Source organism: Rhineura floridana, chromosome 12, assembly GCF_030035675.1.
Source record: "Rhineura floridana isolate rRhiFlo1 chromosome 12, rRhiFlo1.hap2, whole genome shotgun sequence".
In the NCBI taxonomy this organism is placed as follows: Eukaryota; Metazoa; Chordata; class Lepidosauria; order Squamata; family Rhineuridae; genus Rhineura; species Rhineura floridana.
In genome coordinates this window covers 24,370,968-24,515,146 of record NC_084491.1, presented here as the reverse complement: position 1 = coordinate 24,515,146, position 144,179 = coordinate 24,370,968, and the positions used below count along the sequence as shown (strand labels likewise).

The following is a 144,179-nucleotide window of genomic DNA, read 5'->3' as shown; positions in this document are numbered from 1 at the left end:
TATTTTGTTGGACTGCATCTCCCATCAGCCCCAGTCCACACAGTCAATGGCTAGGGCATGGGGGAGAAATTCAATTCAGTTAGCATTTAAAGCTGAATCTATAAAATACAAACTTTCTGAAACAATGTGAGAATAGAAACACAGCCATCCTTCAAAATTTGCACTTCTTTGAATGTTGTGCTATGGTTCTCCAACCAATCAGTGTTTACAAAAATGCATATATTAAGGGAACATGTGCATGAAAAATAATACATAAGTGACACTAACTCACAAACATGCATAATATTAGGAGAAATTGCTTGTATAAATGTGTGCCCTAGTCAAAACTGCATATAAAAACCTGTTTATTAGGAGAAATTGCTGAAGAATTTTGATAAGGATTTTTTTTAAAAAAAGAGCAAATTAATGCAGAAAAATGGATTGCTTAATTTAAGATCAGAAAAATAAGCAACTGAAAACCGAAACTGGCATATCTTTCCATCTTTACTAGGGATTCTTTGCATTATAAGTGGGATCTGAGCTGACATTTCCAGGAAGAAATTTCAAGTACTGCAGCCTTAATTTCAGTTTGAGAGTGCAAGATCCACTAATCTGAACATGAGTGGAGGAATGCCCAGATTGTTTTCATCTGTTACGTGGGGAACACGGATCTTGTAGGTTGGTTTCCAAGCTGCTACAGATGAATGCAGGGCATCAGAGGAGCAAAAGGGATGAGCAGGGCCTGAGCCAGAGGACAGCCAGGTTGAGCCCTGGCTGAGGGCAGCTGCGGCCCAGAGGGTCCCTTGAAGGGCCCCTCCTTAGGGTGAGAAAGTAGTGCTCCCATTCTGCGTTCTGTGGCAGCATCAACGCCTGTCCGTGCTGCAGATCGTGGAGAGGCAGCTCTCAGGCACATTCCCAGTACAGTCAACACGGGCGTCAACAAGCCCACCTGTATGGCTCACCTACCTCTCCCATCCCTGTGAATGACGTGCACACTGTGCACATGTGCCTGCCATTATCCAGGATGGTGGTGAGGATTCATTCACAGGGACAGGAAGGGTGGGTGGAACACGTGGTCAAGCTTATTAGCCCCACACTGCCTATATGGGTGGGATGGGTGATGGCACTGCAGGCCTGGGTCAGGCTGGCACCCAAGGGCCCAGTCACGCCTGGCCCCAGCCCCAGGGTTGAGGCTTGTTGATGAATGCCAATAACTGAAAACACTCACTGACTGAATCTTTCTAGTTAGCTCTTCCACCAACACAAATGTGAAAGTCAGTAGCACATCCTGTGTACAATCAACTCTTGCATTGTATTCAAAGTAGCACTGAGTAAGTGGTTCTGTCAGTGCAAGGATGTTTGCTTGCACAATAGAAACTTCCTCCTCTTCTCTCTCATGTCTCCACAAATCTGTTCTAGGGTAGATTTGAGGCACACATGGGGGGAGGGAGAAAAGGAAAAGTCCTGTTGTGGTACTGGTGATCCTTGAGCTGATGGGATGGGTTAGTTGAATAATGCCACGAAATAATCATTGCAAAATATTCTGTCTCCTCCCTTCCCACAAAGAGTAAACATGTTTTTAAAAGCAAATGGTTATATGAATTCAGAGGTACTTCTATCCCAACACATTTGGAATATAAGGGGAAACATTGAGCTGGACATTCTCCAAAGGGCCAGTGAGACACTCATGTAGTGGATGGAGGAAGCTCTTGCCTGCAAAAGCTTGTGCTGCTTTAAGTGAGTTTTTCAAGTTTTACAGGATGTGCAGGTTTGAGGAATAACTGGCTGCCACATGCCTTAGTCAAGTGTTGATGTAAGAATGTCCTTTGAGCATGTACATCTCACCCACCAGTGGTGATGTGAATTCATCATTGCTCTGAGATACTTCTTTCCCTAAACACCATTTGAATTCAAGAGGGAAAATTCAGTTGGGCATTCCCCCAAAATGAGACTTCCATATTTAGTTATTGTTTATTTACATCTGTCCCCTTGAAGTTTGCAAATCCTTCCCCTGGATTTGAAAGCTTAGTCCATCAGAAATGCCAGCATGGGTCCATAGATCATTGAGGGTGAAGAGGTCCAGCTACGTGGAATTTCAAAATTGTAGAGATGGAGGGAGAGTGGCTTCTTTTGTCTACGGACTTCTCCAGATCACCAGCTTATTCAGCATTCTTCCTGATTTGCTTTTGCAGAGGTTATTTGTCTTGTTGCCCTTCAGATGTTGTTGGACTCCAGGTGCAGTACTGGAATAGGTGTCTTGATTACCATATGGTTCATATTTTAAGACAAGAATGTTGCCAATCACATGTCATGCCAAGCATGATTCAGTTAGCAGGAAGTATTGGTAACGAGGGCAGAGCTTGGAAGAATATTGCTGAATATTGCTGAAGAAAGAGTACTGCCGACAACACCTTCTGCTGCTTTAAGTGAGTCTTTAAAGTGTCACGAGGCTTGCAACATCTGGAAACAACTGGCTGCCACAAGCCTTACTCAAGTGTTTGGATACACAAATTACCTCTGGAGTATTTAAATCACACCCATCAGTGCCAACAAGCACAGAGAGGGTTCTTTCACACCAAGGCACAGGACTTTCTCACATCAGCACAGGTACCATCTCTTTAATTTCTTCTCTGGACTTTCTACCCCTGTTTTCACTACCCATCCCCAAATGTATGTTTTCAAAATATTGTTGGACTATAACTCCTATTATTCATGACCTGGGGTGCAGTCATTCAGGGGTCCCGGTAGGGTCTTTACCTCCTTACCTTTTTGGGAGCCAGGTCCCAGGAGGGTCCTTATGTCTCCAGCGTCCTACAAACCAATCATCATGAAAGCGGAGTTTGTTAGCCACTGGGAAGAGTCCGAATCAGTGTCAGCTGCAAGCAAGCCTTTATTTCCTTCAAAGCAAGCCTTTATCCTACTTCAAAGAGCCAAGACAAGTTGCGGAGAGTGAGAATTCTGTAACTGCAGAAAAAGAAACAATGAATCCTGATTATAGCATCCCATCTACATCATCAAGCAGTTTGGAAACAGCAAGAGATAAACATGTCGACCCTGAATTCAGTAATTCAAGCAGTATCTCTTGACAGTGAGAAAGGACGGTTAAACAGTGACAGTGATAGAGAAGCAGAAAGCAATATTCAAGCTCACCCAGATTATCCTATAATCTTAGAAGTTTATATTATACACCCACAAGAATGGCTATATACTAAAGCCAGCATGGATTTTTCCTATTCCGCAGTATTGAATTGAAAATACTTCCATGCCATTCTGCAGCTTCCCATACGCTCATTTCAAAACAAAAGCTTACAAAACGTATAGTCCTGAATTCAGAAATGCTTGCTTAACAACCCTCTAAGTTTTCATGGTGATACACAAAGCAGTGGGGGGAAATCCAGACCCCTGTTGGACTTTTTTCTGTCAGCAGTCTAATAATTTGTTGAAATTAATTAAAAATCAGCCATGTTCAGAGAGTACCTGTATTCCTATTACTGAGCTTGCCCCATACTCTGACCTTCATCACCTGCAGTTTAAAAGTTAAAAAAAATGCATGGCTGACTTAATGTGGTTCACTGCATGGGTCTGAACCACCTAAGGATCCTCTGGGAAGAGAGGAACAGTTTCCCAAACCTCTTGCAACAAGAGCTTTCTGGATTCCAAAGCAAAAGCCTTGGAGGTTATCCAATTGGAGCCACATGGTGGCAGGCTTATGAACAGGTGGGGACGTGAGAGTAGAGAAAAACGGGGCTAAAGAATGAACCCAGAAGGCTTCTCTGCACTGGTATTTGCAAGGACAATGAAACACGTTTTTTAATTGGCTAATTGAAGCTGCTTTTCCTTGTTAGCAACTCCCAGGGCTTGGCGAGTGGTAGATTGACAAGTGACAAAGGTCACAAGGGCATGAAATGCTGGCTTCTTAATGGAAATGCACCATTTACGGGGCATTATGAAAATAACTCAATGTAAAATTCTTGCCAATTTGCAGCTGTGGCCGCAAAATCTGTGCCGAAATAGATGCTGGTCCGAAAGGATGGCGAACTGTTGAATCCAACGGGAATCCGAGGCCAGGTCCGATTTGGCAGATATTTCCCCCCAACCTTATCAGGTGGCAATGCCCATACCAGACATTTGTTCCACTTTAGAAAGTCCTGGCTTCCCCCAAAGAATTCTGGGAAGTGTAATCTGTGAAGGGTACTGAGAGTTGTTAGGAGACTCTTATTCCATTGACAGAGCTCCAGTGGCCAGAGTGATTGAACAGTCAGCTCCTCATCTAGGAATTGTAGCCCTGAGAGGGGAATAAGGTGTCTTCTAGCAACTCTCAGCACCCATCACAAACTATACTTCTTGGATAATCTGTGTGACGTCATAGTGTTTAAAGTGGAATATAGGTCTGGTGTGGATGTGGCCCTTGACAGGTTTGGTTTAAAGTTAGGTGGAAGACTACATGTGCCTGCTATAGAATAAAAAGGTGGGGGAAAGCCTGAAAAACAATGATACTATTCACAGTGTTTTCCTTTTGGAAAGGACTTTCCTTCTGCCTGCCCAGGGCCCACCCACCCAATCTCCTCCCTTCCCTCCCTCTCCCCTCCCCTCCCATTTCTTATTACCCCTGCCCTTTCTCCACTTCTCTACCTCTTCCCCCTCTTCCCCCCTACCTTCCCTTCCCCCAGGTCATTTTAACCCATCCAAAGCATGATTGTACAGGAACAAATCCCCACTGAACTCAAAAAGCATGCAAATGATCAAACTTGCCCTCCACTCCTCCTCCCTACTATCCCCTCTCTCTTGCCCCGCTCCCTCTTCCTTCACCCTCCCCGTCTCCTTCCAATCGTTTTCCCCTCCCCCTCCCTTCCTCCTTCCCTCTCTCCTCCCCCTTCTCTTCCTCCCTCATGGTCAGATTTAACTATCCTATGCATGATTGCACAGAAGTAAATCCCACTGAACTCAATAAGCATGCAAATGATCAGACTTGTCTTTTCCCTCCCCTTTCCCCTTTCTCCTCTCCTCCCCCTTCTCTTCCCCTCCCCTCCTTCCCCTCTTCTCTCCCCTCCTTCTCCCTTCTTTCTCCCCTCCTCCTCCCTTTCATTCTTCCTCCTCTCCTGCTCACTCCAGCCCTCCCCCTTCTTCTCCTCCTCGCCCATGGTGAGTTTCACCTATCCTAAGCATGCTTGCACAGGAGTAAATCCCACTGAACTCAATAAGGATGCAAATGATCAAACTTGCCCTTCCCCCATGGTCAGTGTCACCTAACCTAAGCATGATTGCATGGAGTAAATCCCATTGAATTCAATAAGCATGCAAATGATCAATCCATTCCCAGAAACTTGCACAGGATCCCATTTCTCACCTCCCAGATTAAAAAGCAGAGAAATTCACTAATAGGCAAAAAAACCCCACAACACCTTGCAGTTTAGGAACATACCTATAGCCTACAGATATTTCTATCAAATTTTAAAAAGCAGGGAAATTGGGCAGCTATAGTGAATGCACCAGGGGAGCAGGAGATCTGACCTCCTCTCTGAGATATTGGACTGCCCTACAAATTGGCAAAAATGCAAACACAATTTGGGTTTGTCTTTCACAATCCAATCCACTTGCTGTGTCACTTGGAAGAATTTGTTAACATGTGCCTCTGAACATATGTTAGATATGTTTCTTGATTACAAGAAACAAAAATTCCACTTCCATCCCAGCAATTGTGCTGTTAGCAGTGCAGAAGAGGAATGTTCCAGGTACCTCTATTTTTCCCCCATGTGGGTTCCTAACAGTGTTTTGCGAATGGGGGGAGTGGTTTGATTCAGATAATGGAATGTGAGAAAGGGTTCGAAATTCTCCTACAGACAGTACTACTATCCCAGCTGAAATCGGAGGGCCCATGGCTGCCTTAAAAAAAGAAAATGGAGCTACACATTTTCTCTCCCTTTCTTCTTATGATTCAGGCTGCATTCAGACAGCACTTTACTCAATTTTCCTGACATTTCCTTATCTGTTAATTTTGTGTGATCTTTCACATGACATAAAAGCTACTTCTGGCAATCTAGCAGAATCAAACGGAAATTTAGCACACAGTTTTGTGTTGCTTCCAGAAAAAATCTGTTTGCAACTCCATTAACTTGTGAAATTGGGAGAGTTTGGTGTTTTATTATTCCCGCAGTTTACAGAAGTGTACATGTGCAAAAAGGATGGGGGTGGAGGCAATATGTCCAACAATGTCCAGTGTTGTTGTGTCACACCATGACCACTGGTGTGAATGACATTTAGCATGACATGGTGGTATATTGATATAAAAAACCCATAACGCCACAGGTACTCCAATGTGAAAGGAATATTAGAAATCAGGACAGAAGCGGTAGCATTATACTCAGGAAAACTAATGTAATAAATTCCACATCTGACTGCAGCCTCAATATTGTGGGCCCAATTCTGTGGAACTACCTCCTGCCTGAGATTACATGGGCCTGCTCGCTGTTGAATGTCAGGTGCTCGACACAGACTTGCCAATTCCAGCAGGCATTTTAAGGAAGTTTTCTGTTTTTATGATTCCTTTTAATTGATGTCATCCAAGGTATGCTTTTTAATTTTTATGTACACTACTCAGAAATGTTGATAGTTTAAGTGGTCAGAAAGCAGACTGTCCTTGCAATTTTTATTTTGGGGAAACTTTTAATTTTTTCCCTTTAAATTCCAGTTGGTGGTACTGTGCCTCAGTTTCTCTAATGGACCAGCCTCCATTGACAATCATCTCAGCAGTTATCATCAATCTGCTACTGTTTAAGGTTAAAGGTGTGTCTGTCTTAATATGTATTTAAGCTCTAATCACTGATGGTTTTTTTGTATGTTGCCATTTAACTTCTAACTCTCCCTTATATACAGTACCTACCAAGATTTCACTTCATGCATCTGATGAACTGGACTTTCCGCTCAAACTTATGTGCCATAACAAATTTGTTGCTTTGTAAAGTGCCACAAGATTAACTGTTGCTTCTGCTATTTTACCTGTTATTTTAATGAATCATGTATTGAGTTATTTTTTATGTTTATAACTTGTTTCCTCTGCATTTTAAAGTACGTTGGAATCTGCTTTGTGATTCTTTCACCCAGAAAAGGAGGTTTGAAACTGTTTAAATCCATAAACAAGGCTAACCAAATGAGGATGTGATAGTTAGAAGTGGGACCCACCACCATGATTTCAACAGCTTAAATAAACAGATAAACACCTAGCTGATAGGCATTTTGTACCGCCAGCTTGTCATGTACTGGAGTCTGACACCAAAACTCTAGGGAAGTCATTCATAAGCCCTGGGTATATAATGGCCTTTGCTTCAGTTTTTCCAGCTTGTTTTCTTAGCTGTTTTCCCCCATGATTCCTTCTCAAAACAATTCCTAGGTCCAGGCAGTGACATTTAATGGTGGCTTTCAGATGGCTTGGTGTTGCTACGGGAATGGCATTTATTTGTTTAACACATTTTGAGACTACTTTTCCTTACATGGGATTTCAGAAGAAAAGAGAAATGCCTTATTATCTATTGGATTGTTTCCTTTTTGGCCCCCAAATGAGGCACTGCTTATTTCAAGGTGATGAGAGGCATTGAAGAGGGTGGCCGGATCCTTTCCTGAGAAATACCTGTTAAGGCAGGTGTGGCTAACCTGTAGCTCTCCAGATGTTTCCTGAACTACATCTCCCATCATCCTTGGCAATTAGCCATACTGGCTGGGCTGATGAGCGTCATAGTTCAGCTATTTCTGGAGGGCTCCTGGCTAGCTACCCCTGTCTGAACAGCTGCCTAGAGAACAAACCTCTTCAAGGGGAGGCTTTTCCGTGCTCAGCTCTGAGTGAGTACAGTTGCTGAAAAACGTTCACGGTTCCTCAGTTGCTGTGTTCCTGTGTGATGTAATTGACTGTGGACTCTTCCAGTCATATTCCACCCTCACTGGACTGCCAGCAATAGTGGCAACAGGGGGCAATTAATGGACCTGCTCCATCACCATCCTTGTTTAAAATATTCAGTCATCTGCTTGTCAGGAATTGCAGCCTCTAATGTCACTCTCTTTTAATAGCTGTAACTGCAGAAGAAACAGCCAATGCCCTGAACCTCAACCAATCCTTGAGAAGCAATGGAGAAATTAGAAAGGAGACAGAGATGTTAAAGGTGAAGCCTCACAACGTCACAATGGACAAGGAAATGCAGGATTTATTCAATCACTTTCCAAAGCCAAAGCCAAAGCCAGGTGAAAAGCAATTCTTTACTTTTTTATTTGTTGCCCAAGAGCCGTTCCCAAATTATTCAGATAAAAATAACTTTAAATCAGGCATCACCATCATGGTGCCCTCCGGATGCTGTTAGACTCCAACCATCAGCCCCAAACAGCATGGCCGGTGGTCAGGGATGATGGGAGCTGTAGTCCATCAGCTACATTCCTCTTAGAGGGTTGGGCTTTCTGGCTAAGTGGTCTGAGCGGCTGGTTCCTAGAGTTCCTTCTTCACTGGAGCATATCACCTGCTCATTCCTAGTGGGCTTTCAGGTATCCTAGGGTCACACAAGCTCTCCAAGCCCTCATTTTCCAAGACAGCATTGGATGAGAAGGCACAGTTAGTGCCTAGGTTGGTTTGGGGGGTTATTGGGGCCGTGTCTGTAAGAATTTATGGCAAATGACACAGCTTGCTTAATTATAAAATATACATACCACCCTTCTTCCCAAAGAAGCCCAGAGCGGCAAACACACAAATGATACAACAATTACAACATCTAAAAACAGATCTCTACTTAAAAGGCTTGTTGGAAGAGGAAGGTCTTCAGTAAGCACAAAAAGATAACAGAGATGGTGCCTCTCTAATATTTAAGGTTAGGGAATTCCGAAGGGTAGGTGCCACAACACGAAAGGCCCGATTTCTATACTGTGCAGGATGGATGTCCTGATAAGATGGCATCTACAGAAGGCCCTTACCTGAAGAGCACAGTGACTGATTGGATATATAATGGGTGAGATGATCTTTCAGATATTGTCCAGGCCAACTCCCTTGGTTTCAGACTCAGACTCACTGGTTTGTCTTGCTCCATTACGTTTAATGTGGAATTTCAGCTTAGAGCTTTACATAGATCAACTTACAGATAGATTACATAGGATTCTGCATCTCTGCAGGACCTAACTAAGCATGACTACTCAAAACTAAGACATCACAGCAATTAGATACACCCCTTGAGTCCCTTTGGGTGGACTCTTTCTATTTGCTTGGGGGTTCACTGAAGGAGACTTTGTGAGCAAGTGAGTGCTCCTCCTGACTGGGAAAGCTGGAGCTATTTGTCCATGCCTGTGCATCTGTCTGCATGTGCTGGGTGGTGGCAGCATTTCACTGATTTCCATCTCAGACAGGGACTCAGGTTGAGCTTTTGATTCATCCTCTAGAGGAGGCACACGCAACAGCTGTGGGTGAAGAAGGGGCTAGAGAGGAGGGAAAGGGGCAGGCTCTTGGTCAAACAGCATTTCTTCCATTGTAACTGGAGCTAAGGAGGGTGGATCTGTCACTATCAAAAGTGCTGGTCTTCTGTTTCAGCACCCCTCTGTTGCAAGCTACTGGGCTCCTTCCCTGAACCGCATTCAATCTCTTCCTCCTCCTGACCACTCCAGGAATGCTCCATGAAGCTGATGACAGATGTCTTAGACCAAAGCAGCCGCTTGAACCAAGGTTGATAGCTAATCTGCAGCCAGTGTAATTCTTTCAGCAACACAGTGGTGATATCCTACCCCAGTGGCCAGCCAAGGAGCCACAATTTGCACTAGTTGCAGCTTCCGGACCAACATCAAGAGCAGCCCCTTACAGAATGCATTGCGGTAATCCAACCTAGAGGTTACCCGTGCATGGACGACAGTGGTCAGGCTATCCTGGTCCAGAAATGGCTGTAAGTGTCTTACCAGCTGGTAAAAAGCACTTCTAGCCGCTGAGGTCACCTGGGCCTTTAGTGACAAAGATAGATCCAGGAGCAACACCCCCCCTACAACAAATCTGCTCTTCCAGGGGGAGTGTGACCCCCATCCAAATCAGGCAATTAATCGATTATCTGGACTCTGGAACCACCCACCCACAGTGTCTCCATCTTGTCAGGATTTACAGTCAGTTTGGCTCTCATCCAGCCAACCACCAAGTCCAGGCATCAGTGCAGGGCTTGTACGGCCTCTCCTGATTTGGTTGTTTCAGAGAAATAGAGCTGGGTATCACCAGTGTACTGATGACACCTCACCTCAAATTTCCGAAAGACCACTCCCAATGGCTTCATATGCCTTAATTTGCTAAATGGATTGCAGCGTAAAATATTCAGCCAATGAAGGCTGCCAATAGTTTGTCTCTTTGGTAGTGTCTATACCTGTGCTCTTAGTACCGAATGAACAAAGTTAAAGGAGGAATTCATTTAGTTGACTGTGCGCACAGTATCTTAAGAATGGAGGAAGACCTACTCCCACATCAGAAACTGCACAAATCGTGCCATGGAAAATGTGTCATGTCAAACAGGACAATCACTATTTAATGCAAAACAAGAAAAGAAAATAACATTGAAAAGGAGGAAGGAAAAAAAGATTTCCCCCTTTACAGAAAGAAGTCTTCAGTGCCAACTAAGTTGCTTGTTCCTCCTTTAGAATATTCTCCATTTTTCTTTTGGACAGTTGTGTATGTATATTATATATTTCCACGGCAGGTCTATGTGTGCTTGGAACATTACAGGTACCCTGGCCTTACAGAGTTCCGGATATTTACCAATTATTTACTTTTCTATTAATTGTCCAAGAGTTTCCAAACGATGCCACTAAGCATTGTGATAATAAGAGTTCACATTTATTGCTTTTTTTAACCATTTAGATCACAGTAAGCCTTCCACAGATCCAGAGTTTGGTATTGCTTCACTACCTACACCCTGGCTCTACAGAATTTGGGATGTTAATCAGAAGTTCCTCTTTCTGATGAACAACATGCTGGTAGCAGCTCCACAAAATCCCAGCAATTCAGGTAACTGTTCTTATCATAATTTTGCATCTCACAGTTCCTGCCTGCATTGACTAAACACTTGTGTCACTTCTGGGGCTCGGTAACCAGGTACCAGGGAATGTCTGCTGCAGCCACATCTTCTTCAACAAGGCCAGAAATGATACTCTGTGACTTTTCCACAGGCCTCATGAGAGTTGCTCCAAAACTATGTTGCATTGAGTTAGTCTGCTGAACATGTAAAGAAGAGAATAAAACAAAAGACATTTAAAACTCCACATAAACATAAATCACACAGAATGTTGTATTAGGCATTTCAAACAAAAAAAATTAAACTGGAAAACTAGAGAGATGGGAGTTCTGAAAGAAGTGATCTAATGGAACTTCTTTAATACATAAGAAGCTTTCTCACACCAAGTCAGGGGACCATTTGTCCATCTAGTCCAGTCTTTCTTTCTTTCTTTAATTTAAGACAATTTATATACCGCTTGATTGTAGAAAACCTCTTAAGTGGCAGTGGCACTGACTGCAGTGACTTTCATGTTGCTGTTACGCAGTACTTTTTAAATGAGGTAATGATTCTTGTTTGAAAGATATCAATAAGGAGAATGTCAATTGGATACAACAGGACACAGACCTTACTTGTGGCTTGTGCAAGCACTAAAGTTATGGAATAGAACTAATGATGAGAAAAATATTTTGTATACTTCTAGTGTCAGGGTCAAGCTTCTATTATAGACTAGCGTTTGACCTCATCATAAGTCTTATGGGACATTTCACTAGCTTTAGTTCTTATTGGCAAGAGATTGAGATTGAGAGAGAGAGAGAGAGAGATCATGCTTCTTATTTCTTGTTCATTTTCAGAACACTTACTGTCTGTGACCCCAAACAGAGGTATTGAACAAAAAGATGAAAAAATATACCCCATCTTTATGGGTAACGAAGATGGGACACACACCTTGTCCTGTGTGGAATCTGGTGGAGGTCAACCTCAGCTAAAGTTAGTGGTGAGTTTCGTTTGTGGTTCAAAGTCACATTTGGTTATCTGAGAGGGTTTCCATTCAGTATACTACAAGACTTTATATATGATTAAGACTTGAGATCTGCTTATGCCTTCTGTACACTCAATTTTTAAAGAAGGGAATCCAATTTATAGTCTTGCTAAACAATTTCAGTGTTTTCCCAGTTGTCTTCTATTCCCCCCCCCCCGGAACTGATTCATTTTTTTTGTTTGAAATATAACACAACTGCAGTAGCACTAGCCTGTTCAATCTGGAGAGGCAAAGCACTACTGAGGTTTTTAAGGGCAGTTCTGCCTTTAATAACATTTTTTGTTTGAAAGTTGTTGTAAGCCACCTTGGGAGGGTTTCTTGCCCTGAAAGGTGGGATGCAGATTTATTAAATCAATCACTTGAAACAAGTAAAGGTTTCCTGTCTGTAGGTTCAGATCATTTTATTCCTTCCTGTTGAGTGTGGCTTGTGGATTGGTTATGGATTTCACCTTAGTTATTCAGCAGTACTGGATTTCTGTCTCTCTCTGGTGGTGAAATCTTGCTGTTTTGGTATAAAAACCATTAGAAGAAATGAAGGGAACCAGGAATTAAAGCACAGATGAGCGGTCTGTGGCCCTCCAGATGATGCTGGACACCAGCTCCCATCAACCCCAGCCAGCACAGCCACTGGTCAGGGATGATGGGAGTGTATATTAGTCAAAACTGTACACAAAAATGTGGTTATTGGGAGAAATTCAAACTAAAATGCTGACTAATGTTCATGAGAATTAAAAACATACACACTGCTGCAGATATGGGAAGAGCTTAATTTAAGATCGGAAAAATGAGCAATCAAAAGTGACAGATTCATCCATCTCTGTCTCTCTCTCTCTCTGTATATTTTTTTAAAGGAGGAACGTATTATGGGTCTGTATGAAAAAAAAGAAGAATTGAAGAGCTTCACTTTCTTCTGTAAGGGTGGGAGCAGCAATGAGCTTGGCACCTTTGAATCTGCAGCATTCCCGGGTTGGTTCATGAGCACTTCGTCTGAGCCAAACAAGCCTATTGGTTTGAGTCGCCAAGGAGGTGCTGAGATCACCCAGTTTTATTTTGAAAAAAAGTGAGTTCCCACCATGTTTACGCCAGATTACAGCCTCTGCACCAGAGCTCCTTTGTCCCGCCTTCTGTCACTGCAGCACAGCAGCCATCAAAAACACACACATTTTTCCTTTCATCTCCAAAACAGTTGCACACATACAAAATCTAACAGACATGCTGCAGCAGACCTTAACCATCAAAAACTTACTGCATAAAGCCAGCAAAATAATTCCTTAAAAAGCATTAAACATTTCTCACCACCACCAGCATACACAAATCACATCACAGTTTAACAGGCAGTGTCTCAAGCTTGAATCCAATCCAGCCTCCTTTTTGGTCTTCCTCTGGTTGTGGATCAGGGCCTTCTAATTTAAACTTTACTCTTGGAGATCTCTGGGACCTCATGGCACTTCTCCAGGGACACATCTGCTTTCCCACTGGCACACTGCAGATGGTAGCCATCTTCCTCCCACCCTCCGCCCTGGGAAAAGTCTTTAAGTCAGTCCACTACATCCCCTGCCCCAAACTCCAAATCAAAGTCCTGCCACAATTTTTTTTATCTGGGGGCATCTTCTTCAGGATTAGCTGGCCTAGCCCACCCAGGTTGGCAGAAAGAATCTTCCTTTTCATTCTCTCTGCCCATCTCCAGAATAAATCATGGGCCCAAACCAATGCAGGTAACCCAGCGTCCCTTGCCCTCCAAACTCATGAGATCCTGGATGACCCTCACTGCTGGGGCTTGCTCAAGGGCTTCCCCCACTACAGGAGCCAGATCCCACCTGGTAGGCCATCACTGGGTACCCAAACTGCAACAACAATCAAGGATTTGATCTCACTAATTTCTCCAGGTGTTGTTCCTCTTGTACTTTCTCTTGCAAAATCATTTTTCCAAGAGCTGGCAGCTCCTCTTGCACACACAGATCCTCCTGCAATTTCTTTTCCATAGCTGGCACACACGGAGTGGACAGTCATGCAGTGTGAGCTGTACATCAGAGCGTGGCAGTCAGACTTTTCCAATGACTCATTGAAAGTGTCCTTTGTGGTCGGCCTGCTGGAAGGAGAGGTAGCCCAGTGGTCTACCCCTCTGCTGTTTCGGAACAATGCTGTGTTGGGACAGTATGATAATTTTATTGCTGCCATGGCAGAAATCTTTCTAGACCCTCACAGAAAGGTCATAGTAGATCACCATCTGGGAAACCTCCACCAGGACAAGAAGTCTGTTGGGACTTATACCAACACTTTTCGAATTTTGGTGCAGGAAATGGATTGGAATGTGTCAGCCCAGATGTAAGAATACCAGCAAGGCCTTAATGATCAGATCTTGGATGAATCGGCATGAAGTTTGGCTCCCAACAGCTTATTAGAGCTCATCCAGCCATGCCGGAAGATTGACAGTAGGTTTGAAGGTCGTCACCTGGAGCGCAAGGGTTCCTTGGCTCATCAGTTATCCCTCATACCTCTCTTCCACATGTGCTTCTCTCCCAGCATGGGAACCTCTGCTCAGTTAGGGGAAGAGCCCATGCAGATTGGAGTGGCGCAGCCACGCTTGATGGAGGCGGAGAAAGAGAAGTGGCATCGAGAGCGGCTGTACCTGTACTGTGAGAAGACGGGTCACCTTGCAAAGGCCTGCCCATCCAAGTTGGAGAAAGCTCCAGTGCAGGAAAACTCCAAATCCCAGCTCTTGTAGAGGTCCATGAGCTGGGATCGACTGTCAGCAAAGGACCTCACGATGTTCTTACCTCACCAAAGCTGGCCTTACATCTACTGCTATGCCTGAGTCTGCCTTCAGGTCCCAGCATCCAAGTATAAGCTATGTTGGACTCTGGGGTGTCTAGCAATTATATAGACTTGGGCTTCATGAAGCAGAACAACCTCCCCCTCACCTCGCTGGAGGCACCTTTAGCCATAGAGACCATTGACAGATGGCCCCTAGCTTTGGGAGGCAACTGTAGGGCTGATGATGGAGCTGCCTCCGCATTGTGAACAGCTGTCTTTCTACCTTGCCACCTTACCTCACTTCCTGGTGGTTCTCAGGATGACCTGGTTGACACAACATGATCCTCTGATCTCATGGGGGGAAGCCTCTGTGATGTTCCAATCTGACTACTGCAAGCGGTATTGTTAGCTGGTCGGGATAGCAACAGTGGCAGCAGCAACTGCCCTGCCTCCTTCTGTGCTGACTCCCTTACCCAAGAAGTACCAGGACTATTGTGATTTTTTGACAAGAAGGAGGCTGAGCAGCTGCCCCCCCACATAGTCCTCACAACTGTGCTGTAGAATTTCTCCTGGAGACTCAGATCCCCTCTGGCCGGATCTACATGCTGTTTGAGCCAGAGCTGGCCACTCTAAGGGACTTCCTCAATGTCAACTTGAAGTGAGAGTTCATTCTCCCCTCTAAATAACTGGCCCAGGCCCCCTGCTTTTGGCAAGAAAAAGAGCGGTGAATGTGATCAGCATCGGCACCTGTCCCTGCTGCAGATCGCAGAGAGGGAGCTCTCAGGCACCTTCCCAATACAGTCAACATGGGCTTAAATAAGCCCACCTGTATGTCCCACCTACCTCTCCCATCCCTGTGAATGACATGCACGCTGTGCACATATGCCTGCCATCAGCCAGGATGGTGGTGAAGATTCATTCACAGGGACAGGAAGGGTGGGTGGAACACATGGTCAAGCTTATTAGCCGCATGCTGCCTATATGGGTGGGATGGGCGACGGCACTGCAGGCCTGGGTCAGGCTGGCACCCAAGGGCCCAGTCATGCCTGGCCCCAGCCCCAGGGATGAGGCTTGGTGATGAATCCCAATCACTGAAAACACTCAGTGACTGAATCTTTCTAGTTAGCTCTTCCATCAACACAAATGTGAAAGTCAGTAGCACATAGGGTTGCCAGGTTCAGGGCCTGAGACTGATCCTGTATCTTTAGGAGAAGAGAAAGTCAGCCAAGTGCAGGTGTTTTTGCAACACTCTAATGGGAAAAACCACAAGGTGGAATTCTCCCTTCTCCCTGCACAACTTTTAAAGATACAGAAGACCTCTTGTTTGCCAGGCCCAGCCTCCAAGAGGTATCTTTAAAAGTTGTGCAGGGGGAAGGGAGAATTCCACCTTGTGGTTTTTCCCATTACAGTGTTACCTGCACTTCACTTACTTTCTCTTCTCCTACAGATACAGGATCAGTCTCAGGCCCTGAACCTGGCAAACTTTGTAGCACATCCTGTGTAGAATCAACTCATGGGTTTTATTCAAAGTAGCACTACGTAAGTAGTTCTGTGAGTGCAAGGATGTTTGCTTGCACAATAGAAACTTCCTCCTCTTCTCCTCCATGCCTCCATAAAACTGTTTCGGGTTTCCCCCAACCCTCCTGAGTATATTTGGGGCACACTTGCGGAAGAGGAGGAGGGAAAAGTCTTGTTGTTGTAGTGGTGACCTTGGGCTGATGGGATGGGTTAGTTTCATACCGCCCACGAAATAATCATTGCCAAACATTCTGTCTCCTCCTCTCTCACAATGAGTAAACATGTTTTTAAAAGCAAATGGTTATATGAATTCAGAGGTAGCTCTATCCCAACACATTTGGAATATAAGAGGGAACACTGAACTGGACATTCTACAAAGGGCCTGTGAGACACTCATGTAGCAGGAGGAAACGGTTCTTGCCTGCAAAAGCTTGTGCTATTTTAAGTAAGTCTTTTGAGTGTTACAGGACATGCAAGTTTGAGGAATAAGTGGCTGCCACAAGCCTTCATCAAGTGTTGATGTAAGAATGTCCTTTGAGCATGTGGTTATTTATGTGAATTCATCATTTCTCTGAGGGTTAGGGTTATTTCCCTCAACACTTTTTGAATTCAAGAGGGAAAATCCAGTTGGGGATTCTCCAAAAATGAGATTCTCATATAGCTGATGAAGGAGTTCTGCCGACAACACCTTCTGCTGCTTTAAGCTAGTCTTTAAAGTGTCATGGGGCTTGCAACATCTGGGAACAACTGGCTGCCACATCCCTTACTCAAGTGTTTGGATATACAAATAACTCCTGGAGTATTTAAATCACACCCATCAGTGTCAGTGAGCACAGAGAGGGTTCTTTCACACCAAGGCACAGGACTTTCTCATATCAGCACAGGTACCATCTCTTTAATTTCTTCTCTGGACTTTCTATCCCTGTTTTAGAATGCTAGCCTTCCCTAATCTGGTGTCTTCAAAATATTGCTGGACTATAACTCCCATTATTCATGACCAGGGGTGCAGTCGTTCAGGGGTACCAGTGTGTGTGTGTGTCTTCAACCCCTTACTTTTTTGGGAGCCAGGTCCCAGGAGGGTCCTTATATTTCTAGTGTCCTATGAACCAATCATCATGAAAGGGGGAGTTTGTTAGCCACTGAGAAGAGCCCCAATGAGTGTCAACTGCAAGCAAGCCTTTATTTCCTTCAAACCAAGCCTTTATCCTACTTCAAAGAGCCAAGACAAGTTGCGGAGAGTGAGAATTCTGTAACTGCAGAAGAAGGAACAGTGAATCCGGATGATAGCATGCCATCTATATCATCAGATAGTTTAGAAACAGCAGGAGATAAACGTGTCAGACACTGAATTCAGTAATTCAAGCAGTATCTCTTGACAGTGACAAAGGACAGTTAAACGATGACAGTGATAAAGAAGCAGAAAGCAGTCTTCAAGCTCAGCCAGATTATTCTATAACCTTAGAAGGTTATATTGTATACCCACAAGAGTGGCTGTATACTATACCCAGCATGGATTTTTAACATTCCGCCATGTTAAATTGAAAATACCCCCATGCCATTCTGCAGCTTCCCATATGCTCATTTTAAAATAAAACCTTATAAAACATATAGTCTTGAACTCAGAATTCTTTCTTTGCAGCCAGCATTTGACAGCGGCAGCAAAATTTCTGTGTGAGTTCAATTCAGTATTTGACTGTGCAGAGTAGATGGGAGATTGTATGTTGCTTCATGGGGAGCAAGGGAAAAAACTGCAGAGTGGTGCAGGGTGGGGATATGCTTTGGTCTTGATGGGTCTTTTTGCTGACTGTTGGAGAGGGAGGGAGAGGACGAAGTGGGAAAAGCAGGACCCATATACATTGCTGGGGAGAGGGGAATGATTGATGTTTTGCATCTAACCAGTTGTAGCTAGAAAGAAAAGAATGGCCACTGTGTGTGTTTATGCGCGCGTGCGCGCACACACACACACACAAGAGTGGCTGTATATTTTTACCACCATGGATTTTTCACATTCCACAGTGTTAAACTGAAAAAAAAACACCATGCTGTTCTTCTACTTCCCATAAACTCATTTCAAAACAAAACCTTACAAAACATATAGTCCTGAACTCAAAAATCACTAAGTTTTCATGGTGATACACAAAACAGAGAGAATTGAGAGTTCAAAGTGTAAAATGGGGGGGGGGGAGGAATCCAGACCCCTGTTGGACTTTTTTCTGTCAGAGTTCTCATAATTTATTGAAATTAATTAAAAATCAGCCATGTTGACAAGTTACCTGTAATCCTGTTACTGACCTTGCACCATACTCTGACCTTCATCTTCTGCAATTTAAAAAACGCATAGCTGAGTTTTAATTAATTTAAGAAATTTAACATTGGCATTGGATTGGCAGGAGAGTAAATCCCATTGAACTCAATAAGCATGCAAATGATCAATCCATTTTCAGCAAACTTGCACAGGATCCCATTTCTTACCTCCCGGATTAAAAAGCAGAAAAATTCACTAATAGACAAAAAACAAAACAAAGAAAACCTTGCTGTTTAGGAACATATCTGTAGGCAACAGATATTTCTGTCAAACTTTAAAAAGCAGGGAAATTGGGCAGCTATAGTGAATGCACCAGGGGAGCAGGAGATATTGGACTGCCCTACAAATTTGTCCAAATGCAAACACAATTTAAGTTGGTCTTTCACAGTTCAATCCACTTTCTGTGTCACTTGCAAGAATTTGGTAACGTGTCTCTGAACATATGGTGAGTGGTGGCAACACCTGCAATCAGCCCAAATAACAGAAACAAGACATGTGTTGTGCTGATCTAACAGGGAGGAAGCAACAATATTAAGACAGTTGATATAGTTACTTTGCAATTTTAGTGATGTTTCCTATAGTAAATCATTTTCTTTTGCTTTTCTTTCTGTGAATATGTGAAATACATAACACCATAATTTACACTAAAAAAACTCCAAAAATAATTGTGGAATAATGGCACTGACTATTCTGCAGAATAGTCTCCAGTGGACATGAAGGGTGTCTCAATTTGCACAAGATCAAACAGTGGGAGGTGAAATATATTCTAGCAAAATGCTAGGTGTGCTCCATGACCGTGCCCACCTTTCCTTAAATGAAGTGATTTAAGCATAGCAGGATGAAAACATGTATCTTGAGCAGGCCAAGTTTGTTTTTCCCAACAGCTAGATTCATTGCTTAAGTAGCAATATAATCAGTCTGATTTTACATCAAACTGCACTTGCAGATTCAACTGTTAATGCACCTGAAATGGAACATAACCTCCAGTTTGAAACACAAAAGGCTTTCTTCACTATCAAATGACACTGACCAATAAAAAGGCTTTGAAATTAATAAAAATAAATTTGACAGATTTCCAGGATGAATACTGAGAGAAATATAATCTTCTAGGTTAAATTCTCTGTAGAAACAGTAGTAACACAGGAAAGAAGCAAAATAAGAACACCAGCAAACAAACAAAAAATGTAATTCTCCACCTTTGGAGATGCAGTCCTGATTGCAGGTGTTGCCACCACCAGTACCGCCCCTAGGCACCGGGAAGCGGGGCAGTTGCCCCCGGCCCTGCACTTTGGGGGGCCCCATGCTTGGCGATTTGCGATTCGCATAAACTGGCGACCAGTGTGGGGAGCGTTTGACGACGGCTTACCGAGTGAACCGAGTACATAACACAGGAGCAGCAAGTTTCTGCCACTTATTAGAAGCTGCGATTTTGCGAAATACGCACCGCCCGACAGACGAGTACTCTGCTGCCTGTTGATCATCACTTTTTTGCTATACCGTGTCCGGCAATAGGATCACTATGCTGGGAGTGGGGCGGGTGGGGCTGTCTGTGCCTCCCCTCAAAAAAAATGCATAAGGAAGAGATCCTTTGGCTTCGTCAGCCACTGACAGCAAGCTTTTGTCATCCCCCTTCGGTTGCCATTGCTTCATTAACTCCCCCCCAAAAACTTCCAACGTAAAAGTTGCTGGATTTAATTCCTTCTCCGCCGGCCAAGGGCGAGCCAAACTGAGTGGATCTGTGCCATTGCGCTTTGCCGAGCAAGGGGGCCAGCCAGCGACTGGAAAAAGCATGACATCCTTTACATGAATTACCATCTTCCCCTGTCAACCTCTTGGGGAGGTGTCAGGCACAACGGGATGCATCTGGGAGAGCGGGGAGGGGGCGGCCCACTCCAAAGGAAGGCAGAAAATCAGTTTAGGGGTGGAAAAAGTTGGATTAGGATTTGTACAAGAATTCCCACCCCACCATCCCCAGTCCTGGGCTGCTTATTCCATTGTTTGTGAGAAAGTTTGGTTGGCAAAGCCGGCGCAGCTGAATGAGTGAGGCTAATGCAATGAAGAGGCAGGTTTTGTCAATGGACGGGTCAGGTATGTAAATAGGAACTGCACCAAAATGTTGCACTGTGGAGTGTACACAGGAATCCAGGAAACTGCCTTATACTGAGTCAGACCTTTGTCCCATCTAGGTCAGTGTTGCCTTCCCTGACTGGCAGCTGTTCTCCAGAGTCTGAGGCAGGAATCTACTGGCCCTACCTGGAGATGCTGGGACCTTCTGCATACAAAGTAGATGCTCAGCCACTGAGCTACGGCCCTTCCAGCCACACCATTCCAGCCACCCCAGTTTTTCTGGTTTAACCCCCAACAATGAGTCAGCATTCTGTGGACACTGAGCATGCTCAGTCCTCATTGGGGTTTTTTATGGAGCCAGCCCCCATTTTTTTTTCCTAAGTCCCCCCTTTATTCTTCCCATGTGTGCGGGAGGGGGTAGTACCATTTTGGCTACTTGAGCAAGGAACCACTGGTACCAATGGGTGGTACCATTTGGACTACAAGGGTACCAATAGGTGGTACCATTTCATCTAAATGGGTGGTATCAATGGGTAGTACCATGTTATAGTTAAATGGGTCATATCAATGATATCAGTGGGTGATACCAGTGGTACCAATTCTCCTTAAATGGGTGTACCAACAGGGCCAATGGGTGGTACCATTTAGTTGTTAGCCTCATATGTAAATATTATAATTACATATATTCGTAAATAAAATCTCTCTCTCTCTCTCAATCTATATATATAGAGAGAAAGAATGTGGGGGCCCCCCAACTATTGCACATACTAAGGACGGGCCTGGCCACCACTCACCAGATGCTTAGAGGCACATGTTACCAAATTCTTCCAAGCTACACAGGAAGTGGATTGGACTGTGAAAGACAAACCCAAATTGCATTTGCATTTTTCCAAATTTGTAGGGCAGTACAGTATATTAGAAGGAGGCCAGGTCTCCTACTCCCCTGGTGCATTCACTATAGCTGCTCAATTTCCCTGCTTTTTAAAGTTTGATAGAAATATGTTGGCTATAGGTACGTTCTTAAACCACAAGGGTTTTTGTGCATATTAGTGAATAATCTTAGAAGGGGGCATGACTGTGACTATAATGAAGGGACCCTGCACCTTTGAATTTGCTACTACCCTACTGTCCGTGACCACTGCCCATGCTTGCTGGGGCTGATGGGAGTTGTAGTCCACAACATCCGGAGGGCACTACTTTGGGAAAGCCATTTTAGACCGTCTGTTTCCACTGTCAAACAGCCTGAAAGGCAGGAGATCTGTGTTTGGCCTCTCCCTAGTCCATTTCCCCTCATCTATCATTATGATCATTTGGGGGTCATATTTCCTCAAGATTTTAATGATGTTCTTTTATGGTTTACTGTTTTTTCATAACCCTACCCTACTATATTCTTTATGTTCTATTTTTGTATTATTGTGGTTGTGTGTGTGTTTTAATGGATTTATTGTAAACTTGACTACGACCTGGGAGACCAGGGTTCGAATCCCCACACAGCCATGAAGCTCACTGGGTGACCTTGGGCCAGTCCCTGCCTCTCAGCCTCATGAAAACCCTATTCATAGGGTTGCCATAAGTCAGAATCGACTTGAAGGCAGTACACATACGTATGTACCTTCTGCATATGGTAAACTACCGTGTGCAAGGTTAAGACAGGGATAAATGATTCTTTTTTATTATTCCTTTTGTAAGATATATGCTTCTTGATTAAAATAAAAAAAAATCCATCTCCATCCCAGCAATGGTGCTGTTAACATTGCAGAAGAGGAATGTTCCAGGTACCTCTATTTTGCCCCATGTGGGTTCCTAACAGTGTTTTGGGAATGTGGGATTTTGATTCAGATAATGGCATGTGAGAAAGGGTTAAAATTCTCCTACAGACAGTACCACTATCCCATTGAAATCAGAGGGCCCATGGCTGTCTTAAAAATAAGAAAATGGAGCTATAATAATTTTCTCTCTTTTCCTTCTTTCCTTCTTATGATTCAGGCTGCATTCAGACAGCACTTTACTCAATTTTCCTTACCTGTTAATTTTATGTGATCTTTCACATGCCATAAAAGCTGGCAATTTAGCAGAACCAAGTGGAAATTTAGAACACATTTTTGTGTTAATTGCTTCCAGAAAAAAAATCTGTTTGCAACTCCGTTAACCTGGAAAATTGGGGGAATTTGGTGTCCTATTTTTCTTGCAGTTTTCTTGGGATCATGCCACCACTACTCATATAATAAAATTTGGGGCGGAATTCTGGCAAACAGAAGCGCACATATGCATAAAGGGTGGAGGTGGAGGCAACATGTCCAACAATGTCCACTGTTGTGTCACACCATGCCCACAGTGTGAATGACATTTAGCATGACATGGTGGTATATTGATATAAAAAACCCATAACGCCACAGGTACTCCAATGTGAAAGGAATATTAGAAATCAGGACAGAAGCGGTAGCATTATACTCAGGAAAACTAATGTAATAAATTCCACATCTGACTGCAGCCTCAATATTGTGGGCCCAATTCTGTGGAACTACCTCCTGCCTGAGATTACATGGGTCTGCTCGCTGTTGAATGTCAGGTGCTCGACACAGACTTGCCAATTCCAGCAGGCATTTTAAGGAAGTTTTCTGTTTTTATAATTCCTTTTAATTGATGTCATCCAAGGTATGCTTTTTAATTTTTATGTACACTACTCAGAAATGTTGATAGTTTAAGTGGTCAGGAAGCAGACTGTCCTTGCAATTTTTATTTTGGGGAAACTTTTAATTTTTTCCCTTTAAATTCCAGTTGATGGGAATTGATGTGCCTCAGTTTCTCCAATGGACCAGCCTCCATTGACAATCATCTCAGCAGTTATCATCAATCTGCTACTGTTTACTGTTAAAGGTGTGTCTATCTTAATATGTATTTAAGCTCTAATCACTGATGGTACGTTTTGTATGTTGCCATTCAACTTCCAGCTCTCCCTTATATACAGTACCTACCAAGATTTCACTTCATGCATCTGATGAACTGGACTTTCCGCTCAAGCTTATGTGCCAGAACAAATTTGCTGCTCTGTAAAGTGCCACAAGATTAACTGTTGCTTCTGCTATTTTACCTGTTATTTTAATGAATCATGTATTCAGTAATTTTTTATGGCTATAACTTGTTTCCTCTGCATTTTAAAGTACGTTGGAATCTGCTTTGTGATTCGTTCACCCAGAAAAGGAGGTTTGAAACTGTTTAAATCCATAAACAAGGCTAACCAAATGAAGATGTGATAGTTAGAAGTGGGACCCACCACCATGATTTCAACAGCTTAAATAAACAGATAAACACCTAGCTGATAGGCATTTTGTACCGCCAGCTTGTCATGTACTGCAGTCTGACACCAAAACTCTAGGGAAGTCATTCGTAAGCCCTGGGTATATAATGGCCTTTGCTTCAGTTTTTCCAGCTTGTTTTCTTAGCTGTTTTCCCCCATGATTCCTTCTCAAAACAATTCCTAGGTCCAGGCAGTGACATTTAATGGTGGCTTTCAGATGGCTTGGTGTTGCTACGGGAATGGCATTTATTTGTTTAACACATTTTGAGACTTCCTTTCCTCACATGGGATTTCAGAAGAAAAGAGAAATGCCTTATTATCTATTGGATTGTTTCCTTTTTGGCCCCCAAATGAGGCACTGCTTATTTCAAGGTGATGAGAGGCATTGAAGAGGGTGGCCGGATCCTTTCCTGAGAAATACCTGTTAAGGCAGGTGTGGCTAACCTGTAGCTCTCCAAATGTTTCCTGAACTACATCTCCCATCATCCTTGGCAATCAGCCATACTGGCTGGGCTGATGAGCGTCATAGTTCAGCTATTTCTGGAGGGCTCCTGGCTAGCTACCCCTGTCTGAACAGCTGCCTAGAGAACAAACCTCTTCAAGGGGAGTCTTTTCCGTGCTCAGCTCTGAGTGAGTACAGTTGCTGAAAAACGTTCACGGTTCCTCAGTTGCTGTGTTCCTGTGTGAGGTAATTGACTGTGGACTCTTCCAGTCATATTCCACCCTCGCTGGACTGCCTGCAACAGTGGCAACAGGGGGCAATCAATGGACCTGCTCCATCACCATCTTTGTTTAAAATATTCAGTCATCTGCTTGTCAGGAATTGCAGCCTCTAATGTCACTCTCTTTTAATAGCTGTAACTGTAGAAGAAACAGCCAATACCCTGAATCTCAACCAATCCTTGAGAAGCAATGGAGAAATTGGAAAGGAGACAGAGATGTTAAAGGTGAAGCCTCACAACATCACAATGGACCAGAAAATGCAGGATTTATTCAATCACTTTCCAAAGCCAAAGCCAAAGCCAGGTGAAAAGCAATTCTTTACTTTTTTATTTGTTGCCCAAGAGCCGTTCCCAAATTATTCAGATAAAAATAACCAGGCATCACCGTCATGGTGCCCTCCGTATGCTGTTAGACTCCAACTCCCATCAGCCCCAACCAGCATGGCCAGTAGTCAGGGATGATGGGAGTTGTAGTCCACCAGCTACATTCCTCTTGCATGTATTCATTGGATCTGTGTCTGTGATGAGGGAGTCACAGGTCTGGGTTTAGCATTACAGAGCTTGGAAAAGTTACTTTTTTGAACTACAACTCCCATCAGCCCCAGCCAGCATGGTGCTGGCTGGGGCTGATGGGAGATGTAGTTCAAAAAAGTAACTTTTCCAAGCTCTGTTGTGGTGTTCTTCAAAGCTTTGTTGGCATCTTCAGCCAAAGACAATATGTGAAGATGAGGACTTGGTCAGTTTGCAGGGTAGCTGCTTTGAGAGTTGGGCTTTCTGGCTGTGGTCTGAGCAGCTGGTTCCCAGAGTTCCTTCTTCACCGGAGCATATCACCTGCTCATTCCTAGTGGGCTTTCAGGTATCCTAGGGTCACACAAGCTCTCCAAGCCCTCATTTTCCAAGACAGCATTGGATGAGAAGGCACAGTTAATGCCTAGGTTGGTTTGGGGGATTATTGGGGCCATGTCTGTAAGAATTTATGGCAAATGACACAGCTTATTTAATTATAAAATATACATACCACCCTTCTTCCCAAAGAAGCCCAGAGCGGCAAACACACAAATGATACTACAATTACAACATCTAAAAACAGATCTCTACTTAAAAGGCTTGTTGGAAGAGGAAGGTCTTCAGTAAGCACAAAAAGATAACAGAGATGGTGCCTCTCTAATATTTAAGGGTAGGGAATTCCAAAGGGTAGGTGGCACAACACGACAGGCCCAATTTCTATACTGTGCAGGATGGATGTCCTGATAAGATGGCATCTGCAGGAGGCCCTTACCTGAAGAGCACAGTGACTGATTGGATATATAATGGGTGAGATGATCTTTCAGATATTGTCCAGGCCAACTCCCTTGGTTTCAGACTCAGACTCACTGGTTTGTCTTGCTCCATTACGTTTAATGTGGAATTTCAGCTTAGAGCTTTACATAGATCAACTTACAGATAGATTACATAGGATTCTGCATCTCTGCAGGACCTAACTAAGCATGACTACTCAAAACTAAGACATCACAGCAATTAGATACACCCCTTGAGTCCCTTTGGGTGGACTCTTTCTATTTGCTTGGGGGTTCACTGAAGGAGACTTTGTGAGCAAGTGAGTGCTCCTCCTGACTGGGAAAGCTGGAGCTATTTGTCCATGCCTGTGCATCTGTCTGCATGTGCTGGGTGGTGGCAGCATTTCACTGAGTTCCATCTCAGACAGGGACTCAGGTTGAGCTTTTGATTCATCCTCTAGAGGAGGCACACGCAACAGCTGTGGGTGAAGAAGGGGCTAGAGAGGAGGGAAAGGGGCAGGCTCTTGGTCAAACAGCATTTCTTCCATTGTAACTGGAGCTAAGGAGGGTGGACCTGTCACTATCAAAAGTGCTGGTCTTCTGTTTCAGCACCCCCCTGTTGCAAGCTACTGGGCTCCTCCCCTGAACCGCATTCTATCTCTTCCTCCTCCTGACCACTCCAGGAATGCTCCATGAAGCTGATGACAGATGTCCTAGACCAGAGCAGCGGCTTGAACCAAGGTTGATAGCTAATCTGCAGCCAGTGCAATTCTTTCAGCAGTGGTGTAATACAGTGGTGATATCCTACCCCAGTGGCCAGCCAAGGAGCCACATTTTGCACTAGTTGCAGCTTCCGGACCAACATCAAGAGCAGCCCCTTACAGAATGCATTGCGGTAATCCAACCTAGAGGTTACCCGTGCATGGACGACAGTGGTCAGGCTATCCTGGTCCAGAAATGGCTGTAAGTGTCTTACCAGCTGGTAAAAAGCACTCCTAGCCACTGAGGTCACCTGGGCCTTTAGTGACAAAGATGGATCCAGGAGCCACACCCCCAACAACAAATCTGCTTTTCCAGGGGGAGTCTGACCCCCATCCAAATCAGGCAATTGATCAATTACCTAGACTCTGGAACCACCCACCCACAGTGTCTCCATCTTGTCAGGATTTACAGTCAGTTTGACTCTCATCCAGCCAACTACCAAGTCCAGGCATCAGTGCAGGGCTTGTACGGCCTTTCCTGATTTGGTTGTTTCAGAGAAATAGAGCTGGGTATCACCAGTGTACTGATGACACCTCACCTCAAATTTCCCAAAGACCACTCCCAATGGCTTCATATGCCTTAATTTGCTAAATGGATTGCAGCGTAAAATATTCAGCCAATGAAGGCTGCCAACAGTTTGTCTCTTTGGTAGTGTCTATACCTGTGCTCTTAGTACCGAATGAACAAAGTTAAAGGAGGAATTCATTTAGTTGACTGTGCACACAGTATCTTAAGAATGGAGGAAGACCTACTCCCACATCAGAAACTGCACAAATCGTGCCATGGAAAATGTGTCATGTCAAACAGGGCAATCACTATTTAATGCAAAACAAGAAAAGAAAATAACATTGAAAAGGAGGAAGGAAAAAAAGATTTCCCTCTTTACAGAAAGAAGTCTTCAGTGCCAACTAAGTTGCTTGTTCCTCCTTTAGAATATTCTCCATTTTTCTTTTGGACGGTTGTGTATGTATATTATATATTTCCACGGCAGGTCTATGTGTGCTTGGAACATTACAGGTACCCTGGCTTTACAGAGTTTCGGATATTTACCAATTATTTACTTTTCTATTAATTGTCCAAGAGTTTCCAAACGATGCCACTAAGCATTGTGACAATAAGAGTTCACATTTATTGCTTTTTTTAACCATTTAGATCACAGTAAGCCTTCCACAGATCCAGTTCTTTTCATGCACAGAATACCTACACCCTGGCTCTACAGAATTTGGGATATTAATCAGAAGTTCCTCTTTCTGATGAACAACATGCTGGTAGCAGCTCCACGAAATCCCAGCAATTCAGGTAACTGTTCTTATCATAATTTTGCATCTCACAGTTCCTGCCTGCATTGACTGAACACTTGTGTCACTTCTGGGGCTCGGTAACCAGGTGCCAGGGAATGTCTGCTGCAGCCACATCTTCTTCAACAAGGCCAGAAATGATACTCTGTGACTTTTCCACAGGCCTCATGAGAGTTGCTCCAAAACTATGTTGCATTGAGTTAGTCTGCTGAACATGTAAAGAAGAGAACAAAACAAAAGACATTTAAAACTCCACATAAACATACATCACACAGAATGTTGTATTAGGCGTTTCAAATAAATTAAACTGGAAAACTAGAGAGATGGGAGTTCTGAAAGAAGTGATCTAATGGAACTTCTTGAGTACACAAGAAGCTTTCTCACACTAAGTTAGGGGACCATTTGTCTATTTAGTCTAGAATTTATTTATTTATTTGTTTAATTTAAGACAATTTATATACCGCTTGACTGTAGAAAACCTCTTAAGTGGCAGTGGCACTGACTGCAGTGACTTTTATGTTGCCTGTTACGTAGTACTTTTTAAGCGAGGTAATGATTCTTGTTTGAAAAATATCAATAAGGGGAATGCCAATTGGATACAACAGGACACAGACTTTACTTGTGGCTTGTGCAAGCACTAAAGTTATGGAATAGAACTAATGATGAGAAAAGTATTTTGTATACTTCTAGTGTCAGGGTCAAGTTTCTATTATAGACTAGCGTTTGACCTCATCATAAGTCTTATGGGACATTTCACTAGCTTTAGTTCTTATTGGCAAGAGATTGAGATTGAGAGAGAGAGAGACAGAGAGATCATGCTTCTTATTTCTTGTTCATTTTCAGAACACTTACTGTCTGTGACCCCAAACAGAGGTATTGAACAAAAAGATGAAAAAATATACCCCATCTTTATGGGTAACGAAGATGGGACACACACCTTGTCCTGTGTGGAATCTGGTGGAGGTCAACCTCAGCTAAAGTTAGTGGTGAGTTTCGTTTGTGGTTCAAAGTCACATTTGGTTATCTGAGAGGGTTTCCATTCAGTATACTACAAGACTGTATATATGATTAAGACTTGAGATCTGCTTATGCCTTCCGTACACTCAATTTTTAAAGAAGGGAATCCAATTTATAGTCTTGCTAAACAATTTCAGTGTTTTCCCAGTTGTCTTCTATTCCCCCCGCCCGGAACTGATTTATGATTTTTTTTGTTTGAAATATAACACAACTGCAGTAGCACTAGCCTGTTCAATCTGGAGAGGCAAAGCACTACTGAGGTTACTAAGGGCAGTTCTGCCTTTCATAACACTTTTTGTTTGAAAGTTGTTGTAAGCCACCTTGGGAGGGTTTCTTGCCCTGAAAGGTGGGATGCAGATTTATTAAATCAATCACTTGAAACACGTAAAGGTTTCCTGTCTGTAGGTTCTGACCATATTATTCCTTCCTGTTGAGTGTGGCTTGTGGATAGGTTATGGATTTCACCTTAGTTATTCAGCAGTACTGGATTTCTGTCTCTCTCTGGTGGTGAAATCTTGCTGTTTTGGTATAAAAACCATTAAAAGAAATGAAGGGAACCAGGAATTAAAGCACAGATGAGCAGTCTGTGGCCCTCCAGATGATGCTGGACACCAGCTCCCTTCAACCCCAGCCAGCACAGCCACTGGTCAGGGATGATGGGAGTCTGTATTCAGACTGGGATAAACATAGACATATTAGTGAAAATAACATACAAAATGCATTATATTGGAGGAAATTGCTTGCACAAAAGTGTATATTAGTCAAAACTGTACACAAAAATATGCTTATTGGGAGAAATTGAAACTAAAATGCTGACTAATGTTCATGAGGATTAAAAAACACACACATTGCTGCAGATATGGGAAGAGCTTAATTTAAGATCGGAAAAATGAGAAATCAAAAGTGACAGATTCAACCATCTCTATGTCTCTCTCTCTGTATATTTTTTTTAAAGGAGAAACGTATTATGGATCTGTATGAAAAAACCCAGGAATTGAAGAGCTTCACTTTCTTCTGTAAGGGTGGGAGCAGCAAGGAGACTGGCAGCTTTGAATCTGCAGCATTCCCAGGTTGGTTCATGAGCGCGTCGCCTGAGCCAAACAAGCCGATTGGTTTGAGTCGCCAAGGAGGTACTGAGATCACCCAGTTTTATGTTGAAAAAAAGGCTGAGAACCACCATTGAGTTGTGGAGGTGCTTCGCTGTCATCTTTGTTTCTTTTGTGCAGTAAACCTTAGCACACCCAGCACAACCAAGCAGAGCACAGAAAGCAGACAACGTACATTTGCTAAACCAGAAGAAGTTCACTCACCTACGTGATCAATGCTGTGCCATCTACCTAGTTGCAAGCACAATGCACTGGCACAAGGTACAGGCCTGGAATATATCTTGTGGAAGAGAACACCCAAATAGGATTTCTATGTAATTATAAAGGAAAATACTATGTATTTATGGCAATCAGAGTTTACCTGGTATTTAAATATAAGTGGAATAAAAGTATTTCTAAAACTGGCAACAAGCATTAAGAATAGACAACACATGATTCCTTATGCAAATGACTTTTTACTCTGCCTGGTAATAGATGTTATGCCCAGAAGGGTTCTAAAATATCTAAATGGTTGCAGTGATTCTTTGCTTTCAACTTATGTGTATCAGTCAGTATGAAAAGAATTAAACCTCCTTATTAGTTATTTAGTTATTGTTAATTTATATCTGTCCCCTTGAAGTTTGCAAATCCTTCCCCTGGATTTGAAAGCTTAGTCCATCAGAAATGCCAGCATGGGTCCATAGATCATTGAGGGTGAAGAGGTCCAGCTATGTAGAATTTCAAAATTGTAGAGATGGAGGGAGAGTGGCTTTTTTTGTCTACGGACTTCTCCAGATCACCAGCTTATTCAGCATTCTTTCTGATTTGCTTTTGCAGAGGTTATTTGTCTTGTTGCCCTTCAGATGTTGTTGGACTCCAGGTGCAGTACTGGAATAGGTGTCTTGATTACCATATGGTTCATATTTTAAGACAAGAATGTTGCCAATCATATATCATGTCAAGCATGATTCAGTTAGCAGGAAGTATTGGTACCCAGGGCAGAGCTTGGAAGATTACTTTTAAAAAGTAATAAATTACAGTTATAGTTACATGGCCCAAAAAAGTAGTACAATAGGGCCCCGCTTTACAGAGCTTCGCTTTACAGCGTTCCGCTAATACAGCGGTTGTGAATTGTAGAAAGGCCCCACTTTACAGCGCTTGTTCTGCTTTTATGGCGTTTTTTTGCCGCCGGGCGCCATTTTGGTCAATGTAAGTCAATGGGATCCGCTTTACAGCGGTTTTTGCTTTACAGCGGGGGTCCAGAACGTAATCCGCTGTATGAGCAGGGCCTTACTGTAATTACCATTACAATTACAATTGCTCTGAAAGTAACTGATTACTTTACTTTTCCTCCAAAGTAATCTCTACATTTACATTTCAGTTACTTTTTTTAAAAAGCCTACAAGGTGCCGGCCTTGGCTACTGCACATCTAAGTAGCCTAAAACAACATTAAAAATAAACAAACATACAGAGGTAATAGAATAATTGTTTTTATTCATAAGATAGCATGGGTGGTTTCTCCACTGGTAAGGGTGGTGGGGAGGGAGGCTGAGGCCACTACTCAGATCTTTGCATGTCAAACCAAGTGCAACCCCCCCCCTCAGCCAGCCAGCATAATCTCTCTCACTTAACCACCTCCCAGACCCTGCCCTGCCACCAACTTAGGGACACTTACTCAAGCAAATATTTTCCCCTGAGATGCAAAAAAGTTAAAATACTGCAAATGCAGCACAGTAGCCAGAGAGGGTGGTGGAGGCCACTTTGTGTGCCAAGTGTAAACACAGTATTCACACACACGCACATTGTCATCTTTCACCTCCACAGTTCTTTATCTCCATTCTGCCGCTGCCGCCTTCTCCTCCTTTATCCATGTTCTTGACCTCCGGATCCTTTTTCCCTCCACTCCATTTTTCACCACCACTATCTGTTTTTTTTAAATAATTGTTTCCTCCACTCCACCCCGTCTCACTCTTCGCCTCCTCCCTTGTCGCCTCCGATCCATCCACAGAGCATGAGGAAAGAGTGATGCTGCACAGAAGCCCAGTTTGAGGCACATGATTTTCATGCACAAATCAGAGGAGCAGAAGACTTCCCCTGCTCCCCTCCCCAAGTAATGCCCAAAAGTAATTCTGGAAACGTTACAATTACTCCACAAAAGTAGTAAAATTACTCCTAGTTCTATTACAATCAAAATGTAAAGGAATTACCCACTCGTTACTCAAAAAAGTAATGAATTACAAGTAATTCGTTACTTGTAACTAGTTACTTCCAAGCTCTGACCCAGGGTACCTGCAGTAGGAAGCATTAGTACCTTTAGTTTTCCTGCCCTCATACAAGAGATGTGCCATTTTTCACATACAATGGATTGTTCAGTGCCTTGATATTTGAGTCTCAGGTTAGGTCATATGATCAGCTAGACCAGGTCAATGAGCAGGTTAAACCTATAACCCCCAATGAACAAACAAGTAAAGATATACATCCTCATGCAAGATGCAGCAAGGCAAACAAGTGGAACATACATTCCCATAATACACAAGCTGTCCAGGACAGTAAAGTTCCATTCCTTTACAGTATATATGTTAAAAATGTTTACAGCTAGTTACAGTTTTAGTTGTGGATTGGGGTTAGGGATGCGGTTTGCTGCATGGTGCCAATCTGCATGCAGTTTGATAGTCCATCGTTTCCTTACTGGTCTGTCCTCCAAATTGCCATCAATTTGAGTTTATTCTTTATCCACTAGCTGCTGCTTTTACTGATCCATGTTGTGGGGGTTTTGCTCGGGAAAAAAAGATATTAATTTTGATATTTTAATAATAATAATAATAATAATAATAATAAATTTAATTTCTTTGTCGCCTATCTGGCCAATGGCCACTCTAGGCGACTTACAAAATTATTAAAATACAATTAATAAAATACAGTAATACAATAAAAACAATAGATCTACAACAACAATATTAAAACTGGGTAGGAGGCATTACAATTATATCGATTAACCCTCCCCGGATACCCCGAAGGCCTGCTGAAAAAGCCAGGTCTTTAAGGCTTTCCGAAAAATTATTCTTAAAATTGATGTTTTAAGAGGCTTTTTTAAAGTCATTTTTCAAAAATAGCCATGGAAATTTGCTACATTAAAATTTGATCTCAATAATTGAAAATAAACAATGGAAAATTCAATACCACATCCAAACTGGGTGGAATTCTAGCATATCCCTAATCTGGAGGTATACATCACAATTAGGTATCACACTATTTAACTTGAAGCAGACTCAAGGTTGATATGGAATTTTTCTGTCCAGCTATACTGTGTATTGAACAGAGTTTATTTTAGCAGGATACATTATTCCATTTCAAACAATTAGAATTTGAAATCTGCAGGGGCGCATGCACCAATTTCCAGTTGTTGTAATGTTTAGGAAGTGGTTTATGAATAATAATTATTTCTAAGTTGGACCTGAGCTGACATTTCCAGGAAGAACTTTCAGGGTAGTCAGCTTTAATTTCAGTTTCAAGTGTAGAAGATTTGAACATGGAAGATTGGTCCCAGGCTATGGTCTGAAGGGACATGAGCCAGCACAGATCTGGTCAGTGCCTGGATGGGAGACCGCCTGGGAACCATATGTAAGCCGCCTTGGGTTTCTACTATGAAAAGAAAGGCGGGGTATAAATGTAATAAATAATAAAAAAAATAAAAAATAAACATGAGATGCATAATGCCCAAATTGTTGCCATTAAGTGGAGAACAAGACCCTTCTAGGTTGGCTTGGTATTGTAGTGGGTGAATTGCATGCTGGGATGTGTAGTTAAAGATGTTAAAAAAAGTTCTGGGAGGAATAGGAAAGGGTGGGGTTGGAATGTTTGGAGAAGCGTGGAGTTGAGTTTTCATTTCAGTTCTCAGTGAGTTGGTGGAATAAAGAAGCTTCAAGTATTTGTCTCTGCATTTTTTAATTTCTTCCTATGCAACAGCCAGGCAGTCTTTCTAGTTAGCTCTTTCACCAATGCAAATATGAAAGCTAGATGAACATCCTGTATGCAACCAATTCATGCAATCAGCATTGCAGAAAGTTCTGTCTCCTCTAACTGAAAGCGGCAACATGCCTTATAAAACAAATGGTTATGTGAGCTCATGGTTGCTCAGAGGTGTTTTTCTCTCTCTCAGCACTTTTTGAATAGAGAAAGAAAATCCAACTAGGCATTCCCCAGAGGGCTTATGAACTTTTGTACAGCTGATGGACCTGCAAAACTTGTTAAGTTACTGTTGAAACTGCAACAGGACTTGCAACTTCTGTGAACAGCAGACTGCCTATAAGCCTTAGCCAAGAGCTTGATATGCAAATTGCCATCAAGCATGTGAATCATACCCACCCGTCTCACTGAGCAGTTATAAAGTGTGCAAATCCTACAAGAGAGCACAGAGAGGGATCTTTTTGTCCAGGACACAGGACTTCCTCGCATCAGCACAGGTACTATCTCCTCAGTTACTTCTTTGAACCTTCTCTCCTTGTGTTAGAATGGTAGCCTTTTCGAATTTAGTGCCTTTCAGATATTGTTGGAGTTCCATCTTCAATGACCATTGGCCATGTTGGCTGAGGCTGATGGGAGTTGTAGTTGACAAAATCTGAAGGGTACCAGGTCTGGAACTGCTATGCTAGATTGCTTGCTTCAACTGCTAATTCATCTGAGAGGCAGAAGATCTATATTTCGCCTGTCCCTTGCTCCATTTCCCACCATTATGGTCAATTGGGAATGAAACTGAGGGAGTCATAATTTCCTTAAGACTTTAGTGAGCAAGATTAGTTCAGATGTCCTTTTATTGCTTGCTGATTCTTAAACATTCCATTCTGCTTCTTTATGTTCTACTTTTTATCATAGTAGTAAACGTTTTTACCATGAAGCTCACTGGGCGACCTTGGGCCAGTCACTGCCTCTCAGCCTCATGAAAACCCTATTCATAGGGTCGCCATAAGTCGGAATCAACTTGAAGGCAGTACATTTACATTTTTTGTACCTTCTGCGTTTTTATAACGCAAAGGCATGGACATCTGTTTCTTTTTTATTCTTTTTGTGCAAGATTCATGCTCCTTAAATAACCAAATCTTAAAAACCCTCCCACAAAAACTCTGCCTTCACCACCACATGGAGATGCACTCCTAGATCTGTCATATTGCATCTCTCTCTCTCTCTCTCTCTCATTTATAGGCTTGTCATGCACTGTAGCCCATAGGGATGGAATGATCTGTCAATTTCAGTTCTCTCAGGATCTCATTTTCCCAATCTTAAATCCAGTTCTCAACATTTCTGCAGCAGTTTGTGATTTTTTTTAAAAAAAATAACCTCATGAGAATTCTTCCATTTTAGTGCAATTTTCTCGCAATAAACACATTTTTTTGCATGCAGTTTTGACAAGTGTACACATTTTCACAAGCATTTTCTCCTGATACAATGTATTCTTGTATGTTATTTTCACTAATATATTCATTTTTGTAAACACTGGTTGGAGAACTGCATCACAAAATTCAGATAAGTGAGAATTTTGACAGACTGGCTGCGTTTCTGTTCTCATATCATTTCAGAAAGCGCAAATTTGATAAATTTGGCTTTAAACACAAACTGAAATGGATTTCTCCCCTGTTATCAGCAGCCTGACACCAAAACACTGAGGAAACCTTTCCTAAGCCCTGGTTATATAATGGCTTTTGCTTCTGTTTTTCCAGCCTGTTTTCTTAGTTGGCTTTCTTCACGCAAGTCCTTCACATAACAATTCCTAGGCCTCATCAGTTCCTTTTAACCTTGATCTTTGGATGGTTGGTGTTGCTATGGGAATGGCATATATATCAATTTAGAAATAGTTTTAGACCCACTCTGCTGGGCATCCATGGGCAGGAACTCACCAAAGGCACCTATTCCCACTGCCCTCTCTCCTTTATACAAATGTGCACAGTCGCAGGGAGTGCGCAACTTGACAGCTTTTCTTAGGCATTAGGTGTGTTATAGCACATTCTACTTACCCCAGTCTATTCCAGTGAGCCCTACCCAAGAGCTCTCTTGCAAAAGGCCAGTGCAGTCCTTACTACTTGTTCAAGTAAGGCAACTTCTTTGTTGGGAGCTTAGCCCTGACTCAGCCTTTTTCTGGGGCACGCACAAAGAAAGGTGAAATCCCCTATCAGTTCCCTTCCAGGACCTTTCCACATTTCCAAGTAAGCAAAAAGGTCCACTGAATTGTTAAGAGTACTGGGAAATTAGCAGAGTTTAGCTTAGTGTGGCTTGCTCAGTGTTTCTGTGCCGTGTGTGTGTGTGTGGTTGACTTTTACTTTGCTTTGAATCACAGAGATTTCAGACTTGGTTCAAAAACGAAGAGACAACTTTATTAAAAGAAATACATACTTGATAGAAAAGACTCTAGTCCCAACTAACTAGGACAGAGGCACCATGACCAGGCTTGGTTGTTGCTCTCATGCTTCAGGGAGAGAAGACAAAGAAAGAGGAGGAAGAAGGAGAGTTTAGAAGTGCAATCAACTCCCTGAGAGTATCAGTTTACAATAGCAGGAAGGCAGGTGGAAGAACTAGGGATGGGGTTCGGTAGCTGGTACTTATGCGTTTGCATTCTGACAGTCTGGCTTTCGATACCGATCCACCATTGTTTTGTCCCGATTGTTTGTGCAATTGCTGATTTGCGGTTTTTCCCCCAGCAAAAAAATAATGTAATTGCTAACAAAAATGTTAATGAAAAAGCTTATGCTGTAGGCACTTGTTCTGCTGAGTTAAGAATGCATCAGCTTAGAGGAAAGCTGTTTGCGAAGCCAGGAACAAAATTCGGAGCGGATTTTTTTTAAAAAAAACATGCCGGTGACAGCTGCAACTTGCTGCAAGAAATCAATGCCGGTCCAAAAACAATGTGGATTGTCAGTTTATGTCAAAATCTGGTAATAAATCCAATAGCTAATATTCTCCCTCATCCCTAAGAGGAAGACAGGTAAGGATAGGTAGCCTAGCCAACTAGAGGACCCGCTATCTCCCCTCAGGTATGTAAGTATCTCCTAATAAACACATTTTTGTATGTTGTTTTGACCAATGTACACATTTTTGCAAGCCATTTCTCATCATATAATACATTTTTGCACGTTATTTTCATTCATATATTCATTTTTATGCACACTTTCCCCTAGTTTATGCACTTTTGTAAACATTGTTTGGTGAAATGGATCACAAAATTCAAGTAAGTGCAAATTTCAAAGGATTTCAGTTCTCATATTGTATTGGAAAGTGAGAATTTGATATGTTCGGCTTGAAATGCAAACTGAATCAAAATTCACACCCATTCCTACTGCAGGGCCACACATTCCCCGTCCCTGCTCTAGAGCTAGAGAGACACACACTGTGTATATAAGGTTTCCCTACCCCTTTGATTAAAAAAAGAAAGAAGAAAAAAGAATGGTGTCTGCTCATTTCAGTGTAATGAGGGGTATGGAAGACTATGGCTAAATCCTTTCCAGATAAACAACTCTTAATGGCTTTGTTAAATGTAAATGTATTGCCTTCAAGTCGATTCTGACTTATGGCGACCCTATGAATAGGGTTTTCATGGTAAGCGGTATTCAGAGGGGGTTTACCATTCCCTTCCTCTGAGGCTGAGAGGCAGTGACTGGCCCGAGGTCACCCAGTGAGCTTCATGGCTGTGTGGGGATTCAAACGTCTCCAGGGTCGTAGTCCAACATCTTAACCACTACACCACAATCCAACAGACATGGCCTGTTGCTAAAATACAATAATAGAAAAAACTGGACCTGTAGGACTTCTGATAGGAGTTCAAGGAAGAGATAATTTAAACAGGAAAGGAACTAGGAATGTTTCCAGACTGTAAGAGTTTGACATGCATTTATTTGTAAGTCCACTTTATCACATTTTTTTAAAAAAAAATCTGAATGAAAATTCACATTTGTTTGAACATGTTTAGATTGTTTTTAAATTTTTAAAAATTGTTTTTTTAGATTGTTTTTTTGTGTTTTAAAATTTGTATATTTGTTTTTAAACCACCCAGAGAGCTTCGGCTATGGGGCGGTATATAAATGTAATAAATAAATAATGCATTTTGTATGTATTTTATACTAAAATAATAAAATATGCATTTGTGGTATTTTAAATTTTTTGGTCTGACAACTGTTTTGCAAAATTCAGGGGAGTGCAAAAGCAAAGGATGACTGTGTTCCAGTTATTTAATTAGGTGAAAATTAGTTGATTTCCTTAAAACTGTGGGCAAAACTAAGGGCGCAATCCAACTTGTATTTACACTGGGCTGAGAGGAGTTGACAGAACAGCAGAAGCTTTCATCTCGGCCCAGCCGTGGCAGCACTGGGATCCTGCCAGCTCAGCCAGGGGTCCACTGGAGAAGCCCAGCCCAATGGAAGGGGTGCTGGCAAAAGCTGGCATAAGGCCTGAAAAAGGGGCATTCCAGGGGCACATTGGAGGAGGGGCTAAGGGGGGACTTAGGTGACATCCAAATTGTGTTTGGTGTGCTCCTGCAGGTCCCAATCCAGGCCAAAGGTATGCCGGGATAAATGTCGGTCTAAGAAAATGATTACAATGGAAGTCAATTGAGAGTATTTACTTCCCGATAGGAGTATTCGTGACAGCTGGCTTTTACTTTCTGGTCCCTGCATGCAGCTCCCAGCTGAGCTAGCGCTAAGCCAGCCCAGTAACTCCTGAATGCCAAATGGAAACTGCAGACCTTCCTGCCAGCTCCTCTTGCACCAGCTCTCTTTCTGCCTGCTTCCCATGAGGTGGATTGCTCTGCCCATCCTTGAGCAACATCCCCAGCTATAAACATCATTACTAAGAAGGATTGACATTTGAGGCATATGATGTGGGCTTGTCCAGTGATATATTATTTCTGGTCTGAAGTTGTCATCTGTTTTCATTTTGTAATGGTTAAATCCACGATATTTGAAGATATTCATGCACTTTTAAATTATATTCCTGTAGTAGGAGGGTGAACAGCAGGACAACAAAAGTGGATATTTTAGCCCTTATGGTAGCTAAGAGACATCGAGTCTGGAAGGATAAATACCCTCCATCTGTTACACAATAGACCTCACTGCCCTGGCTACATTGGAACATATTTCATATAGACATCAGTTTCGAGTGGATACCTATCTGGACATCTGGAGAGCTTATATTAATTTATATGCTTAACTCAAGATGCAGATACTAATGGTTATTGTACCTGTAATGTTAAGTGATGGAGGTTCACTGCATTATTATTAGCATTTACATATTATTTTTTCTTTGTTTTTTAAACTTTTGTATCTTTAATATTTTCATTTTATCATTTTACTTTGTTCTCTTATTTCCTTTCATTGTTAAATTTGCAAATAAAATAATAATTTTTAAAAACTTTGTTGACAATGCTTCAAAGGCAGTTCTGTCAGTTCTGTCAGCAGTTCTGGAAGGTTGATTTACTGGGCTCTCTTGATTTTTGAGTGTTTGTTGTTGTGCACCATGCTCTTCTACATTGTAATATTTATAGGGATATAATATCCTGATTTATCTCCGCAGTACTTTCTATACTTGGGGAACTCAGATGAATTTTATGTTTCAGTTTTAATGGCAGACTCTAACCCTAACATTACAGAATTATTTTCAACTGAGTTCTACACATGAAATGAATGAATCTAAGTTACTAATGTCTATTAATATCAGTGGATCTACACTGAGTAGGACTTGCAGTGAATATCACCCACTGTCTTGCTGCATCCTCTCTGTAGTAATCAAAATTAGGCCACAGCTGTCGAGAGAAAGAGTTTTGAGTCAGAATTGTATTTTTCATTTCTCATGGATTTTGCTATACTCTTTTTAAAAAAGGGCATGTGTTTTTGTCTGGTGTGGTTGTCTTGACAGTCCAATACTGCATCTGATGTTTATGGTCTGTAGATCAAACAAACTAAACTGGAAACTCATCAGGGATCACAGCCGATGATGGCACTCTCTTTTAACATCTCTAACTGCAGAAGAGGCAACTGATTTCCTGAACCTCGACCAATCCTTGATAAGAAATGAAGAAAGTGGGAAAAGATAAAAAGATGAAGCACTATAAGAAGACTGTTGATCAGGAAATGATAGATTTATTCCATCATTATAAAAAGCCAGAACCAGGTAAAAAGCAATTATTTATTTTTCTATTAATTGTCCTAGAGTTTCCAAACGATGCCAATAAGCATTGTGACAACAACAACAGTTCACATTTATTGCTTTTTTAACCATTTAGATCACAGTGAGCCTTCCACAGATCCAGTTGTTGGTATTGCCTCACTACCTACACCCTGGCTCTACAGAATTTGGGATATTAATCAGAAGTTCCTCTTTCTGATGAACAACGTCCTGGTATCAGCTCCACAAAATTCCAACTCATCAGGTAACAGCTCTGTCACACTCTTCACACTTCTCTGCTTCTCCCAATTACTGATTGAACTCAAGTGTAAATTCTGGAACTGGGTAACTCTTATGAGCCACAGCAAGCATGACCAATGGACAGAGATGGTGGGAGTTGTAGTACAGCAACATCTGGAGGGCCAAAGGTTCCCCACATTTGCTCTAATGGTTGATGAGGAATGGCTGTAGCTCACTGATAGAACACATGGATGCAGAATAATGTGTTTAATACTACGTGAAAAACATGTACTCTGCCACTGAGGCTGGTACTCATTTTGTGAGGTAACAACTTTTTGTTGTTAAAATAATCCATAAAAGGATTGCAAATCACATCAGGATACAGAATACCTGGGCTGTGCAAGCTGCTTGTGCTATGTAATAGAACTCTCATGATATAACATATGTCTAGGGTACGGATTAACTCCTTTATTATACAGCCATGAGAGTGGATGTATACTATAACCAGCGTGGATTTTTCACATTCTGCAATGTTAAATGGAAAATACCTCCGCATGCCATTCTGATGCTTCCCATTAGCTCATTTCAAAACAAAACCTTACAAAACTTATAGTCCTGAACTCAGTAACACTTGCTTAACAACCTGCTAAATTTTCATGGCGATACACAAAACAGTCAGAGAGAATAGAGTTCAAAGTGTTTTCAAGAGAGTTTTCAAGAGAGAAAAAAAAACCAGAGCCCTTTTGGACTTTCTTCTCTGAGAGTTCTCATAATCTGTTGAAATTCATTAAAAATCAACCATGTTCACAGAGTACCTGTAATCCTAATACTGACCTTGCCCCATACTATGGCCTTCATCTTCTGCAGGTTAAAAGTTAAAAAAAAATGTCTGGCTGATTTTTAATTAATTCAAGAAATTTTGGCTGGAACCCTATGATAATGTCGGGCACGCTCAGTAAGAACCAACTGTCAGAGTTCTAAAAACCAGACTGACAGCTGCTGAGCTTTAATCAGGAGGCCACACCCACACCAGACTTTGATTTCATTTGAGATAGTCATGGCTTCCCTCAGAGAATCCTGGGAAGTGTAGTTTGTGAAGGGTGCTGAGAGGAGACTCCTGTTCCCCTGAGACAGCTTCAGTTGCCAGACTGGTTCAACAGTCAGCCACTCTGATTGAAGGTCTGTGAGGGGAACAGGGCATCTCCTAGCAACTCTCAGCACCTTTCACTAACTACACTTCCCAGGATTCTTTGGGAGAAGCCATGACTGTCTAAAGTGAAATAAAGGTCTGGTGTGGATGTGGCCAGGCACAGCTTTGGTTTAAATTTGGGTGGGAGGCTACTTGTGCCTGCTGTAGAATAAAAAGGTGGATGAAATGCTGAAAAGCAATGATACTGTTCACAATGCTTTCCTTTTGGAAAGGAAAGGGGCTTCCCTTCTGCCCAGTGCCCACCCACCCAATCTCCTTCCCTTCTCCTCCCCCTGGTCAGTGTTGGACTATGACCTGGGAGACCAGGGTTCGAATCCCCACACAACCATGAAGCTCACTGGGTGTCCTTGGGCCAGTCACTGCCTCTCAGTCTCAGAAGAAGGAAATGGAAAACTACCTCTGAATACCGTTTACCATTAAACTCCTATTCATAGGGTTGCCTTAAGTCGGGAATGACTTGAGGGCAGTCCATTTCCATTTTCAAACATGATTGCACATAAATAAATCCCATTGAACTCAAAAAGTATGCAAATGATCAAACCCACCCTCCCTTCTCCTCCTTCCTATTCCCTCCCTTTTGCCCCTTCCCTCCCCCTTCCTTTGCCCCTCCCTCCCCATCCTCATCCCCTTCCAATCCGTTCCTTCCCCTTCCATCTCCTCCCCCTCCCCTTCCTCCTCCCCATGGTCAGTTTTACCTATCTTAAGCATGATTGCATGGAAGTAAATACCACTGAACTCTATAAGCATGCAAATGATCAAACCTGCCCTCCCCTCCCCCTTCCTTTGCCCCCCTCCAATACTCTCCTTCCCTTCCCCCTCCCTTTCCTTCCCCATGGTCAGTTTTTCCTATCCTAACCATGATTGCATAGGAATAAATCTCATTGAACTCAATAAGCATGCAAATGATCAGACCTGCTTTCCCCTCCTTTCTCTCCTCTCCCTTCCTCCTCCCCACCCCTCTTCTTTCTTCTTCCTCCCCTGCCACTCCAGCCCTCCCTCCTTCCCCCTGCACAGTTTTACCTATCCTAAGCAGGGCAGGCTGCAGCCATGCAGGGGCCCTTGAGCACCAGCCTGCCCCGGGCCCCTCTGCTCCCCTTCTGCAATCTGCAGCAGGAGCAGCAGATTGCAGGACAGGAGCTTCCTAGCTGCCCGCCATCTCCCCACTATCCCCCCACTTCACCTACCTTTCTCTGCTCTTCTTTGCGGCTGTGCGCACTGCGCACGCAAGGTTGCCATCAATCAAGATGGTGGCCAAGGTTTCCGTAAGAGGCTGAAGTCGTTGCCACCAACTTGGTTGATGGCACGCATTGCTACCATCAACCAAGATGGTGGCAGAGGCTTCAGCCCCTTACGGAAACCTTGGCCACCATCTTGATTGATGGCAACCCTGCGCGCACTGCAAAAAAATAGCAGAGAGAAAAGTAGGTGAAGCAGGGGGATGGCAGGTGGCTCGGAAGCTCCTCCTGTCCTGCAATTTGTGGCTCCTGGACAGTTTTGCATAGCTAACATCATCCGCGTGGATTACTTATTCTACAATTACACGCGTGCACGAGCAGTGGTCACTTTCAGGGATTGGAACCTTGCCAGATTGGTGTATGATTGCAGAAATGTTTTCACTGTGAGTGAGATAGCAATCTCAAGATTTTTTGAGAATGTCGCCCCTCCACAGGCCTTGGGCTACTCCTCTCTCCCTCCTCAAAAAAATGATGTGGAAAATGAGCCCAACAACTCCACCAATCTGATTGAGTTAGACACCTATAAAGGCTCTGTTCCCTCACCTCTGGGCGGAGGTGATTTTTCTATAACTCAGTCGAGAATGTGTTCCACAATTAAGGGAAAGGAATTACTAGATAACGAAGAATGCCAACTAATAGAATCCTTTCAAGCCTTGCCCTCCGATCATCAAAACGAAATCGTGAAAAGGCTGGACCTGTTAAAAACTTATCTGGAAAATTTGCAAAGCAGAACAAGCTAGCCTATCTAACAAAAGGAGTATACATTGGGGGCAGACAGAGGCTGCACCAATTCCACGGGTATCTGAGGAGAGAACCCCCCAGGTGGGAAAATACTCTCTAAACCAACAGACAATTGCAGAAATTAATTTAGCCGCCTGCAAAAGTGAACCAAGCAGCGACAGGAGCAATTTAGCCCCTATTGCATTAAAGACAAATTTGGGACAATCAATTGCACCTCTTGGCTCAATATGTGTTACCTAGAAAAAGATGTAATGGGTTCCCCCGGGAGGAGCATTGACCCTGACGGCCAACCACTAAATCCTGTGGGCTGAATTATTTCCAATGTCAGCAGATCGAGTCCAACTTCAGAGGCAATTGTCTATCTGGAGGAAGCTGTGGAGTGACGGGAAGAGTATTTCCCCAATATTGCTTCAACCAATCTACCACGAAACAGCGAGAGCGAATCTAACATCCAAGCTGCACAAAGTAGAAAGTATCTAGAGACTACAACACCTATGCCTGGAGCTAAACTGCCCTGTAATCGCAAACTTGAGGATACAGACAAAAGGCGGACTCACCTGCCTAACCAGTTCAAATCCCCCACGCAAGTGGGAATCCGGGCGTAACCAACATTGTGGCCTCAATGGTGTGCCTCTGCTTTCTTTTGCTGAGGGGCAATTAATGGACCTTAAATAGCTTGGTCCACCTATAAACCTCCTGTCTTGGAACATTGCAGGATGGAAGAATAAATTGGCGGATTTGTGTTTTATCCGCTACTTGCAGTCCTTTGATATTGTTTGCCACCAGGAGCCTTGGCTCCTGGAAAAAAATTCTCTCAATCTACAAGGCTTCAGAATCTGGGAGCAACCCGCCCTGAAAACTTCTTTTCTGGGCCGAGGTAGTGGAAGTCTGGCCATTTTGATCTCCTCAACCTTAGAGGTACAGATCTCTGAGGTAGTTGAGTCGGTTCCCAACTTCTGCCAGGTCTTAGTCATCAGAGGATGTAAGATGTCCCCTTTTATATGTGTTAATGTTTACTTTCCCCCTCAAACCTCTAGATTTGCAGCTGGGTCTTGGAGCAAACAAACAACCTCCTGCCAGATTATCCCTTTCATTTTCTCCTTATTTGTGGTGATTTTAATGCAAGGATGGGAAATAGCTATCCTCTGCTGGAAAAGGGCCTGGGTCTTGACCTTGGGGAAATAGTAAGCCTTCTCCAATTTTCACAAGACAAGAAAATCAATAAGTATGGACAAGCTCTTTTTTCTTTAATTTTTAAATTTCAGCTAGTTTGTTTTAATGGCACTTAATTACATCACTCCAAGGGATACTATACTTACATTTCTGAGAAGGGAGCCAGTGTTCTTGATTACATAATAGGGTCACTTCCTATTGTTCCTTTTGTCAAGTGTATGACATTAGAAGGCAGATCTGAAAGTGACCGTCTTCCACTTAGGCTCATTCTTAATTTACACAATTCATATCTTAATGTGTCGACAAATTCCAAAATGCCAGGTCATTTACAGGGAGTGAGACGGCTAAAATGGTCTCTGGAAATTGATTCCAACATAGGGCGGAATTAGTCAAACATGAGATACTGGGGCTTCCCCCTGGGGCTCCATCAGCCCATCTTAGAGCAGAGCTTGGTTTACCCTCAGTTTCAGCAAGAATTGATTTATCCTACCTTAGATATTGGTGCAGATTAAACAGGATGGATGATCAATCCCTCACCAAGCTCTGTTGGTTTGAGCAACTTAGGAATGGGGGATGGACCCACCAGTGTCAAGCAAAGCTAGAGATTTATAACCTCTCCTTGGAAAAATTTTTAAGCCTTTGCCCACTCGCATTAAGGAATTGGATATTTGACCATGATGCAAGCCAAGATAGGGCAACAATAGTTGCCGTGCCCTTTTCTATCTTGTACCCCCAACTTAAGGTCAGTCATGGAAGATCCAATTATTGTTAGGTTTAGACCTATGTATAACTTCGTAGGGCATTCATGGAACTCAGGTTTCAAGTGATGCCCTCTGCATATCTGGAGGGGAGATACCTGGGAATCCCAACTAATGAACGGAAATGCATTTATGGGTGTGACCAGATAGAAGACATAATTCATTACCTGTTGTATTGATCCCAGAAGGAAATTCTTGGTATATTATATTCAGCTATACTTGGATAGACCAGCCCAGGAGCTGATTGTGGAACTTTTAGCAGACAATTTTAAACAAGTAACAATCCCAGTCGCCAATTTTGCCCTGGCAGCCAAGAAGCTGTGAGCTAGCCATATTAAGATCTATGGAGTATAATCAGTTTTAAATTGGGTATAACTAGTCCTGCTGTTGTTTTATTTGTACTTGGATGTTTTATTTATTATTATTTTTTCTCTTTGTATTTTGCAAATGTCTATGGTTATATTTATTTATTTTATTTATTTTATTTATTTATTAAATTTATATACCGCCCGACTAGCAATAGCTTTCTGGGCGGTGAACATAAAATAGCATAAAAATACAATGAATAACAAAATAATACTAAAATACAATCATCAATCCAATACAATAAACATTTTAAAAAGTAAATCAGTGTAACTTAAAATGCTTCAGAGAATAGGAAGGTTTTGACCTGGCGCCGGAAGGAGAGCAGAGTCGGCGCCAGGCGTACTTCCTCAGGGAGACTGTTCCATAGTTCGGGGGCCACCACTGAGAAGGCCCTAGATCTTGTCATCACCCTCCGGGCCTCCCTGTGAGTTGGAACCCGGAGGATGGCCTTCGTAGCAGAACGTAGTGCACGGGCCGGTTCATATCGGAAGAGGCGTTCTGCAAGGTATCGTGGTCCCGCACCGTATAAGGCTTTATAGGTTAATACCAACACTTTGAATCTAGCCCGGAAACATATTGGCAACCAGTGCAAGCTGGCCAGAACAGGTGTTATATGCACGGACCGCTTGGTCCTTGTCAGCAATCTGGCCGCTGCATTTTGCACTAGTTGTAGCTTCCGAACTGTCTTCAAAGGTAGCCCTACATAAAGCGCATTACAGTAATCCAAATGTGAGGTTACCAGAGCATGTACCACTGATGTAAGGTCCTCTTTACTCAAATAGGGACATAGCTGGGCTACCACCCGAAGTTGGTAAAACGCATTCCTAACCACCGAGGCTACTTGAGCCTCAAGTGAGAGGGAAGAGTCTAAAAAGACTCCCAGACTACGAACCCGGTCCTTTAGGGGGAGTGTAACCCCGTCCAGGACAGGGTATATATCCACCATCCGATCAGAGAACCCGTCCACCAACAGCATCTCAGTCTTGTCTGGATTGAGCTTCAGTTTGTTAACTCTCATCCAGTCCATTGTTGAGGCCAGGCAACGGTTCAGCAAATCGACAGCCTCACCTGAAGAAGATGAAAAGGAGAAGTAGAGCTGCGTGTCATCAGCATACTGATGACTTTATATGCAATAAAGTTCAAACAAACAAACAGAAAGGAGGTCAGGTCTCCTGCTCCCCTGGTGCATTCACTATAGTTGCCCAATTTCCCTGCTTTTAAAAGTTTGATAGAAATATCTGTGGGCTATAGGTACGTTCTTAAACCGCAAGGTCTTTTGCATATTAGTGGATGTAGGCTTGTGTTTGCTCTTTGGGGGCATTTCAATAGCATTCAATCTGATTTGCAATCTTTCATCCATTTTAGCTTGTCACTTGAAACTGTTGTACCAATGATGTTCTCTCTCTCTCTCTCTCTCTCTCTCTCTCTCTCTCTCTTTCTCTTGTGTTGATGCTGTTTGTGACCTGTTGCGCACCTCAAGAGGAATTCGTATCTATGGTCCCAAATAGGGGTATTGAACAAGAACATGAAAAAATATTCCCCATCTTTATGGGTACCAAAGACGGGTCACAGACCCTATCCTGTGTGGAATCTGATGGAGATCAACCTCAGCTAAAATTAGTGGTGAGTTTTATTTGTGGTTCAAAGTCATATGTGATTATCTAAGAAAGTTTTCACTATGATCCTATAAGTCTTGAAGTACTTGAAGAGTGCTATCATACCTCCCCTCAGTCTTCTTTTCTCAAGGCTAAACATGTCCAGTGCTATCAGTCTCTCCTCATAGGGATTTGTTTGGTGCAATCAGGGGATTAATTATTAATTTCTCCTTAATCATTCTGCTTCTGTTTTCTATGGTGGTGCAACTGACAGAGAGAATTTAATTATTGGATCTCTTTCTTTGTTATTTAATAATGAACATTTGCTGTGTTGTTATAGAAACAAAAATTAAAAGAAAAGAAAGGCAACCAGTACTTAATGTCCAGGCATGGAACCTGTGGTCCATCAGATGACTCCAGCCACTGCAACCAATGGTCAGGATGATGGGAGTTGTAGTCTGGCAACATCTTGAGGGGGCACAGGTTTCCCACCCTTGAAGGAAAGCCTCGTCTTCTAGCAGGATTTCTGTTCCCTTTTTTTATTTTTAAAGAGAATTATCTTGAAAAGGTTTATTGCAGAAGGCAGCACACAAATTTAAAATAACTGAAAATAACTTTTTAAATCTTCAGTAGTGATACAGTGCTGTTTTGGTATAAAAGAAAGAAAAGTAAGGTAACCAATAATTAAAAACCCCTCTCCCAGCAGAGAAGAAAATCTGAGTTCATGGCACAAGCAAAATTTAAACTTGAGGCTTCTAGTCAGCTTTGCATTTCTTTGTGTACAGGTGAGTTATATGTGCTAATAGGCCAGGAGCAGGGGTGTAGTCATCCAGGATCTCAGGGGGTCTTAAACCCCTCACTTTTTTTGGAGCCAGGTCTCAGCAGAGTCCTTATATCTCCAGCATCCTATGAACCAATCAGCATGAAGGGGGAGTGTGTTAGCCTCTGAGAGGGGTCTTTAACTTGTTTCCTTGTCATTTGCTGCTGATTGGAGCTAATCAGAGTGAAAGGAGTTCCTATTAGCTCCTACTTCAAAAAGCCAAGTTGTGAAGAGTGAGCATTCTGTAACTGCAGAAGAGACAGTGAATCCTGATGACAGCATCCCATCTACAGCATCAAGTAGTCTGGAAGCAGCAGGAGATATAAGTGTAGACACTGAATTCAAGTAATATCTCTGACAGTGAGAAAGGACAGCCAAATGGTGACAGTGACAGAAAAAGCAGAAGGCAGTATTCAAGCCTGGCCAGATTATTCTATAATCTTAGAAAGTTGTATAGTCTTAGAAGGGGGTGTGGCTGTGAGAGGGCATGACTATTATGAAGCAACCCTGCACTTCTGAATTGGGCACTGCCCAGGGGGAGATAACATGGTGCCCTTCAGATATTTTGGACTCCACCTCCTATCATCCTTGATAACTGGCATGCTGACAGGGACTGATGGGAGTTGCAGTTCACAACATCAGGAAGGCATCACTTTGGCTATCTCTGTGATAGGGCAATAGTCGGGATTCCTGCCCCCTCACCCAGCCCTTGCTTTCTCTCAGTCAACTATTGCATATTCAAAAGTGATGGAACAAAACTTTTCTTTCTGCCAAAGCTTTTCTTTTCTTTTCTTTTCAAGGAAGAACGTATTATGGATCTATACTCCCAAGCCCAGGAATCAAAGAGCTTCACTTTCTTCAATCGTGGTGCTAGCGGCAAAGAGACTTGCAGCTTTGAATCTGCAGCCTTTCCGGGTTGGTTCATAAGCACTTCGCCTGAGCCAAACAAGCCTCTTGGTTTGAGTAATCAAGGAGGCACTGAGATCACTGTATTTTATATAGAAAAAAGAGAATAATTCAGAACTGATTCTTTGAAGGTGAAATGAGGGAAGAGGAAGGCACTAATGGTAGTGTGGTGCAATGGTTAGAGGGTTGGACTAGAATCTGGGAGATCAGGGTTTAGATCCTCACTTAGCAATGAAGCTGACACGGTAAACTTGGGCCAGTCATTCTCTCTCAGCCTCACTGTCCCTCAGCCTAACCTGCCACACAGGGTTGTTGTGAGGATAAAATGGGGAATAGAGAGCCATGTACACCACCTTGGCCTCCGTGGAGGAAAAGGTGGGATGACATTTGTACCTCTGTTTTGGAAAGCACAGATTAGGTAGGCTCACCTTTGAATGCGAACTGAATAGAATTTCTCCCCCATCTCTACATGAAGCTTTAGATGGACAATTGAGAAGGGAAAGATTGATCACAAAGCAGTGGCGGCCAGTGCAGCACCTTGGACATTTTCTTGAAAGTTCAGGGTAAAATCTGGAGCATATTCTACTGCCCCGCTGACAAAGAGCCACCAGCCACCTCTGTCACAAAGCAGAATTTCTAAGTAGGACTGTGTGTAGAACTGCTGCTATACCCATAGCTCGATAGTACGTAGCAGGAGAGCTCCTTGGATAAGGCATGGAGCAAGGAACGAGGGGTAAATTCAGTTCAGTGCACATTTTAATGTGAACGTATGTAATTTGTACTTCCTGAAACAATATGTGAACTGACACACAGCTATCCTTCAAAACTAGCCCTTCTCTGAATTCTGGGGTGTAGTTCTTCAAATGAAAGATGTGTACAAAAATGCACACATTAGGAGAAAGTGTGCACGAAAATGCACATATTAGTGAAAACAACATACAGAAATGCATCGTAGTTGAGAAACTTGCTTGCAACAATGCATATATTCAGCATAAATGCATTAAGAAGTGCATGTTAAGAAAAATGCGCACTAGAATGCTGCCCATTTTTTTGTCCGGGCTTTTAAAAATTACAGACTGATGTAAAAATGTGGCCACCTGACCTTGCGACTGGAAAAATGAGAAACTAATAGAAACAGGAATGGTCAGGTTTGCCATCCCGAGCCTCAGGTAGGAAAATATCTCGAACCAGCCTTGCCTGCATTGCTGGAGTGGGAGGATACCGTGTTGAAACTTAATTTAAAATAGCACAAGGGGGAGATCTGTGGACTATGGGATACAGTCATTTGCTATATAACCTTACATAACATAACAGTTATGGTACGCACAAAGCTTATTCTCTTTTTCTTAACAGTATGTAAGGTATTGTGATAAAAGGGGAGGAACTCATCTAAAACAGAGAAAACCTATTTATTTATTGCATTTATACCCCATTCTTCCTCCAAGGAGTTTGGGGTCCCCCCCCAACTTATACGCACAACAACCCTGTGAAGTAAGTTAGACTGAGAGATGGTCAAAGGTCACTCAGTGAGTTTGATGGCTGAATAGGGATTTCAACCTGATTCTTCCCAATCCTAGTTTGGTTTATAGGCTTTTATTGTAACATACTGTTCTTTTTCCTGATTTTATGTTAGATGATTTATGCTCTTTATGTAAGATGCTTGGAGACTCCTATGTGGCAAGCAACTAAATAATAGTAATAATAATAATCCACACTGTCTCTCCAACTTTGTTTGTTTATTTATTTATTTAATTTAAATCCCTACACGGTCTCGGCCCAGCTTATCTGAAGGAGCGCCTCCAGTATCACCAATTATGCCGCCAAACAAGATCAGCCACACAGGGCCTTCTCTCAGTTCCATCAGCTAAATCAGCTCGGCTGGTGAGGACTAGAGAGAGGGCATTTTCGGTGGCGGCCCCCCCTCTCTGGAACTCCCTCCCGTTCGATCTTCGTCATGCCCCTTCCCTGAATGTTTTCCACCGGGCCTTAAAGACCTGGCTCTTCAGGCAGGCCTATGGGATTTCTGTGGCGAGTTAGTTTTGCTGCTGCTGTTAATTATAGTTCTTGGTTTTAACCTATTAATTATTGTGTTTAATTATTGTTATATTGTATTTTATTAATGGATTGTACGTCACCTAGAGTGGCCGTTTTTGGGCCAGATAGGCGACTCAGAAATAAAATTTTATTATTATTATTTATTATTATTATTATCCCGCCCTTCCTCCCAGCAGGAGCCCAGAGCGGCAAACAAAGCACCAAAAAACTTTAAAACATCATAAAAACAGATCTTAAAATACATTAAAACAAAACAGCATTAAAAACATTTTAAAAAAACAACCTTAAAAACGTTATTAAAAACACATTAAACAATTCTGACACAGATGCAGACTGGGATAGGTCTCAACTTAAAAGGCTTGTTGAAAGAGGAAAGGTCTTCAGTAGGTGCCGAAAAGATAGCAGAGGCGGCGCCTGCCTAATATTCAAAGGGAGGGAATTCCACAGGGTAGGTGCCGCCACACTAAAGGTCCGTTTCCTATACTGTGCAGAAAGGACCTCCTGATAAGATGGTATTTGCAGGAGGCCCTCACCTGCACAGTGCAGTGATCGACTGGGCATATAAAGGGTAAGACGGTCTTTCAGGTATCCTGGACCCGAGCTGTATAGGGCTTTGTACACCAAAACTAGAACCTTGAACTTGGCCTGTAGCCAGTTGTAAAATAGGTATTCAGACCTGCTATTTGAATTTTTCATTATTCTAGAACGCAAACACTTCTCCCCCCCCACAAAAAAAACCCAATGTGTTGAAATGGGTAGCTGCTGAACTAAAAACAGCAGAGATATTGGGGTCTGTTTTACCGCTGTGAGCAGCAAAGGGTAGCCCCATAGGTGAGCCCTCATGCACCATGTAATGCAGCTGGCAACAAGGGTAGGGTACCCCCATCTAGCGGCAGAAAGATCTGTCACATTGGTTCTCCCCGTTTCTCATTGTTCCAGTCTTGAATTTAATTCTCCACATTTCTGGATTTGTGGATTTGTTTTTTTAAAAAATCCTCATAAAAAGCAAGGGGGGTTACAAAGTGGGTGGGGGAGGGCAAAATTGAAGCATCTTCCTATTGGAAACACATTCCTTTCATATGCGCACTCACACACACACGCTCCGCCACCTTCATTCCTGAGGGGCATGCCACTAATCATTGGTGCGATGCACAATTGATGAAATAAGTCGGCTGCAGTATTAGCTCAGAAACACGAGAGGCTACAAATCTCCCCTTTTATTGCAGTAATTATAGAGTCCTCCATCACCATATAATTCAAAGTGCTCTGCTCCATGATAAATGGGCCAGGCAAAGGCAGCAGCCGAGGAGAGGTGGGAGGGGTTGGCAGAATCTGGGGAGCCGCCTTTTATGATTGCACACCAAGGGGTGGAGGAAACAGACAAAAGGAAAAGGAGCCTTGGATGAAATTCTGTGCTGTTTGGTTGGGTTTGCAAACTAGGGAGATGAAGAGCAGATTGCTGAGAATGAAGACTTGTGTGTGTATGTGTGTGTGTGAGAGAGAGAGGTTTTAAGAGGTATGGTAAAGCTAGATTAGTGCAGAGTGCTGAGTTAGGGTGCTTTCAGCTTATATCATAGCCTAGAAGAAACACAAGTCAGTCTGCAAGTCTTGCAATAGGAAAGTAACAAAGTGCTAATACAGTGGTTCTGAAGCTTTTTTGGGGGTCACGACCCCTCTGAGAATCTGATGAAAACTAGAGACTCCCATAAATAAATAATTTATTTTATTGCACTGGAATTTTTGTGTGTGTGTTCAGTTCATGGACCCCCTGAAGCCATCCATGGACCACACCTTAAGAACTCCTGGGTTAATAAAAGCCCTTGTATAAGACTCTCCGCTTGCCCCCGCAGCTACTTGGTGCCTTAGTTATACTTCTTCTCTCTCCACGTCCACCCCAGCATAAGTGACTTACAGTATGACATTGCCTTTCATGATCTTTCCCAGTTCCCATTGGCCATGTTGAACATAAGAGCCCTGCTGCATCAGTCCAAAGGCCCATCTAGTCCAGCATTCTGCTTCCACAGCAGCAAACCGGATGCCTATAGGAAGCTCCAAAGACTTCCGGGAAGGGTGACTTAGCCTGTGCCTGCTTTTGAGACGGGCTCCTGCCTCAAAAGAAGCTTATTCAGATATATCAGTCAGTTTTTTCTTTTTTTTTGACTGATTAAACTTCTCCCGGGTAGGGAGAAACGAAGAGATTAACCTCAAAGCCTATTTTTGTTGGGACGACCAGATCTCATTAATTTATGGGACGAGGTCCAGCCGACGAAGGTGGGACGGATTTTCAACAGCAAGCTCTATCTGTTAAAGCGAACGTTCATCTTATCTTCTAAGAGAGAACGCATTAACAGGCAAGCACCCTTCTTTCTATATTTTTCTTTTACTTGACTTAAATTGTTGCTGTTTAAAAGAGATTTGCCAGATTGATCGGTTTTTGACATCTCACTGGGGAGCCGTAACTTCTCTCTGCTACGCACTAATTAATAGCTTATCTCTGTTTTTGTTGCAAAAAGCTGTCCTGGATTTGCATTCTAAAGATACACACAGAAGAGGGATTTCTATTCCAGATTTTTATTTTGAAAAATATTATACTGTTTTGAGACTACTCTCTTTTTGGTCTATTTTATTTTGACGAATCTGTTTCTTGACGATTGCCATTAATTGTTTCGATCCTGGGAACTGCATTTTGTTTACTTAACTATTGGAGAGATAAGGCTGTCTGCTCTGTTTATACTGTGATGTCACCAAGTTTGGAGTATTAACCCAATTGTTGCTGAAATAAGAAGTGGTTTTCCTATATTTTTCTTTTAAAATGGCAATTAAGAAAGTGGCTGAGAATCTGGAAATAACTATGTTTCAGAAAATAATGGATGAGATTGAGATAACGAAAATTGAATTGAGTAAAATGAAGCAGGAGATTAAAGATATAAGGGTCCCTGTGAGAGAGGTGACCCTGGAAGGGGTCCCTGTGAGAGAGGAGACCCCGGAGATTGGAACAGGGGTCCCTGTGAGAGAGGAGACCCTGGAGACTGGAATAGGGGTCCCTGTGAGAGAGGAGATCCCGGAGATTGGAACAAACGTGGAACAGGAACAAGATTTGGAGTCTATGGACTTTAGAAATAAAATCTATTGTTTGGAACTCAATGTTATCTCTGAAGAAATTAATGAAGATTCTAGAGATAAAGTTATCAATGGCATGGATTATCTTCTGGACTGGAATGATGTGATGGAGCCCAATATAGAGAAAATCTATGGAATTAACTGCAGCCATGTGACAATGGAAAAACTTTTAAGAGATGACCCAGTGTATTTTGAAAAAAAGAACAGAGATATGATTTTACAGCAGTATTTCAGCAACCTATTCAGAATGGATGGCAAGAAAATATTTGGGATAGAGGTAATTCCCATCAGACTCTTACTATATGACTATGGCTTTGACAGCAAGATTATTATGGAATACTGATAATGGAAGATTGGATATTGAAATTACTGGACTTAACAAGACTACTGAAGATGGAAGATGGAAAATGGAACTAATAGAGATAATAGAACAATGGCTACTGAAATTACTGAACCTAACAGATTCTGATGTGATGGATTAATTGAAATGTTTATTTTGACTATGGTTATGACAATAAGATTATCATAATTAGTAATGAGATGGATTAATCGATATGCTTATCTGGAAAAAAAAAATTGATAGATATATTTCTTAAAGAATTGAAATCTCTCTTTGACTTTTTGTGGAAAGAATAAAGTAATGTTTATGAGATTTGATGATTAAGTAAGATAACTACTGGAGGAAAGTGATTTTATAATATGACTTAAGAGACAGGATTGCTATATATTATAGACTTATAACTGACTTGATCTTTGACAAATGGGAAGTCAATATTTTACTTTTTATTTTTTATTTTTGTTTTTTTTTTTCTTTTTTTCTTTTTGTTTAACTATTTTTGATTTTGTTTTTTGTCTTTGAATGTTTTATGATTTTGTCTTGTATGTTTTATGAAAATTTGAATAAAAATTATTGAAAAAAAAAAAAAAAGGAAGCTCCAAAGTGGGACCTGAGTGCAAGAGCACTCTGCCCACTTGTACTTCCAAGCAGCTGCTATTCAGAGACACAGGGCTGTGTCCAACTGAGTTCCACTCAGAGAAGACCCACTGAAATTAATGAACCTAAGTTAGTCATGCCCATTCACTTCAAAGAGTCTACTCTGAGTAGAACGAGCATTGGATGCAACCCGTACCACCTCCAATAATGTATAACTTATCTCAGGGCCAGATTTAGGGTCAGGCAACCTGGTCAACTGCCTGGGGCTCTGGGCTTGTGTGTGTGACCTGCCATTTAATTCCGGTCTATGCCACCTTTCCTCCAAGGAACTCAAGGTGGCATATATGGTTCTCCCCCACATAGTGAGAGACAGTAACTGGCCCAAGGTCATCCTGTGAGCTTTATGGCTGAGTGGGGATTTGAGCCTAGGCTCAGTACAGCAGTGGCTGACCAGTGGCCCTCCATATGCTGCTGAACCACAACTTCCATCCGCCCCAGTCAGCATGGTCAATGGCTAAGCATGATGGGAGTTGTAGTTCAGCAACATCCGGAGAGCCATATGTTAGCCACCTCTGGCCTAATATGACACATAAATCACTATCCCACATGGCTTTCACAGTGGCTGGTGTTGGAATCCATTGTGGTGTAATGGTCAGAGTGCTGGACTAGGACCTGGGAGACCAGGATTCAAGTCCCCTCTCTGCCATGAAGCTCACTGGGTGACCTTGTGCCTGTCACTGTCTCTCAGCCTAACCTACCTCAAGGGGAGGGGGGGGGAGATAGCTCCTCAGAGGGAAAGTGGAATGCAAGTATAATAAACAAACAAGAGAGACAACGAACACCCTCAACCCTCTAATGAAACTTATGGCAGACTAAGGCTTTAAACAGGGAACTTTCCATGCCTCAGACAACCCCAATATTCTGTTCCTGGCTTCACACTGCGATGATTACTGTTCATGTTCATCTACTCCCACCTCCCCATTGTGTCATCTGAGATGACTGGAAGGAGGGCAGATACCGGTTGCAGCTGGGAAGACAAATTTCAGCAGGGAACATTTGTGGCCACCATTTTGTTATGGGAGATGAGGAGTTAAATCACTAGTGGCAGCCCATTCTCTCTCCCAACCCTTCCCTCCCTTTGTCTAATGAGCCAATATAATGAATACGCACATCACCGGCGGAAGCTGATTTAGAACTGCTGCATCCCAGGTCCCTGTGGAAAACAACACATTGACTCAGGGAGATTGACCTTCTTGCATTCGTGGTGAGGGGGAGAAGAGGAGAGACAGCAAGCACCGTATTCCTTTGCATGGCCCATGACTTCCTACAGCTTACCGGCACCAATGGCATCTTCCTTCTGGGGTCCTTTCACTGGGACTTCGGCACAAGGGGGAAAGGGTGAGGTCCCCTCCCATACAACCCCATGCACTGTAGTCCAGACCCTGGTTGTCAAATGAACATAGGAAGCTGCCTTATATCAGACCACCAATCCATCCAGCTCAGTGTTCCCTACACCGACTGGCAGCAGCTCTCCAGGTTTTCAGGCTGGGGTCTCTCCCACTCCTATATGGAGATATCGAGGACTGAACTTAGGATTTCCTTCATGCAAAGCAGATGCTCCACCATTGAGCGAGGGATAGGGATGGAACGATCTGTCTGTTTCGGTTCTCTCAGTTTCTCATTTTTCCAATGTTAAATTCAGTTCTCTACATTTCTACAGTGATCTGTGAATTAAAAAAAAAATCCTCATGTAAATTCTCCACCATTTTAGTGCGATTTTCTGCAGATAAACACATTGTTGTAGGCAGTTTTGACAAAGGTGCACATTTTTGCAAACCATTTCTCATCAATTCATACCTTTTGGCACGTTATTTTCACTCATTTTCATTTTTATGCACACTTTCCCCTAATATATGCATTTTTGTAAATGTTGTTTAGTTGGCCAACTGCATCCCAAAATTCTAATAAATGCAAATTTCGAAGGATGGCTGTGTTTCGGTTCTCATATCGTTTCAGAAATTGCGAAGTTATCCATTCTGTTTGAAATGCAAACTGAATCGAAATTCTCACCCATCCCTAGCGATGGCTCTGTCCTCCTCCCAAGCAGTGGAGGCTGCCCCATGAGGGCAAATGGGGCGCTGCCCCACCAAACTCAGTCTGCCCTCAACCAGCTCCCACCAGCCTGCTTTTCTACACCAGTCCAAGGGGTGGCCCTGCCTGCCAGCTTCCTCCTCCTTAATTTCAGTATTGTCCTTATACAACTCAGCAGGGAGGAGGATGGAGACAAAATGAGAATTAGTTGGCTATGCCTGTCATTGGTTCTGGCTCCACCTATCCTTGGCACTGGCTGTACCTACTGCTAGGCTTCCTCCCTTCTGTTCCGTCAGTCCCAGTGATCCCCACTGCTTCCAAGGCTGTTTTTTTTTAAAGTAAATAAGAGGACACATTAAAATGCATACATGCCGTGTTCTCTTCCCCTCTCCTCTGTTGTTTCTGCTTGCTCTGTAGACTCTGCAGTTAACTCACCTTCCCATTCATCCCTGTCATCAGTTCTTGACATGTTTGCCTTGTCCTCTTGACATTCCATATACTCTCCCCTCCAGGCTCACTGGCTCCATTCAATATCTTTGCTGATGTATTCAAGCAGCTGAACATGTCTGAAGGGGAACAAAAGAGATGGTTGACTCTGGGCTCATCTACACGGTGGTTTAGTGTGTATTTGGTGCTACCCATGTCCCCTTTTAATTTGCATGATTCTCATGACATTACTGGCCAACTTCCCCCCTGTAAATCCGTACTAACCCAATCCTCTGATAATACGAAAAGGGAAAGAAAATATGCCTTCACTCTGTATCTCTTGTGCTTGCAGAGACTGTGCTCTGATGCTTTTAGTTGGGTGTGTCAATCGTTCCCCTCTCCATGGCCACTCCCTCCTCCCTTCTTTCATTTCATTTCCTGTGGGCTGAAGAGCAACTTCTGGCTGCTGTCTCCTGTTCTGCAAGCCTTTTTCATGTTGCTGTAAACAGTGTCTTATTTTTCTTTTCCCCTTAACTTATGTGCAAAAGCATACCACTGCTCAAACAAAGATTTGTATTTCAGCTGTATTGTACCAGTGAAAATACAAATAATTGCACTTCTGTGTTCTTATTGTTTTCCATGAAACTGGTAGAGCAAACTGAGCATGCTCAGTTGCCAGGTAACCAGAGGGAGTGGAAATGTTAAATTAGAGGGCATGGTCTTAGGAAACTGCATGATTGATCCTTCCAAGCCTCCAAGAGGTCTTCTGTATCTTTAAAAGTTGTGCAGCAGGAAGGGAGAATTCCACCTTGTGGTTTTTCCCATTACAGTGTTGCAAGAACACCTGCACTTGGCTGACTTCTCCTAAAGATACAGGATCAGTCTCAGGCCCTGAGCCTGGCAACCCTATTTGGAACCCATAAAGCCAGGCTCATGCCTTCAGCAAAACATAAGTTCCTGGTTAGGCATATAGCAGAAATAAAGAGAAACATTGCTGCCTTTATATTAGCAAAGCTGGAGAGGAAAGAACCAATTGAAGCCAAATTGTGTAGTATTGCCTAGTGGCTGGCGGGGTTACAATAAAAATGCAATAATGTGGCATATAATGTTTGCAATATTATGTTTTAATATAAATTTCCTTTCATATAAATTTATGCTCTCCTAGCGTGCCAACTACCTGGCTGCTGCCTACTTGGCAAAGCATCCCTATGGTAACTCTCTGATTTCTACCAATGTATGAATTACTATTTATTATCATCATCATTTATTATATTTCTCCCAAAGGAGCCCAGGGTGGCAAACTACAAGTGATAAAACAATCAATCACCTTAAAAACAAAATATATTTAAAAACAATTCCAGTACAGATGCAAAATGGGATAAGGTCTCTACTCAAAAGTCTTGTTGAATGAGGTAGGTCTTCAGTACCCACTGAAAAGACAATAGAGATGGTGCTTGTCTAATATTTAAGGGGAGAGCATTCCAAAAGGTAGATGCCACAACACTAAAGACCTGAATTATATATTGTATAGAATGGGCCTCCTGATAAAATGGTATCTGTAGGAGGCTCTCACCTGCAGAGCACAGTGATCGACTGGGTATGTAAAGGGTCAGACAATCTTTCAGGCTCTCAGAACTTTTCTATCTTGGATAAAATTGCTTTATTTTAAAAATTCTCTACTACTCTGACAGCAGCTGTCTAGGGTCTTTAGGCAGGCCTGATATGCAAGCTCTGAGTGCTTAAGGCATTCAAAGCCCATTGATGTCAATGGATTTAAGTGTACATAACGCTGAGTTTTGGCGAGTGGCGTAAAGGAGAGATGAGGAACCTGTGGCCCTCTAGATGTTGTTGGATTCTAACTTCCATCAGCCCCAGTTGGCATGGCCAAAGGTCAGAAATGATGGGAGTTTTAGTCTGACAGGGTCATATCAAACACTACTTCTACTCAGAGTACACCCATTGAAATCAATTCTTAAGTGACATGTCTCTTGATTTCTATGGATCTACTCTGAGTAGGACTAGCTTTAGATACAATATGTAGTGCCTGGAGGGTCGCAGATTCCTGTTCCTGATGCAAGGGCAAAGGAGGAACTGAACTTCATGAGTGCCTTCTTAGAGCAGTTGTGCCATGGAGACTATAGTCTTCCCCCTCCAACAACTTGGTTTAACAGAAAGCCATAAAAAAACAACACCCTTGCACATAAGAAAAGCCAAAGCCTCATCTAGTACAGTACTCGGTTCTTACAGTGGCCGAGTAGGTGCCCATGTGGAGTTTGCAAGCAGAACTTGAGTGCAACGGCACTCTCCCCATGTGATTCCCAGCAACTGATATTGCAAGGCATACTGCCTCTAAGAGTGGAGGGAGAACATAGCTATGTGGTTAGTAGCCACTGATAGCCTTATCCTCCATGAAGTTGTCTAATCCTCTTTTAAAGCCACCCAGGTTGGTGGCCATCACTACCTCTTGCTAATGACCCTGTGACACACTAGTTGCTGAACATGTAGCATCCTCTTGCCATTTTCAAAACTCTTTCCTGTGTCGTCGGCATACAGTGCCTAGCGATTTGGGAGTGCACTTTTTTCATTCCAGGTTGAATCCCTCAAATTCCAGTATGACAAGTGTAGCAGGGCATCCAAGAGTCCTTGGGGAAAGGGAATCTAGGCTGCCCGTGTTTCCTCCAACTGCATTAGTCACAACACTACGAAAGTACTTGCGGAGACAGACTTGTTAGTCTCCATCTTGGTGAAGCTGAACAAGTGCCACTTGAAATCATGCCCAAGAGGGTCTCTAATGAAGTGGTCCTTCTGGCACGGCACTGGTCTCCTTTTCAAAAAACAACGTGTGGCTCGAGTCTGCGCTCAAATGCAAACCTGAAATCTGAAGTGCAGGTGGACGTCTAGACAACAGAAACGAGCATGCCCAGTGCTCCTAAAGCCAGATCAGACACACACCAAGCCCTAATCAAGTTGCTGGTGAGCTTTACTTAAAAATACTTTAAAAAACACACCATTTCAAAGGAAACTAGGGTTCTTAGCATGCCACAGCACAGAAGAGTTGGGTCCAACTGGAAGCAAGAGAGATGTCTTGTGAGGCACTTGGCATTATTTACTTCTACACAACTCTGACGGGTTTAAGACTTTGTTAGGACTTGCAACAAAATACTGCAATATGGAGTGGTCCTGGTCAGTGTTCCAGCCAGCCAGCCAGCCAGCCCCTCTTCTAGCATACTCCAACACTGCAACAGACAGAATTCTGTGGCCTCTGAGCATGCTCAGTCCTCATTAGGCAGTTTTGGGGTGATTTCTTTGGCCTGCCCTTAGGGTTTTCCCCCAATGATCTTTTTGTACTTCTGCAAACCTTAGGGTTCAGCTGAGCATGCTAATACATCCCTCTTGTTTCCCTGTGGCCCTGCTTTCGCTACAGTCCTGTCAGCACTCACCAGCTAAGTTAGCAATAAGAGGAAGTGATGGCTTCCAGAGTACATTACATTAAATAATTAAAACAAGCCTCTGCAAGTGATGATTCCTGCATTGAGCAGGGGGTTGGACTCGATGGCCTTATGGGCCCCTTCCAACTCTACTATTCTGTGATTCTGCACTTTTTCAATATTCTTTGGCACTGCACAAATGTCACAACCCTGTATGTGAGTTTTCCAAATATCTAAAACCAATTGTGAAGTTCTAAGTTTCATCCTTGAAAAGCTTGGCAAGCTCCATGACACTAATGAATTTAGAATGGTGTGTGCCATCTGTGAGACAGGACATAAGAACATAAGAAGAACCTGCTGGACCAGGCCAATGGCCCATCTAGACCAACATCCTGTTCTCACAGTGGCTAACCAGATGCCTATGGGAAGCAGGACCTAAGTGCAAGAGCAGCTCTCCCTATATGTGATTCCCAGCAACTAGTATTCGGAAGCATACTGCGCCTGGCAACAGAGTAAAGGACAGCATAATGATGCAGCAGTACAAGGCTGCCAGATGCCATTTTAAAAACCATGTGCATTGTTCTTTGTATTATTGCATGTAACACAGGAACATAGTAAGCTGCCCTATACTCTCCACGTCCCTCTCTCTGACCCTTGGCACTCTCCCCAGCCACACCCCTCCCTGCCCCTGCTTTTGCATTCCCCTTGCATGTTTCTGCCAGGCTGGAATGTGTCCTTGAACTCTGATAATGACTCTTGCTTGCCTGGATGGAGGCCAGAGAGGGGCATGTGAATGCATGTAGAAACTAGTCTATTGAGCAAAGGTAACATCTGCATTTGTTGCTCTGCTCACTTTTGCCACTGGTATATGGCCCCTGGAAGATTGTCCAGGAGGGGTTGTGGCCCTCAGGGTGAGTTTTCCAACCCCTGTTGTAAACCAATAACAACGACACTGGAAGTATAACTGAATGATGTAACCCAATTGTAAAACGTATAAATTCATTGATATCTATATCATAGAATCATAGAATAGTAGAGTTGGAAGGGGCCTGTAAGACCATCAAGTCCAACCCCCTGCTCAATGCAAGAATCCAAATCAAGGCATTTCCGACAGATGGCTGTCCAGCTGCCTCTTGAATGCCTCCATTCATTGCCATTCACAATAGGGGCATTGCAAGTGAACAAGAGTGTCCGTATTTGCACCCGTGAAGTGTTGTGGGACAGGGGTAGCCAACATAGTGGCATCCAGATGTTGCAGGACTACAGCTCCCATCATCCCTGACCATTGGCTGATGGTAGCTGTAGTCCACACCATCTGGAGGGCTCCATGTTGGGTACAGTTGTTGTAGGGAATGCAAAAGACTACACTGGCGTGTAGAAACCAACACTAATATATTTGGCCCTTGGCTCTCATTTCCCACCCGGGCTCCGTACAGGTAGAGTTAAAGTAAATCATGGCCATTTACTTTTCATGTCCATCTGAAGCAGCTGAAATGGAAAAGATGTTTATTTTGTGTTTCATGATAAGGCAGTCAGTGAGACAAGGTGCTGCAGTGGCGGTTATGGAGGCACCTTGATATGACCCCAAGCTCACATATTTTCTCTGGCCTTTTATTTCCAACCTCCCACCCCCGGAGACTGATAATGGGGCTACTTGCACTTGTTACTGAGATGTTAGGTGCTTAGTTACTATGGAAACAGGGCTCCCTCAAAGAGGGAGAGAGAGAGAATTTGGATAGCTATGTCAAATGGAAACATGGGTTGCTAGATCTAGGTTAGCAGACAGTTAAGGCTGCACACTCAATACCTTTAAAGCACATTCCCCCCACCCCCACAAGAATCCTGGGGATTTTCGCTCACCCCTCATGAAGCTACAATTCCCGCTACCCTTAACAAACTACATTTCCCAGGATTCTTGGCAGGGGGGAGATGTGCTTTAAATGCATAGCTTGTATACAGCCAAAGATAAAAAACTGAAGCATGAGATGAGATCAGCTCTACCTGCCAAGTACCTCTACTGTAGCCATCCCAGTAGAGCCAAGCAGTCCTTCAGTACTCAGTGCTACTGGATGGGCCAAGGTGATTAATTGGGGTATCCAGTTGGGCATTGCCAAAGAAGAGGACAAAAGAGGACCTAGAGTTGCATCAAATTTCTTTTTCTAATATATATGTGTAGATGCAAATGCAGAAATAATTACTATAAATTAAAAAGAACTACCATCAATTTCACCGCAGTGGGGAAGGTTATGACTAGGTGACCTGTGTGCCTGCGCAGTTTGCTGCCCAAGTACTCCCTACTGATGGGCAAGTTCAAAGACCCCTATTTTCCCTTCTTATGGTTCTTTTTCTCGAAGTCCCACTTGGATGGGCAGCCCTGGATACATTTAATTACAGGACTGTCCTCTGATAGCCCTTTAAACAGAGGACTGTCCTCTGCAAAGTAGGATACATGGTCACCCTAATTTCTAGGGCGGGGATGAGGAACCTTTTTCAGTGAGTGGGGCCAGAGGCATAAGTGGGCTTGTCCAGAGGCAGAAAATAGTAGGGACCAGAGGCAAAAGTGGGTGGAGCAATGGATGTAACTCTTTACCTTTGCACAGCAGGCCGCATTCCAGCAAGAAACCAAAAAGTCAAAAGTTGCCATCTTCACACAAACATGTATGTTTTCATCCTCCATCCAGGGAAACAAGAGGCATTATTACAGTTCAAGGACAGAGTCCAGCCGTGCAAAACCATTCAAGGATGGTGCAGAGCAGGGTCGGATAGGGGTTTGTGGCCTGTGGAGATGGCATGGTGTAGCGACAGGCCCAAGAGCCGTATAGAGTGGCAAGGAGGGCTGGATTTCAGTTTACATATTGTTTTGGAAAGTGCAAATTTGGGAGGTTTGCTTTTAATATTTCCCCCTTCCCTACTCTCCCCATGATTAGAAGTGTGTGAGAGGGAAAGCCAGGGGAAGGGAAGGGTTCACGATCCTTGACCCTGCCTTCTATGGCTTGGATCCACATGATGGAGGAAGGCTCTGTAGTGGGGAGCCTTTTGTACTCTTGGAGGCTCTCCTCACTGTTAGGTTCCCTAGGCAACATTGCTGAAAGAAAATTAGGGGCTTATCTATACAGTGGTTTAGTGCTACTCACATGTCCTTTTCATTTGCATGGTTCACATGTCGTTACAGAAACAGAAGCTAACACGCAGTTTCCCCCCCTGTAAATCCGTACTAACTTAATCCTCTGATAATACAAAAGGGAAGGAAAAAACATCTTCATTCTGTTATCTCTAGTGCTTGCAGACACTTTGCTCCAATGCTTTTAGGTGGGTGTGTCAATCATTTCCCTCTCCATGCCCACTCCCTCCTCCTTCCTTCGTTCATTATAGGCTGAAAAGCAACTTCCAGCTGCTCTCCTCCTCCTGCATTTTTATGTTGCTGCAAATGGTGCCTTTATTTCCTTCCCCCCCCACTTGTGCGCAAAAGCATAACACTGCTCAGACAAAGATTTGTATTTCAGCTGTATCCTACCAGGAAAAACACCGACATTTGCACTTTCAGGGTTCTTTTTAAAGGAACCCATTGCAGCATGCTTGGTTGCCAAGCAACCAGAGGGAGTGAAAATGTTAACTTAGAGGGCATGGTTGTTAGGAAACGGCGTGATTGATCCTTCGCCTCAGTGTGAATAGAAAACATCATGTTTGCTGCTGCCATTGAGCCCTTATTGTGGACGGGGCACATAGAAAATGGAAGACAGCGTTTTTAGTACAAAGAAATGCTCCCATGTGGATAAGGCCAAAATTTGCTCCTTGCTGGAAGGTGATGGATCAATAGCCAGGTGTGACAGGAGCACTCTTCAAACTGAGCCTATCTTATCCAGGTGACAGACACCACTGTTAGCATCCTGCCCTGGCTGGCACTATATACAATGTAGTCCCTCCCCAACCCTTCCTGTTGCCTTCATTCATCAGGCATGTATGATGGATATACCAGGTCCTAGTGTAGAGGGGAAGCTTGTCCCCTCCTCTGTGTGAAGAAGAGTTTGAATCTGTTTTGCGATGTTTTGATTACCTCATTGACTTTGTGAGTTGCCCCTAGCTGGAGGCTAAACAAACAGCCTGATAGTTCATGGTGGGCCAGTGGGCAGCAGGTAGCACACTCAGTGTGGGGCATGCTGATTCCATCCAGCTGCTGCCCTGGTGCACTTAAGTCTTAATTTCTGTTGGAGTACCAATTAATGAGGACTGCCCACAGGGCCTGCCCTGCTGCCATCTGATTGCAGCCCCTTCGAGAGGCAAGGAGCAGCTGGCTCTTCCTTAATGGAACAGTAGAGAACAAACATTCAGCTTGCCCCATCCTTTCCCCCAAGGGGAATGCTGCTCTGGGCTGGCAGATGTAAGGCCAGGGACCGGCCGAAAGGAGGGCTGCAGGGCGGAGGAAATCAGCTGCCCTTGATTTGCATCTCAAAGAGGGTCTATGGGGAAGGAAGGCCTCTCGGATGTCCTCTCCTGTGATCAAGGTGGCTGGCTTTCCTTTTGTGTTCTCTTTCCAAAGCCTTCCTGGGATTTGCCATGCCAATCCAGCTGGTTTTCGCAGGCCAGTGGCTGCAGAACAGTGCTGGTTCTCAGGGAAGAGAGGAAAAGCGTCTGGCCCACTGCTTGGGGTGAGAGCTAGTGTGGCTGCCGCAGCTCATAATAAGCTGTGCTTAGCATCCTTGCCCTGCAGCACTTTTATCATTTTACTCCAAGCTGATTGACTGACTGACTGGAGAAAGCAGGGGCCAAACTGACACATTCAGCAAGCTATGCAGTTTGGAAGAAGGGTGTTGCCATAACTCTCTTGTAGCTCTAAGCTCTTTCCAACCCAAGATGTCATATTTCCTCCCTATCCCCTAAAACAGAGGGTGAATCTGTTTAGGCCCATGGATAGGGATAGTAGGAACAGGATCCGTTGTTCGGTGTTGATTGGGAAAGCATTCTGTTGACGTGGATATGGATTGCCTTCCAGTTGATTCTGATTTATGGCGACCCTATGAATAGGGTTTTCATGGTAAGGGGTATTCGGAGGGGTTTACCAGTGCCTTCAGGCTGGTATTGATCCAAGTCCATTCTTTGCTCGCTGCTGCTTTTACCAATCCGTTTTTCTCTCTCACAAAAATATTGACATTATCATTGATATTTTGAAAGGAAATATCAAAAATGAAAATAAATATAAAGTTATCATTCTTAATATTAATATTAATAAATATTAATAAATTGTTTTTGTGTTTTAAAATTTGTATATTTGTTTTTAATGTTCTTAATTTCAGTAAACCGCCCAGAGAGCTTTGGCTATGGGACAGTATATATATAAATAAATAAATATATAAATATTTTACAGGTGGATTTTTAAAAAAGAAATCTGTTTTCGAAAATAGCAGTGGAATTTGTTGTTGTTATGTGCCTTCAAGTCGATTTTGACTTATGGTGACCCTATGAATCAGCGACCTTGTGATGCGTAGACCTCCAATAGCATCTGTTCAGATCTTGTAACTTCAGGTCTGTGGCTTCCTTTATGGAATCAATCCATCTCTTGTTTGGCCTTCCTCTTTTTCTACTCCCTTCTGTTTTTCCCAGCATTATTGTCTTTTCTAGTGAATCATGTCTTCTCCTTATGTATCCAACATATGATAACCTTAGTTTCATCATTTTAGCTCCTAGTGATAGTTCTGGTTTAATTTATTCTAACACCCAATTAGTTGTCTTTTTTGCAGGCCATGGTATCCGCAAAGCTCTCCAACACCACATTTCAAATGAGTTGATTTTTCTCTTATCCACTTTTTTCACTGTCCAACTTTCACATCCATACACAGAGATCAGGAATACCATGGTCTGAATGATCCTGACTTTAGTGTTCAGTGACACATCTTTGCATTTGAGGACTTTTTCTAGTTTCCCCAGTCCTAGCCTTCTTCTGATTTCTTGACTATTGTCTCCATTTTGGTTAATGACTGTGCCAAGGTATAATCCTTGAAAAGTTCAGTGTCCTCATTGTCAACTTTACAGTTACATAAATCTTCTGTTGTCATCATTTTAATCTTCTTGATGTTCAGCTGTAGTCCTGCTTTTGTGCTTTCCTCTTTAACTTTCATCAGCATTCGTTTATCACTGCATAAAAATCCAATCTGCAATGATAAAGAATAAGCATATTAATGGAAAATTTCATACAAAATCCAAATTGAGCAGAATTCCAGCTCATACCTACCCATGGACACACATGCATTTTTGAGTGCAGTGGACACCACTCCCTCTGGTCACTTCTCTCTCTGTCCCCCACTTCAGCCCTCTCCCCCAAGACACAAAAAGAGAAAGCGTAAAAATACACATTTTGCTTTTTCAAGCCACTTGGGTAAAAATGGGATCCAGTAGAATTTATCTGAGCCTACGACCTGGGAGACCAGGGTTCGAATCCCCACACAGCCATGAAGCACACTGGGTGACCTTGGGCCAGTCACAGCCTCTCAGCCTCAGAGGAAGGCAATGATAAGCCACCTCTGAATACCACTTACCATGAAAACCCTCGGAATCGACTTGAAGGCAGTCCATTTACATTTTCAAAAGCACATAGAGCTGAAAGAAGTGGGAAAGAATGTCACTTTCCCAACTTCCTTCTTTAGCTCTATGTACTTTTCAAGGGAAAATAAATAAATAAATAAATAAATTTTATTTCTAGGCCCCCTATCTGGCCGCACAAGTGGCCACTCTAGGCGGCGTACAAGATCAAATAAAATACAACATACAACTACATAAAAACCCAAGAACTACAATATAAAATGAAACCGAACCCACCCATAGCTAAAACCAATAAAATTAGGCTACCCCAGGGATCTTGTAGGCCTGCCTGAATAGGGCAACCACCCACAACAAAAAAGGGCAACCACCCACAACATCTCATGACCTGCCTTAAAATAAAGAGGAAATGGCTGAGCTGCCAATACTGGGCAATATGTGCCTTCCTCATTACCATATTCCTTCCATCTCCTCTCCCTTTCTGCCCTGCCTCCTGCTTCTAATAAGATGTGGTGGGATGTGGCTCAGGAGCCATCACTCTAACCCCAGTGTTCTACAAAGGAGATTGCTCATAACAGGAAAATTGGGATGTTATTTTTGGTGCCAGCAGCATAATTTGCCTAACTTGTCACTTATATGAAGGCTGAGAAAGGCTTGATTGTCCATAATGGAGATTGGAGGGGAAGACGGCTGGGGCATAAGAGCTGTGTACACTCCATGAAGGAATGGGATAGGAAAATGGAACACAATATGCCCTGGGTGCCATGTGCATACATGCTTATGCATGCCTGTGAAAGCTGAATTCAAAAACATGCTGAAGTCAGACATTAGGATTCTTTGCCAATTCCAGCAGCTATTATGTCTCACTCAGAAGCTGCTGTTTCCAAGGCTTATGTAATTAAAATGTGACTGAATGCCATTACAGTTCAGCTTTATGAACTAGTCACCACCACATATGAGATCAAAGTAATCCAAGGCTGGTAAAACTTTTAGGGAACAACAGTTTGAGCAATGATGAATGATAAAATGATGTCCTCAGTTGTGGCTTGGACATTTTAAGATGCCTGATTCTCTCCTCTTTAGCACCATTAGTTGACAAAGTGATGGTGAACAGACTATGGGGAGGCTATGGATTTCAGCCTTCGCCAACCTGCTGCCCTCCAGAAGTTGTGGATTATAATTCTTATATGCCCCAGGCCCAAAGCCAACACAGTTAATGGGATCAGTAGTCCAAAACATCTGGAGGCATCAGTATATGCTCTTATGAGTGTCTTAAACAGAAGTCCTTCCAAATGGAAAAGGACAAAAACTGGATGTTTTAGAACACTCAGGATTAAAGCAGACATGACATGGCAGGTCTGTAATTGGATTATTTTTGCTGCTGCTATTGGTGTTAAAAGAACATAAAATGCAACCCCTTGGGAATGATTCTCCCTGTCTCCTCTCTCAAAGTACAGAGGCCATTAAGGCCTGACAAAGGCCAGGATTCATTCTTAGCCATGGATGGGGGACCTCTGGTCCTCCACCTGTTGCTGGACTACAACTCCCATCTTCCCTGAACACTGGCCATGCTGGCTGCAGCTGATGGGAGCTGGAGTCCAACATCATCCAGAGGGCCAAAGGTTCTCCATCCTTGTACTAAGCTTTCCGCCCCTCTACTTCTCAAGGAACCACTGTAGCTTCCCCCGCAATCCATGAGCACCCCAAACATTTCTGTCTGAAAGAACAGGGGGGAAAGGAAGTGGAAAATGACAGAGAACAGGAAAGAAGGAAGAGAAAATGAGAATGAATAGAGAAAGCCCCCCTCTAGACATCTTTTTTACTTGCCCATTCATGATTTGTGATGGTATCATACGTGAACCCACTTTCAATACTGTTTGTGCCTACAGCAGTTTCAGGGCAGACATACTGCTTCATTTCCAATCAGTGCATGTCCTGTAGTTTCCTCCCGAAATCCTGTAACTTCTCATACCACAAACGTTCTGGGTTTTTTTTGTCCTGCTTTTGTTGCACTATAGTGTATATTTCCTCAAGACAGGAATAATGTGGTGGTAACATTGTAGACATCATAGAACAACAAATCAAGCAGAATGATGTGTAGATGGTAGGAGTGAGTTTTGCTATCTGATTCCATTTTTCAATTTGTCAAATGGGCTGCCGGTTCCTATTTGCTATAAACTGTGTTCCACTAGTTATCACACTTCCCTGTCCTTCCTTTTTTTGTTGTTATTTTTTTCTGAAAAATTACATTATTTTCTCCATTATTCCTTATGCTGCTGTATATTTACAGTATATAGCAGATTACAAAAATAACTACATAAATTACATAATTTTTGCTGAAGATTTTTTTTTTAAATTATGGTTTCATCAATAGTTGCAAATGCACACAAAGAGTGGGAGCCTGTTTGATGATGAGACGAACTTGCTGATTATCCAGAATTCGATACCAAATTCGATTTTGCAAATATGCTACAGCATCCCTAATGGACGGTCTAGTATAAATTCACCACTAATGTCAGGGCTGGTGCCAGGCATGAGTGGGCCCTGGGGCGCATGGTTGCAATACTCCCCAACACCCCAAGCAGATGGCGAGGAGTAAATAGGCCTGGTTGCCCCACCTTCTGTGTCAGCGAATGAGCATGCTTCAACCCCAAATGGCCATCTTGGGTGACGCAGGGTGATAGTGCACTAATGTGGTGATGTAGGAGGTGGGGTGGCCAGGCCTATTTAAGCCTGCACTGGCTGCAAAAAGGGGAAATTGCTGGGAGGGTGGAGCTCCTGCTCTGTGATCTGCACCACCGTCAAGTGTTGGGCGTGATTTGCAGGGGTCAGGAGTACCCACCCTCCACCTCCCAGCCCCAGCCTATACATTTAGGCTTCTGAACTGCAGGGCCTCCTCTGAGCCAGAGGGGCCATCAGGCCCTGCCCGACCTGGCTGCCGGTGGTGCGACACCTGACTAATGCACTATTATTGCATCAATGACATGTTGCTGAGTAGACTTGCAAAAGAACCACTAGTCTGGAGGGGCCCAAAGAAGGACAAATAGTAAGGGAAGAAGTGTGGGGGGGGGAGGAATAGGGAAAGAAGGAAATGGGGGGGAAGAAGAAAGAAAACGAAAGCGAGGAAGGGAAAGACAGAGATGCCTTGCAAAGAACGTAGGAGTGAGAGAAAGTTCTAGTACTTATTCCAGCATTTGCTTCAGCCATAAGTCACAGCAAATTCATAAAACAGCATATAATTAAAATGTCAAGGCAACAAGATAAACAGTATATAAAAGATTTAACAGAAGACAAGGTCTGCATGCACCCTTAACATCTGTATACTCTGCTTTCGTGATAGGAAGGCCTCAAGGTTTATAGATATTAATAAAAAAAACATGTGAAATACAGCCAATGTGCAATGGTGTGCATTCCACAATAAACATTTGCAGTGTGTTTTGCAGGCTTCCCACATTAGGAGTGGGGGAGAAATTGTACTCAGCTTGTCTTTAAAGGTGAACTTATCTAATTGCCAGAGCTTGGAAGTAACTCGTTAGAAATAACGAGTTACTTGTAATTTGTTACTATTTTGCATAATGAGTGGGTAACTTCGTTACATTTTGTATGTAACAGAACGAGAGGTAATTTCATTACTTTTGAGCTGCAAATGTACCTTTTTTGCGTTACATTTGGACGTTACTGGGGGGGGGGAAGCAGGGAAAATCATCTGCTGCTGTGATTGGTGGAATGGTGGAGGAAAGATATGTGCCTCAAACTGGGCTTCTGTGCTGTTTAGCTCTTCCCTCGTGCTCTATGGAGGCACGAGGGAGGAAGTGGAGAGTCAGACAGCACTGGAGAGCAAGGAGGAGTAGAAGGCAGAAGCAGCAGAATGGAAGTGAAGAGTTGTGGAGGTGAGTGTATGTGTTACCCTTTCCAGCCTACTCTCCCTGCCTCCCCCCTGCTCGTCCTGCCTCCCTCAGCCTGCTCGCCCGCCCCCTCTGCTCTTCCTGGCACCCCCTGCTTCTCCTCGCATCTCCTCTGCTCATCCTTGCACCCCCTCCGCTTGTCCTTGCACCCTCTTTGCATCCCCTCCGCTTGTCCTTGCACTCTCTTTGCATCCCTTCTGCTTGTCCTTGCACCCTCTTTGCATCCCCTCCGCTTGTCCTTGCACCCTCTTTGCATCCCCTCCGCTTGTCCTTGCACCGTCTTTGCATCCCCTCTGCTTGTTCTTGCACTCTCTTTGCATCCCCTCAGCTTGTCCTTGCACCCTCTTTGCATCCCCTCCGCTTGTCCTTGCACCCTCTTTGCATCCCCTCCGCTTGTCCTTGCACCCTCTTTGCATCCCCTCCGCTTGTCCTTGCACCCTCTTTGCATCCCCTCCGCTTGTCCTTGCACCCTCTTTGCATCTCCTCCGCTTGTCCTTGCACCCTCTTTGCATCCCCTCCGCTTGTCCTTGCACCCCTCCAGATAGGGTGAAAATTGGGAACTGGCAAGAGACTAGGAGGTAAGTGCAGTCTCATACTTCTGTTTGTGTGTTTTGCTTCAGTTAGGTGCCTCTCATAGAGCGACTCTCACTAGGCAGCAAGAGATGACTACCCCAAGCAACTAATTTGGGGCACCATGCAACAAATTATTAGCTATTTTAATTTTTGGTTGTTGTATATTTACTGTCAGGAAGAGGTACTTGTGAGATTTTCTGCCTCAAATGCCAACATAACTTTTCAAGCTATGGTACTATGACCTTGACTTGGGGGCAGGGCACCATTTGCTCTTCTGCTTCAAGTAGCAAAATGTCTTGGGCTGCACCTGCTTGCAGTCATTTCACATACTGGACAACTAACATGGCTTTTTGGTGAAGAGCAAGAGAGAATAAGACTGTTATCTCAAAAACAGTTGTGCTTGAGGAAAATATGGCAAACATATGTAGAACTGAACTTTTCTGCAATAATATAGACATTTGCATAGGGTATTTTTTTCTACTCATGGAATATTAAATCTTTAAGTCCTAAATCCTTTGTTATCCCCTCCCCCTTGTGCACACCCTTTACACTGTCTTTCTCCCTATGCATGTAGGTCAAAATGACAACTGGTGTAGTTTGGGAATTAACAGAATGAGAGCTGAATTACAACTCAAAAAAGAACTTCCCTGCTGGTGTCTGCTACTGATGTGGGGGGCATTTTGTTAGGGAGAAGTGATGAGAGGGGGTAATTTGCTGCTGAAACTTTTTATCTGCAACCCCTTCCCTGGCCACTTTCCCCTAGCTGATGGAGGTCAATAAGGAAAAATTTGGGGCATTGCACTGGTAAAGTGGCAGGCATGGAAAACAGCCCCTTCCATCCATCTCCTGCTTCACCTACCCAAATGCACCCCAGCAAATGCTTTGCACATTGACAGCACACATTTAGTTGGTTTTCTGGTATTTGCTGCTGAAAGTGTAGTTCCATGCTGGGTGCAGCTGGGACGTTCTGAGTTCATATCTTACCACACCCATGAACTCGCTGGATGACCTTCTGGCCACACCCACGCCAGACATTTATGCCACTTTAAACAGTCATGACTTCCCCCAAAGAATCCTGGCAAGTGTAGTTTGTGACGGGTGCTGAGTGTTATTAGGAGACTCCTATTCTCCCGACAGAGCTCCAATGTCCAGAGTGGTTTAACAGTCATCCCCTCTTCTCAGACAATTCTGTGACTGGAGTTCTGTGAGGGGAATTGGGGTCTCCTAACAGCTCTCAGGACCCTTCACAAATTACACTTCCCAGGATTCTGAGATCATGACTGTTTAAAGTGGAATAAATGTCTGGTGTGGATGTAGCCTTAGTGAGTCATTTTTCTGTCCAGCCTGCCCATCAATCATATGGACATTAAAAAAATCTGGACTATTATAAAAGTTAGAATTTTATTTGAAACACCTTTCAACACTCAAAAAAGGGCTGTCAGTCATTAGAGCAGTATGACAATGGAACCAATTACCTAGGGAAGTGGTGGGCTCTCCAACATTGGAAGCATTCAAGAGGCAGCTGGACAGCCACCTGTCAGGTGTGCTTTAACTTGGATTCCTGCATTGAGCAGGGGTGTGGACTCGATGACCTTAAAGGTTCCTTCCAACTCTACTGTTCTATAATTTTCTGTTAGCTGAGACATCACTCACTCACTCACTCACTCACTCACTCACACAGCCACTGAGCATAACATAACAGAGCATGCTCAGTACTCATTTGGGCTGTTTTGGGAGTCATCCCCTTTCTGTTTTCTCTCTCACTTATTTGTATTCTGCAACACTTGGGGTTCCCTCTTGCCCACTCATACTCCTTAATATGTGTGGTATGGATGGTGATACCATGGCTACATAAGCAACAACACTTCCAGCCTGAGCTTCAGAAATAGAGGGAATGACACTCTGACCAGTTTAAGTGGTTAGTATTTAAATCTGATTGGAAACTGTTCAATTTGATACAAGGTGGCTATTAAGCATGACCTAAAAGCTGCAATTCCAAGCATACTTACTTGGAAATAATTCCCATAGCAGTAAATAGGATTTACTTCTGGGAGTATAGAATCAATCCGTAAGAGTCTCCCAGTAGACACCATACATGTAAGCACATGGCTTTTCCCCAAGAATCTTGGGGACTGTAGTTTACTCCTCACAGAGCTACAATTCCCAGCACCCGTAACAAACTACAGTTCCCAGGATTCTTTTTTGGGGTGGTGGTGGAAATGTGCTTTAAATCTGTCACATGTATGGAACTTTGGTGAGATAATAGCTGAAGGTAATCAGCCCAAAATGATAACAAATAATCAGTAGGCATTCCCAAAAGACATTCAAACAGTGGGTAAAAAAAAGTGAGAATTACAGAGGCAAACACAGCATTCAGTTAAGCAATAAAGTAATCCAAGAGAGAGGAGACACCTTTGTCTCTGCTCTCTCCCTCCTGAGCCATGAGGGCAACTCCCAAACCTGAATGTTGCGCCTCCAAGTTAGTTAGAACTAGGTATGCCTTTCCTATCTACTATGTATTTCTATAAATAAAATAGCTTTTCTTATTTTACTAAGTCTTAAGTCTCAGTGATCTCAGTGCAGGGTAAAAGCCTGCCACTTAGGTAAACGCACACATTGGCACACACACATCTCAGACTGTTAACAATCTCTGCTAATATCTATACAAATTTACATAACATGCATCACCTGAACTCACATAATCTAGAGTTACCTTAGATCTTGCAACATTTGCAAATGGGAAGCAATAGAGTTTTATATTAGTTCTGATTATTGGGCTATCATAGGGTATGTATTTTTTGTCTTTTCTATGGCAAAAACTCCAACTTCAGTGGAATTTATGTGATGTGTTCTAATCATTTGAATTTGGCTAATGACTGCTTTATTCTTTCATCAGAACTTTAGCAGTAGTACAAAAATACTAATAAAATAGGGAAAGAGAAAAAATACTTTACATACATCATTCAGCTGTATTGTTAATTATAGATATAGATATAAAGGAAAAACGGCATTTTGTCAAAAGTATTTTTGTCTACATTTTATACCTCCTCCTTGGTTTTCCAAGCTTGTCATGGAATGCTTGTTATACAGAATTAATTTGAAATGCTGCATCATCATCATCATCATCATCAAAATAAAAAATAAATGTACTGCCTTCAAGTTGATTCCGACTTATGGTGACCCTATGAATAGGGTTTTCATGAGAGGCAGTGACTGGCCCAAGGTCACCCAGTGAGCTTCATGGCTATGTGGGGATTTGAACCCTTCTACTACCCGCTTTGTGTGTGTGTTTTAATATTGTTTTAGGCTACTTAGATGTGAAGCAGCCAAGGCCAGCACCTTGTAGGCATTTTTTTAAAAAAGTAACTGAAATGTAATTGTAGTGATTACTTTTGAGAAAAAGTAAAGTAATCAGTTACTTTCAGAACAATTGTAATTGTAACTGTAATTACTGCTTTTTTGGCCAAGTAATTGTAACTGTAATTTATTACTTTTTAAAAGTAATCTTCCAAGCTCTGCTAATTGCACTTTCCGAAACAACCAGAGCGCAGCCACCATTCAAAATCCATGTTCAGAGAAGTTTGCAATGCAGTTCTCCAGTCAAGGGATGTGTACCAAATTGCATGTGCTACTGTAAAATGTGTGCTAAGTGCATATATTAGTCAAAATACAAAAATACAAAACATGCATTATGTTAGGAGAAATTGAATGCAAAAATGTATACACTGGGCAAAACTGAATACATAAAGGCAAACTGATGTGGCAATGTGGAGAACTCAATTTAAGATTAGAAGAAAGGAGAAACCGAAATTGACATATTTGCCCATCCCTATCCCACACAAAAGGTACAGCTTTCACTTAGATGTGTTTAGCAAGAAGGAGAAAAGCCAGCATGATACCTGGAAAACTGCAAGGTCTGCATTTTTCTCACTTTGGGCCTTGAGAGGATCATTACTGCCCAACATGCCAGGTGTTAAGGCAATAGTGGATCAGCCTTGTGTAAATGATTTCCCAGGGCAATCAAAATCCAGCTCTTTCTTGTTTATCCCTGAAGGTGCTTTTTTTTTTTTTTACAGGTAGCAGATGTGCTTTTCTGATAATGAAGTCACAGCTCCTGCTTGCTGGTGGCTTCTGCATGGCAGAAAGAATGTGCGCAAGGAGGTGTGAACGCGTGAGTGCACATGAGGAGCAGCATCTGCCTTTAGCAAATAGTCCAATCTGCTTGTCGCAGTCAGGAACCTGAAAAAAAAAGGGGGGGGGGAAGAAGAGTCCATACATTTAATGTCTCTTGGGTTTGTCATTTTCAGCCTTGTTAGAAGTTGCAATTGCAGCCTTGCCATTTAATTTGCCAAAGCCGGAGGGAGTCCTGCCAGAGGTCACTTCACACATCTCTATTCCTAAGTGAGGTCACATTGGTGTGCAAGGTCCCTATTCCTCATAAATTCTCTATTATTCCACTAGTCCCTCCAGATGGTATACTTTGCTTTGCCAGTTGGAAGTTGGGGACAACTGGATGGGAAGGGCCATAGTGCAGTGGTAGATCATTTGCTTTGCTTGCAGAAGGAAGGTCAATCCCCAGCATCTCAAGGTAGGGCTGGAAATGTCCCCACTCTAAAACCCTGGAGAGCTGCTGCCAGTTAGTGTAGACAATACTGATCCTGATGGACCAGTGGTCTGACTCGATATAAGGCAGTTTCCTTTGTTCCTATATGCTGCCCTTGAGCATGATCTCAGTCGAACCAATGGTGCTCTCAGGGCAGGACTTTGGAGCAGAAGTCCAGGGCTTCACTTAGCAAAATGAGTATGAAGCTCAGATGCAGCATGGTCGGCATACCACATTTTGAAGAGAGCAAAATAGTCATACGCCTTACCTTTGAAAAAAAGGAATACCCCAAGGTCAGTCCCAGCATCAGGCAGAATTACGTGGCAGATGCTGGCAGGGTGCATGCGTGTGGCAGCAATCCCTCCTGTTCCGAGTTTCATTTTGGCATGACAAGCTACCCCTGCGGAAATCCCCTCTTCTACACAGCTATGAAAATTGCAGTAGCTCTATCCTGTTTTAGTATCTGCCCACCCAGATTTAGGCTCAAGAGGTATTATATCCCCCATACAATTTTTCTAACTCAGTTCAAGCCCATCCCCCCAATCACTTTGGCAGTAGAGACAAATTTTGCAGGTTGAAAAGCACTCTCAGGACCAAACTATCTGGGCTCACTTCCTGCATCCCATCCCGGCCACTTCGATCTGCCAATGAAGATATGTTGAAGGTGCTGCACGTTGCAAAGCCTGCTGTGACTCGAGAAGGTTCTTGTAGCATTGCGGCCCCAGGAATTCTCTTTCTTGAATAGTAGAGATGGGTGAGAAATTTGATTCAGTTTGCATTTCATGCCAAATCTATAAAAATTGTACGTTCCAAAACAATGTGAGAACTGAAACATAGCTAACTTTCCAAATTCACCCTTATTCGAATTTTGCAATGCAGTTCGCCAACCAGTGTTTATAAAAATGCATTTGTTAGGGAAAGGTGTGCATACAAATGAATATTTGAGTGAAAATAACATAGAAAAATGCATTATATGACGAGAAACTGCTTGCAAAAATGTGTACATCAGCCAAAACTGCCTACAAAAATGTGTTAATTAGGAGACATTTGCACTAAAATGCTGGGGATTTTTGCAAATTGCTGCAGAAATGTGGGGAACTGAATTTAAGACTGGCAAAATGAGAAACTGAGAGAACCTAAATTGACAGATCTTTCCATCCCTAAAAAGTGGCACCAACATAATAATTGGTTCCATACCTGCCAGGTGGAGGTTATCGGAAGGACAGGAAAGATGGTTCCACTGAGTCAGGCTGGCAGCAAAATGAATATTCCAATGTTATTCCCGGTCACACCAAGCACAGAAAACTGGATACAAGACCTCCTGCAACTAGCAGCCCATGCAAAAATTCTGCTCCATAAACTGCATAAAATGTCCAGCTTCTAAGAGATTCGGAGTGCATTTTTGGAACTCTTAACTGAGTAATACCACAACTAGAAGAGGTGGGAGGCACCATGCGGGGATGGAAATTTCTCTGACAACAGGACCCGAGCAGAACATTTATCTGATCCCAGACACTCATTTATCCTAACCCTTATCTGAGCATGTGAACCTGAGAATGCTGAAATTAAAAAAGGGGGACACAAGGGCAGAGAGAGCTTGTGGGGGGGGAGGATAAGAGGCTGTACTGTTTTACTGTAATAATGTGAAAACCCTAATGGATAAAAAAAGAAGTGAAACAAACCCCAACGTTGTTACATTGCTGATGTTTGTTGAAATTGATTCTTTTCTCCTAAGCCTTCCCAAATCAGTCGTATTTCTGCCATTTTGAAATTCTTGCTGTTTTTGTTTTTCATACCATCTTACAATCTGTCTTGCATTTTTTAGTCTATCTTTTTGTACACTGATTGGGTATCCTGTGAATGTAGAGCAGTTTGTAAATCCTGAAATAAATAAATAACAGGAAAAGCCAGTGGCTGGTATTTTACGCTAGCCCCATTCAGAAGAGACCCACTGAAGTTAATGGCCATGACTAACTTAGCGTAATTCATATCAATAGGTCTACTTTGAGTAGGGCTTAACTGAACACAACCCAATGTTCCAAATGATCATTGCCTACAGCAGCTTTCACCAACTACAACTCCCAGTCCAACATCTGAAGGGTGCCCTACAGGCTCGTGATCACAGGGGTCCAGAATACATAACATAAGACTCAAGACAGAGTGACTCTGGTTTTTACAAATTTATTTATACATAAAATTAAGTTTACATTGGTCACCAGAAATAACATGTAAAAAAATTTTTTAATTAAAAACTGCCAAAAGCTAAATGGAAGGAAAGAGAAAAAAATGAAAAGAAAACGACAGTAATAATAATAATAATATATACAGCCTGAAATCTGGCTTTATCTAGGCAAGGCTAGGATGGGCCAGGGAGGCGACATGCTGGCAATGTGGACTGTCAGAACCAAACACGGCATTTGTGCAAAGGCAGCAGTCACTAGGGGTGTTCACATGTTCAGCTCAATGAGTATACAGCATGTGTACCTGTGTACACAAGATCTTGCGCTGTATACTGGCACAGTTATTCATGTGTAACATTTAACGATTGATCAGCCTGTGGATTGGTGTGCATGACAGCTGAGCTGTACAAATCAACAAATGTAAACTCTTTCCCACAAGCACTTGTACATGTGTAGAGACAGCTTGCACCTGTGTTCAGTGTAACGTGAACAAGCCTATTGTCACATTAAACTGGGTGCATGTGTATAGCTGGTGAGACAAGGGGTCCTCAATACCTCCTTAATGCTTCATGGAATTGGATCAAAGACTTGGGGAGGGCAGCACATTTCTAAGATCACACATGTGAATTAAGCTGCCTTCCTTAGCAGCCTTTAACTGCCCTGATGTAGTCACAATAGGGTTGCAGTTTTGTTTGCATGTTAATGCAGATCTACGTAAGTCCCAGTTCTTGAAACAATATGCAAAACCAAAAAACAGGTTTCCTTCAAATTCGCATTCCTTCAGATTTTGCAGTGCCATTCTCCAGCCCAAAGATGTGTACAAAAATGTGTGTAATAGGGTAAAGCGTGCAGATAAATGCATATATATAGATGGAACTGCAGCGTATTAGGGACAATGGCTTGCAAAAATTCAAATGCAGACAAATCTTAGGGAGGACTTTCCAAACAAAAACTTTGCAAACAGCTATTGATGTGTGGTAAACTTATTGATGTGTGGTAAACTGAACTTATGACTGGAATAATGAGAAATGAGAGAAACTGAAATTGACAGATTCATCTATCCTCAAATCACAGGGCAATTTGAACAGCAACAGGCAGGTCTGGGGGTGAGGGATGGCATTGCCAGGCACCTGCCAAGGTCCATGCCCCAGTTGGCAGTCTGTGGCTAATCCTTTGAGCCTCCTTATCCTACCCCTCCTCTTTTTCCTCCTCGCTGTTGCTACCTGTTCAGCTGCCATTACTGAGAGAGCAAGCAGCGAGAGGAGCGAGAAGGACTAGTAACTTCTGTAGCCTTGTCCTCTCTCCCTTGGAGATGGTGCAGATTTGGCCCAGAGGGAGAGGCAAGTAAAAGGGGCAGCAGAAACAGTGAGGAAAAAGAAAGAGAATGCACTCAAGTTTGGGGACCTATTTAGAGTATCAAATCCCTCCACCCCCAAATCTGGAAATGGCACTGGTAAAAAAGGACAGATACTTTATGTTTACAAGAAAAGGGGGGATTCTAGTCAGTATTAGAAGTGGCCTAGATAGTTCACTGACCACACAACATTTTCACTTTTCATATGGTGGTTGTGTTTGGTTTGTAATGCATATTAGGGCAAAGGACAAAATAGCCATCCCACAATACTTACATACAGAAGCTGATTGAACTGGCAGCCGGATTTTACTTCAGCCCTGGCTGCTTCTACCATACCTGAGGGTAGTAGGCTATCTGGGGGTTGAAGGGCAGGCTTTGTGGCAAACACAGCTCTGTCCTCGCAACACTCCCCACCTCCTAGCATCTACCACCTGACACAGCCATCTCACTCTGGCTAATGGTAGGGCTGTCCGTGATTTACTGCCTATCACATGCAGTGGCATGGTGGATCATTTCCTTAACACCTTGCAAATTCTGCAATCATTTAGTGCCCTGGTTTGCTCCCAGGGCCATTACAAACATTTGCATTAGTCACACAGAGATGCTGCTTGGAGTGAAACCATGAGCCATATCCAATGTTCTCTGTCTGCTAGCACAACAGCTCTTGCATTAGTGGATGTTTGACTTTTAATGTTGCGCAACAGAGGAATTCAACACAACAGTTGTGCTACTGGAAACTTGTTGCACAGCAGATTGCGCAATCTATTGTGCAATGAAGTTCCCAGCCACCTGCTTATGCATTCTCTTGTGCAACAATGTTCTGCTGGCCCAAAACATTTTGCCAGTGGAATGGCGTTCCCGCCTTGTGCAGGGGCGTGTTTGCTGCCACCCTCATTTTAGAGAAGACTCATGAAGGTTCTCGAAGGTTTCGAATGAGTCAGGTGTTATCCTTCTACCAATCAGGTGAAGGATAGAGCGGGTGTATATAAGACCGCTCCTCCCTTAGAACTTGCCTTTTTTGCCTTGCGGCACCCACCCTGCCTTCCTTGTCAGTATGGGCTTTGCTAGTCACCAAATTGGGGCTGAGTAGGAATTTTTTTTGGGAGATCCTGATTTCAGGATCTCTTTGGTTTTGCCTACTCCATACTGCTTGGTTTGATTCAATTGGCCTGCCGGGATGGGTTGTGGTGATCCTGCTATGGCCAGCATGGAATTCGGGCAGGTGAGGTAATTGGGCTTAAAATTGAGGTGGCTGAGGCATTCTGGTAAAGGGCACTCCCTAGGGAACCATCAGAGCTTAATGTCTGGTGTGGATCTGGGGAGTGTCCTTTGTGGGACTGGTTTGCGCATAATGGTGAACGCCTGTACGGCGTGGCCAGGATGCGGAGGCTGGAACCACATACCTGACTCCAACAGCAAGGAGGGATAATCTTCCCACAACCTTGACTGGGGAGTTACAGTCCGAGGTGACTGACTTGTCTTCAGGACTTGGGGGTCAATTCCCTCACAGTTAGGTGAGCCTCACCTGCCTGAAGTATTTGGAAATTTAATCAATAGACTGAATTGGATTTGAATTGAATTTGACTTATGTGTTATATTTTAATAAATATAACATTATTCCATATCTGTGTCATGAGTCTTCTTGGGTGTGGTGGCAACAAGTATATTACTAAGTGGCTTTAACTTAGCATTACCTTGGATACAACCTTGTGTGTCTTCCCAGAGCTATCGGTTCCACTGACAGTGTCTGAGCAAGTAGAGACTATATGGCTTTTAATTTTTCTGTGGTTGTGCTTAAAAGTTACTGGCGCAAAGTTCTCTCTTGCTCTTTCAGTGTCACTTTGTACTTCACAGAGCAAAGACTTCCTTCTGCAGATTATCTTTTAAATTCTGTGGATTTTCCCTCCCTTTTCCAAAGCTGAACGCATAAGCATTAAAAGTGCTATATCCAGAAGGGGCAGAAAGTACAAAGCCAGCCCTGAGAATTTCCACTGTAATGCTACAAAGGAGTCGTGAGATTTGTTTCTAGGAGGCAGATGTTCCTCCGAAAGCAGCGGGACTTACTTCTGAGTAAGCATGCATAGAAGTGGACTGTAAGCTTGCCATCAAAGGCACATTTACTTAGGAGGAAGTCTCCACTGAACAAAAGGTCTCTCTCTCTCTCTCTCTCTCTCTCTCTCTCTCTCTCTCTCTCACACACACACACACACACACACACACACACACACACACACACACTCACACACACACTCACACACACACACACACACACACACACACACACACACTCACACACACACTCACACACACACTCACACACACACTCACACACACTCCTTGAACACCCCCCCTTCAGAAAACTCTCCCTTGGGCAAAGAAAAGGAAGCACTTGCTGGCACACAACAGCATCTTCAACATGCAGAGACCCATCCTCTGCTCCGTCCTTCCTTTCCCAATTTTTTTTTAAAAAGCAAGCCCCAATCACTCCCCCAAAGTTTGCTGTTGGCTGGCAGCCTGAGCTTGCAGTGATCATAAGAAAGTAAGTACCCGGGCTTGGCTGTCCACCCTCCTCTCTATGTAAACGTCTATCTCTCAGGTCCTCGTGACTCTCTCTTCCCCACAACAAACAGTAGGAGCCAAGCTGCTGTAAGCTCAGCACTTGGGAAGTGCACGACTTGATTGGCTAAAAGAGACAGAGGGACTCCATATGAGGGGGCCAGGAGGGGGCCACCTGCCCAAAAAGTAACGGGACTGCGTCCCGAGGCGTCCCATTACAAAAGCACACCTTTTGGCAATAAATACTTGAGACGTGGATTAGTTTCAACATATCCTGAAATTGGTAAACTGATTGTGTCACAAGTGGGATGTACTGCTTCACACAGCCCACATGGACTTCGCACCCACAAGAGGCACGGATGGTCTCCAATTTCAATGGCTTCAAAAGAGGATTCAAATTCCTGGAAGAGAAGGCTATCAATGGCTACTAGCCATGATAGCTGTGCTCTGCCTCCACTGTCAGGGGCAGTGTGCCTTTAAATACCAGCTGCTGAGAATGACAAGTGGGTAGAGCGCTCTTGTGATAAGGTCCTGCTTGCCCTCTTCCCATGGGCATCTGGATGGCCACTGGGAGAACAAAGTGCTGGATTGGCCTGATCCAGCCAGGGCTCTTTGTGGGGTCTTAAGAGCCAAGTCCCTTGAAAAAAGATATCTGCACCACACCCTCCTGCACATAATATTGTTTTAATGACCATCCCTGATTGTGCTTAGGCAAAGGCAGAGTGACCTCTGGCTGGGAGACCAGAGCAACAATGGCTTCTGCAGGTTGATGGGGTAGAGGATGGAAGCAAGCAAATGAGGCTTCTTTAAACCACCTCTTCAGTTTTCTAAAATGTCAATGCATGCTAAAGATCGTAATGCACTGTGACCAAAAGGGAGTAAAAGGCTAGTGGGAAATATTTGGAGGGAGCACCCACTATCCCTTTTGCAGTTAAACTCCTAGCCTGATCCAGTCCCCCGTTCCTACCTACTGAAAAGAAAACATGCAGTCACTATACTTTTTGGAGCAAGAAAATTTTATCAGGCGATCGAAACACAGGGCACGTCCAGACTGTTGGCATTTTGTGGGAGGGATTCAAGTCCATACCAAAAATTTAGGGCTGCACAATCAGAGTAGATTAAAGCACTCTATCTCCCTGGTGCAACACAGACAGATTTTTTATAGTTAGGAAAGTGATGAGGGAACTACACTGAAAAATGTGGGATGAACTAACAATTAACTTAAAGATGTACTGCATAACCACTGCACAAACAGATCAGGATGAATTCAGGACAAATGCTCATTGCCATATAATCTCCCTGCAAACAAATCAGAATGAAGGCTCAGTAAAGACTAGACATAGTCTAATCTCTGTGTAAGCTTTGTGCAAGCAAATAAGGATGTTCAATAAACAAGTCATTTGAGGGTGCTGAAAACCTTGAGCTAGGCCTTAGGTGCCAACGTAAATTTGTACTGGAGGAGTTCTACCCTTGTATAAAAGATGCTTTGAGGTTTAAATAAGAAATCAGGCTCTCAGTTTAATGATGTCTCTTAACAGCTGGTACCCTGCCCCTAGGTGAGGTGGATGGCGGGGAGGGGAAAGAAAGCAGACGGGCATTGGGAAAAGTTGATCAGCTCAGCAGGATATTGCAAGCAGGCTACACTGAGCCACTCCCACTCAGGGGTAATTAACCTCATGGGGGACAGATTGGTTTTGAGATTGCAATTAACAATGCAAATTTTGCTAATCAGAAACATATGTGCATAAACCCAATTAGCTGACTGGCAGGGAGAGGAGAGAGGATGGTAATACTGAAAGGTTTCACAAGCCCAAGAGTGATGTTTTAATCATTGCTGCATGAAGCAATGGAGGAATAGCTCTCCCCATCTCCCTCAAGTCCTAGATGCTGACTGACATCCTTTCTTTCCCTCCAGAAAGTGGAACAAGGTGGAACATACCATTTAGGCGTGCCAACTTATAAACTAGCCCCATGCAGCTATCCATTTAATGGCAGTTTGATCCATAGCAACCAGGGATGCAAGCCAATGTCCTTGGCTGACTCTGGCAAGGCATCAATATATGACTGCCATAACTCAGGTCCCCTTGACACCAGTGGTTGTGTGGCCCTTGCTTGGCTAAAGGAAGACCAACTCTTTATTTTATTTAACAACAACATTATGGACTGCCTTCAAGTCAATCCCGACTTATGGCTACCGTATGAAGAGGGTTTTATTTATTATATATTTATTTATTACATTTCGACCCCACTTTTCTTTTCATGATTGAAAAACAAGGCAGCTTACATAGGGTTCCCAGGCGGTCTCCCATCTAGGCACTGACCAGACCTGACCCTTTACCATTGCCTCCCTCTGAGACTAGTCCTCCCCAGCTGGCTAGGGCCTACTCAGCTTGCCACAGCTGCACAAGCCAGCCCCTTCCTTGTCCATAACTGCCAGCTGGGGGGCAACTGGGCTCCTTGGGACTATGCAGCTTGCCCATGGCTGCACAGGTGGCAGGGCATGTAACCCCTGAGCCACTCACTGTGGGGGTGATCTTTAGCTGGCCCTTGACACCCAGGAGACCCGAGCGGGGATTTGAACTCACAGACTCTGGACTGCCAGCCAAGCTCTCCTCCCCACTGTGCTATACCACCTGTTTTAACAACATTAGATAGATACTGCTTGTTTGTAAAGACCTTTAAACAGTTTACAAAAAACATTAAAATTATCAACAAAACAAATAATTAAAAACATATTTAAAGCAATTTAAATAGCTACTAAATAAAAAAAATTAAAACAGATCAATGTCTATGTGTCTGGATAGGCTTGACTAAACAAAAAAGTTTTAAGCAGGCACTGAAAGGAATACAGCGAAGACACCTGCCTGATGTCAGCAGGCAGGGAGTTCCAAAGAGTAGATTGTGCCTTACTAAAAGAATGATTTCTTACAAGTGCAGAATGAGTATTATGTGGTACCTGTAGCAGTGCCTGTTCCGCAGAGTGAAGTGCTCAAGTGGGCACACATGGGGTAAGGCGGTCTCGTAAGTAGACTGAACCTGAGCTGTTAAGACAGTAACACCTTGAACTTGGCCCGGTAACAAATTGACAACCAGTGCAGATCTTTGAGAAGAGATATTATATGTTGACTGAGTCTCACTCCTATCAGCATTCTGGCTCAGTATTCTGCACTAATTGCAGTTTCCAGTTCAGGTGCAAAGGAAGCCCCACAGAGTGCATTGCAGTAATCTAATCTTGATTCTTCTCAGCTAAACAGGGAAGGTCTAGACCAGTCCTCCTATGAGGTGGCTGCCTCAGGGATCAAGATTTGGGAGTTCGCTATTTTTCATGATTGTGTTATTATGTATTATAATATATGTTATATATTATATTTGTTATTCTTTTTAATGTGTGTGTATGGTGTAGTGGTTAAGGTGTTGGACTATGACCTGGGAGACCAAGGTTCAAATCCCCACACAGCCATGAAGCGCACTGGGTGACCTTGGGCCAGTCACTGCCTCTCAGCCTCAGAGGGAGGCAATGGTAAACCTCCTCTGAATACCGCTTACCATGAAAACCCTATTCGTAGGGTCACCCATAAGTCAGGATCGACTTGAAGGCAGTCCATTCTTTTTTCATGGGGGGGGAGGCACTTTTATTTTCACCTGCTCCCACGTTCCTTAACTAACATCCAGCCTAATGGAAGACTTCTGGTGGACTCAAAAGTTTGGGACTCTCTTGTGACATTTTGCTTGGCTGCAATCAGGACTGAAATTTTTTGACATAAAAGTGTCAGGTTAAGCTTTGGCCACGGGTGCAAAGCAACCTATACATCTTCCCCTGCTTAGCTAATCTGATAGCTTAACGAAGAGAGAAAGTGGGAAAGAGAGAGGGCACCTCTAGCTCAGTGGTCCCCCACTTGCTGAAGACCTTGGCGGTTCACTTAGGGATCATCTGCATGGTTGTTTACTGTGTGTTTGGTGCTACTCACGTCTCCTTTAAATTTGCATGGTTCACATGATGTTACTGGCAAACAGAAGCTATCATACAGTTTGCCCCCTGTAAATCTGTACTAACCCAATCCACTGATAATACAAAAAGGGGAGAAAAAAACTCTTTACTCCGTATCTCTAGTGCTTGCAGACACTGTGCTCTGATGCTTTTAGGTGGGTGTGTCAATCATTCCCCTCTCGATGCCCACTATCTTCTCCTCCCTTTCATTTTGTTTCCTGTAGGCTGACAAGTAACTTCCTATTCTCCATTCTGCTTGCTTTTTTATGTTGCTGCAAAGGGTGCCTTTATTTTCTTTCCCCCCTAAGCTGTCCACAAAAGCATAACACTGCTCAAAGATTTGTATTTCAGCTGTATCCTACCAAGGAAAACACAGATATTCGCACTTCTTTTTTTTTTAAAAAAAGGAACCTACTGCAGCTGGTAGAACAGACTGAGCATGCTTGGTCACCATAGCAACCAGAGGGAATGGAAATATATAATTAGAGGGCGGGGCAACAAGGAAGCAGTGAGACTAATCCTTCCCAGAGGAATGCCTACCTGCATGAACGGGATTGGCAGCTATATTTGAGCAGGAATTGTGGACGGTGCAAATTTATTACAAAGGTAAATCCAGTGTTTTCCTATGAATAAATGTTTCCATGTAGATGAGCCCTTAATGATTTTTCTGCTTGTTGTAGCATGGTTTTTAACTGTATTTTTACCGACATACCGCAGACCACCTGAATGAAGCTTGTGGAGCACAGTTTGGGAATCCCTGCTGTAGACTATCAGTATTTTGCAGGAAGGATTTAAGCACATACCAGGAAATTTAGGTTTGTAAAATTAAAGCAGATTAAAGTACTCTATTGCCTTAGTACAGAGATGGGGAACCTTTGGCCCACCAGATGTTGTTAAAGTACAACTCCCATCAGCCCCAGCAAGCACGGCCAATGACCAGGGATGATGGAAACTGTAATTCAGCAATATCTGGAGCGGTAAGTGTTCCCCACCTCTGTCCTAGTGCAATAACTCCTCTTTAAAAAAAAGAAATGAGGGGTTTTTGCAGTTAGGGAAATGTATTGAAAAGTGTGTAAAGAACGAACAATTAACAGGAAGATGTAAAAACACCCCACAAGCATAACAGTTTGGATGCAGGATGAATGCTTACTGTCATATAACTGCCCTGCAAACAAATCAGAATGAATGCTCGATGAAGACTTGGTGACAATAAAGGGACTTTGGAAGTGTCAAAATAAAAGTGGCAGGTTAAGCCTGTAGCCTACCCTTTGCATAAGGTTTTTTGCAAGCAAATCAGAAAAAATGTCCAATGAACAGGTTGTCTGGAGGAGTGCAGAGAGTGACGGTGAAGTGAAGAATATACATGAGATTTCCAAGGAAAGAGCCGCTGTGGTCATAGCAGCATCTTTGACTCGCCTTGGCATCATTCCAAGAGCCCCATCCTTCTACAGAAGCCAGGCACAACACATGGCTGAGGAATGACAGGAAGTTCCTTTGTACAGAGTTAGACCATTGGCCCATCATGCCCAGTATTGACAACACTGACTAGCAGCGTCTGTCCAGGGTTTAAGGCAGGAGTCTTTCCAAGCCCTGTCTGGGGACACCAGGGTTTGAGCATGGGAACTTTGGCAGGAAAAGCATGTGCTCTGCTACTGAGCTATGGTCCTTCCTCCAAGAAAGTTAAGCTGTTGCTCCATGGACACTTGGAGTTGGATCATGCGATAAGGGGCTTTACTAACACCCACCTCTTGCAGAATATTAGTGGGGGGGGGGCTTAGATTGCTCCTACTTTCCTAAAAAGAGCCTACTAGATCAGTAGAATATCTGGGATCCTTCCCTTCCTTTCCAGGGTCAGGCACTAGCCTGGAGCTCTGTCTGTGGGCTTGTTCCTTCTTGGCTGGTGGTGCAGGTAGTTTTATATGCAGATTAGCATTTTCCCTGTCTCACAAAGCAATCCTGTCACTAATTTGGACCCATGCTGCCCAGTGCCACCCAAGAAAAGGGTTGTAGCTCAGTGGTAGAACATCTGCTTTGCATGCAGAAGATCCTAAATTCAATCTCGGGAAGCTCCACAGCTGGGAAAAACTCCCTGTCTCAAACGCTGGAGAGCTGCTGCCACTCAGTGTAGCAGTACTGTACTGACCTACATGGACCAACCATCTGACTCAATACAAGGCAGCTTCCTGTGTTCCTAGAGTCCTTCCTATGTCACCCATCCTGGTGCAGCTTGTCCAACTGGGCCTCAGTACTGCCCTGCATTGCCCTGCCAACACTGGCTCTTTCACAGCTGCTGGGACAAGTAGCAAACTCTTCTAAACCAGCTATCCTTGATTGCTCTGTGCTGGCTTGTATGTGGTTGGTTTGGGGCTCTCTTGAGTTGGGGGCCTCCTTGCAAGGAGGGAAAACATAGAGGAACGTCTGGAACAAGTGGTGGTTCTGTGTTTTTAATTTATCATTTTTTTCCCAAAAAGAAAATTTAAAGTTTAAAACCTTTTGATCCATCTGCTTGTGTTATGGAATTTCTACACCATGACCCTCCCTTTTGTATACCAATCCAGTTCTTCCTCTGTCCTTCCATCACACCTAATTTCACAGTCCCTGGGGTGTCCTGGTAAAGGAAAGGGGGTTCAAAACACCCTTCAAAGGCTCCACCTGCACTACACATTTAAAGCAGTATTATATCACTTTAAATAGTCCTGGATTCCCCCAAGGAATCCTGGGAACTGTCATTTGTTCATGGTGCTGACAGTTGTTATGAGATCCTTTTTCCCCATCACAAGGCTACTGTTCCCAGAGTGGTTTAACAATCAATCCCTCTTCCCAGGGAACTCTGGGAACTGTAGCTCTGTGAGGGGTAGGAGTCTCCTAACAACTCTCAACACCCTTACACACTATAGTTCCCAAGATTCTTTGGGGGAAGCTAGGACTGTTTAAAGTGTAAATAGTGTAAATGTATAGTCCAGATGGGGATTTAGCGGCAGAACAGGAGACAGGAAATGTGGAACAGTAAACACTAGATATTTGCAAAAAACAAAAACCCTCCCAAAAGCTCCATACAAATATTCACATTTTAGATAAATGAATATAAACATTCCTGTTCAATATGACAACACAAGGACATTTCAGTTCCCACTCCCACACAAAATAAAAAACAGACCCTTCCCACCTTTCGCCTGCTCATGGAAGAGGCACTGCCAAATAATGAGCAAGGACAAGGAAGATCCAGTGGCTGATTGCCAGACTATGGCTTCTAGTAGCCTAAAACACTAGTCCATTATTTCTGACAGGAGACGTATTCTGGAGAAAGAAGGCCCTCCACAGGCAACCAGTGGAACAGGTTTATTTTCTCCCAGAAGAAAAAAGGAGAAAATGCCTTTCATCCCATCTAAATATCCCAGAAACCTCTTGCTTTTCCACTACACTTCAGTGAAAGTACACCATTCACAGAGCTGGCCTTAGGCAAAGACAACACCCCCCATTCCAAGTACAGAAGCTGGCTGGGCAGGCAGTTGAGTTTTACTTAGCAGCGAATGGGCCATGTCCTCCACTCTACCTGAGGGCAGCAGGGTGCCTTAGGAGGTGCAGGAGAAACTGCATGGCACACACAGCTCTCCACCACTCCCACCTTCCCCCAACATCTGCAGCCTGAGGCAGACACCTCACTCTGCCTAATGGTAGGGCCGGCCCTGACTAATCACTTATATTCAGCCAATGAGAATTTATAGGATATCCTCAAGAGCTTGTGATGGCAGACTCTGACTTGTAACAAAGGAACAAGGGGCTAAAGGCTACATCCCCCCAAAAAAGTATTCCCACATGGCAACTGAGAGGCTCTTGGAGCATGGACAGTCCTTGTCTTGCAGCTCAGTGGCTGCAAGGGACCAGCAATGGCATTTCCTATGGCTACTGGAGGAGGCAATACAACTAGCATTTAATTTCCCCAGTAGCCTTTGGCAACCGGTACCTGGGTCATGGGCAAGAAGCAGCCACTTTTTCTCTCTGGCACAGAAATTCTTGCATATTCTTTGCCAAAACCAGGTCCTGTTTGGATTCTATTCTGACAGAACGGTTGACTGGTAACACCCCCACCCTTCCCCTTTTATTTCTCAGTGGGGTGCACTAGAATGGCTTGGGGACAACAAGGGTGGGAATGGCATCTCGCCACTCACACGTGGCATGACAACAGCTGGTGACCCATTTTGGCCACGCAAAAATCTCAACTGACAAACAGGTGGTTCTCCTGGACTGTACACACACAAACCCCCTGGATGAAAGATCCATCTCCTCCACAGTGAGAAAGAAGGCACAGAGCCCTTCAGATTTCAGTGGCAATGATGTCCTCATAAGGGACGTCAGTACCGTGGAGGTCAAGATCTAAGGGCTCTTTCCCATCTTCTCCTGCTGCCAACTGCTGGAGCATCTTCTCCAAGTTCTGGTTCCGTTTGTACATGTGCAGGTAGCTCTGTTGCAGCTGCTTCTGGTAGTGGATCACTTTCTCTTTCTCCTCCTTCCAGGTCTGTCGTTCCTGTTGGAAGTTGACCGTCATCTGCTCGTTGCTCTCCCGGGCCTCCCCCAGCTCCGTCTTCAGCTTTTCTACTTCCCTCCACAGGGCTTGTGCTTCCTCTGTCATGCCACCCTCTAGGCCCACAGAGACCACCCCACACTTCATCTCCTCCCTGAGAATTGTTAGTTCTGTTCGGAGCTCTGCTATCTCCTGCTCCAGCAGGTTCACCTTCTCTCTCAGCAGCTCTGACTCATTCTTCTTGCGCTGGAGCTCATTCTCGCACACCTCCAGTTCCATGGCCTTGGCATGCAGCGAGTCTTCCAAGTCCTGAATTTTCATATCTAGCAATTCCATCTTTGCCCGGAGATCCTTCAGCTGAGCCTTCAGGTTGAGGACCTCATTGGTCTTGCTGTTGAGCTCTGTCTGGGATTCCTTCAGCTGCTGTTTCAGCAGAGAGATTTCACCAGACTTCTGGCATACCTGTAGGGAAACACAACAGTGAGAGTAAGGATGCGTTCTAGGAATCAGCCTACCTGAGGCCATAACTATGTTGGAATTGAGCATAGCACTGACAAGCACAGAATGTGACATGTACATAATGGATTAGATCAGAGGTAGGGAACCTCAGGCTCAGAGGGCAAACACAGCCTTCCAATCCTCTCCATCTTGTCCTTGAAACTCTCTCCAGGCCATACCCCTTCACCAGTCATATCTCCTACTGCCTTTGTACTGAGTTCCAAGTATTTTTTTTGCCTGGCCAGAATGTGAAGTTGAACTCTGATAATTCCTCTTGTTTGCCTCTTGGGGTGTGAGAGTGGGTATGTAGAAACTAGCCTATTGTACCAAGGTAACATTTATATTCTTTGCTTTGCCCACGTTTGCCTCTGACCCCACCCACTGCTGGCATGTGGTCCCCAGAAGGCAAAGTGGCCCCCCAGCTGAAATAGGTTCTCTATCCTTGACTTAGCATCCAACTGAACTCAAATCCTGTGAGGTAGGTTAGGCTGAGAGACTGCTTTGACCAGCCACCAGCTTTTCAATATTACATTTGGTAGCAGTAAATGGATAAAACTCTTCTCAACACTATAAGAGTCAGTGCTGTGCAGTCCTTTCAATGGTTAACATTTCAACAGCCGTACGCTGGTGTGTGTGTTTTTTTCTTTTTTAATTCCCCTTTTCATTCTGGGAACATTATCTGGAGAGCAAGATTCAGTAAAATTAGAGCAGAGTACAAAAATATGAAACAAAAGAGATAAAAAAATCACACCTACACAGAAAACAGCACTTTCATTCTATCAATTCTCTATTCTGTTTCCTCCCGCAAATTGAATTTTGAAGTTCTTTCACTAAAAGGCAATCGAGAATGGGAAAGGCGTATACAGAATACCATTGCTGTTTGAAGGTTTAGTTGGGGGAAGATTCAAGAAAATGTTATAGCAGCTTGGCACTTACTCCCATCATCATTTGTTTATTCCGTTTTGATCCCATCCTTCTTTCAAAGTGCTCAGGACCACATCTGTGGTGCCTCCCACTTTGACAGCACTCACCAGTATACTTAAGAGACTGAGCAGCTCTTTGAATCTCACCCCCCTGGTTTAAATAACACTCTGTGCACTGCATCACACTGGCTTTCAGTTCAGCAAAAGCATCATAAGGACCTGAACTTTCATTTTAGCTCAGGGGTGGGGAATCTTTTTCAGCCTAAGGGCCACATTCCCTTGCGGGCAACCTTTTGGGGGCCGCATGCTAGTGTGGCAAAAGTGGACATAGCAACAGATTTGATTCTTACCTTTATACAGCCAAGCAAAGTGTTTGGCCGCCACCCAACACATCTCTCTCCATCCTCCTTCCAAGCTAGATACAAATTATCCTAGTAGGGCAAATTCCAGCCAGGAAAAAGCACTCAAGGAGGGTGTGGCCTGTGGGAGGGACTTGGCCTGTGGAGAGTCCAGAGGGTCAAACAGGGGTCTGGAGGGCTGCACTTGGCTCCTCAGCCTGAGGTTCCCCACCCATTTAAGATCTTTGCCATTTGCAGCCCTCACGTTTGGTGATCTACATGGCTGTGCAAAATAGCTTTGTGTAATTTAACATGGATGCAGCAATCCAAACATTAGCCCCAAGTTAGAACTGCTTGAGAACAAAGTGATCTTTAGGCAAAGGCCACCTGAACTATGTTATTATGTATCGAGTTTCATTTTGTGGGAATAACAGGCAACTGTAGGTAGTGGAATAACTGGGCAATACCCCAGCTGCAGATGCCACGTGGGATGATGTTCAAATTGGTCCAATTATACTGTCCTATAGCACAAAAAAAAATCACATGGTCAATCTGAACACAAGTTAATGAGTTATTCCTGTTTGTGATACTGCTTGCCATTTTTCAGGCAGGAACTGATGTAACAAGATGCTGGTAAGACAGCTGCGGCAGTTTCTGGACCGGGATAGCCTGACCACTGTTGTCTATGCAATGGTAACCTCCAGGCTGGATTATTATTATTATTATTATTATATTTATATCCCACCCTTCCTCCCAGCAGGAGCCCATTTTTTAACTGTAATGCACTCCATGTGGGGCTGCCCTTGAGGTTGGTCCGGAAGTTGCAGCTGGTGCAAAATGCGGTGGTGAAACTGCTCACTGGGGCAGGGTATCATCACCCTGCTGCTGAAACAATTGCACTGGCTGCCCATTTGCTTACTGGGCCAAGTTCAAGGTTCTAGTTTTGGTGTACAAAGCCCTATACAGTTCGGGACCAGGATACCTGAAAGACCATCTTATCCCTTACATACCCAGTTGATCACTACGCTCTGCAGATGAGGGCCTCTTGCAGATACCATCTTATCAGGAAGTCCGTTCTGCACAACATAGGAAACGGACCTTTAGTGTGGCGGCACCTACCCTGTGGAATTCCCTCCCCTTAAATATTAGATAGGCGCCATCTCTGTTATTTTTTCGGCGGCTATTGAAGGCTTTCCTCTTTCAACAAGCCTTTTAAGTTGAGACTTATCCCAGTCTGTGTCTGTGTTGGAATTGCTTTTTAATATGTTCTTAAACCTTCTTTTTAAAATGTTTTTAATCTTAGAAGATGTTCTGAAAGCTTTTTTTAAGAAACATTTTTAAAGATGTTTTGTTTTAATGTGTTTTAAAGTTTGTTTTTATGGTGTTTTAAAGTTTTTAGTGCTTTTGTTTGCCGCCCAGGGCTCATGCTGGGAGGAAGGGTGGGATATAAATCAAATAACAAACAAACGAACAAACATGTGGACCAGGGGTGCGGAATCTTTTTGGTTCCATGGGCCAGATGCTTATCAGGATCAGCCTTGTGGGTGGGATTGTGGGGAAATGGCCTTCCAGGCCAAAGTGGACCTGGTGTGTCAAGATTGACTCATGGGCTAGTGCAGCCTTTCCCAACCAGTGTGCCTCCAGATGTTGTTGGGCCACAATTCCCATCTTTCCTGACCATTGGCAATGCTGGCTGAGGCTGATGGGAGTTGTGGTCCAACAACGTCTGGAGGCACACTGGTTGGGAAAGGCTGGGCTAGAGGTTCCCCACCTTTGATGCAATCATTTTCATCGCAATGTCTGCACCACTATTCAGTGCTCATCTTAGCAGGAACACAGGACACTGCTTTATAGCAGGACCATCAAACTGACAATCATCTGCTCTAATGAGCAGCTGCTCTGCGGGGTCGCAGGAAGAGATTGTTCCTATCACCTGCCATTTGATCCTAAGTTTTAAATGGAGATTAAACAAGGGACCTTCTGCATGCAAAGCATGTGAGGTACAGTTCCTCCCATATATCATGGTAATGGAAAGCTTAACACCCAGGAACTAGGGAAATCCCAGTGCTGGAGGGGGTGAAAGTCTCTTGCAGCTTCCTCGCAGAACTGTAATTCTTAGGTTCTTCGGCAGAAAGCAATGACAGTTAATCCTGCGTACATTTGATGTTCATGCATAACCTCTCAAGGCAAAGAGAATGTAGAGCTAAATTAAAGTCACTTAGTGATATGCTTGTTCTACAGGTGAAATGTTTTGAGTCAGCCAAATGTTGTTGCACAAGAGACTGCATAAGCAGGTTGCTTATTGTGCAATCTGTTGTGCAATGAGTTTCTAACAGCTCAGCTGTTGTGTTGGATTCCTGTGTTGCATTAGCCCTTGTGCTAGTGAACAGAGAACGCTGGATATAGCCCCATGCAGTCCTTCATTCATTTCAACATGCCCTGCATGTGACTTCTTGAGATTTGTCATGGATTTGCGGAACATGAAGCTCCATGAATGAATCCAATTCCTCCTTAAAACCCATCTTTGCAGTGAAGACCTCTGCACAACCACCTAGTTCTCCGTCCTGCTGCAACTCAGCCTAAGTGGGCACAACTGAAACAACAACACATTGCTTCTCTGTTTACCCCTACCTCTGTTTCTCTCCTCTCCCATGTTGAATTTTGCAGGCTTCTTGGGGCAAGGGCCTGCCCTCTTGTATTCTGCAAAGCACCATGAAGACTGATGGTGCTAACTCACTCACTCACTCTTCATTGAAAAATGAAACTTTGGTGCTCTCCTGTTGGGATCCTTTTGTTCCTAATGTGATTCTGTGACTACATACACATGGGAATATTTCAGCACAATTGGGTAAGCAGCAAACTTTTCTGGAGAGCGCAGTCTATTCAACAAATCTAGCAATAATAATAGTGAGTTGTATCCAGCTAAGTTCTACCCTGGCTTACCAAGTTCTGCCTGTAGCAACAGTGAAATTAATAACTGTGAGGGTTTGTGATTGCTTTTAAATATTTTTAGATGTTCTAAATATAAATGTTCTAGATGGATTTTAATAATTTAAAACGTTTAAAGACATGCTTTCATTTTATTCTAGAAATTGTATTAACATAAGAAGAGTTTGCTGGATCTGGTCAGTGGCCCATCTAGTCCAGCATCCTGTTCTCACAGTGGCCAACCAGTTGCCTATGGGAAGCCCACCAGCAGGACCTAAGCACAAGATACCAATATTTTGGGTGGTATTCAATGCTAGTCCTACTCAGAATAGCTCCACTGAAGTTAATGGACATGACTAACTTAGGTTCATTAATTTAAATGAGTCTACTCTGAGTAGGGCTTAGCTGAATGCCACCCTTTGATGCTTGCCACCCTGGGCTCCTTTGGGAAGAAGGGTGAGATACAAATTTAATAAATGAATACTCAGCGTAGACTCGCTGAAGTTAATGGACCCAAGTTAGGCATTCCCAGTAATTTCACTGGGTCTACTCTGAGTATAACTAAAGTTGGAGACAACCCAGTGATGGTAATAATGATGGTGATGATGATAATAATGCCACCAAAGTAACTTTCAGTGTTTTCTAGAATCCTTTTTTTATGAGTGTGGCATACTGAAGGGCACAGCTGTATATCCAACATGCTCACTGTGCAGTAACAGAGGCAGGACCTACACCTATATAAATCCTCCCCTATGTATCCCCTTGCCACTCTCCATGGAGAAATCGGCCATTCAGGAGCTGGAGCAGAAGCTTCTGGGGAGGGAAGGGGAGCTGCAGGAACTCTAGTGCAGCTTTGAGGAGATCACTTCCTGCCAATGCTACAAGGAAAAGCAGAGGCATTGCAGGCATGAGATCCCCTTCTCTGCAACAAATATAACCCCTTCCCTGCAACAAGTGCTGACCTTTGGCATCCCAGGTGATGGGAATCCTAAAGAACCAGGTTGTCTGAAGAAGCCCCAAGACATGATGGGTTAGGTGAACACCACAGTTTGAACAAGCTATGGACCTCTCAGGTTGCTCATTGAACAGTACTTACAGAATACCCTCATCTCGGGGCACTTTCAGACACTTGGCTGCTCTTGATGTCCGACAGCCAGTGACTGCAAAAGTCAATGCTTGTTGAGTTGTCCAAATCTACTCTGGGAAGAACAAAAAGCAGGCTGGTAGAGTACTTGTGGTAGAGGGGGAAATATTAGGAAAAAGGGGCAACCAAAAGGATGAGGGGGCCGGAGCACTTTCTCTATGAGGAAAGGCTACAACATTTAGGGTTTTTTCCACTTAGAAAAAATGGCAGGTGTTGGGGGCATGATAGAACAGAGATAGGAAGCTTGTGTCCTTCCATTTGTGGCTGGATTCCAACTCTCATCAGTCCCAGCCAGTAGGGTCGATAGTGAAGGATGATGGGAGTTGCAGTCCAACAACATCTAGAGAACCATAAGTCTCCTCACCTTGTGCCTTGTGCTGGGGTTTTATAATACTATACATGAGCTAGAGACAGGGAGAGTTTCTTTCAGTGGCTCATGTCAGTCCATTCAGATGAAGCCTCTGTAAGCACCATTTTGGTACATATGCTTGTCTGACTTGTGGTGGCAATGCATCCTTTGCTCCCTCAGCATGTGGTCCTATGCAACAGATTATTGCTGCACAAGCTTTTCCCTATTCAGACGGTGCAGAGTCTTACCTCCCATTGCGTTTCCTCCAGCGCTGGAGCAAAGGCGGTCTTTTCCTTCTCATAGGACCTCAGCTTGGTCTCCAGCAGGTCCTGCTCCTTCATCAGGTTGGCCAGTTCCTCCCGGAGCTGCCTCTTGTCCTGCTGCAGCTGGAATACCTGGAGCTGCAGCAGCTGCTGCACCTTTTGGCTCTTCTGCGATGTCTGCTTGAGCTTGCTGTTGCATTTCTGCTTCAGCCCTTCCATCTCGTCCCTGCAACGCCTCTGCTTTTCCTCATAGCTCTGGCAGGAGGTGATCTCCTTCTCCTCAAAGCTGCACTGGAGCTCCTGGAGCTCCCCTTCCCTCTCCAGAAGCTTCTGCTCCAGCTCCTGGATGGCCGACTCCTCTGTGGAGATTGGCGAGCGGATGCAGGCGTTTTTCTCGGCAGCATTGGGGTGAGCAGATACTTTCCCGGGGTTCAGGATCTTGGTGCCCCCGTCGGAGAAGGACAGGGCCTTGAGACTCATCATGTTACTATCCTGCAGGACGGTGCACTGAGTGATGTTGAGGGCAGAGCCCCCAAATCGGTTCATGGGTCCCACAGGAGCAACAAGAGGGTCCAACTGGTAGCTGCTGGCTGTACTGTGGGTGGGGAGGCTAGACATGGAGTTTCTCCCTGAGTCTGACAGTCCTCCAGAGCACAGAGCAGGCTTAAGGTCCAGATCCTTGGGTTTATCCAGGGACTGGCGCTTCTGGGGAGCATGGCCAGCGTGTTCTGGAGAAGAATGGAGGACTGTGTTTGAGCGAGGGGTCACCGGCTTGAAGGCTGTGGGCCTTGTAGCACTCTTGTCAGTGGCCTGGGGAGAAGAAGAAACCAGCTAGTTAGTGTGGGCACAGAAGATTCTTACAGTTGATCCTTTTTACCTATTGCCAGAGAAAAGGCATTGCGCACGTGGGGGGGACGACATCTTAAAATTGTTTGCTGCACTAAACAACAATGGAGATCTGATTATTATTTTTTGCTGTATAAATATCTGAAAAGTTTTTTTTCCTAATAGCTACAAGAAGTTGAACCGAAATATTTGGTTGGGTTAGTGGTGGTGGAATTCAATAAAGTATGCACAGTATATTTTAAATTTGGGGGTGGGAAATCTTTTTCAGCCCAAGGGCTGCATTCCCTTCTGGACAATGTTGCAAGAGCCGCACGCCCGTGGCAGGCAGAGTAGCAAGTGTAACTTTTGCCTTTGTGCAGTAGACTAGTTTCTACACACACTCGCAAAACCTTCTCTAGCCTCTGTCCAGACAAGCAAGAGACGTCACCCAGGTTCAAGGTTACATTCCAGCCAGGCAAAAACACTCTGGGTGTGAAGAAGGGCCCATGAGAGGTGTGGCCTGAGGAGAGGTTTGAGGGCCAGACAGATAGGCCTGGAGGGCCACCTTGGTCCCCTGGGCCTGAGGCTGCATCATATAGCTTCGAATGCTATATTAAAACAAATGCAAAGCTTTACCTTGACATGATTTTTATCTGAATTCTTGCAGACACTTTAAGGCATGACAACTCAGTAGCATACGCTTCCCTTCCATTATTTAGATTTTAGGGGGAAATACCCAAGACCCGCTAGAGTAGGAGCTCAGTGTGGCTATCCTCCCTGTGGGTGGCTGCAGCAAACCTGACCAGGAATGGTTGCAAGTCACAGTGCCTGCTGATGATGCCAGATGTGGGTGCCAGGGGTTTGTGAGCTGATCCAAGGCATCAGCTGGAGGATGGAAGACCGTTGGCCAGTTGGGGGTGGGGAGGAGGAGGTGGAGCCATGTAAGAGCAGCCACTAAAAAGGACTGGGAACACTGGAAGAGCAAGAGGAGAAAAGTGGAGGGGGGGAGGGATAGGAAAGGCAGTCCTAAAGCAAGAGGCAGACAGAAGAGCAAAGGACGGTGTAGTGAGGAACAAAAGAGAGAAAGCATCAAGGATGCAATACAGAGGAGAGCAATGCAGAAGACCATCCCAAAGAAAGGCAAGAGTGCAGAGACATCTGGGAATCGGAAGTGGTGCCTGTTGCCTGCTGTCCTTCAGGTACAGAGCATAAGGAGAGCCCTGCTGGATTGGGCCAAGCTAGTCCAGCATCCTGTTCTTGCTGTGGCCAACCAGATGCCCCCAGAGAAGCCCATAAGCACAACAGCGCAATTCCCAGCATTCTGCCTCTGACAGTAGAGGTAGAACATAGTCATACGTGGAGAGATGACAGTAGCCCTGGTAGAGAGGCCGCAGGGCGTAGCAAGACCATAGAAATACCATGTCAGTTAAACTGTGTGTGTGTGTGTGTTTTACAGATTCAACTGAAGGCACGTGAGGCTACCACCTTGCAGAAGCTAAGCAGGCCTGGATCTGGTTGGGAGGGATATAACTGTAAGAAAATTAAAACAAATAAATAAAATTAACTGTGTGTTGCCTCACCAATTAAGACACTGATCTTCATCCTGGTGGGTTAGTACCAACACTGGGTCGTGGTCCCAACAACAGCACTACCACCAGATAAATATATGGTAACCTTCCCCCCCGAAAAAAATGCACTTTTGGGTTAAAGGTGGGTCCCGGATCTCAAAAGGTTGAAGGCTACTGGTCTAAAGGTTTATCGTACATGCGTGTACTACACTATAACTCAACCAGGCCACATCTTTACTGTATAGCCTTGGACTCCTCTGGGAGGCAGAGCAGGATATAAATTCAAACAGTAACAATGCTACTACTACTGCCACAATTTGCACCCCCCCTTAATTTAAGGTATTCCTTTGATGGTGCACCCAAACATAAAAATGTGAGAATGGATGTGACCAATAGTTCACCTAGTCCAGCATCCTCTTTCGCCCACAAAAACGAAAGAAGATACCTTTCGTTCCCCAAGCCAACGCTTCAGTGCAGAAGCAGGGTGCCTCTACATTACCAGTCGCTGTGGAAGAACAGTGGTAGAGAGCTTTTGCCCTCACACCCTGCTCATGAGTTTCCCATAGGCATCCGGCTGGCCACTGTGGGAAACAGGATACTGGACTAGACAGGCCTCTGGTTTGATCCTTCAGGAGTCTTCTTATGTTCTTAATGTCAGCACAAATGTGTCACACAACTCACTAGTTCTAGCTGGTTGGAGATTGGCTTCAGTTTTGGTGGTGTTGGTGTACCATAGTCCACACTGCTTCTTCCAGCTTGGCTCCCCAGCTCCCCACCAGACAGTGGTGCATACTCTGTCCGGTGAGCCTTCTGGTTGACCTTGATGTAAAAAAAGTCCTCATTCTTGTTGCCCTTGGAGCTGGACTTGTTGTGGCCAGTTTCCTGAGAGAAGCCGAATTTCAGCAGTCCGTCTGAGTATCTGTTCAGCTTCTTCAGGTGGGAGGACTTGCGCAGCTTGTATTGTGATGCCCGGCAGTGTTTGCTGTGAAAGCTGTGGCCAGAGATGAGGCTACTGACACTTCCCATGATGTTCCTGGATAGAGGGCATGCAGAGAGGAGAGAGCACCCTGGGCGTGTTTTCTAGGAGAATGTCCTGACTGCCAAGAGAGAAAACTGGTGCTGTGGTCATAGCAGAAGCCTCGCCGTGCCAAAGGGCAACAAACCTGAGCAAAGGAGAGACAGAAACAAGGACCAGTGAGAACGACAAAGGTGTCTAACCAAAATCTGTTCAGGAAACAGTCACAATGGACACAGAGGAGACCTAAGTTCAAGTCCCACTGCTGTCACTGACACACCATATGGTGTTGGGCAATTAATCATCTCTCAGACTTAGGCCCCATCTGCGCTACACACTTCAAAGAGTATCATGCCACTTTAAACAGTCATGGCTTCCCCCAAGGAATCCTGGGAACTATTGTTGCTTAAGGGTGCTGACAGTTGTTAGGATACTCTATTCCCCTCACAGAGCTACAATTCCCAGAGTGGTTTGGCAATCAATCCCTCTTCCTAAGGACCTCTTCCCAAAATTCTCCGGGGAAAGCCATGGCTATTTAAATTGGTATTATAGTGCTTGAAATGTATTGTGCACACGGGGCCTTAGCATCCGATCTGAAAAGATGAGAGTGGCAAGTGGCTCCCCCAAGGAAGGCCTCATGAGGAAGACAGAGATACACAGTGCCCCACACAGAAGGGAACCTTCAACATCTCCTCCCGGCCTGAGTACAGGACCCTTTTGCCCAGACTTTAGAATGAATCCCCCAAAAGTATCACTGTCTCCCCTGAAACCCAGAAGCTAAAGGTTGCAGAACTGGGCAAGAGCCTTTTAAAAAGCACAGCCAGATCCATCAGGATGGTTGTGCAGACCAGGCATTGCCAGCCTTTGTAAGATTTCTGATGCCTTCAGTTCTTGGCTGAGGCAGTATCCCTCTGTGATCTAGAATATGGGAGAAAGCAACAGCTAGCAGAACTTACTGGGAGCTTCCTATGGCCCTGAAAAGGCCAGAATTTGGACACACATTACAAAGTCAAGCTACATCAGGGATAGCCAATGTAGTGCCCTCCAGATATTGTTGGACCACAACTCCCATCAACCACTGCCAGCATAGTCAACGGTTAGGGATGACGGGAATTGAAGTCCATCAACATCTGGAGGGTATCGTGTTGGCTGTCCCTGAGCTACATTATCCTGAACCTGTCTTCACCTGATTTGATCTTGCTGGAAAAGATTTTGCCGGACGTGATGCTTTGCTGAATTTTGCAGTGCAGTTCTCCAGTCAAGTAATGTGTACAATAATGTGTATTCTAAGGTGAAGTGTACATAAAAATGCATATAGCAATTAAAATAACATACACAAATGGAAAAAAATATTAGGGAAAATATGCTTTGCAAAAATGTGTACGCTAGACAAAACTGCATACAAAAATGTCTTATTAAGAAAAACGCACACTAAAATGCTGATGGATTTTTGGGAAGGCTTTTTCAGCAAGAATCCACAAACTGACATGGAAATGTAGAGAACTGAATTTCAGGCTGTGAAAGTCAGAGAAAGCGAAATTGACAGATTCACCCATCCCTAGTTCTATTTATTTATTTATTAAACTTATATTCTTCCCTTCCTCCCAGAAGAAACCAAGGGTATCAAAGAATACACTAAAAACACTCTGAAACATCTTAAAAACAGACTTTAATGCAACCAACTCCAGTGAACAGCCTATAGAGATTCCCTTGCCCGTCCTCCTGAATAGTTTTCTCAAGGCTTCACAGTCAGCCTTAGCCACGCTCATTTCATCTCCATTCCCAAATAAGCCCCTTGATTCTTGGCTTTCCTTGCAATTTTCAGCACTTTTTGACCTGCAGCAATAGGTAATTACAGCGAATGTCTTGTATAGCATTCTCAAAGGCAAGCAGCATTATGCACAGTGTGTCATTACCATCATTACAGTTCAGAGCTGCTATCCTATTCATTTCCCCTTTCCCTGGGGCCCAAAAGCTCTTTGTATCATCCCAGTACACACTGGCCATTGGCTGGCGAGGGAGAAGAGAAGGAAGTGCTTGCCTGGCGCACACCTAACGGTTGGGGTGGGCGGAGCAGGGTTTGCAGGTGGGCGGAAATGAGTGCAGAATCAAAATGACCTCAATCTAGGTTCGTTGGAAGGGAGGGGATGGAAAGAGGGCAGAGAGGTGTTTGGAGGCTGATTCACAGCAGCAGGGCAACGGAGCAGAAGCCATTCCAATCCCCGCTGCTCACTAAAAACCAGTAAAAGCTTTTCTGCTCTCCCCGCTGTGGGCGTGAGGGAGGCCGCCTCCAGTCTCCTGGCAGAAACTGAACCTCTCTCACACACACCATACAAATGTGGATGGAGACAAAATGCAGGTATAAAATAAAGGCTGCCTCTCTCTCTCTCCCCCGCTCTGGCTCGCATCCCACTTGAAGCTTTAAAACAAACGGCTTGCAGGCTTGCCGCAGCTGCAGACGCCTGAGTGGGAGAGAACAAAGGTTGCAGGGGAAGCTGGAGGGAGAAGGGGTGGCTGTGACTGACGGCAGAAGAACATCATCATGAAGAGGAAACTGCAGGACACAGATCCATCCTGCTCGCCCACTTTTCTACCTAGTTCTGGCGGCAAGTGGTCTTTCTCCACACCCCCTCTCCAGTGCTCTGCTTCTCACAACTGTCTCTTAATGTGCTCACAGAGGTGGCTTCCTTCTACTGAGCCTGACCATTTGGCTCAGCGTTGAGGTAGTCAATGTGCTGCCCTCCGGATGTTATCAGACTCCAACTCCCATCAGCCCGGGACAGCAAGATCAAAGATGATGGAAGCTGTAGTCCAACAAAATCTGTAGGTTGCCCCTGGCTGACACCGACTGGCGGAAGCGCTCCAGGATTTCAGGCAGGTGTTTCTCCTGGCTCTGCCTGCAGATGCTGGGGATGGAACCTGGAACCTTCTGCCTGTAAAGCAGATGCTCCATCACTGAATGACAGCCCTTCCCCTTAAAGCTACAGTCCTTCACATGAAGAGAGCAGTGCAGGCTCCAGGTTGTGAGAAGGCCTTTGGACAAGGTGACCTAGGTGGGCCCCTTCCTTGGGTAAGAACATGTGTTTTGCATGCAGAAGGTCAAGTTCAATCCCAGCATCCCCAGGTAAGGAATGGAGAAACCCTTGCCTGAAATCCGGGAAAGCCACTGCCAGTCAGTGTAGACAATACTGAGCTAGATGGACCAATGGTCTAACTCAGTATACAGCATATACTCAGTATGAGTCAGACGTTTGATCCATCTAGCTCAGCACTGTCTACACTGACTAGCAGCAGTTCTCTGATATTTCCTATTTCATACAGGGGCTACGGCCTTCCCCCATGTTCCTTCTCCTCTCCAAAGCACCATTGTCCACTCAGTTTCTCCCCCTGGGTCTAATAAGCACAACTAGGCAAAGAGGAAGAGCACAAGGAAGTAGAGGATGCTGTTCCATCCCCTTATTTCTTGCATAATTGGAGAGGGCAATTGAACAAGCAGCAACATCAAGAAGGAGGGCTCAGGAAGCTCCAGTAAGTGGCCTTGGGCCCCCACTGAAGTATGGGTCTCAGCAGGAGCCCAATGATGCATACCCCTGGCACTTTATTTTAATCAAAAAATTGGATCCAGTGGGATTTACTTCGGAGTTACCATACACAGGACTGCAATGTAAGTAAAGGGAGAGTGAGTAGGGTGGCCATGTATCCTGCTTTAGAGATGAGAGTCCTCTATTTGAAGGCACCCTCTCTTTCAGGGGTTAGAAACTTTTGGCCCTCCAGATCTTGCTGAACTACAACTCCCATTATCCCTAGCTATTGGCCATGCTTGCTAGGACAGATGGGAACAGCAGTTCAGCAACATCCGGGCAGCCAATTGTTCCCCACCCCTGCTCTATTTGAAGGTCTGTCTAGTCCAAATTCATAATCATAAGAAGGGAGAAGACAGTTTCTATACGTATAGATTCAAATTTAAATATGCATGACTGTTTTCACTGCCCAGCAAAAGTTTTAATAGGGACTGAGTCAAACAGATTTCCAAACAGAATTCCATAATTGTAACTCCCTAACCAAACAAGGTAGGATAGCCTTGTATCCTATTTTACACAGGGCAGTTCTCTATTTGAAGGGTTGTCAGAAGACAGTCCTCTATTTGAAGGAGTGTCTGGTCCAAGTCTGCTTTAAAGGGAGAGCAGAAAAGGTGATGAAGTTGCCCATCAAAAGGACCCATACACCAGACTGAACAAGCACAGAAATCATTTCTGGTCACAGTCTTCTCCACTATATATCTATATCTATATTGTATTTCTATTTAAATTATGGTAACGTCTAAATCCCCTCGCTGGATCATCACCTTGTAGTGGTGAGTGGGCTTGAGTGTTCCAATGAACCCTGTGAGCGATGCCGTCGGGAGTCATGTACTCCCAGCAGGGTCACCCATGGCGGTAAGGTCAAGGGAGAGGAACCAGACAAAGAAAGATTCAAGAAAGTCCTCAACAGCAGAACAAGCGGAGGATAACAATGTGTATGTTATAACGGCTGTGAAGGCAGATGAAGGCTGCAGCAGATAAAGGACTTCCAATCGTCATGGTACCCATGCCATTGGTTCAAAGCCTTTTTCTGTCAAGATTGTGTGTTGATCGTCGTGTACCGATCTCCCCACGTAAAACAAATTCACGCACAGGCGTCTTCCATAACAAAAGTCCCATGGCGATTGACAAATAGCGACGGGGGCAGGACTGTGAAATCGAGAAGTCCCTAGTCATGGTCTGGTACATCGGCGGTGGATACAGATTCAGGCAGATCCATTGTTAAAGACTATATTTTGGAAGACAATCTTACTCGGTCACGAGTGATCGCCAAGAAGAAGGTCTAAATCTTACAATTTTACAGATTTTATGCAAATTCACTGAATTGAATTGAAATGAAACTTTATTTTTACCCCGCCCCTTTTCCAAACTGGAACTCAGGGCGGCTTACAAATAGAACTACATGTAGTTAAAAACATAGAAAAACATACAATTAAAATACAATTAAACTATGCACAACCTTAAAACCGTAAAAATTCATGCCCTCCCTTTTGGTGATGCATACATGGCCACTCTACGTGCGCTAAAACTAGTGTCACCATTCTGCCTGGAATGTGGCATGATATAACTGCACTGCACGAAGCTGAGAGAGTAGATGGGGCTGACTTCATTCTGCTCACAGATGCAATTCCTGCCCTTCACTTGGCCTCAACTAGAGTCAGTCATTTCCCCTCCTTCCTGTACCACCATGCTCACATGCCATCCAACCTGCACAGGCCCAAACACTCTGCGCTCACTGCAAGTCTCAAGGTCCACAACAGGGGCATTGTTAGGGGTGGCCAAGGAGACGTGAGCCCCAGGCATTTTGCAATGGGGCCTGGATCATCTTCCTCTTCCTCCCCCCTTTATAAATACTTTTAAAAAAACTTTGCTTACAGGATGGGCTTCCCTCTGGAAGTATCCTGAATTTCCATCTATGCATATAAATTTTTATGCCAATTTTATTCAAAATGTCATCATCAGCTTTTGCTCTGAGTCAATGGCAATCAATGGCTATTAGCCATGATGACTATATTCTATCTCCATTGGCAGAGGCAATATGCCTCAATATGTATTCAACCAATTGCTAGGAATCCCAGGAGAGTAGACTTGCTGTTGCGCTAAGGTCCTGCTTGCAGGCTTCCCATAGGCATCTGGCTGGCCGCTGAGATTAGAGTGTTAGACTAGATGGCCCATTGGCCTGATCTAGCAGGGCTCTTTTTGTTGACTTATGTCTTTTAAGCATCTGTTTTATGTGCCTGAATATCCCAATTTTTAAAATCTTATTTGCTTTTATACTCTTTAAACCCCCCCCCCACTGTTTTAATTTTAGTTTTGTTTTTTTTTAAGTGATGTTGTTTGGGGTTTTGTTTTGTACTACATTCCACTTAAGAGATTTTTAAAATACTAAGCAGTCTAAAAATGCATTTAAATAAACTAAAATCAATCGAGCCATACCTGTGGTCCACAGAGACAATCCACGCCAAATCCATCAACCACTTTGTCTCTCCAGCTGGGATGGCGATCATTCTCTCCCTCAACCCTTTTCCAAGACTGCAGAACTAAGTCGTTTTGCTGCCTGGCCCCAGCCTAGCCTGAGTTGTAGGATTAAACATAATTAAATAAAAATGGGATCCAGCTTGTCCTTTCTTCTTATTCACCATCATCTAGGGAGCGACACGAATATTTGTCCTAGCTGTTGGAAGAAGAGACTGCCCAGCAACCAACAAACCATGTGGTATTGCCAGCCCATTATGGTAGAGCGGCCCAGAGAAGGAAACAGGGGGAGAGCTGAGCTATTATAATGCAAAAAATGTCAGGACAGGATTTGCAAACCATTGCGATTTTATCTGCCCTGCCTGGTGGATGTGGAGAGAGCTGGTAAAAGCATATGGAGCTCCAGCAATGCAGGGTGCAGACTCGCTAATTCCAGGCAGGCATCTGGCTGTGCAACTCCATGCATATATTAGGGAGCCAAGCAAGCTGGTTGTTATAAAAGGGCAAGGCCTGGATCTTATTCTCTATGGTGAGAGGCAGGAGCTGCACTCTCCTCCAGCTGGATGACCCTTAACAGGATATTCAAGAGCCTGTTAACAAAATTAATCAATGCAAGGGGGGGATAATAGGCCATATGCGGTGCTTGTTAGAAGGTCGCTGAAAGCCACACTGCTCATTTCTGTGCCTGAGCACAAATATCGGCATGCTACCTCTGACAGTGGAGGGGGAACATAGCCATCGTGGCTAGTAGTTTGTGATTGAATCAGAGTATGGGCCCATAACACCAACTGGAATATGCTAATATATATGTATATATGCCAGTTAGGCTGGCTTTAAGAATATAAGATCATCAGAACAGCCTGTTGGATCAGGCCAATGGCCCATCTAGGCCAGCAACCTGTTCTCATAGTGGCCAAACAGAGGCCTATGGGAAGCCTGCAAGCAGGACCTAAGCGCAATAGCGCTCTCCCCACTTATGACCCAAGCCAGCAACTGACATTCAGAAGCTTACTGCCTCCAACAGTGGAGACAGAACATAGCCATTGTGGCTAATAGCCATTGATAGCCTCATCCTCTGTGAATTTGTCCAGTCTGCTTCTAAAACCATCCAAGATGGTGACCATCTCTACATCTTGAAGGAGTCGAGTTCCAAAAATACCAGAAGCTCACTCCATAGTAACTCAGAGCAGGGCTTGCAGTGTGGCTGCCCCTACCCTATGGAATAGCATTCTTGTCAATATTTGACAAGTGCCCACTATCTGTACTTTCTGGAAACAATTGTTTCAACAAGCTTTTCCAGATGGATGAACATCTGGAAAGGAACATGGGTGCCTTAAATGTTTATTTTGTATTGTTTTTAAACCTGTCTTCAGTTCTTTCTCCTTTCTGGTACTGTTTTAAAAACTATTTTAGCTGTTTCTACGATATGTCTGCAAATCACCTTGACACACATGTAAAAGGTAATTCAGAAATTAAACAAGCAAACAAACAAATCTTACGGAAGTGAATTCCATTATTTACCTATGCACTGTGTGTAGAAGGGCTTTTTTTTGTCTGCCCTGACTCTTCCAACATTCAGCTTCATTGGATGGTCCTGCAATATTCCTTTGTTTATAAGCTGCTAGACACACGTTCCAGTGTAGCCCCAGCTATTTCAGTCAAGGTGTTCCAGGAGAAGAAATCTGAGCCTACGCAAGTCTGCTAATGTCAGTGACCCCCAACTCGACAGAGGCAATTGCAACTCCCCCTTCTCATCTACCCTCCATTTGCATTCATGGGAAACGAATTTAAACAGCCACCCATTGAGAGAGTGGGTGCTTAATCGTCTTTCAGAGTGGATGAAGAGCCCCATTACAAGACACTCATTCAGTCTAATTCATCAGCCTCATTCATTTTGCTGACATTCACCAGGATTATTTTGATTGTGGGCAACAAGAGCATTCAGTTGGGAATTCACAAAGTACACCCACATGTGCACGCCACCCCCATGTGCCACCATGATCTGTCATTAGTTAGAGAGAACACTTCAGACTGAATTACATCTTACAGCTGCTCAAATTGGCTGGGAGTTTACCATATTTCATGTTAGGGCAATGAAGAGCATTTAGGAGAATCCACGCCCACTGGCTGCCACATTATCAAAGCCAGGAATGGATCTGACATGAAGGATCAGAGCCAGCAAAGGATCTGATACCACTGTTGGAGAGTGGTAGAGTGACCATTGTTTCTTCTCCATGAACGGATAAATGAGGCTGCTACATTAGTTGAATGAGAATCCATTACAGTAGGCTATGGATACAAACAAATAAGATTCAAAATAATAAATCAAATCAATTAATGGGGCAACATAATTTTTTAAAAAATCTTATATTAAAAATAATGTAAGTAACTGATAAAGACTACGGACAGTGGGCTCTGTTTCAGAAGAGGCTTTCCCATTCCCTCTCACATGGGAGAAAATGCATCTTTGAAGATGATGCCAGTGGCGATGTGCACCTGAACCATCTATAAACCAGTGACATAGTGGTACCCTTCTTCTCATGAAGGATACGGCTATCAGTGGCTACTAACCCTGATGGCTATGTACTACCTGCACTGCCAGAGGCAGTTTGCTTCTGAATACCAGTTGCTGGAACCCACAGGAGGAGAGAGTTCTGTTGCACTCAGGTCCTGATTGTGTGCTTCCCAGGGACATTGGGCTGGCCACTGTGACAATAGGATGCTGGACTAGATGGGCTATTGGCCTGATCAAGCAGGCTCTTCTTATGTTCTTATGGCAAATTTTCAAGTGCAGGTGATCTTCATGACAGTCCTCAGAGCCACACTCCTAGAGTCACTAAGACTATACAACAAAAAAGAATTTTGGGCCAAAAATGAATTTTTGGCAGGCATATGGATTACCAAACAAGCTTTATTCTGCCCTCCATCCCTGCCCTGCTTATTCTCATTGTAAGATGCTTTGAAATGGCATTTTACCTTGAAAATCAGGGATATATACCTAAATCAATAAACACTGAAACAAGACAACGTAATAAATGTATTATTGCCTATGTGTAATAAACAAATTAGAGGTTATGCTTACTAATATAATGAATGCTTCTAAAGTTTGACCCTAACCTACAACAGGCTTTCCCAACCTGGGGCCTTCAGATGTTTTGAACTACAGCTCACATCAGCTCCAGTTAGCATAGCATATAAGGGATGATGGGAACTGTAGTCCAGCAACATCTAGAAGGCCCACATTGGCTACCTCTGATTTACCCCATTTCCCCTTATCCACTGACACCTTTCATCATGATCATGGGAGGTCATAAGAATTGCAGTGTACTAAATCCATGTCTCATCAATGATTAATCTCTAGAACATTATACCCACTCACACCAGGAGCATCATTCATCTTTGTGACACAAAGGGAACATCCCCATAAACCAAAGTTAAATATGCCAGGGAAGGATGCTGATTTCTGTGAATTTAATTACAGAGAGCATCTCACTTCCCATCTGATGAGCAACTAATACTGCAACTGAATTGTCACTAATTGTGCCTCTTTTTTTCCTCTTAGGGGCTTGCTGAATCTTTGGGGACTGTGAATTCACTGTATAGTTATCTTACAGTAGCTTTGGTCTTTTGCGAGATTATGCTCTGTTGTATACAGGTATGCTGTGCAGAGCTTGGAAAAGTTACTTTTTTGAACTACAACTCCCATCAGCCCAATCCAGTGGCCATGCTGGCTGGGGCTGATGGGAGTTGTAGTTCAAAAAAGTAACTTTTCCAAGCTCTGGGTGTGCCAGGCATCAACACTGACACTCAGAGGTAGGCAAATTGCAGAACTCCTAAGTGTTGGAAGTGGGGCAAGAGCACTGTTTGGGTTCTTTTGTTTATATTCCAGGAGGAAGGTAGAGTTAGGGTCCTCCAGCTGGCTAGGCTTGCCTACCTTCACCTGTGCTGTTCTCTACCTAACTTCCTTCCGTTGTAGACTGATAGGCTCATGGAAGCTTACCTGCCCCTCCTTCCTTTGTCTTCTTCTTTGACTGTCCGAGGAGACAGGAGACATCTCTGTCTTTGTTCTCTCTCCTGAGCCATGAGGGCAATACCCACATCTGGACATTGAGCCTCCAACTTAGTTAGTTAGTTAGAACTAGGTATGCCTTTCCTATCTACTATGTATTTCTATAAACAAAATAGCTGTTTCTTATTCTACTAAGTCCTATGTCTCAGGGCTCTAAATGCAGGGTAAAAGCCTGCTACTTAGGTAAATGTGTGTACAGGCATACTCCGCTTAACATCGCTTCACTTGTCGCCTCGCTATAACGTACATGCTCCATATGTCCCCATACCCCGCTTAACGTTCGCGCGCTTAGCAGTAACGTACACTTTATTGGCATGACGCCGCTGCCATCTAGTGGTGATTGCATGCAGTACAAGTGAAGACAATTGCTTCACTTAAAGTTTATTTTCGCTTAAAGTATACTCTCCGGTCCCATTGTGAAAGTTAAAGCGGGGTATGCCTGTACTGCCTTCAAGTCGATTCCAACTTATGGTGCCCCTATGAATAGGGTTTTCATGAGGCTGAGAGGCATTGACTGGCCCAAGGTCACCCAGTGAGCTTCATGGCTATGTGGGGATTTGAACCCTGGTCTCCCAGGTCGTAGTCCAACACCCTAACCACTACACCACACTGGCTCTCTACTTAGGTAAATACACATACTGGCAGACTCCAAGCTCAGATGCTGAGTTACTCTGCATATTTCCATAACAGTAAGAATGCTAGTTTTCATTGCTTACAATGAAGTTTCTTCTTCTTTTGGATGGAAAATACTTAAAGACAACTATTCATCAGTGTTTAATAGAATATTTGTGCATAAGGAACCAAAAGATCATTAAGGTTATTTCAAGGCAAGATCTTCATGCACTGGGTCTCCCAGCACACAATCCAGATCACTGTATGCCACAAGCAGAAAAAAGAAGCCAACTTGGGGCCATAGCTTAGTGGTAGAGTTTGTGCTTTGCATGTGGAAGGTTACAGGATCAGTCTCTGGCATCTCCAATTAAACAGACACTGAAGAGCTGTTTCTAATCAAGTGGACAACACTGGACTAGATGGACCAACAGTCTGACCTGATATAAGGCAGTTCCCCATGTTCTCAGTGTAAATCAAGCAAGGCAGCCATGCCCATATAAAGGCAAACAGAACAGGGATATCCATTAGTTGGGTTTGTTGTCAACAAGAGCTTCCTCTTGGTCCCATTTGTATTCTGACAGGTCTGTATCACGTCTTACCCTGTTTCATATTCCAAGATTCTATATTGTTCAAGTGCCTCCTCTCTGGCAGCAAAGGGGTCTTTCAGAGCATCTTGCTGTGTGAAAGTCCAGAGGATAGCAAGCACTTCCCAGGCCTGTACATTTTCAGTCCCTCTTTAACCAGCTGAGAGATAGTACAAAGCCCTTGAATCCCCCAATTCTGCTTATTTTGTCAGATGTACGAGAGTAGGCACGGGGGAGAAATTTTGTCTGGTTCACATTTTAATGCGAAAGGCCACCCAGTGAGTTCTCGGCCAAGATGAAATCTGAACTGTATATTTCTAAGCTCACACTCTTAGGGAGGTGGAATGGTATCATAGGATATAAGAACCAAAGCAGGGGTAGCCAATGCAATGCCCTATAGACATGGTTGCCATCAGCATCAGCCAGGGGATTCCATGTCAGTGGGGCAATGGAATCCACTTCAGGTTTTAGTCTGAACTTTCAAGGAGCTGTCCAAGGTGCTGAAACATATTCCCAAAATAGGTTCGGTGCCTTGGATAGCTCCTTGAAAGTTCAGACTACAACCCACACTGGATTCCATTGCCCTACTGACATGGAGCCACCAGCCACCATGGAGCCCCCAGCCAGCATGAACAATGGTGAAGGATAATGAGAGCTGTAGTCCAATAGCAACATGAAAACTGAACCAAATCTTTTCCCCATCCATATGTGGTAGTGCCTGCTATTTGTCTCCACTTGTGCCCTGCTTGTATAACTGACAATAAAACAAATTAAACACACACACACGTCTCCAGTTCTCTCTAATCCAAGGAAACCAAGCTGGATAGCTGGACCATGGGACATCTGTCCTCTCAGGGAGTGGAAAAACATGTAACACCATTTTAAATAGACTCTTTCTGGCAGGTAGCATCCGGTGGGACCATTTAGAGCCTTACAGTTTACACCTGCCAATTTGGCTGGTCATCAATTCCTCGGGACTTGACTGTGGTCCTCTGGGCCCTTATTGCAGCAAATTACCCACTTTAAGGGAGGGGGAAGACCCTTTTAATGTTAGATTTGAGAAGTTAGTAGTGCAGCCGGGGTTGCCATGGAAACTAGGTCCTGTTTGCCATCTCTCCCTTCCCACCTCTAAGTAATTAGGTAGCAAACCTTTCCACAGGGGGAAATGGAACTCAAGCTCAAAATCACATTCAAGCAATTTAACGATCATGTGGGAAATCTTCCCGCCCTTCAGTGAATGCACAATATCACACCATTCACAAGTTATGTTTTCCCCACTTTGAAATCTTACCACATCCCCTGCAGCTAATGGAGGAGAAGATGCTGGGCTATGCTGCTTTCTATCTAGACAGGGATGCAATCTCATCATTACATGGCTAGGTAGGGGGGAGGAATTCAGTTCAGTCTGCATTTAAAGCCAAATCTATCAAATTCACACTTTCTGAAACAATATGAGAACTGAAACACAGCCATCCTTGGAAATTCACACTTATCCAAATTTTGCAATGCAGTTCCCCAACCAACCAATGTTTACAAAAATGCATATATTAGGGGAAAGTGTACATAAAAATGAATATATTAGTGAAAGTAACACAATAAATGCATTTTATTAGGAGAAATTGCTTGCAAAAACATGTATATTAGTCAAAACTGAAGACAAAAATGTGTTTGTTAGGAAAAATCATACTAAATTTTCATGAGGATTTTTTAAAAAAAATATATGCAAATTGCTGCAGAAATGTGAAAATCAAACCACAAAGATTGGAACAATGAGTAACTGAGAGAATCAAAATCGACAGATTCGTCCACCTCTATCCATGATTGGTGAAAAGTCTTTCTGCATTACCTGCCTGCTCAGCTCTCTGCAGTTGCCTTGCCATCCTTCTTCTGCAGTCTCCAATGAAACTGACAAGCTCAGAGGAAAACACTCAATACATGTCAATTTCACCAATACTGTATCCTGCCTCAGGTTTTTATATATATATATATATATATATATATATATATAATTAAAGTATTACAATGTGAATCCTCCTGATTCACTCTAGCTCTTCCTCCTGAGCCCCCTGCCCCCTTGTCAGTCCCCTCCACTGGAGGACAGAGCTTCCTATGCCACATGGCTTGTCCTGGGACCCCTCAGGTGCAAAGGAGGATACTTCGCTAGTATTGAAGCAAGATTCAGCTGCCACTCTGGTTGGCTTCTCTGTATGTGAAATGGGGAGGGATCACTTTACCCTTTGCCTCAGGCAGCTAAATATCTTGGGCCAGTCCTGTCAGTGGTGATGCATATTATGCATGCACTTTGACAAAGAACACGGGTAAAATGGAAAAATTCTTTTCTCCAACCATGTCTTGTCTTATTGGGGGCTGGAGGCAAGGGATGGGAGAAAAGTGAAGAAAATAGCTATTCTGCAGATGCTGGGGGTGGCGGTCATGGAAAAGGAGAAAGAATCTCATAGTTATTGTTCTTATTTTATTTAATAGATTTTAAGCCTGCTTTTCAGGATAAAAACCCTGAAAAGTAGATTGTAACGGTACTTTAACATACAGAGTAAGGGAGCAGTCCAAAGCCAAATTCCATTGGGATGACCGGGTTAGGATCAGACGGGGCTCAGAGGGTTCAGCTGAAGTGAAAGTTCCCCCAAAGGGACAAGCTGGGGGTGTGGAGTGACCAGACCGGGGGGGGGTTACACTGCATCCTAACTCTGTCCAGCTCAATCACATGCCTTGGCAACCCAGCAGAACTTATACTGGCAAAAAGGGTGGTGTAAGTCCAACTCTATTTTAAAGGCCTGTTTCCCCACTGGTAGGCTTGAGCCAGCTCAGCCAGCAGTAGCCTCACTCCTGACTGGGATTTGGATCTTGCGTACTTTAACTAGCTTAATTTAAACCATATAAATGACACTGGCTTTCCATAGTTAGGACTGCTTCCTAAATATTCGACTCAGAAATTGACCATGTTCAATGCATCAGTCATTAATGTAACAACTAGGATAGCAGCAGAAGGTAAAAAGCACAATACATTAAAATTAACCAAACACAGACTGGTTTAAATAGGTCTTTAAAACCCTCCTAAAGGTCAGAAAAAGGGCTTGGGGGTGAATACATACTTCCCGGGAGAGGTTATTCCAAAGACATGGTGCCACCCCAGAAAAGGTCCTCTCCCTGGTCACACTACATAAGGGTGCCAAGCTACATAAGGGTGCCAAGCTACATAAGGGAGCTGCATGCCTGTTAATAGTAACTAACGAGGCACCTCCCAAGGTGGGAGAGGATCCTCTACAGAAAAGATGAACTGAAATGCACATCTGAGAATACATTATTTAATTATTTTTTAAAATGATGTAATGGGTTTTTAAAACTGCCTTTGGGGAACAATTACCTTCCCAAGTGGTTGACAATTGCAGCTGTTCACAGGGGACGTGAGAAATGTAGGAAGCTTGCAATGCAACTGTAAATCTACCTTTCTGCATGGCCATCGATAGACTACATCATCCGATACTAGTGTCTCTAAACCTCCATTTCACACATGCCCAATGACAGGAGATGCTGAGCAGCACAAAAGCACTTTAAGTGCCATGTGTGACATATTCCTGAGTCCCAGTGGGAGTACAGTGTCTGACACATCCACAACTGAAACTTTTTGGCAACATCGCAGCCTCCTTGGCAGATCTCTCTCCTGTTTCATGGTGCTTAACACCCACTGTAGGAATTTCTGAACAAGCAGTGTTGGCAATCAAAGGATAAGATGTGTACAGATGAAGGACGGGACAACTGAGGTAGACGAAAAATGCAGGAAAGGAGGAAGTGAATAAAGACAACCTAGTTGTGGTTTTTCTTCTGAAAGACGGAAAATATGCAGGGGAGGGAGAAGCTGCAATGCTAGAAACATGCCAGCCCAATTACTAAAAATAAACTGATTCTTACAGCATAATCTTCTGCCTGTTTACTAGGAAGTAGGTCCCACTGTGTTCATTGGGTCTTATTCCCTGGTAAGAGTCTTTAGGATTAGGGGAAGGGTTGTAGTTCAGTGGTAGAGCATCTGCCTTGCATGCAGAAGATCCCAAGTTCAATCCTCGGCATCTCCAGGTAGGGCTGGGAGAGACTCCTGCACGGAATCTTGGAGAGCTGCTACCAGTCAGTGTAGACAATACTGAGCCAGATGGACCAATGGTCTGACTCAATATAAGACAGCTTCCTATGTTCAATCTTAACAATGTGCAAAAAAAGCTCGGCTGGCTCAGACCAAGAGGGCCATGTAGTCCTGGATCCTGGTTCTAGAAGTAGCCAACAATTTCTGCTGCTTTCCCAGTAACAGCTTAACTGCAAGCCAACAGCATCCCATACTCTTGGATTTTTCCTTCCCCTGCAACCCGTGCAACCCGCCAAAAGCGAAGTCCATGTTCTGATGGTAGAACATTTTTCTTTCACTATTGTAGGTTCCTCTCAGTGGGTTGTCTCCAACACAGTTCTACTCAGAGTAGACCCACTGAAATTAATGAACCTAAGTTAGTCAGGTCCATTAATTTCAATGGGTCTGCTCTTTGTAGGAGTAGCATTGGATACAGCTCTGAATGGCTAGATTTAAGGATTCCTTTGTTCTTTCTTTGTGCCCATTATGAAATGTGCTTTTTCAGTTTTTCAATTACTAGATGAAATGAGCAGTTTTATAAAAGTGCAAACTTACACAGACATGTTTGCTAGGATTATGAATTTTGCTCTTCCCCTGTAAACCAGTTATAGTTAAACATGGAAAGGCTGTAAGTACAAGCAGGTGTGTTGCAGAGACAAGCATGTTTTCTGGCACAGTAAGGACCTGTGAGGCTGCAGCAACCACCACCGATGGCTTGCAAATGTCAGTTACAAGATCTAAATGTGCTATGTAATTTGCATGCTGAATTAGGACCTATAACACCATTTTCTTGCTTATGCAATATGGCAGCCAGCCAAACACATCCATCATGCATCCGTGCGAGACCTCAAATCAATTCCCTTTCAAAAATTCTCTTGCAGGCAAAGGTCTTTGCATCATTTCATAGGAATGAAGAGAAGCTAATCAGAGATTCGTTTTGTAGAGAAAGAGCCTCATAAGGAAAGCACCTCCATGGTCTTTTTTCCTAGTTGCTTAGATTTAAGACTATGTAAAAACAGAGGTGTCTATTGCAGGTGTACTTTCCTGAAGTGGAACAGAATCAATTAAAATATGGCTGCTATGTGGTTTAACAAACTTATGACCAGCTTTAAAGAAAGATTCTTCACAAAGTGGCTTACTTGTATCAAAACACATCCAATGAAATAAGAACACAAGTACATAAAAAGAGCCTGCTGCATCAGGCCAATGGCCCATCCAGTCCAACAACCTGTTCTCATAGTGGCCAACCAGTTGCCCATGGGAACCCCACAACCAGGACCTGAGTGCAAGAGCACTCTCCCCTCCTGCTGTTTCCAGCAACTAGTATTCAGAAGCATACAGCCTCCAATTATGGAAGCAGAGTCATCATATACTTTAAAACCATTGAGCTATATTCAGCTAAGTCCTATTCAGAGTAAACCAACTGAACTTAATGAGCCTAAGTTAGTCAGTGGGTCTACTCTGAGAAAGGCTAGCACTGAATACCACCCATGTAAAATATCCATTTCATACTACTGCTAAAAACCAGCACAAGATCATCAACAACCCAACATACATTAAATTTGCCTTCCTCAACCTGGTGTCCTCCAGATGTTCCGGACTACAACTCCCATCAGTCCCAGCCAGCTGACTGGGGAAAGATGGACTAAACATAAATGCTATTTTTATTATTTATTAAAGATCTTATCTGCCCTTCATCATAAGGTCCCAGAGCTAGTCTCAACAATTTAAAAATATAACATTAACAATCTGTTAATATAAATTACAATTAAAAGATTAGTGTGGGTCCTAAAAGTATATGTCAGGTGTCAAATGTAAAAAGCTGTGTCTTCAGCATACGATGAAAACTACATTGTTATTGTAATGAAATCAGAATTATTTATATGTTTAAAACTGTTTTGAAATTGTGTTCAGGTAAGAAAGTCTTAATAGAATGTTAGTAGGTGCAGATGAGGTACAACTGACAAGTGGGAGGGGTGTGTGAGTGAGAATTCGGAGGGGAGTTTAAAGAGAAAAGCCATTGCGGTTTGACAGATAGAGACAGGATTAGGGCTCAAGAACAGAACATCTAGATAGAAGGGCTGGAGTTTTGAGGGAGGATTTCATTGGGATTAGTGGGGTAGGAAAGGTAGGTAGGATAGGGACAATAACAACTTATTCATTTACTATCACATGTAACATCTTATAAAGTTTATCTGTTTGATTCAAAATTCCACATGTCGGCTTGGTCAAGAGTGCTACCATACTAAGGTCCTATTCTGCACCTATACCAATTTTACCAACAGATTACATTTTGGGGGAAAGGTGGTGGGGTTGAAGCTTGTGGCTCAGAGGGCATATCTGACACAGGATGAGGCAGACTTCCTGGGGATTTCCTGATCCAGGCATTTGGGAATCAGGAGGTGGTAATCCCAGAGACACAGGAATGTCACAGTTGTTGTTGTTACTACTACTACTACTACTACTACTGTTATATTTATTGGCCGCCCTTCATTAGGGCCCAGGTAGGACCTAATGAAGACAGGAGTCAGACACACCTCTGTGGCGAGGGAATTCCTCAGCTGAGGGGCTGCTGCAGTGAATGCCCACTCCTGGGCTACTACCCCCCAAACTTCTGAAGGCAATGGACCTACCGAGAGGGCCCCCTTTGCTAATCCCAAAAGCCAAAAGGTTCTGCAGGAAGGAGGAAGATCAAAGCACCTTTCTGCAGCCCAGTTTACATAAATCACTGAAGACCATGTGAAACATGCGTGTTCAAGGCCTTTTTGAAAGCCTTAAGAGCTGTTACTTGCCTGACTACAAGCAGAAATGAGATCTACATCTGCAGGGCCACTGCTGCAAAGGTCCTATTCTTTATGACCGCCAGCCTGATTGCCTTCACAAGCACCTGTTAAGTGCTCATGTGTGCATACTGAGATTTCTGCAGAGTAAGGAGACCTCACTCTGTCCTTTGCTATCAAATGACAACCTGATGTTCTTGTAGGAGGGCATTCACAGAAAATTTGACGGTAATCAAACAATGAGCAGTTAACTGACAATATTTGCCTAGTCAGTCAAACTGGCATCCCAGCCATAACTCAGAGCATTTTAACATCCTCCCTCAATGTCCAGGTCCTGCACCCTTAAGCAGTTGCCAGAACTGCTCCGTCCTGGTGCTGATACCTCCTCTGGGGGCCCTAAGTTGGGGGTTAGGCAGCTACAAGCTGCCAGATAAGGTTGTGGCATGGAGAGCACTTTGCTGAGTTGCCCAAACTTGGACTTGCGCTCATCGATGCCACTGCTGCCACTGACCTCTGTCAAAGAACTGCTAATAACCCCCCTCCCTTTTACTGTCTTGATGAAGAAAGGACCTGTGGGTGGGTAATCTTTTTCAGTTTAATAGTTGCAATCCCTTCTGGGCAACTTTCCAAGGGCCCTGTACCACTAGAGGGAGGGGCCATAGCCAAAAGTGGGCGGAGCAACACATGTACATTTTACCTTTGTGCAGTCAGCTAGTTTCTGCACACACACAATCCCTCGCTATCCTCCATTCAGGCAAGCAAGAGGCATTATCAGGGTACAAGGACAAGTTCCAGCCAGACAAAAACACGCAAGGTGTATGCAAAAGCAGGGGCAGGGAGGGGTGTGGCTAGGGAGAGTCCCAAAGGCCAAGTAGAGGGGTTTGGAGAGTATAAGGCAGCTTCCTATGTTCCTGTGTTGCAAGTAATAATATGAAGAACAATGTACCAACCAGGTGAAACCTGAGGTGCAAAGCAAGGCTCGGGAGAGGCATGGCCAGAAAGATAGGATATGACCTGCAGAGAGTTCTGAGGGCTAGATAGACAGGCCAGCATTTGGCCTCTGTGACTGAGATTCCCAGCCCCTGACCTCAGTGTTTACCCTCAGCATCATAACTTATTTGCATGCCACTTTTCCATGGCAAACCACAGTCATCAGCTAGCAACATCAGAAAATGTACATAATAAAATATAATATTTCCTGATAATGCCCTAATAATTATAAGGTATAACAAAATTAAAATGGTCATACAAATATGAATAGGCTATGAAAAACAGCTCATACAGTAGGGCCCCACTCGTATGGCAGGTTACGTTCCAGACCCCTGCCTAAAAGCAAAACCTGCTGAAAAGCGGAACTCATTCAATAGAATGGCGCCTGACACCTGAAAAATGCCGTAAAAGCGGAACAAGCACCGTATGAGTGGGGCCTTGCTCTAATTGAAAGCTGCCGTATTAGTGGAACGCTGAAAAGCGGGCCACCGAAAAGCAGGCCCTACTGTATTAAAAATATGCATTAAGATTAAAGAATTCACTCATAATTCATAGTAAGACCTAACAAAAGAAATACAAGCATATAATCCAAATAGTAGTTGAAATAGTACATCTTCTCCCAACATAAATGTTGCCCTCTAGACAAGACCTAATCCTAATACCCTCTGTCTGATGTTTCCTATTTCTAGGTACTGAGCAGCTGGAGCAGCCTTTGTAGCTGGGGACAATTAGGCCCCACCTTGCCCAGATTAAAATGAGCCAGACTGAGAGCAGAGACCAGGGGCTCATCTATACAGCGATTTAGTGTCTGTGTGGTGCTATTTACATCCCCATGTAATTTGCATGTTCACATGATGTTGCAGGCAAGCAGAAGCTATCACGCAGTTTTCCCCTTTAAATCCGGATTAACCCAATCCAATTATAATGCCCCAAAGAAAGGAAAAATGCTCTCAGCTGTGTTGCACTTCTCCTTGTAGGTGCTTTGCTTTGCTTTTTTTCTCGTGGGCAGGCTTTCTTTTAATACCCCATCGCCCACTCCCTCTCTCTCTGCCGCCCGCAAAAGCTGCTGCAGTCGCTGCTTACTTTGCCTTTTCACTCACTCTGCCCAGGCTTATCATTCACTTTAATGTTAAATATCTTAAATTAATTAAAAATCAGCCAGGCATTTTTTTAACTTTTAAACTGCAGAAGATGAGGGTCAGAGCATGGGGCAAGGTCAGTAATAGGATTACAGGTACTCTGTGAACATGTCTAATTTTTAATTAATTTCAACAGATTATAAGAACTCAGAAAAAAGTCCAACAGGGGTCTGGTGTTTTCTCTCTCTCTTTTTACACTTTGAACTCTTGATTCCCTCTGACTGTTTTGTGTATTGCCATGAAAATTTAAAGGGTTGTTAAGCAAGCATTTCTGAGTTCAGGACTATAAGTGTTATAAGGTTTTGTTTTGAAATGAGCTTCTGGGAAGCATCAGAATGGCATGGGGGTATTTTCAATTTAACACTGCAGAATGTGAAAAACCCATGCTGGCTATAGTATACAGCCACTCTTGTGGCTGTATAATACTGTGCAATAAGGACACAGACGTTTACCTTTGCAGCATTTTTTACCCTGCCTTTCAGCCAAAAAGGCCCTTGGAATGGCTTACAAAGAAGGCTTATAGTCTGAAAGACACAGCACAGCGCAAAAGGAAAAAGGGTGAGGAGGGAGAAGGAAAGCAAGCAAACTCAGGCAGCAGTTCTTAAAAGAGTTTCAGTCCACTGACCACATACACAATGTAACATTGTAAGCCAAGGAAAAAGAACCCACCTTTGCCTCAAATAGTCATGTAGACTGGCTAGCAGAAGTTATGGGCCTCGGGATCTGGCTGTGCTTATTTGGCTAAAACCTCCCTGTTTTGCTGTAGTCTGCTCCTGCCTTTTCCTGCAAGCAGCGAATACTTCTGGAGTGATTGGTGGATCTGATCATTTGCTCATGAAAGAAAATAAGAACCGAAGGGTCCTTAGTGGGAGCAAGTAGCCCCAAGGTTAATTAGCTCAATTTGTTCTGCACCAAGGACAATGAAGCTGTAACCGTCCAGTCCCTTGCATTACCCAGCAGCCTGAGCACTGCCAAAAGCCTAGTGAACACTCACAGGGTCTCCATCAAGGGACTTGAACAGGACATGGGGCTTCCTCATGGGAAGCAGAGGAAGGCTCCCTGTCTGTGTTTTATGACTCGCCAAAGGGCATTTGCTCAGATAATTAGGGAAAGGGCTGTAGCTTAGTAGAAGACCACCTGCTTGGCATATTCAGTTCCTGGCATCTCCAGGTAGGGCTGGGATAGAGCCCTGTCTTTTAATCCTGGAGAGCTGCTGCCAATCAGTGTCGACAATACTGAGCTAGATGGACTAACAGTTCTGACTCAGTATAAGGCAGCTTCCTATGTTCTTCTAATTCACGCCAGTCACATCTCTCTCCCTCTCTGTGTGTATGTGTAAAAAAGAGAGATAGTTTGAACAACTGGGTATAAATGAATGGATGAACTATGTGTGTCTTATCTGTTAATTACTTCACTCCATTTATGAATTGTTTTCTGTGCACCATTTTAAAGTGATTTGATAATAAAAACAATGTCAAATCCAATGCAGATACAGACTGGAATAAAAGTCTTAGATGTGAGAACGGATATGGGGAGGTGTTATATGTGGATATGTAAGAATACATGTGCATGTGTGTCAGAGAGACCGACAGACAGAGAAGGGTGATGTTATCCTCTTCTGCATTAGCCACACCCCTTTTGCACCTGCCCCACTCACTGCTGCTATGTGAACCCCTCCCTCCTGAAGGTTAGCCGTGAGGGAATGCCACCCTTGGGGTGAGAAAGGTTTCCAAACCCTGTACTAGTCCATAGTCACACACCAGAATGCATCATCATCATCGTATCCCAGGACCCAGTTTTTTAGTGGCACAATGGGCAGACATTCTCTTGGAAAGAATCCCCCTTGACTTGATTCTGGCTTTCCTTCTGGGAACAGCATTGTGCCCAGCCAGAGGCACAATTGGTATCTTTTCCAGTTTGAGAAGGAGCAACCAAAACTATACACATAGTACATGTTTGGATCTCAGTGTAATAAGCTGAGATACAAACAAGTCTTCATCTGCACATGCAGTTCCTTTGCTCCTTCCTTCACAGTTCAAGCAAGCAATCAAACCAAGAAATCTCTAATTAGGCACAGTTTCCTGATTCGTTCAAACCAGGAAACTATGGCTATCAGGTTGAGGACAAGCTAGGATCTTGAACCATGGTTTGAAGTTGGTATAATATCTTGGTTTGTTTTTAAGTCAGTAACTATAGTTTCCCCACTGGGACAAAACTAGAAGATATAGTTAATTAGAAGCTTCCTGCTTTGATTGTTCATGCTGTGAAGAGAGGAACAAAGGGGCTGCATGTGGAGGCAAAAGGCTTCTTCATATCTTGGCCAAGAAAACACACCATCATCCAAACTGGGCCACAGTGTTCCAAAGTTCTGGTCATCCCATCTCAAATCTGGGTATCAGAGAGTCAGGAAAAAATTACAGAAAAGCGCATTCCAAATTATAAGTGGTTGGAGCAAACACATTTGGGACCTTTTAGCTTAAGAGAAAACAAATGTTTTTGGGAGGACGGGGTGCATAAAAGTATGCTTGGTTTAGAAAGAGTGGATAGTCTCTCTCTCCCACCCACCCCCTTTTAATATTAGAACTTGGGGTTACCAAATGAAATGGAATGGCAGTAGATTCAGGAGAGAGAAAAGGAAGTACTTCTTATCATTGACTGATGGAGCCAGTGGCACGGAAAGCCTATTCTCCATAAATTTGTTGATCAATGGCTATTGGCCACGATGGTTATAGTGAACCTTCATGTTATGAGGCAATGCATCTCTGAATACCACTTATGGGGGGGCTTTTGGGCTTCCCTTTGGGCAAGCAGCATGGGAAGCAGACTACTGGACTCTAGAGGGACCTTTGGCCTGATCCAGCAGGGCTCTTCTTAGGATAGGGGTGAGGATTCCCCCCCCCAGTCTCAGGGCTACGTTCTGTCATGGGGAATTCTCCGTGATGGTGAGTGGGGCCAGAGACAACCATGGTGAAGTCTTGCAGGCAACTCTTACCTTTGCACAGCAGGATACAGTCCAGCCATGCTAAAGCCCAGAGGTTTTTACACACATATATTACACTCTCATACATAGTACACTCACATCTCTCTATCTATTTATTTATTTATTTATTTTATTCAGCTTATATCCCGCCCGACTAGCAAACAGCTCTCTGGGCGGCAAACATAGAAACATATACAATAATAAAATTACAAGATCAATATAACAAATATAAAAGTACATCATCTAAAATACCAATTACAACATTTACATAAATAACTTAGATTAAAATGCCTCAGAGAAGAGAAAGGTTTTAACCTGGCGCCGAAAAGATAATAGTGTCGGCGCCAGGCGTACCTCCTCGGGGAGACTATTCCACAATTCGGGGGCCACCACTGAGAAGCACCACTAGGCAAGCAAGAAGTATTATCACAGTTCAGGGGTGCATTACAGCCAGGCACAGGAATGTAGGAAGCTGCCTTAGACTGAGTCGGACCATTGGTCCACATAGCGCCACATTACCTGTGCTGACTAGCAGCGGGTCTCCAGGATTCCAGCAGCTCTCTCCCCCGGCCCTGCCTGGAGATGCTGGGGATTGAACCTGGGCAGGTGCTCCACCACTGAGCTAGTGGCCCTTCCTCAAAAGGCAAAAGACCTGGAGGAGGGTGCATATCAGGGATGCGGTCTGAAGAGGGGTATAGCCTGGGGAGAGTCCTGAGACAGAGAAGCTGGAGGACCACATTCAGCCTCTGGGCCTGAAATCCCCCACCCCGTCTTAACCTCCCTATATTTGTCTCTTCTGACCTTTCACACTCTCATATAACATTCCCCTAGCAATGTTGTCATCTTGGTTCCAGGGTACAGCATGCTCTTTCATGTCGCTGAGACTATAGCTTCATCTCTAGATGCAGCATTCAACCCACATCAGAGTGCACTCCTTCTGCAGCAAATTTAAAAATGAACTATAAAGGGGGGGGGGTTCAGCCAGCACACAGCTGGTCCTTGAAACACGTTGCTATGGAATGGAACAATGTCTGAGAAGGATAACTTTAAAGAAAACAGCTATTAATTGATGGTTCGATATGAACACTCCTATGTCAAGATGACGGTTTGATCCTTTGCTTAGGATTGACTACTGCAATGTGCTTTATGCAGGGCTGCCCTTAAAGATGACTCACTGCTGCTGGCTTCCCACTGGATAGGGAAGGGCAGGTTTTGCAACCAGGATCCAATTATGGTTCGAAGCTGTGGTTTTTCCAAGCAAGCACAAGCCATTGTTTCTTGCAAACTATAGCTTTTGCTTCTGGACCCGCCCACCAGTGGCATGTGGCCCCTAGAAGGTTGCTCAGAAGAGAATGTGGCCCTGGAGCTGAAACAAGGGTTTGCGCCCCTGGTTTAAAAGAAGCCTTAACATAATTGGCACAATGAACTGCATGCAAAATATGTCTACCAGGCTGAAAAACGACATGGATTTGAAACCAAAGCACAAGTTCCAGCCTCACAGTGATGAGAAGAGAGAAAGAGCACATGGACCTGATTATAGAAACACACAGTTGAATGGGGCTTGCAAGGCAACTAATCCAACCTCCTCAATCTAGCTCAGTGCAGGAAATCCAAAGCATAGTACCACTAATAACTGATTGCCCAGCCTCTGTTTGATGCACTCTGGTGAGGGAGAGTCTATCATCCCTCTTGGTAATTGGTTTCATTGCTCAGCTGCTTTTACAAGAGGCTTCTCCGAATATTCAGCCCAAATCCACACTCTTGTAACGGCCAATGACTAGCGAGGGAAGACTTGCCTGTATCATAAACTCAGGGAGTCCCAGCTGCTCAGCCCCACTCCTTGCCTCAGAGGTCATCAGTGGACAGGGCAGTGTTTCAGTCCGCAGATAGTTTCGAAAATGTGAATGTGGGAGGTTCGCCTTTAAACGCAAACTAAATTGAATTTCTCCTCTGTCCCTACTCCTGGGGCATGCGCTCTATTACCTGGAAGCCACAGCTGAAAAGCCCATGACCCAGCCAGTTGAACCTTAGATAGCAAGGAAACATGGAGCACAGCATTTTGCCCATCCACACTAGACAGGCGGCATTTGTGTTTTATGCAAAACAAGCAAGCAAACAAACAAATCACCACCCACCACTAATCAGATCTGAAAATAAAGAGAAGCAGTATGCAGAAGGAGGGATGGAATGCAAGTGAATAAAATGACGTCAATTCCAGAGGAAAAAAACTTACTGTGGACAAACCAATCTATGGTTTGGACACATAACCAAAGTATCGACAAAAGTGGCAGGTCGCAGTACTGACAGGTGAATACCAACTGTAGCCTCCCCAGCCCTTCTTTACTGCACTTACGAAGTGGCTCAGTGGAAGAGCATCTGCTTTGCATGCAGAAGGTCCCAGGTTCAATTGCTGGCATCTCCAGGTAGGGCTGGGAGAGACCATCTGTCTGAAAACCCTGGATAGCCACTGCTGGTCAGTGTAGACAATACTGAGTTACATGAACCAATGGTCTGAGCGGGTATACGGCAGCTTTCCACATTTATATGTTTATTTGGGAAGGGCCACAGCTCAGTGGTAGAACACTTCTGTATGCAGAAGGTCCCAGGTTCGATCCCCAGCATCTCCAGGTTGGGCTGAGAGAGAATCCCTGCCTGAAACCCAGGAAAGCTGCTGCCAGTCCGTGTGGACAATCATGAGTTAGATGGACCAATGGTCTGACTCAGTATATGGCAGATTCCTATGTTTCTATGCTGTTACTCCTGCACCTGGGAACTACAGCCTGTTGAGGAGCCAGAAGGTTGAGCCAGCTAGCCCCACCCATGGAGAGCAACTGTGAGAACTCTGGCATAGTTGTAGCTGTTTCCAGGGCAAAGCCTGTTATTTGCGATGGCAGGTGTGATGTGGGAGAAATTCAACGCAGTTCACCTTTAAAACCGAATCTGTCCAATTCGCACTTTCCAAAATAATATGAGGAAAGCAACCATTTCTTTGCTGCACTGGGGCTCAAGTTCAGCTTGCAATGTTTTCTCCCCTCTCCCCCTCTCTCCCCACAAAACCGGTAGCTTTTAAACCGCCAGTTTCCAACCAGAAAACGAGCGCTTATCAACCTCCCACCAGGTTTCAGCCCTGCTTGCCAAAAAGGAGTGACTAAGGTGGTGGGTGGGAGTGCAGTGAGTTAAACCCAATTTAGCAGCTTGCAGTGCCAAGTGGAGGGGGGATTGTCAGGGACTGGGCTGCCTCAAACAGAGAACCGGGTGGTTTCAACAGCTAATGAGCTGCCAGGATAAAGGGTACAGTACAGCACGGCTGGGACGCGCAAGTCTCTGGGGGACAGAGTGTGCAAGTGTGCTATTCTGGTTGCACACGCAATCAAGTGCTATCCAACTGCATTCACTGCGAGGCCTGAAGTTGTGCTTCGGTTTCAAATCGGTGTCGTTTTGCAGGCTGGGTAGACATATTTTGCATGCACTTCTTTGTGCCAATTATGTTAAGGCTTCTTTTAAACCAGGGGTGTAGACCCCTTTTTCAACCCAAGGGCCGCATTCCCTTCTGAGCAACCTTCTGGGGGCCACATGCCACTGGTGGGCGGGTCCAGAAGCAAAAGTGGGCAGAACAATGAAAGTGAACATTACCTTTGCACAGTAGGCTTGTTGGTACAAACACTCACACAAACTCTCCATCCTTCTCCATTCAGGCAAGCAAGAAGCATTATTAGTGTTCAAGGACACACTGCAGCCAAGGATGGTGCAAGGTGGGCTAGTGAGGGGTGTGGCCTTAGGAAAGTCCCAGGGGCCAGACACAGAAGCCTGGAGGGCTGCATTTGTCCCCCAGGTGTGAGGTTCCCCACCCAAGTTTTAAACAATGCTCATGAGCCTCTCCTCTTATTTGTCCCATAATTCACCAGATCTCATTTTGCACCAGCTGTTGATCTCACCACACAGCTGGTATAGCACAGTGGGGAGGAGAGCCTAGCTGGGAGTCCAGAGACTGTGAGTTCAAATCCCCTCTCGTGTCTCCTGGGTGTCAAGGGCCAGCTAAAGATCACTTCCATGGTGAGTGGCTCAGGGGTTACATGCCCTGCCACCTGTGCAGCCATGGGCAAGCTGCATAGTCCCAAGGAGCCTAGTTGCCACCCCAGTTGCGGACAAGGAAGGGGCTGTCTTGTGCAGCTGTGGCAAGCTGAGCAGGCCCTAGCCAGCTGGGTGTTGAGCCCAGGCCCTCTCATGAGGAGCGGGGAGGGGGAAGGCATGAGTTTCAGGTGCCACAGCAGTTAGAAAGCATGGACGTTCCAGTTGTTGTTGAGGCTAGTCCCAACCTTGAGGAGAGCGAGCTTGCCGCCCCGTCAGTTCCCATGGATAGCCCTGCCCTCCGAGGAGACAGCCCTCAGCCTCCAAGCACACCCCCGGGACCATTAAGGGATGCTCCTGAGAAAGCAGTAACTCCTCCTTCAACAAGCAGGGTCCTAGAGACGCCCGACACTTTCCTGCCCACTGCTCCCCAGCCTGCTGATAAGGAACCTGTTCTGTCTGATGAGGCTTTGGATGTTCGCCCCCCTTCACCGCGTACACAATGTCTGGAGAAGCGGACGGGGCAGAGGGCATGCGTGCGCAGGAGTGAGAGGTTACGCTCGAAGACCTTCCCTATTTAAATCTGCCATGCTCAGAATTGGGCACTGAATCAACTCCTTCCACACGTTGCAGAGCATGTCTAGAGTGTAGTCAGGAAATTGTAGTGAGTTAGCATAGGGTTTCCTATGAGGCGCGCTGCCTTTGATGTATCGATTACTTTAATAAAACAAGAATTTTTTGCACCCTCGTCTCAGCCTCGTGAATCCCGCTCTGAACAGGACACTGGGGAGGACTAGCTTCAGAGGGTGGCAATGGTAAACTCCCTCTGGATACTGCTTACCATGAAAACCCTATTCATAGGGTAGCCTTCAACTTGAAGGCAGTCCATTTTTTTCCCATCGATCTCACCAAATGTTCATTCACAGAAGCATACTCTAGCTGCCTTTACCTTCACATAGGAAGCTGCATTATATACAGATGGTCCTAAATTCAATCCCCAGCATCTCTTGGTAGGATTGGGAGAAAACCGTGTCTGAAATCCTGAAGAACTGTTGCCAGTCAGTGCAGGCAATACTAAGCTTGATGGACCAGTGATCTGACTCAGTATAAGGCGGCTGCCTATGTTCCTCCCTCAGTGTTGCTGACACTGACTATTGTCAGCTCTCCAAGCTTTCAGAAAAACTTTCAGACAGAGACTATCCCCAATCCTGCCTGGAGATGTCACCTGGAACCTTTGACATGCAAAGTTTCTGCTCTGCCACTGAGCTACGGAAGGAGAACTTTAAATAATAGCACAGTTGTGCAGGCATGTATCTTAATTTACCCTGCTTTTTAAGTATGCTTTGTACTTCCTGTCCCCCCCACCTCCCCCAGCACAAAGACTTCAAATCTCCTGGCAAATATATACAGTGCCGTGAAAAAGTATTTGCCCCCTGTCTGATTCTCTGCGTTGTTGCATATTTTTGGCACTGAATGTTACCAGATCTTGAACCCAAAACTAATATTAGAGAAAAGGGAACCTGAGTAAACAACACAAAATTTTGATACTTATATCATTTATTTATGAAAGTTAAGCAACACCCAATGCCCCCCTGTGAAAAAGTAATTGCCCCCCCCTAGTTAACTCAACCCAATGAAAGGGATTGTTAGGGTCAGATGTTGGAATACCTTGGTAAACCATCAGGCCTGATTTGGGCCAGCTCTACCCAACATAAATCTGACTAACTTTGGCCCTTGCCATCAGACTGAAGTTGCCAGCACACAGGTTCCAAAGCCACATCATGCCACAATCCAAAGAAATTCCTGAACACCCCTGGAAAATAGTTGTTGATGCGTATCAGTCTGGCAAGGATTACAAAGCCATTTCTAAGGCTCTGGGGCTCCACCGAACCACAGTCAGAGCCATATTGACCAAATGGAGAAGGTTTGGGACAGCAGGAGTAGCCATCCTGCCAAAATCCCTCCAACAGCAAGGTATAAAATCATCCAGGAAGTCATGAAGGACCCCAGAACAACATCCAGGGATCTGCAGGCCTCTCGTACCTCAGCCAAGGTCTGTGTTCATGACTTCACCATCAGAAGACATTGTGCAAACATGGGATTCATGGCAGAGTAGCAAGGCACAAACCACTGCACACTAAGAAGAACATGAATGCTCGTCTAGAGTTTGCCAAAAAAGTGCCTGGATGATCCTCAAGAGTTCTGGAACAATGTTCTATGGACAGATGAGTCAAAGATGGAACTTTTTGGGTGACATGGGCCCTGTTATGTCTGGCGAAAACCAAACACTGCATTTCACATGAAGAATTTCATACCAACAGTCAAGCATGGTGATGGCAGAGTCATGGTTTGGGGATGCTTTGCTGCATCAGGACCTGGATGACTTGCCATTGTTGAAGGGACCATGAATGGCGCTTTGTATCAGAGAATTCTGCGTCAGGGCATCCATCTGTCAGCTGAAGCTGAAGTGCAGCTTGGTCATGCACCAAGACAATGATCCAAAACACACAAGCAAGTGTACATCAAAATGGTTGAGGAACACGAAATTTAAAGTTTTGGAATGGCCTAGTCAAAGTCCAGACCTAAACCCCACTGAGATGTTTTGGCAGGACTTGACAGGGGCAGTTCATGCTCAAAAACCCACAAATGTCACTGAGTTAAAGCAGTTCTGCATGGAGGTGTGGGCCAAAATTCCACCACAGCACTGTGAGAGACTGATCAGGAACTACAGGAAGCGTTTGGTTGCAGTCATTGCTGCTAAAGGTGGCATAACCAGGTTTTGAGTCCAAGGGCACAATCACAGGGGCACTGGGTGTTGCTTAATTTTCTTTAATAAATAAATGAAGTATCAAAATGTTGTGTTGTTTGTTCACTCAGGTTCCCTTTTCTCTAATATTAGGTTTTGGTTCAAGATCTGACAACATTCAGTGCCAAAAATATGCAACAATGCAGAAAATCAGACAGAGGGCAAATACTTTTTCACAGCACTGTACCCAGTGCACTAAGATGAAGAAAAACAACGGCAAAACCTGATTTGGGGCAAACAGATAAAGAAGGGGTGATAAGGCAAACAGATAACATGGATATCAGGGTTTGAAGAGATGGAACCAAATGCGTCATCTAATCCCAGACCCTGAGGCAAGATATCTGATACCCCAAATGTCCAAGACTTTTACTTGCCCTATCTTCTTGGAGCAAAGAGATTCCACAGCTTATCTAGTCAGCTGTCTTCATTTTGAACTGCTAATGTTTACCATTAAGTTTCTCTCTCTGTTGTACAAAGGCCAACTTTTGGAATATTGGATTGTATCCAATGTGGCACTAAGTTAAAGTCACTTAGCGGTATACTTGTTCCACTGGCAAAATCATCCATGTACAGAGCGCAAGGGGTGACAGATAGGAGGCCTTTGTGTTTACAGCTGCATATGAAAAGGCTTTCTCCATGGAATCTGGATCCCTGGATGGTTGGGGTTGCAGGTCCTGTGTATGCACTACAGTACATGTACCAGGGCTGTGGAGTCGGTTCGCCAGACCTTCGACTCCGACTCCTCTGTTTTTCTGCTGTCCGACTCTGACTCCTTCATAAATGGCAAATGTATATTAACTAGTAATAACAAATTTACTGTAGTAAAATGGTAGCACGAGGCATTTCATCACCACCACGTGAATCCAGAGCTTGGAAAAGTTACTTTTTTGAACTACAACTCCCACGAGCCCAATCCCTGGGGCTGATGGGAGTTGTAGTTTAAAAAAAGTAACTTTTCCAAGCTCTGGATTCACGTGGTGGTGATGAAATGCCTTGTGCTACCATTTTACTACAGTAAATTTGTTATTACTAGTTAATATACATTTGCCATTTATGCAGGAGTCGGAGTCGGAATCGGTACATTTCTACCGACTCCGACTCTGACTCCGACTCCACCCAAAATTGCTCCCGGCTCTGACTCCACGACTCCGACTCCACAGCCCTGACATGTACAGCTGCATGCAGAAAGGACCTTTCCCTACAGCACCAGAGCCCATTGCTGTGCAGTAAGCTGCAGCAGGAAACAAAATGACCACTCTTCAAAACGCTGCCATTTCCAAAACAAGGTAATACTATGTCCTCAGCACCAGAGACATTTACAGTGCTGATCGTGGAGGTCATAGGCCATCACATGTACTAGTAACCAATGCCAGCCGACGATCAAGACCGTGTGCAAACAATGCCTCAACGCTTCAGTGACTATGCCTAAAGGACGGCAAGGCTTAGACCTGCTTGGCAAGCTATACTCCAGCAATAATTATGAAGCGAGGTGTTCAGCCAGCATCTGGCATGGCTCTATCAGGAATTCGAGATAGCACTGCCTCATTAGGACTTTTGTTCCAGGTGGTGCACTCCACGGAAACCACATCTGCTCTTACTCCGACCGATCACATTGCAGCCTCCTCTTAGCACATCTGAAAAACACAGATGATTGCCTGGATAATCACGGCCTTTCTTGGGCACTGTTCGCACCTTCTGCCTCCATGGAGGCCTTAAGCCACAAAGACTGTTTGCAGTTTAGTCTTTAGCCTTAAAATCCCCTTTCAGATTTCCTTTTATCCCCCATCTCCCCCAATTGGGGTGTGTGAGTGCTAAGAATGTACCTGATCCAAAACAATGGATGACAGGTGTTGGCTGGAAGCTTGAGGACAGGGGCCATAGCTCAGTGGCAGAATACCTGCTTTGCATGCAGATGGTCCCAGGTTTAATCCTTGACGTCTCCAGTAGCAGCAAATGATGGGAAAGACTCTCTGGCTGAAACCCTGGGAAGTTGCTGCTAGCCAGAGCAGACAATATAGGGCTAGATGGCTGACCTGGTAAAAGGCAGAATTCTATGACTAACAGGGGCTATATGTCACAGGCCAAACTCTATCTGGTTTCCTGCAACTTGAATTGATTGTCAAGCCACCTCAGGAGATTATGATTTTGAGGAGTGGCGGGTGTGTGTGTGGCTTTTAAACTTTCCCTTGCCGTTCATTTTCAACTCAAATGCTATGGCCCAGTTCAAAATGCATGATGCCTCTTAAAGCGCCCACCGGTACCTTCCTCCATCTGCTGACTTCATAACGTACCCTCATCCCACCCCAGCCCGGCACACACTACAGTCTTCACTGGGCTATTTTGGGGGAAGCCTTCCAGTAGTCTGATGAATGAGACCCGTCAAAAATAGTATTCCTCTTTCCTTCTGAAGTCTCACGCTAAAATTTAACTCCGTCCTCTGGAGACAGGGCCAGCCCAAGTCATTTTGCTGTTTTTTTAAAGTGTTTTTAAATTTGTATATTTATATATTTGTTTTTAATGTTTTTAATTGTTGTAAACCGCCCAGAGAGCTTCGGCTATGGGGCGGTATACAAATGTAATAATAATAACAACAACAACAACAACAATAATAGATGAATTCAGTTTTGGAAGGGGAAAAAACTGTGTCATGAAACAGAGGCCATGACTCTGCTGCAATTCGGCCATTAAGTGGAAGGAATGGGGTGTCATCTCAGCAGGCCTAGATCTCAATTGCAAGGGGAAGCACCAGGCCACAAATAGAACCAATACATGCTAAAGAAAATCCTCATAGTTTGATGCTGTAGTGCTACATGCAGAGCAGAGAATTGTCTTCTAATTCTTGTTTCCCTGAAAAGCAGCACACATAAGGCTCATTACAAAAAAAACAACAAATACACATTAAGGATGCTATACAATAATAACAATGGACATGCAAGAAACATTCCTTTCCAAAACAAAGTGTTGTAGAGTGGAGGAACTGTGCATGGAGACATCGCCTGGGCTCACAAAAATGGCATAAACTACACTGGCTCTGCCCACAGTGGATACTGTGAATGCTGTGTACAGTTCTGGTTGCCTCGCCTCAAAGAGCATATTGAAGAGCTGGAAAAGGTTCAGAAAAAGTAACCCAAAAAGATCAAGAGGATGGAGCAACTCTGCTATCAGGAAAGGTGACAACATTTGGGGCTGTTGGTTTAGAGAAAAGATGAACATGACAGAAGTGTATAAAATTATGCATGGTATGGAGAAAGTTTTTCTCCCTCTTTTATAACACTAGAACTCAGGGACATCCAATGAAGCTGAATGCTGGAAAATTCAGGACAGACAGTAGAAGTACTTCTTCACACCGTAAACGGATGATGGAATTTGCTCCCACAAGAGGGAGTCATGACCTGCAACTTGAATGTCTTTAAAAGAGTATTGGACAAATTCATGGAAGATAAGCTTTCAGTGGCTACTAACCTTGATGGCTGTGTTCTACCTCCGCCATCGGGGGAAGTATACTTCTGAATACCAGTTGCTGGAAATGACAGGAGATGAGACTGCTCCTGCTTGTTGGCTTCCCACAGGCATCTGGTTGGCTACTGTGAGAACAGGATGCTGGACTAGATGGTCCCCTGGCCTGATCCAGCAGGCTCTTTTTATGTTCTTATACAGATTGGTGGAAGCCCAAAATCAGCTGGGAAATATGTATAGTATAAAGCTGGATGAGCATCACTGATGTTGTGTTTTTTTAAACAACCCAAACCCTAGAAATGTTAACAATATGTCTCAAAGCTTCATAGGTTTTTTTTGGTTCTAACCTGCAAATTTTAATATTTCAAGGATGTATATTTGTTCACTGGGTTGTACCAAGCATAAGATCCTGACATCTAGAAACTTTCTGACAGTTGGCATTTTGCCACCACCTTCTAGCCAGCAAGTTCTACATCTGTTCAAAACAACATTATGTAACACAGAAATGCAGAAGACAGTTAAAAATGACAACACCTGCAATGTATAACTGCTTAAGGCTGCAATTCTATCCACACTTACCTGAGAGTAATTCCTGCTGCACTCAATGGGCCTTGTTTCTGAGGAGACATGTATAGGTTTGCCGTGTAAATCAGGCAATTCTGCACAGATATTGTATCACATTTACCCCTCTAAAATCCGCTAAATCTGCCTTTACATCCACAATCTCATAATTCCAAATCTCTAACAACAAAGAAGTACAGAAAGATTTGAAGCTGCTGTATATGTCTTCTGTGTGTGCCTTCCTCCATGGAAGACGCGGAGAGTGGCAACATGAGAACAGGCCTTTTCAGTGGAGGGTCCCCATTTATGGAATGCTCTCCCCATGGAGGAAAGCCTGGCGTCATCACTATCTGTTTTTAGGTGACAGGCAAATACATTCTCCCAGGCCTCTGGACCTTCATTCTCTGTTTAATTTTTAGTGAGTTGGATTTGCTCTTATAGATATTATTGGTGGATTATTCTTGTTCTTATAAGAACAAACATTAAAAACAAGCGTAAATTGCTTTGAGTTCACCTTTCTGGGGGAAAAGTGACATCATCATCATCATCTTGAGAGTCAGGTCACTGGTCCATCCAGCTCAATAATGTCTACACTGACTGGCAGTGGCTCTCCAGAGTTTCAGGCAGGAGACATCCTCTACCAGGAGATGCAGGGGGTTGACCTTGGGATCTTCTGCATACAGAGTGGCTGCTCCACCACTGGGCTACAGCCTTTCCCATCTTTCTGAGGACAGCAAAAAAAGCTCCTCTAAAGAAAGTCCTTTTTGGTTGCAGACATCACAAAAAAGGCTGGAGAAAGATATCGCCTTTGCCATTAGTGCCTTATGAAATCAAGCAAGTACTCTCGTAGTTATGCTCCAATGGCCTCAATATCATAACCTCCAGCAACTTCTCATTCCGCTATACACAACAATCCAGACAGGAGAGCTGACAAACTGCAAAACACCCAGGACGGGAAACTTGTAACCCTCCAGACCTTGTTGGAGTCCAGTTCCATGAGCCCCTGCCAGTGTAGGCCATGGTGAGTGATGATGGGAGTTGTAGTCCAAGAACAGCTGGAGAGCCACCTCTTCTTGTTGGGTCAACAACATTCTGAACTGCCAATACTCCAAGGAAAAGAAATAGCCAAAAGGCAGACATGAGCCCACTCACTGCAATTATAGATGCTGGAGAGAAACTTTACATTCAGAGTCATTATACCTCGAAATGCCAGTTGCTACAGAGCAGCAGCCAGCAGAGGCTACAACCTTCATGCCCTGCCTGTGGGCTTCCTTGAGACATCTGGTTAGCCACTGTAAGAAGCACGATGTCGGACAAGATGGACCATTGGTCTAATCCAGCACGGCACATGAAGAAGAAGGCTATCAATGGCTACTACTACAGTGGCTATGTTCTCTCACTTGTTGGAGGCAGTATGCGTCTGAATACCAGTTGCTGGGAATCACAAATGGGGAGAGCGCTGTTGCATTCAGGCCCTGCTTGTGGGCTTCCCAGAGGCATCTGGCTGGCCACTACGAGAACAGATTGCTGAGCCTTTGGCCTGATCCAGCAGCCTCTTTTTTATGTTCTTATGTTCCTAACAGGATGTTGAACTAGCTGCACCTTTGGCCTGGCCCTGCAAGGCTGTTCTAATGTTCTTCACAGGATGCTGGACTAGGTGGGAATTTGGCCTGATCCAGCACGGCTCTCATGTTCTTAAAAGAAGCCAATGGCTTGGCACACTGTCCCTTGTCCCTACACATGTCCTAAGAATGTCTCCAGGCGAGGACTTTCAAAAACCTGGTTAGCCCTGCCTGTCTCTTTGATTTCTATGCTACCTCCAGTAACGACATAACTCCCCTTTTTCCCTCTTCACATAAGTGCAGGTTAGTAGAGGCATTGACTTATACACAAATGCCATGCCAGCAGGCACACTGGATGGTCCCCACTTACATGACATGCCTCTGCAAGAGGCAGAAATCAGGTCTTATCTGTTGCACAGTCCTGCATTCCCATCTCTTTATTTTCTTTGAGAGCTACCAGATCATCCCCTGGAAAGCACAGTCTAAGCCAGCCTTTCCCAACCAGTGTGCCTCCAGATGTTGTTGGACCACAATTCCCATCTTTCCTGACCATTGGCACTGCTGGCTGAGGCTGATGAGAATTGTGGTCCAACAGCATCTGGAGGCACACTGGTTGGGAAAGGCTGATCTAAGCTGTAACTGCCCTGCCTGCCTCTCAGATCTTACCTCTCCAGTGCTGGGAGTAGGGATTTCCGCCATGGGAAAGTTTTCAAAGAAGAGGTGGAAAGAAAGGAGTGGGAGAACGTCCGCTTTGCATGCTGAAGATCCCAGGTTCAATCCCTGGTATCTCTCTGTTAAGGATGGGAATCTCCCTTGTCTGAAGCTGAGGAGAGCTGCTGCCGGTCAGTGTAAACAAGACTGGGCGAGATGGATTAATGGTTTGACTGGGTATAAGGCAGCTTCCTATTTTAGGACTTACCCAGATGATGACAAAACCCCTAGGCTTTCCCCTTAGCAATGACTTTTTGAAACCAACATTTTGTTAAAGAGTGTTCATTGGTTTTACAGTATGCATATTTTCCATCATGATGCCATCCTATACATGTCTATTCAGAAGAAAGTCCCATTGAGTTCAGTGAGGCTTAACCCCAGGTAAATTGGGTTAGGATTGCAGTCTCAGTTCCCTGATGCAAAAAGTGAAAACTGCCAGATGCACTATAAGAACTGATGCCTTGCAGAATGCAGCAGGGCTGATAGGTGCTAAAACCCTGGACATCTACAGGGGTATAAATGACAAAATCCTCCCATCTCTCTTCCTGGCTCAAGTTTACAAAACAAACCAGAAATATGCATGTGAGCTAAGGTATACTCAGAATGTGCACACAATGAATATTCAGCAATAATAGCACCATCTATCCACACGCAATAGAGGACCGGGTGGGGTGGGGTGGGGTGGGGGGAGGGAGAAGGTTAGCTTTTCTGCCAGGAGATTGTTGTTGCTATTAAAAATGGAACATCCGGAAAGGTCCATATCTGTTCACTCGGGTTAAATATATTAAAATGCCAGGATGAGCCTCTGCACTCAGAGTGAGCACTGTTTCATGCACAATGCATTTTGCAGCATTTTGCTGGTCCCCACAGACAGTTGTCAGTTAAGACATTACACGATGAATGGCCAGCTTATTTTCTGCACACAGGCATCAGTTTCTCAAGACTGCAGTCCTAAGGATGCTTAACTGCAAGTAAACCTCGGGGGGGGGGCATCCAGCACTGGGTCTTAACATAGATTGAAATGTGCACTGACCACATCAAGATGACCACATCCTGGGCATATTATCCCTCGCCACACAGACATTTTATCAGAGGCATGTTATCCCTCACATCGATTCCACTAGCACATAAAAGATACAATGTCACAAAACCAATCAACAGCTCTAGATCTACATCTCCATGCATCTTACCAGAAGTAAGTTTCATTATGTATGCATTGGGGGGTGGGGGGTGCCGAGTAGGCACACCATAGGAGGGAAAAATCAACAAAAGCCATAGCTTTCATCATGCTCCCAGCATACACAAATCCACTCTTTCTCCCAAGCCAACAGTTTTCAGCACAGATGACAAATTCCAAAGGAGTAACCGCATTAGTCTGCTGCAGCAAAAACAGCAGAGTCCTGTAGGACTTAAAGACGAAGATGTTTAGTGTGGTGTAAGCTTCCCATGTATCCAATGACCTGGCCCACAAAAACTTATATTTTACAGTCTTTCAAGATGTCCTGCAAAGCTGCGCACACACTGTACATTTAAAGCACATCTCCTCGACCCCCTGCAAAGAGTCTTGAAAACCATTGCATTTCATAGAGCTATGGTTTCCAGCACCCTTAACAAACTACAGTTCCCAGGATTCTTAGCGGAAAGCAATGTGCTTTAAAAGTATGGTGTATTGTCATAGCAGCTGTGCTAGAATAAAGAAAGATGTCCTATATTAGCTGAGACTGTTTGTCCATTTAGTGGAGTGTTATCTACTCCGGCGGCAGTTCTCCAGGGACTCAGGCAGAGGTCATTCCCTTCATCTGCTATATGATCCTTTTAACTAGAGATGCCAGAGAGGAAGGGTTGTATTCAACTCACTTTGATTCAGAGCAGATCCACTGAAATGAATGGCCATTGATTTCCATGGGTCTACTCTGAGTAAAAGTGAGTTGAATACAATCCCAAACCTGGAACCTTCTGCATGCAAAGCAGGTGCTCTATCACTGAGGCATGGTCCTTCCCACATAGCACTGAGTTATGCTTCCCAAACGGGGTCACTCATCAGGATGGAATCGGTGCAAGTGTGTTATAGCTCAGTGGCAGAGCATCTGCTTTGCATCCAGAAGGTCTCAGATTGAATCCCTGGCATTTCCAGATATTATTATTTATTATTGCTGTTGTTGTTTATTAACATTTATTGCCTTCCCTTCACCCAAAGGTCCCAGGGTGGGTTACAACAATTTTTAAATGCAGCATTAAAAACATCCTAAAATCACAAAATAGGGTAGTTCCTAAAAAAGAGCTGCTGGCAGTCAGTGCAGACAGTACTGAGCTAGGTCAACCCACGGTCTTTCTCAGTGCAAGGCAATGTCTAGTTGTGCAGGCATGGCAGTTTTATGACAGCCCTGAGTTTCATTATCATAACGCTAGGCACTGTAAGTATGCCCAGCATTATTTTCAAAGGCGTGTGTTCCATGGACCCTGAGGTGCCTGCGTTCCTGGCTCATGAAACCACAACATTCTCCCAGCCATGCTGGGCACAGATGTGCGTACTGATGGGCCAGTGCGCCCCATGTCTGGTTTATGCGTGTCCACACACACACATTCTTTCAAGAGCTGTCAAAGTGCTATACTGTTAATTATACCCACCCTGGGCCAATTTTGCTACCATACCCAAGCCATGCGATGCACATCATGTGCGCATGGGCACATTACGGATGCGGTGCACTGAGTAGACTGTTTTTGTCCGTCTGGTCCTCTGTTTACACAACAAGCACAGTATATTTTGCAAGGGGGGGAATGAGAGAAGCAACGGTAAACAACTGAATTTGAGAAAGGGCTGTAGCTCTGTGGCAGACTAGGTTCAATCCCCGGCACCTCCAAGGAGGGTTAGGAAGGTCCCCATTCTGAAAGAGAAGCTGCCCGTCCGTGCAGGCAATACTGAGCTGGATGGACGAACGGTCTGGAGTCTATATAAGGCAGCTTCCTGTGCGTTGTTCCTAACGCGCTAATCCCGGCTCTGAAGTCCCAGCCACTTCATCCCCCCCCCCCGCTGCCGTGTGCCTTGATCCTGCTCCTCCACGCGCCACCCTTACCTGGCGCTGCCTTCTGCCTCCCCCCGCTCCAGCCAGTCGACGGCGCTGCCGCCACCTCCGGAGAGCAAGTCCCAGGCAATGGCCCCGCCGTCTCCTTTTGCTGCGGGCCGAGCCAGGGCTGCTTTAGCGCCGCGACGGGAGTTGCACGGAATTGGGGGAGCGAGCCAGCGAGCGAGGGAAGAGTGGGAGGGAGAGAGGGGAGGGGAGGAAGGCGGAGCGGCGTTTTGCATAGGCGGCGCTAATTGGTTGCTTCACAGGGTTTGGCCGCGCGGGGAAGAGGCTTTGTGCGCACCCGCCGGCAGCTGCCCTGCGTGCGATGGAGAGGGTGGCAGGACTGGGGGGGTATGTCATCATATGTGTCCCCAAGGCCCGGCACGTGCCGGCTGCCCTCGCCCTCCGCCTTCCCCACCCCCTCTGGGAGCGAAGGAGAGAGCGGGAGAGACTCCTGGGGCGGCTAGGCGGAGGGGGGAAGCGGCTGCAGATGGGCAAGGGGCTAGACTGGTCCAGCTTTCCCCCCGCCACCTCTCCAGTGTGGCAAAAGGCATTTTCAAAAATGCAAAATGTCAAACTCGCTCCGTCCTCCCACACGCCTTCCCTCGCACGGCCCCGATCGCCACTGTGGGGGGCGGGGGAGAAGTGTGTGGGTTGTAAATGCAAAGAGCGTTCCAGCGGTGCTGCGGATCGTTGATTCAAAATTATAGGCAATTCTTTTTTTTAGGCTCAGGTTGACTGTTGCTGTGTTTCCAACCTTACCTTGTGTTGTCAAGACGCAGAGCCGGTTTGATTCTGGCTAGGGATGGTTTTCAAAGGGAATTCGGCTAGTTGGTGGCGAGGAGGCGACTTATCGAGGTGACGGCTTTGAAGCCAGGAGAGCCGCTGCCAGCCAGTGTCCTTGATACTATAATAATAATAATAAAGTTTTATTTTTAGGCCGCCTATCTGGCCGAATGAACGGCCACTCTGAGCTAGATGGAGCAATGGTCCGGCCCTGTGTCCCTATGATCGGGGGAAAGGGCTGTAGCTCAGCATTTGAGCCACATGCAGAAAGGTTCCAGGTTCAATCCCTGGCAGGTCTAGGTAGGGCTGGGAATGACCCCTGCCTGAAACCCTGGAGAGCTGCTGTGTGTCAGTGTAGACAATACTGAGGGAGATGGACCAAAGGTCTCTTCAGGATAAGCAGCTTCCAATGTGCCTGTGATTGCTAGGTAGAATTTCCATGTTGGGAGGCAGTGTGTCTCTGAATACAAGGGCAGTTTGGGTAAATTTGGGTAGATTCTGGATTTAATGGGCTTATGCCTCCTCATTTAGATGATATTTTGTTGTACTTCACTCAGTGGTGGCTGGTGGTTCCTTGTCAGTGGGGCAGTGGAATCTGCTCTGGGTTTTAGTCTGAAGTTTCAAGAAGCACCATGGACAGCTCCTTGAAAGTTTGGACTAAAACCCAGAGCGGATTCCACTGCTCACTGACATGGAGCCATAAGCCACTGGTGACTGCACTCCAAAATGTGGTAAGCGAGCCCTGCTGTGTTTGGGGGTTCCTCCTGCTGACGGAGTTGGTGTGGTTCCTGCCCTGAAGGCACTACTGAGGGCCGTGGGAGGAAAGTGACTGCATTCATGTCTGCCTGTGCGTTTCCTTCTGTTTTGTGGGAAACTGGATGCTGGACTAGACTGGCATCCCTTGGTCTGAGCCAGCAGGACTCTTCTTACATTCTGAATTTGAGCCAGGAGGACTTTTGGTTTGATTCTTGGAAATCTGTGTCTGAAGTGGGGTGGGTAGCCTTGGCACATGTAAAATACCAAGTATTTGTATAAAATATAAGCATTTGAGCATATGCAGAATGTCTTTCCTTCTTTCCTCATCTCCCCCCAGCACACATGTGTGTGTACACGTGTGCGCGTGTGCATGCGCGCACACACACACACACACATAGAGTTAGGATGAGAGCAGGACTCTGAGTAGGCCTGTTTCATAAAGCCTCCCATGTATGAGTAGATTCACCAATATCCCCATTGAGCTGGGACAGTAGATTCACCAATATCCCCACTAAGGTTCCCAGAGTCATTCAGGACTTCAGTAAAAGAACATTAAGAAGAGTCCTGCTGGTCCAGAACAATCATCAGGCCCATGGAAATGGAAATGGAGTGCCTTCAAGTCGATCCCAACTTATGGTAACCCTATGAACAGGGTTTTCGTGGTAAGTGGTATTCAGAGGTGGTTTACCATTGCCTCCCTAAGAGTCTGTGACTGGCCCAAGGTCACCCAGTGAGCTCCATGGCTGTGTGGAGATTCAAGCCCTGGTCTCCCAGGTCGTAATCCAACACTCTAACCACTACACCACACTGACTCTAAACGTTTGGTGGTGTGGGAAGTCGGAGAGCAGAAAAAATTCTGTCATAAATTTATTTATTGTATACATTTTAGGAGGGCAAAAAAAATGGGGGGACAGCCCCCCTAGCCCCCACCCTGACTACGGGCCTGCCAATCACCTATTGAGTCCTGCACTCTGGCTCCAAGAACGGCCAATCAGATGCCTCTGGGAAGCCCCACAAGCAGGGCATGAGGGCAGTGGCCCTCTCTCTCATTGTTGTCCCCTCCAGAAACTGTTTCTCAGGGGTATGTTGCCCCTGAATGTGTAGGTTGCATATAGCCATTGTGACTTGTGGCCATTGATAAGGCTTTTCCACAATGACGTTGTCTAATCCCTTTTAAAGACATCCAAGCTATTGGCCATCGTCACACCCTTGTACTTTCCACTAGATAATTATGCATTGTGTGATAAAGTACTTCCTTTTGTCTGCCTGGAATCTCCTGCCAATCTGTTACAGAGGATGATCCCCAGTTCTAGTCGCCAAATCTGGCTGACTCTTTTAATTTGTTTATTTCTTGTGTTAACATTGAGAGAACAAAGGTGGTGGCCTCATGTGCCTTCAGACCATAGCCTGGGAAATTGGGCTTTCTGCTACAAGCAAACAACAACAACAACAAAAATCCAGTCTGTGACCGGAAGGTTGTTTTGTTTGCAGTAAACGCCACTAACTGCAGGGAAAGTTTTTGGATTTTATTTCTGTCAGTTGTCATGCGGATATGAAGACATAGGAGCACTAAATGTATATCCTGACATATTATCCTACCCTCACCTCCCATTTTTTCTTTAGTAATGTTCCTTTGTCTTATGAGCAAGGAC

General features: G+C 44.2%; 3 protein-coding genes and 2 long non-coding RNA genes across 14 annotated transcripts; 4 read left to right on the top strand and 1 right to left on the bottom strand.

Moving 5' to 3' along the window:
• The first annotated feature begins 2,547 nt into the window (after positions 1-2,547).
• Positions 2,548-17,886, top strand: LOC133368663 (interleukin-1 family member 10-like). The gene is made up of 6 exons (XM_061593151.1): positions 2,548-2,586; positions 6,668-6,762; positions 8,038-8,208; positions 10,832-10,978; positions 11,819-11,961; positions 12,858-17,886. The coding sequence occupies exons 2-6, from the start codon at positions 6,696-6,698 to the stop codon at positions 13,068-13,070; spliced, it is 741 nt and encodes a 246-aa protein (XP_061449135.1). The 5' UTR covers positions 2,548-2,586; positions 6,668-6,695; the 3' UTR covers positions 13,071-17,886.
• Positions 17,887-23,432: 5,546 nt separating this feature from the next.
• LOC133368456 (interleukin-36 receptor antagonist protein-like) lies at positions 23,433-31,569 on the top strand. Of its 2 annotated transcripts, none has more exons than XM_061592719.1 (5): positions 23,433-23,527; positions 24,804-24,974; positions 27,862-28,008; positions 28,851-28,993; positions 29,980-31,568. In XM_061592719.1, exons 1-5 carry the CDS (start codon positions 23,461-23,463, stop codon positions 30,205-30,207), a joined length of 756 nt encoding a protein of 251 aa, XP_061448703.1. In that variant the 5' UTR covers positions 23,433-23,460; the 3' UTR covers positions 30,208-31,568. The 2 variants fall into 2 exon arrangements, with proteins under 2 accessions (XP_061448703.1, XP_061448704.1); XM_061592720.1 differs by lacking the exon at positions 23,433-23,527 and adding an exon at positions 24,512-24,636 and having other exon boundaries at positions 29,980-31,569.
• Positions 31,570-34,438: 2,869 nt separating this feature from the next.
• On the top strand, positions 34,439-40,460 carry LOC133368592 (uncharacterized). 2 transcript variants are annotated; one of them, XR_009758701.1, is made up of 3 exons: positions 34,439-34,573; positions 40,038-40,259; positions 40,372-40,460. It is a non-coding gene; the product is annotated as an uncharacterized LOC133368592 (long non-coding RNA). The 2 variants fall into 2 exon arrangements; XR_009758702.1 differs by having other exon boundaries at positions 34,457-34,573; positions 40,115-40,259.
• A 47,055-nt stretch (positions 40,461-87,515) lies between these two features.
• Positions 87,516-141,151, bottom strand: LZTS1 (leucine zipper tumor suppressor 1). Of its 8 annotated transcripts, none has more exons than XM_061592972.1 (5): positions 140,995-141,151; positions 107,432-107,568; positions 101,081-101,562; positions 97,992-98,816; positions 87,516-92,025 (listed from the first exon to the last, which is right to left on the bottom strand). In XM_061592972.1, the coding sequence occupies exons 3-5, from the start codon at positions 101,423-101,425 to the stop codon at positions 91,357-91,359; spliced, it is 1,839 nt and encodes a 612-aa protein (XP_061448956.1). In that variant the 5' UTR covers positions 101,426-101,562; positions 107,432-107,568; positions 140,995-141,151; the 3' UTR covers positions 87,516-91,356. The 8 variants fall into 8 exon arrangements, with proteins under 8 accessions (XP_061448956.1, XP_061448958.1, XP_061448959.1 ...); XM_061592974.1 differs by lacking the exon at positions 140,995-141,151 and adding an exon at positions 122,446-122,529; XM_061592975.1 differs by lacking the exon at positions 140,995-141,151 and adding an exon at positions 108,992-109,034.
• Positions 87,562-100,367, top strand: LOC133368574 (uncharacterized). Its single transcript, XR_009758696.1, has 3 exons — positions 87,562-87,647; positions 95,990-96,170; positions 100,288-100,367. It is a non-coding gene; the product is annotated as an uncharacterized LOC133368574 (long non-coding RNA).
• Positions 141,152-144,179: the final 3,028 nt, after the last annotated feature.

Coding starts and splice junctions, on each gene's coding strand:
- LOC133368663 (XM_061593151.1), top strand. CDS start 6,696: ATGGACCAGCCTCCATTGACAATCATCTCAGCAGTTATCATCAATCTG. Junction 6,763..8,037: donor GCTACTGTTTAAGGTTAAAG/GTGTGTCTGTCT, acceptor CTCTTTTAATAG/CTGTAACTGCAGAAGAAACA. Junction 10,979..11,818: donor ACAAAATCCCAGCAATTCAG/GTAACTGTTCTT, acceptor GTTCATTTTCAG/AACACTTACTGTCTGTGACC.
- LOC133368456 (XM_061592719.1), top strand. CDS start 23,461: ATGGACCAGCCTCCATTGACAATCATCTCAGCAGTTATCATCAATCTG. Junction 28,009..28,850: donor ACGAAATCCCAGCAATTCAG/GTAACTGTTCTT, acceptor GTTCATTTTCAG/AACACTTACTGTCTGTGACC. Junction 28,994..29,979: donor AACCTCAGCTAAAGTTAGTG/GTGAGTTTCGTT, acceptor TTTTTTTTAAAG/GAGAAACGTATTATGGATCT.
- LZTS1 (XM_061592972.1), bottom strand. CDS start 101,425: ATGGGAAGTGTCAGTAGCCTCATCTCTGGCCACAGCTTTCACAGCAAA. Junction 98,817..101,080: donor TCTCCAACCAGCTAGAACTA/GTGAGTTGTGTG, acceptor TCTTCTCCCCAG/GCCACTGACAAGAGTGCTAC. Junction 92,026..97,991: donor TGGAGGAAACGCAATGGGAG/GTAAGACTCTGC, acceptor GTTTCCCTACAG/GTATGCCAGAAGTCTGGTGA.